This window comes from Stylophora pistillata, chromosome 13 (genome assembly GCF_964205215.1).
Source record: "Stylophora pistillata chromosome 13, jaStyPist1.2, whole genome shotgun sequence".
NCBI classification, from domain to species: Eukaryota; Metazoa; Cnidaria; class Anthozoa; order Scleractinia; family Pocilloporidae; genus Stylophora; species Stylophora pistillata.
Window position 1 is genome coordinate 9603246 of NC_142531.1, and position 143395 is coordinate 9746640.

The 143395-nt window shown below is 38.0% G+C and overlaps 8 protein-coding genes, 1 long non-coding RNA gene and 1 pseudogene across 20 annotated transcripts in view; 7 read left to right on the forward strand and 3 right to left on the reverse strand.

Moving 5' to 3' along the window:
* Nucleotides 1-3302: 3302 nt before the first annotated feature.
* LOC148717535 (uncharacterized) lies at nt 3303-5205 on the forward strand (annotated as a pseudogene).
* Nucleotides 5206-6033: 828 nt separating this feature from the next.
* On the forward strand, nt 6034-17821 carry LOC111330187 (CDK5 and ABL1 enzyme substrate 1). Its single transcript, XM_088743524.1, has 11 exons — nt 6034-6540; nt 8965-9060; nt 11391-11466; nt 12013-12130; nt 12529-12641; nt 13639-13745; nt 14223-14259; nt 14541-14606; nt 15054-15090; nt 15285-15355; nt 15931-17821. The coding sequence occupies exons 1-11, from the start codon at nt 6059-6061 to the stop codon at nt 16066-16068; spliced, it is 1341 nt and encodes a 446-aa protein (XP_088599650.1). The 5' UTR covers nt 6034-6058; the 3' UTR covers nt 16069-17821.
* A 4303-nt stretch (nt 17822-22124) lies between these two features.
* LOC148717536 (uncharacterized) lies at nt 22125-25680 on the reverse strand. The gene is made up of 4 exons (XR_015994496.1): nt 25570-25680; nt 24999-25040; nt 23210-23303; nt 22125-22486 (listed from the first exon to the last, which is right to left on the reverse strand). It is a non-coding gene; the product is annotated as an uncharacterized LOC148717536 (long non-coding RNA).
* A 363-nt stretch (nt 25681-26043) lies between these two features.
* Nucleotides 26044-29808, forward strand: LOC111330185 (uncharacterized). Of its 2 annotated transcripts, none has more exons than XM_022935009.2 (3): nt 26044-26113; nt 27630-28075; nt 28877-29808. In XM_022935009.2, exons 1-3 carry the CDS (start codon nt 26068-26070, stop codon nt 29486-29488), a joined length of 1104 nt encoding a protein of 367 aa, XP_022790744.2. In that variant the 5' UTR covers nt 26044-26067; the 3' UTR covers nt 29489-29808. The 2 variants fall into 2 exon arrangements, with proteins under 2 accessions (XP_022790744.2, XP_088598775.1); XM_088742649.1 differs by lacking the exon at nt 26044-26113 and adding an exon at nt 26259-26397.
* A 3001-nt stretch (nt 29809-32809) lies between these two features.
* Nucleotides 32810-80862, reverse strand: LOC111330140 (nucleoprotein TPR). Of its 3 annotated transcripts, none has more exons than XM_088742651.1 (57): nt 80625-80862; nt 80312-80416; nt 76254-76327; nt 76020-76116; nt 75708-75769; nt 75055-75096; nt 73206-73319; nt 72937-72987; nt 72675-72767; nt 71395-71475; nt 70011-70098; nt 68868-68936; nt 68671-68742; nt 68269-68363; nt 67694-67786; nt 67106-67210; nt 66368-66475; nt 64612-64745; nt 63516-63608; nt 63285-63369; nt 63090-63155; nt 62629-62786; nt 61335-61413; nt 60779-60922; nt 60202-60240; nt 59353-59487; nt 58609-58749; nt 58181-58291; nt 57037-57121; nt 56414-56512; nt 56002-56096; nt 55194-55481; nt 54659-54733; nt 53324-53512; nt 52653-52780; nt 49945-50230; nt 49667-49771; nt 48736-48942; nt 47721-47873; nt 46440-46910; nt 45846-45921; nt 44432-44687; nt 43900-44054; nt 42977-43322; nt 41591-41707; nt 41111-41183; nt 39964-40549; nt 39559-39791; nt 38893-38999; nt 38054-38151; nt 36880-36966; nt 35659-35965; nt 35393-35457; nt 34961-35029; nt 34395-34487; nt 33595-33645; nt 32810-33011 (listed from the first exon to the last, which is right to left on the reverse strand). In XM_088742651.1, the coding sequence occupies exons 1-57, from the start codon at nt 80836-80838 to the stop codon at nt 32926-32928; spliced, it is 7734 nt and encodes a 2577-aa protein (XP_088598777.1). In that variant the 5' UTR covers nt 80839-80862; the 3' UTR covers nt 32810-32925. The 3 variants fall into 3 exon arrangements, with proteins under 3 accessions (XP_088598777.1, XP_088598776.1, XP_088598778.1); XM_088742650.1 differs by having other exon boundaries at nt 42977-43325; XM_088742652.1 differs by lacking the exons at nt 80312-80416; nt 80625-80862 and adding an exon at nt 79768-79807 and having other exon boundaries at nt 42977-43325.
* Nucleotides 80863-81647: 785 nt separating this feature from the next.
* Nucleotides 81648-84464, forward strand: LOC111330141 (uncharacterized). Its single transcript, XM_022934948.2, has 2 exons — nt 81648-81788; nt 83668-84464. The coding sequence occupies exon 2, from the start codon at nt 83707-83709 to the stop codon at nt 84235-84237; it is 531 nt and encodes a 176-aa protein (XP_022790683.1). The 5' UTR covers nt 81648-81788; nt 83668-83706; the 3' UTR covers nt 84238-84464.
* Nucleotides 84465-89336: 4872 nt separating this feature from the next.
* LOC111330157 (metabotropic glutamate receptor 3) lies at nt 89337-100588 on the forward strand. Of its 8 annotated transcripts, none has more exons than XM_022934972.2 (7): nt 89337-89570; nt 89806-89951; nt 94689-95360; nt 95831-97721; nt 98204-98312; nt 98623-98795; nt 99800-100588. In XM_022934972.2, exons 3-7 carry the CDS (start codon nt 94703-94705, stop codon nt 100398-100400), a joined length of 3432 nt encoding a protein of 1143 aa, XP_022790707.1. In that variant the 5' UTR covers nt 89337-89570; nt 89806-89951; nt 94689-94702; the 3' UTR covers nt 100401-100588. The 8 variants fall into 8 exon arrangements, with proteins under 8 accessions (XP_022790707.1, XP_022790705.1, XP_022790708.1 ...); XM_022934970.2 differs by having other exon boundaries at nt 89337-89566; XM_022934973.2 differs by having other exon boundaries at nt 89337-89566; nt 89810-89951.
* Nucleotides 100589-110756: 10168 nt separating this feature from the next.
* LOC111330143 (meprin A subunit alpha) lies at nt 110757-127079 on the forward strand. Of its 2 annotated transcripts, XM_088742667.1 has the most exons (15): nt 110757-110774; nt 112708-112903; nt 113608-113697; nt 114439-114624; nt 115580-115694; nt 116264-116451; nt 116995-117213; nt 118207-118374; nt 118900-119079; nt 119495-119641; nt 120111-120364; nt 121675-121756; nt 124549-124694; nt 125955-126110; nt 126951-127079. In XM_088742667.1, the coding sequence occupies exons 2-14, from the start codon at nt 112822-112824 to the stop codon at nt 126102-126104; spliced, it is 2007 nt and encodes a 668-aa protein (XP_088598793.1). In that variant the 5' UTR covers nt 110757-110774; nt 112708-112821; the 3' UTR covers nt 126105-126110; nt 126951-127079. The 2 variants fall into 2 exon arrangements, with proteins under 2 accessions (XP_088598793.1, XP_088598792.1); XM_088742666.1 differs by lacking the exon at nt 110757-110774 and having other exon boundaries at nt 112478-112903.
* Nucleotides 127080-130029: 2950 nt separating this feature from the next.
* LOC111330145 (COP9 signalosome complex subunit 5) lies at nt 130030-142786 on the reverse strand. The gene is made up of 10 exons (XM_088742668.1): nt 142567-142786; nt 142319-142370; nt 139225-139407; nt 138812-138940; nt 137887-137952; nt 137726-137811; nt 136882-136993; nt 131007-131072; nt 130611-130693; nt 130030-130240 (listed from the first exon to the last, which is right to left on the reverse strand). The coding sequence occupies exons 1-10, from the start codon at nt 142707-142709 to the stop codon at nt 130147-130149; spliced, it is 1014 nt and encodes a 337-aa protein (XP_088598794.1). The 5' UTR covers nt 142710-142786; the 3' UTR covers nt 130030-130146.
* Nucleotides 142787-142801: 15 nt separating this feature from the next.
* Nucleotides 142802-143395, forward strand: part of LOC111330144 (uncharacterized) — a 10923-nt gene continuing 10329 nt past the window's right edge. Inside the window, exon 1 of the mRNA XM_022934951.2 lies at nt 142802-142960. Within this exon, the coding sequence (XP_022790686.1) occupies nt 142937-142960 (24 nt within the window). The 5' untranslated portion in view covers nt 142802-142936. The remainder of the gene's footprint in view (nt 142961-143395) is intronic.

The following is a 143395-nucleotide window of genomic DNA, read 5'->3' on the forward strand; positions in this document are numbered from 1 at the left end:
CAGGTTTTGCCGTTTTCCGCAAACATCATTTCTAGTTGGGGACCAGTCATTAATTGTCACCTGGGGGGAGGGTGGGGGGAGGGTGGGGGGAGGGTGGGGGAGGGTGGGTTGAGGATTTCAGGGATCACATGGTTTAAGAGAGAACGGAGGAGGCACAAACTTTTTTTTTGTCAACTATGTTTCTATTATGGGAAACCGGAATAAATTTTTCATGTAGATTCAACCTTTGCCGCTACATGATTTCTCTTGTATTTGTTGTAAAAGCTTATGGAGGGAGACACCACAGGTAACCCATTCTTTACTTACCTGGTTAGTTAATTTTCATCAAACAAATTCTTTCTCTTTGGCCATCATAGCTTGATAAGAAATGGCACACAAACTGCAGTTACAAACACGACAGACTTCTGCTATCTTAGACCACGTGACGTCAACCGGTCACAACATGAAATGCGACCACTTTGAGATATTAACAAAAGGTCGTTCTGATACTCATTGCAAGATAAAGGAGACTCTATTAATTCAAGAAGTTAAACCTACTCTAAACGATAATGTCAGCAGCGATAAGCTTTATTTACATTAGTTTGCATCTTTGTCATGATATGCAATTTTTTTTTGTTCATTGTTATGTTAATTAGTTACTTATCCTAAATTTAAACTTAGTCGCCACTAGTCTTATTAACTGTCACTTCACTTCTGAAGATGTATGTCGAAACATACGAAACATCAAGTAGAGCAGACATCTATATTTATACAGGATAGCCCCTTCAGTGTAGTAAACACTGGCATCAACGGGGGGATCCTGTTACCCACCCATCCCATACCCACCCCAGGGGAGGACATCCATCACACAGTAATCTCGTGCGTGGGAAATTAACGTCTCCTGCCCCTAACCCTGCAGGAGACGGGACCTCCATTTATTCGTCCCTATCAGAGAAGACTAGAATATCTAACCATTTCTTGATGTTATAGAAAGGTAGCATATTCTTCTCAATTATTTTAAGACCCTGAGTGTTGGTCCTGCCGGGGCTCCAACCCTCGACCTCCCACACAACAGTCCAGCGCTCTATCCATTTAGCTAACCGGGAGGCGGTCAAGTAAAGTTTACTAAGTTATTTTCCAACATGCGTTTTACTGTCATGTTTGTAACTGCAGTTTGCGTGCTATTTCTTACAAATTTTCATCAAGTTATGATCGTTTCTGACTTATAGTATCGCTTTTAACACAGGCAGCCCAAGCTTACCACAAGAAAAGCGGACGTGACTCTTACCGTGTTGCGCAACGTTTTATATTTATAAAGGTTTGTATGGGATGTTATCGGTTTGCCTTAAAAGAGAGAAAAAATGTCTTGTTTTGAAATAAAATGGGCTTACCTTATTGCCTTGTTGTTTTCTTTGTTGATTCCTAGCGTCTCAGGCCATTTTGAAGCGTTTTCGGTGAGTTAGCGCTATGTTGGACACCAACAAGATTGGGGTGCCTGTGCTTTAAAGAAATGTGTGGAACAAGTGAATAAAAACACTTTGAATCGCTTCTGTTCTTGCTCCAATTGTCTCGTCGTTAAGCCTATGGAGTCATAAGCCATCTAATTGCTGATGGCCACATTATTTGTGAAGAACGGTTCTGAAATAATCGTGTTTTTTTTTTTCGGCTATTGCAGGGTTATTATGGAGGTAGTTCTTATTGGGAACAATTTTCTTCGTAAAGTAGCTATAAACGCGATTAAAATATTACAGCAGAGAAAATGTCGTTACAATGGAAGGAATTCTAGAAAAAAATGCATTGCAAGCATAATTAACACACACACACACATACATATATATTTAACAATTATTCCACGAGCGCGCGTTGGATATGAGATGATAGATAGCCAACTCGGCGCTACGCGCCTCGTTGGCTATAATCATCTCATATCCAACAAGCGCGAGTGGAATAATTGTTTTATTAAAAACTTTAAATTAAATTAAATTTTTTTTTAATTTTTAGCTCCCTTTTAATTTTAATCTGACACGTACGCTTGCCATATTTGTAGATTATGGTATATCGGCTGATATACCATAATGGCTAAGCCAATAAAAAGTCTTGAATTGCATTATCCAATGATCTAGTTTTTAATAAATATATATATATATATATAGGGATTAAACTTGGTGTCCGTGAAACAGTGCTCGATCCGAATAGTAGAGCGGGTATAATGTGTGGTAGTCGGAAAAAAACAACTACATATATATCTCTACAGACCTGTTTCCGTGACGGTCGAAACGTCGAGATAATAAACCAACAAAGCTACATTGGAGTTAACCTCTTGACCATCACATTTCTGCTTTTATTAACGTTATATCAAGAGCCCAAGATCGCTTCAGTGATTCTCCAAGCAGCGCGTTTGAGACTGATCAGCATTTTTTGTGGGACCCCTTAATTAACTGCAGACAGCACTGTTTCGGCCTTCTGGGCCTCATCAGTTCAGTGCTAATGCTAGGATGGGGGAGAATATATATATAATATATATATATATATATATATATATATGTACACCACACACCTCCAAACTCGTCCTTTAGTCAGATCAACAACACAACTGGACGTGACAACCAGGGTAATAATCCTGTAATTGCATCCGGCCAATTCACACCTGTGAATTCAGCCCATTCACCAGATCATAAACATCACAGACGGACCCACCGTGGCAGACGCAACACGAAACCACGAGCTAATTATAACAACTTCGAAAATGTTATCAATCTCTCGGACCGCACATTATCGGAGCACGAACTCAGGATCTTGAGTAAAGGTCTGAAATTTGTCCCTACGTCGACAAATGTAAACAAAACTGAACTCATTACTGCCATCAAACAATGGTGTCGCCGAATGCGCTTAAGGGAATACTTTGGTAATGACGACAATAGTAACACAGAGCTTGACGATGACAACACCTACAAGAAACCATTGAATTAGACGCCATCTCAGGGCAGAGATCTAGCCTTAGACTGCTATTTAAATGGAGTAGAACGTGCCATCTTGCAACACGCGCCCCACAACGCGCAACGCTCTAACATCACTAGGCTAGAACGCGAAGCTATTAAATCGCTTAAACGTGATAGTGGTATTGCTATTTTCCAAGCTGACAAAGGCGCAGCAGTAGCTGTGCAAAACAAAAGGGACTATCTAACAGAAGCTTACAAGCAACTAAATGGTACTGATGAAAACGGTAACAAGGTATATAAACATGTGGCCAGCGACCCCACGTCTGACTTTGTCATCAGAGTAAAAGAAACTGTACAAGAGGCCCACTCCAAGGGTGTAATCAAGACCAATACAGCAGAGTATCTGGTAATGGAAAACGCTCAACCAGGAAATATCTATTTCTTACCTAAAATCCACAAACCGCAACGCCCACCTCCCGCTCGACCGATTTGTAACACCATCAAATCTGCCACAACTAACATCTCTAAGTGGATTGATGATCAACTACAGCCACTGGTCGAGAAACTACCCTCCCATCTCAAGGACAACAACGACTTTCTCTGTAAACTTGTCGAACTCAACAAAAGTCATACCTTACCGCCAGAGACTACTTTAGTAACATGGGACGTGAAATCCCTCTACACTAAGATCCCACATGATGGTGGCATGGAAGCATGCGACTACTTCATGCGCCTTAATAATTTTGCAAACAACAGAAGGGAAACTATCGGACAATTCATCAATCTCGTTCTAACTTGTAATAACCTAACCTTTCAAGGCAAACATTACATTCAACAAACAGGAACAGCTATGGGAACACGAATGGCGCCGAGTTACGCAAATCTCTACATGGGTCGCCTTGAGAATCGCTTTTTGATAGAAGCTACTGACCAACCTCTTGTCTGGTTCAGATACATTGATGACATTTTTTTCATATGGACACACGGCGAAGAAAAACTCAAAAACTTCTTTAACAAATGTAACTCCTTTGACCCACACATCAAGTTTGAACAAACCACATCAACTACAAGCATCCCTTTCCTAGACGTTTAAGTCATCATCAAAAACAACGGCGAACTTAGCACAGACTTATACACAAAACCTACCGATACCCACCAATACCTAAACTGGACCAGCTGTCATCCACGACACACTAAAACATCCATCCCATACAGCTTGGCATTGAGACTACGACGCATCTGCTCCGACAACGAGTTTTTTGAAAAACGAGCACGTGAGCTACACAACATACTTCTTAAGCGAGGTTACAAGAATAAGTTGATTAAGGAATGTATCATGAAAGCAAGGAGAACATCAAGGCAGGAAGCGCTCACAAGCAAACCTATTTCCTCCACTGACCGTGTACCACTTGTAATAACTTACAACCCAGCACTGCCAAACATCCACAAAATCCTCAAGGAGCACCATCAAATACTCTTGACCTCGTCCAACACACAGGCCATATTCAAAGAAACACCTCTCGTTGCCTATCGAAAAGGGCGTAATTTAACACAGATGCTTACCCACAAGAGACTGCGATCGCCGATCGCCGCTGACACAACCCCCTCCACTGATGAATCCCCACACGGTATAAGCAGTCCACACATTCAAGGTCCATCTGACACTACCTGTACAATCTGCGGTCGATCATTCAAAACTAACAAAAATCTCAAAATACATTTCTCTCATAAACATAAAAAGCAGAAACCATTGCAATCCACTAGTCCCGGATTCTGGCCCTGTAGGGCTGACATAAGATGCAACTGCTGCAAAACATACGGGCAATTTACAGGGTCAGTTAAAAGCAGCACTACAGGAGAAACGATAACACTGCGACAACACACGTCATGCAAGACTAGCAATGTGATATACCTGATTGAATGCAGCAAATGTAACGATCAGTACGTAGGCGAGACAGGTCACCCAATTCACCACCGTGGCAATCAACACCGTAGCGACATCAAGGGTGGACATAAAAACATACCCTCTGTCAGACATTTTAAGAACTGTGGAGTCGACCATCTTAAACTTACGGTTATTGAAAAAGTTAGAAGTCAAAATCAAGAAATCAGAAAAGCAAGAGAAAATTATTGGATATTAAGACTCAATCCTACTATCAATAAGCTTACTACATGAATTATAACTACTTTAATTTATCTATTTTAGACACCATGACACGTTTCGCTGTTATCTATTCTATTTTTATATCATTACGTCATGATATGTTTACTGTTGACACGAATTTTAAATTTGAATATTGCTCATGTAATTAATATGCTCCTGAAGAAGACCGAGACGGTCGAACCGTCGAGTTATTAAACCAACAAAACTACATTGGAGTTGGCCTCTTGACCATTACATTTCTGCTCTTATAGATATATATATATATATATAACTAACTATATATATATAACTAACTGCAGACAGTACTGTTTCGGCCTTCTGGGCCTCATCAGTGCAGTGCTAATGCTAAGATGGGGGAGAACCGAAAAGCTCACCCCAAACGACCCAACCTTTGTGGTATCGTCTAAGCCATGCCAGAGTGCTCAAACTAGAGTAAACCAGCGAGCATGCGCAATTGCAACGGCAATGACTCATCCTAGATAGAGTGCTCAATTTGGACATGAAAGCAAAGCTTTGTATGCCAAAGAGCTATATCTAACTGCAGACATATATATATATATATAAACCTCGTTCCCAGGGCCTTTTCCCTTAGTTGGGGGTGGAGTTGGAGGTGGGGCGGCCCACCTCCAACAAAGAGAAAAGGCCCTGGGAACGAGGTTGATAGATATATGTATATCTTTTTTTTTTTTTTTTTTTTTTGCATTCTACTTCCCATACCCCAAATTCCAAAGATTTGGTTGTTTTTCTTTTCTTTTTTTTTCTATTAAGAATTTCGCTTAATAAACTTTAAAATTAACTCTTCAACAAGATAATGTTCCTCGACTCTTCTCAAAAACGATTGTGCTGACTGGGCTGTCTGGGCTGCATGGCCTGGGTAACCTGTGAATATAGCTATATTTTTCAGGGGTAGGTTGAGTACAATATCACTGAAGCCCAGGCACAGGTGGTCAGGCTCAATTTGTCAACAACCGCCAATATGGCGGCTGTGACGGCTGGCCGTCCAAGCAAAAGAAGGTCAAAGCGTATTGCTTCGGCATGTGCTTTCCTTTCGAATATTTCACTGGATGGAAATATTGCAAAGGAAGCAGCTGAACGGAAAAAGGAAAAGGCTAGTCCTAAAGAAATCAATGAACACGATCCTAGAAACACTGACCTCCCAGAGGCAACAAGGAGGACACGCAATAAACTACTGCACTCTGTATCTGAACCCTCGACCTCCGGTGGAGAATCTTTTGAGAACAGCTCCAAACGATCAATACACAGACAACGTAGCATTACGGAGGCTATTTATGAGAGAAAATGTCAGGAGAGTTCCACAATGATACGAAGGAGCGTTTCGATGTCCGAATCGTCCTACGATCCATCGACCACGAGTGTTAGTTTCCAGCGTACGAAGAATCGTATTTCGTATTTGGCGGGTTCATCTTTCCACAACAAGAGACGAGCAAATGACAAGAGGTGAGAGAGAATTTATTTCCTAAAAATCATACGATTTTTTAAATTATGTCGTCCCCTTTAAACGAGCTGTAGTGTCACAAAAAAAATTAAGATTTAATAAGTGGTTCTTGATCATAAATTATTAAATCAAAGGGTCTTCCTTCAAATTACTTTTGCATAATTTTACATTTGTCAAGTAGGATAAATATGGGTTCCACACTGAATCTCTACTGCGTGTCCAAACAATCTGCTCGGTTTTGATATATCCAACTGTCTAAATTTCTTTAGTAATATATTATTTTGGCTAATCTATACAGCACTCCGCAACAAATTTAGCTGAAAATTGTTGTTTAGAAACAAAGCATTCTTGTATCCTCATCTTTGCTTGTGAAAATGCGTCATGTGTTCTGATGTTGGCTGACAGGTAGCAGGCAATCTATTCAATATTTTCCATGTGATGCCAGGGCTTTCACATACAACCATAGTGGCGTGAGAGTGGTGTTAAAAGGGGAATATACTCCATGTATGAAATAAAATTACTTGGACAGTCAAAATTTAGTCCTAGAATTTAGCACAGCATGAGGGAAATTGTCCAATCTTGGTTGCCTAAAGAACATCCAAGTGTTTTGATGTTAGTCCAGTCCAAGTTAAGCAATAAAAACAAAATGAAATACCTAAGCAATATGAAAAGAGGTACACATCAACTTAAAGTTCAGATCAAAGATAGGAAGAGAAGCAACACAACAAGCTTGAAAATAGACATGTGACCTACTTTTTTTTTTCTTTGTTAGTTTGAAATTTCTTAGTAAGAATAAAAGGAAGGTTATGAAACAAATAAGACCTTTTAATTAAACTTGCTAGATATTAGACTGAATAATGCTCTATGCAGAAATATTGTCCCGAGTGTCATGTTTACCACAAGGCAACTGGGGAAGATGAACTAGGGTTGCACATGATCAAAGAACTGCAAGTTGTTCAATCTCTGATCTTATGGAAGTGTACATCTGTAAGAAAATTGAAACATTTTTATATTTTTTGCCATCATCTGCAGTCATTGTTATTATTTTAAGGCAAAGATTGTGGTCCATTTGGATGGAAAGTGACAGCATGATTCAATGTCCATCATCTATGGTTATGTGGAATAATGTATGCACACTTTTGCTCTCTGACCAATACCATCAAACCAGTGCTGTATGTCGACTAAAGATTGTGTATCTCCAGTTTTTTCCCTGGTTTTTGCATTCATTTGGAAAGAGATAACTCTTTGAAGATTGCAGTTGGTCAGGGTCCAGGCTGAAACCATCTGAGATCTATTGCACAAGTTGCCATGGTCTCTAAGATTTTAACCCTATGATCTCAACTTTTTTTCATTTGATATCTTTGTTTCTGTTGGAAATTACTTCAACAAAATGTCTAAAAAGGATTTCACTCATAGGAATGCTATGAGGCTGTAGTTGCAAACCATCACTGTAACATTCCCATGGACACCCAGGGAGGAATGCTGAATTTTGAAATATAAATATGGAGTGCAGTAAATGGCTTGAACCCGGGGGTAACATGTGAAGGTGTAGTCTGATCATCCGGGTGAGTGTAGTCCTGAGAAGGACTGTTGTCGGTGGTAGTGACTGACGTTTCGACAACCTTTGCAGAAGTCATCATCAGAGTCAAGTGAATGATTGTTGTCAGTAGAATGTTCTTATTCCAGTTCGTGTGAAATGATCGGTTGGTTTTGTCGTGATGTTATTGGCTGTAAGACTCAAGTGACATAAGTCGGTCGTGATTGGTCTGTTTCGATCTGTCGGTAAAGTTAGGTCGTTCTTTTTTGGTTGTTTGTGATGTTTATGTCGTGAATGAGTGGTTTGTATAGAGCAGGTAGTTGTTGACATCTGTTTAGGGGAGTCTGTTCTAAGTTAGTAAACCAGCTTTCCAGAGTCAGTCGTTGAAAATAGTCAGTGCTGTAGGTTAGGCATTGCTCAGAGTCCCAGTCAATGTTGTGGTTGGTAAGTCGATGGTGTTCAGCAATGTGATTGCTGACATCACCTTTCCTTGTCGTCCGTCTGTGTTCAGTCAGTCTTGTTGTGAGGTTTCTGCCAGTCTCACCGATGTAGGAGGCTTGGCAGTCGGAACAATTGATCTTATAAATCATTTCCTGTCTGTTCCTCAGTTCATCTTAGTCTTTAATGTTGGTTAGTAACTGACGTAGTGTGGTGATGGGTTTGTGGGCGACACGGATATTGAAGGGTAGTAAGATACGCAAGATGTTTTATAAATATGGAGACATTTAGTAAATTCAGGGAGCATATCTTTAATCCATTATCTGTGAATTTACAAGGAATATGCTTGATGTGACTCATACATATTTGTTATTGTTACATCCTATCAGGTGCTAATATGAATGGAAAAATTAAGAGATGAATAATAGTCGATATGCCACTTGTTTTACAGAATAGTGCTGTGTTCATCTCACAAGGCTCCTTTGGCCACTTACTCTGTTCTGAAATATCATAAGGAGAACCAAGAAGCAGGCCAGGAAGGAATGAGGTGAGACCAAACAGTCAGGGTGATTAGCATGTAAGGTTAGGGTGATTGGCATCTAAAGTCAGGGTGATTGGCATCTAAAGTCAGGGTGATTGGCATCTAAAGTCAGGGTGATTGGCATCTAAAGTCAGGGTGATTGGCATCTAAAGTCAGGGTGATTGGCATCTAAAGTCAGGATAATTGGCATCTTAAGTCAGGGTGATTGGCATCTAAAGTCAGGGTGATTGGCATCTAAAGTCAGGGTGATTGGCATCTAAGGTCAGGGTAATTGGCAACTAAAGTCAGGGTGATTGGCATCTAAAGTCAGGATAATTGGCATCTTAAGTCAGGGTGATTGGCATCTAAAGTCAGGAGTCAAGGTGATTGGCATCTAAGGTCAGAGTAAATGGTATCTAAACTCAGGGAAGGTATCTAAAGGCATGGTGATTGACATCTAAGGTCTGGGTGATTGGCATCTAAGGTCTGGGTGATTGGCATCTAAGGTGAGGGTGATTGGCATCTAAAGTCAGGGTGATTGGCATCTAAGGTCAGGGAGATTGGCATCTAAGGTCAGGGTGATTGGCATCTAAAGTCAGGGTAATTGGCATCTAAAGTCAGGGTAAAATTGGCATCTAAGGTCAGGGTGATTGGCATCTAAGGTCAGGGAGATTGGCATTTAAGGTCAGGGTGATTGGCAACTAAGGTCAGGGTGATTGGCATCTAAAGTCAGGGTAATTGGCATCTAAAGTCAGGGTAATTGGCATCTAAGGTCAGGGTAATTGGCATCTAATGTCAGGGTGGTTGGAAAATAAAGTCAGGGTGATTGGCATCTAAGGTCAGGGTGATTGGCATCTAAAGTCAGGGTAATTGGCATCTAAGGTCAGGGTGATTGGCATCTAAAGTCAGGGTGATTGGCATCTAAAGTCAGGGTGATTGGCATCTAAAGTCAGGGTGATTGGCATCTAAAGTCAGGGTAATTGGCATCTAAAGTCAGGGTAATTGGCATCTAAGGTCAGGGTGATTGGCATCTAAAGTCAGGGTGATTGGCATCTAAAGTCAGGGTAATTGGCATCTAAAGTCAGGGTAATTGGCATCTAAGGTCAGGGTGGTTGGAAAATAAAGTCAGGGTTATTGGCATCTAAGGTCAGGGTAATTGGCATCTAATGTCAGGGTGGTTGGAAAATAAAGTCAGGGTGATTGGCATCTAAGGTCAGGGTGATTGGCATCTAAAGTCAGGGTGATTGGCATCTAAGGTCAGGGTGATTGGCATCTAAAGTCAGGGTAATTGGCATCTAAGGTCAGGGTGATTGGCATCTAAGGTCAGGGTAATTGGCATCTAATGTCAGGGTGGTTGGAAAATAAAGTCAGGGTAATTGGCATCTAAAGTCAGGGTGATTGGCATCTAAAGTCAGGGTGATTGGCATCTAAAGTCAGGGTGATTGGCATCTAAAGTCAGGGTAATTAGCATGTAAGGTCAGGGTGATTGGCATCTAAAGTCAGGGTGATTGGCATCTAAAGTCAGGGTGATTGGCATCTAAAGTCAGGGTAATTAGCATGTAAGGTCAGGGTGATTGGCAAATAAAGTCAGGGTAATTGGCATCTAAAGTGAGGATGATTAGCATCTTAAATGAGTAACTTTGTTTGGCTTATTTTATATGCTTCAATTTCTGTCAGTAGATAATCAAGTGATTTTGAAGGAATTTCTAATAAACAAGCCATTTGGATTTTTCAAAGAATGAAAATAAAATTTGTCAGGTTAACAGACCAAGTGCAATTTACAGCCTTTGAGTTATTTAAATTTAAGTTTTTATTTATTCTAAATGGTATGGAATCAATTGACTTCTTGTTGAAAATGTAGAGTTAATTTCAACATTCTCCCTCTATTTTAGCTATTTGCACTGTCTTGTTTTCAACTTTCTCTGCTTTTTAGGATTACTGGGTAACTAACTTGCTCTAAGCCAATGGGCACTTAGACATAATAATATTTATAATAATATACATTTTCCATGTATATTAGTAGAGAGGAAATCCTTTAGTGTACTGGGCAATCATCTCATGGAATTTGTTTCACTCCCAAGTTTTTATCAAGCTCTGTTAGGGGAAAGGAGAACCCTCTAAAAGTTGCCTCAATCCCTACATGTGGCTTCAAAGCTCAATTAGTAGTAGTGCCCAACCAGTATGCGAGAGGCGTGAGTTTGAATCCTTCTGAAGCCTTAATTTTTTTAGGCTTCTTTTCTGCAAGTACTAAAATTGCATTTCACCTGCAAGGATCATTTCTTTGCTTAATCATCTCTGCCAATCGTGGATTGACTAGAGATTGTTGTGGAGAAATCTTTTCTTTTTCTCTTTTGTAGTATTAAGAAGATATCAGTGGCTACACCCAGCCAGTCTGCTGGCATTGAGGGGGTTGAACTTGGAACGATTGACAAGGTAGACATTTATTTTTAGCCATAGATGGAAACAAGAAATAAACTTGGTTAGCAGTGACAGTTAGAAATGGCAAGTTCACTGATTAGTATCATATAATTGGCCTTAGAGATTGAATTAAACTTCATTTAAGGCATACATCTTCTACCTAAAGAACTACAACTTGTTATCCAGGTGTTTTCATTTCAAAAAAAGACTTGGTCCTAATGGGTAGTTTAGAATAGCAGGAAGGTAGATTTAAATACCTGAAGAGTTACTTATTCCTACAAAGTTCTGGGCTCCATTGTAAAATTTTGAAGTTCTAAACTCTTGCAATTGTTCCACTTTATGTCACTTTGGTTTTCCCCAAAGTCAATCCATTTGAACAAATATGAAGAGAATTTCACATAATTATATGTTAGGGATACATTGACATTTGTGTAATATCACATGCATCACATGCAGGCAGATCTACCCACTAAACGGCTTCTGTTAAAAACCCTGGTTGCTGTAATCTGTATTATATGTACTGAATTAAATATCTTTTTATTTTAATTTGTTCCTTTTTAGCCAGTATCATACAGATCATTTTTGATATCAACATACCCTTGTGCTTGGAGTGAGGTTGTTGTCAACAAAGGATCTCCATCTGTACCTCTACAGATGGATGCTGGAGGACTTCTTTCAGGTAAAAGAACTTTAATATCTCTTATCTGAAACTTTCGTTATCACAGATCTTAACCAGAATTTCACTACATCAGGGGTGGTGTAATAGGCCTGGCTGTTCCTAGAAAAGGGGCCATAAGGCCCTCTTCTTACCAAAGGGGGTCTGGTGGTATGCTTCCTCGATAATGTTTGAAATTTAGAAGTTCAGAAATGTAATTTCAAGAATTCTGGGCATGAAAAAGAGAACTTGTAAGCTAAACAGATGAGAGGACTTACAAGTGGTAGACTGATGGTAAACTTTTGTTATTGAAACCTGTGTTACATGAAAGGATGATATTCAGTACTTGCTCGTTAAAGTAATGATCTGGGCATTCAGTCTTCCATTGTTGTGTACATTTTCTGTTTCTTTGTATCCATCAGAGAATGTTGACGGAACGTTGCCTTCACCCAGTGGGTATGATCCTCATCTTCTTGATGATCCTGAACTGAAGTCAGGTCGGCACAGGAAGGTTCTCAACCTTACATCATACCTGGTCAGTATAATTATCTTATTAGACGTTTTGTTGTGTTGTATCACTGAGTATTTTTACAAGTTGTGCCGTATTTTGAGGAGTCCATAGGGCGAGTCAAAATACAAATAACGAGTAAAAATACTCGGCGATACCACACAAAAAAACGTCTAAGTTATTTATTATCCAACACACCAAACTGTTATTTCAGTGTGGGCAAATTTCGCGGATATTTATTTACGGGGAGTGCGTGACAGAAGTATGCAAAATGGGACGGAATTGGCGCGTTGTTGTGTTGCTGTTTCTATTTTCTTCATTAAATGAAGAAATTTTCTGGTCGTTAAGCTGTTTTTCTTTGTTCGATTCATCTAATGAACTTGGATCTATATTTGCAAGCCATTCTGACTCTTCGTCGTCAGAAATATGATTCAAATTGTCCGCCATTTGTTTTTTATTCGTAACTACAATCCAATTCTTTGCTTGCGCGATGCAAGAAAACCTGTTTGACCGGTGCTCTACAATAGACGAGTACAAATACTGCATGATATTTGTACTCGTCTATGGCATTATTTGTACTCGTTTAGGTGTAGTTGGATAATAAGCAATGTAAATTAAGAAACATTTCTAAATCGCAATTATTTACTTGTAGTAGCAGCTCTCTGTCTGCTGCAACTGCCTTTTCGTGCTCCAAATTATTGTTGACATTTATGGCAAAGCATCTCTTGAAACATACATTTTACAGGAGGATATGTTGTAGTTCAATTTTATCCTTGGTTCAAATTTTATTTTCCTTTGTTTCAAACTCATTATCATACACTAACATGACCAAAAATAAAGGAAAATAAAATTTGAACCAAGTATAAAATTGAACTACAACACATACACTCCTCCCTCCCCCCCCCCCCCCCACCAATGTTGTACTTTGCCAATATCCATGTGCAGCATAAAAATGGATTGGCAAAATATTGTCCTGTTAAAAATGTGAATAAATAAATTATTTAAATGTCAATATGCTTTTCAGGTATCCATGGTAGCCTATGCAAAGCCTTCTGAGCTGAAAAAAGATCTGAATGAACAATTCAGGGAAAAGTTTCCAAATCTCAACATAACACTCACAAAACTAAGAAGGTAACAAGATCGTTTCCAATTTAACAAGTAGGTTATCAGCTTGAGATTACTATAATTTGTTCTATAATTAGCTGATTTATACAGTCATGCATTTTTGATTGGTTCCCATCTCTGATCAAACATGGATCAGGATGCACAAATGATATCATAATTGAGAAAATATTTTTTTCCTGCTCATGTAAATAAAGATTCCATGTTGCTGTGGGTGTATTCAGTAATTGATCACATTTTGATATTTTTAGAACGTCTGTGACTCACTCAGCGGTGCGTTATGTGCCACTTCTTTGTTCTCGCACATTTTGATATCACCTGTGATCTGTAAAAGAAAAGAGGCACTGCAAGATGGAAGGGCTGTGATCACATCATGAATATGTTAACAGCAGCATGTGGTCAATTGTCAATTACAAAGGCTTTTTAGCTGAAGAGAGCAAGAAAATCCTAAAAGTTTCTGATTTTGTGACTTTTTGTTCCTTTAAGCTTAAAGAGAGATATTGTCAAAATAGCATTATCACAAGTAAGTTTGCCAAAAAGTCAGATATACTTTACAAGTCAGCAGTGCTGTTTGTGATAACCTGATGTAGTTTGTTTTTATTTTTTCTTCCTTTACTGCTCTGATTCCATCTTAAGTTAATATTTTTGCATCATACTACATGAAGTTGAGGTTTATAGCAAGTTAGGAGGTGTACAATATAAATTTTGCCTATATTGTTTACAATACTCTGTTCATGCGAGGTAGATGCTGGAATGGTTATCATATGATAATGATAATAATACATCAATGTCTTTGCTTTTCAGGATTGCCAGCTGGATCCAACCACTGTGGGTTATGCATTTGTCTACTTTGAAAAACTTATTTTGAAGGTAAATTTTCATTTGTTGCTCACCAGGAGTTTTGGTTTAAATGATATTATGTAGACACTATAATAAATTTGTTGTTCCTCCCACCACCCCCCCCCCCCCCGCCCAAATGGAATTAAACACCAGTAAAATCAAAACTCAGGGGTCACACCAAACTAATCTTTTGTGATGTGTTACTGTTACAATAACATACAGGGAACATGTCAGTTATATCTATCCTATGCATGTATTCATATGAATAGAATTTTGCTATAATTATTGATCCAATGAACCCCTGCCTTAAGTGGGAAGGTCTTGTGAATAGGTAGTACCAGTCCTGGTCTTGTGTTGTGGGAATAGCTTGAAGTGTTGGTGCATTTTATAGTAAGTGAGTGGTCAGTATTAAATTTTGTTGGAGAACTGTCACTTTCAGTGTATGTACATTTTTAAACACAATTTGTTTTTTTGCAGGAAAAGATAACTAAAGCAAACAGAAAGCTTTTGGCAGGTAGGCGCTTTTTTTTTTTTTTTTTTTCCTTTTTATAAATTGATTCCCAGACTTTTTTTTCTTATAGATGTACTGGTAGCTTTTAAATTGTGAAAACTGAATGTGTTTGGAATGTGAAGAAGGGAAAATTTTTTCCTTTGTCTCTCAGCAGTTATGTTTATGAGACCATCCTAATGTTCATAAAAAATTTGTAGGTTCCTGCTTGTTATTGGCGGCAAAATTTAATGGTGATATGAAAAAAGAGAAAATCAAAGAGGTCATTGAGGTATGATACCACACCTATTTTGTTATAAATTTGTGAGTGGAAATAATTATGCAGGTATCCAGTTCTCACCAAGGTGAATTTCGGCTGGGGAATCATTACATGCAATCAACTGAAGACAATACTGTGGTATCCATTAATCATATCAGCTAAATCATTCTAATTCATAACTCTTCACTTCAATCTGATCGAGTAGTGATAATGCTACATTTTTTCCCAGAACATCTAGGTGATCACACTTCAGAATATACAGACTAGGGCAATTTTTAATTGTGTTTTCAAAGTAATCTGAGACTGTGTTCCTTTTGTTTTATTTCACTCTGTGATTGGTCTAGAAAACTCCCACCTCTCTCTCAATCAATCAGATACAAAACTGAAACCAATCACCATTTGGTCATCCACATTTACCACTCATTTTATTTTGAGTTCATTGGCTCTTAAAAGGTATTTCCTTTCTTCTGATTGTCTGTTGTAATTACTATTCAGAGCAGAAATCAGATTTAGTGATTCATCGTCAAAGTCGTTGTCTAAGCCCAAGATTCTACTAATTGGGTGTTGTTTCTTTGTTCACCTTACAGGCCATTGAGGACAGGCTTCGCATATCAGTAAAAGAGCTCATTAGATTTGAATTCCAAGTTGTTGTTGCTCTGGAGTTTGATCTACATATCCCACAGTGGGAGATCTTACCGCATGTCAAACGAATGGAAACAGAATAACTTCATAAAAATCCATCCCTGTACATTTATTTGAGTATTGTTCTTAATTCAAATAATGAAATTTCTCAGGAATGTGATGTTAAGTGTTGGGTTTTTTAAAGGGTAAAGTTGCTTTGTGAAACACAGGGTTTGTATGGGTCATAAAAAGATGTGAAAGAAATGGAGTTATCGAATCAGCTGTCATTTTTCCAAAATAATATTTTCCATGTTTTTTTTCATCACCGTAGTACAAACCTCATAACTTTCAAGGCTTGGAAACTCAAGTGATTTGAGTGTACATCTTTGCAACGTGTTTAAAAACATGATTTGAAAGGAAAAAAAGAAGTTGCCGAGAGAAGTTATTTTTGAATTATTTAGAAAGCGAACTAAATTTGTGGTTATGAAAATGTGAGAAAGCAATAGAAAGAGAATGCAGCTCATGAAATTTCATGGGCAGGAAATATTACAAACCACTCATTATCAGGTCTTATGTGGAATACACTATATTTGGGTGTGGTCATTCAGTTTGGGATGCAATTTTGTGACTGTTATAACTTTCTGACTTAATATTAATGAGACAATATTAGTGTTTATAATCCAACTAAAACTTATCCCCCAACTAAAAATTGTATCAGAGAACATTGCATTGAAAAATGTTAGAAGGATAATTAACACTATAGCCTCCATTTGGCACAGAAATATGCTTGTATATCTATCTTTGGACGTTATCTGTTCCTCCAAGCTCACATTTCGGAACAGATAATGTCCACGAATAAATATCCCAGGCGCGTAGCGTGCTCATTTTTTCAAGCACACACAAGTACATATGATCTAGAAACCTAAGTAAACTGAGCGAAAAATACCGCGTTCTTTATTTCTTGTTCGAAATAGTTGTGTGAATACAAGCAAAGAACAAAGCGACTCGCCGTTATTTTGAGCAAACTTGGCGCAAACACAACATTGTTTTCAAAAGTTTCTGGTCACTTCAAGTACGCACGTGTGTATATGCCTATAGGACGCTATGCGCCTGCATCCATGCATGTTTTTGCACCATATGGAGGCTATTGTTTATAGATAGTGGAGATGGTGAGGTAGTTACACACATTACTCAATTACTCTTTCATGTTTAATTAATGAAGGCAAGTGGACTTCAGATTTTATAATGTCTATCATCATAGATTATACTTCTAAAAGAACTTATGGATCTCTTGATATCCATAAATAAGCAGCACAATAGCCATGTGACATATTCCCTCATTTTTGGTGAAGTTTTGTGTGTTAAAAAAACCGACTAATTTTGATCTCGTGATTCCTCAAAGAAGTTCATTTTCTGTTATTGGAAGAATCCGTGTTAGTCACTTGATGTGAGTACTTTATTTCAAAATTAACGTAAGTTACTGGTATCACTGTTTTAAAATCCTTTGAAAAGGAGTCATAAATGTTTGCCGTTCCAGTTTGTACTTGAAAGTACTAGTTACAGTTGCTTAAAAATTTTAAGATAACCTCGTATTTTCAGCACAACATCTGTGTGGACATAAATGTGCCATTTCTTAAATTTAAGGTTAGTCTTCACATAATTATTTTGACAGTTAACAGGGGAAATCAACTAGATTTATGGGAAAACAAAGTTACACGTAATATGGGTGTAAATATAATATATTGTTGGGACATGTTTGATATGGATTATAAGATTCCTGTTTATGGGAAAGTTTTTGTAAATTGAGATTGTAAGGAATTGTAAATTTTGTAAATAATAAAATATTTTATACATTAATTAATTTTTTTTTTACAGCACAGATTGCTTTTTATTCGCAGAGAAGACGGTTGTCGAGGCCCCCGGTGCCCCTTCTGTTAGAAAGCGTGTTACTCGGGCAACTCACAGGAGTGATCAGTCCTCAATTTCTCCTTTAAGTTTGAATACACAAATCATTAAACTTCAAATGCTTACTCTTCAACAGCTTGTGAAGAGTTACAACAAAGTGAAGGGTGTCTAGACTGGACAAAATCTATAAGTCGCGGAGAAGTAGATCAAATTCCGAGGATGTACCAACAAAGAAATGTATTGCCACCAAATGGGAGAAAGAACCCACAGATCTTGGAAATTTAAGGCTGAAATAGTATATCCTACGAGGAAGACGTCATTTTTTGGCGTTTTTCAGAGTCGAGGAGTGTAATGCAAAGTGATGAGGAGATTTAGTAAGGTGAAACGGTAAACGTCACCTTGCCCCTTCACGTTTCACGTAAAACAGCGAGAACTTTGCTGCTTTAGCTTGGCATGAGCTCACGTCGCTTCACTGGAGGCCGACTCGTGAGTTAACGTGGGGTTAAAATGAAGAAAAGTGCAGCATTTGAAGGATTTTCAACATGAAACTTCATCTGCCCTTATATGGCATACAGGAAATAGTTTTGGTGCGCTTTTTTCCGGAAATTCACTTTTACGCTGCGCGAGATAAAGGAATGAAAATCTTACGCACACGACAAACGCGAAACAGCTTACTTTCACCGTGATGGAAGCGGCAAAGTGCAACAGGCGAAAGTAAAAAAAATGGCGCGAAAATCGTGGTCACTCTTGCCGTTCACGTTTCACATAAACGCGGTGCAAAATCTGTCCAATCATGAAAGAGGATTAATTTCTTTTTTGTTCACTAAGAGAAAGAAACAAGGCGCCTAATACTCAGGCGAAATGTCTGGTTTGATTCTCCACTACCAGACAATTTCCCTTGTGAATGTTCCTTCTCCTTTCAGCTCTCCTTAACCGTCCCAGTCCTGGATTCTAATTTCTCCTTACAGTGTCAACCTTGAATCAGATATAAAGGTCACGAGAATCAAGGAAATGATCACTAATTCAGGAAGCTCCTGATTAGCAGACAAATTTTCTTTGTTGGTACCACACTGAGGAAATGTAAGATAACAGTGTGTGGCTAGGGTTTATCATTCTCTTTCCAATTATACGTGTGCTTTCGCTTTCCCTTTCGTTTTACACCTTCAATCCCTCTCGCCGCTTTCATGAACATTTTTCACTCTTTCTTCTTTTCGCCGCTTTTTTTTCTTCTCGAGTTTTGTGCTTTTTTCGTTGCTGTTGTCAGGAGCCCATTGTTTAAACGGCTCCTGTTATTGTTGTAATTAAATTTGTTGACGCACTTCTTTTTCTTGGTGGACCTCGGAAGTCTGTGAGTTTTATCGTTACCCTCTTAAAGAGCCAAGATCTTTTCTATTTTTAACTAAAACAACAATTTTTTTCACTCTTAAAATAAAAGTTAGAACTAGACTAGCTCGCAGATAGTTAATGCTAATCTCGCCCGGCGAGTCTTCAAAAGCTACTAAGGTATCAAGTAATGAACACAGATAATCACATAGTTACATAAAAAAATCAATTTAAATACATTTGGAAATAAGAAATATTTTTTTCGTATTGTAAAGTGTCTTGTTTTCTTTTTCAGTTCTTTTCCTAATTACTTCACCCTCCGCAGTTCCTGATTGGTTGGTTATCTTAAGAATCCAAAGAAAAAATTCGATAACTCAGTGAGGTATCTAATTGCCAGTGATTGGTTCAGAAAGCCTGATGTATATTCATGACAAATCATAGGCTTCGCTGCATTTTAATCAGTCTTTCGACACTAAAAGCCGTTCTTCTGAAGCTGGCCAAATTGGTTCTATTTGCAAGAAGTTTAGGGAATTATGGTGAATAATTCAACTAAAGGTGAGTACAGCTTTCTGAAAATAGTGCGTATTTAATGGCTGTTACACTCGTTACTCAAAAAGACGAATTTAAATATCAAAATTTTCTTGGAAGTTAACTCCACGTGCTTATTCGGTTGGAACGTTCCTTCGACTAACGTTAAGACTTCCTTGTGGAATTAGCAAGCATAAAGCAAACACAAGTAATGTCGCATTTCCCGTGTACTATTCCTGACCCAAATTCTATCATTTTTGAATAGGCAGCCACGTTTTCGCTTTAATAAAACCGGTGCACGTATGTCATAGCAATTTCAGCATTTCATATTAGATTCATGAATTTTTTATTTTAACCTCTGACCGTTGTTGATATGACCTTAATTTTTATACTTTCTTCTCAGGAATACAAATTCATATCGAAGAAGGAGGCAGAGGGTTTTCTGCAAGATACAAGAAAACGGCGTGGATGGCATCATTGGATCCGAAGAGTTTGAAAGGCAAAGATATGAAATTTAACTTAGTTTGATACGTCAGTGTGAGTGCTCTCCGAAAATTTTGGCTGACTCAATTTCGTGCATGTACTAGCCTTTTTGTCTCGATAAAACTTGCACGCTGGCAGAAATCTGTAGAACCTTGAATAAGGTAAACATAGAGCCAATTTTTTTTGGAGTAGAGATGTTATGTTTATCCGCGGAGAATTTGAACTTGGCAAGCGAGGTAAGCACATTGATCTTTAAAGGTGGCCATGTTCTCTTGTCATTGTAGGGGCTTAGGGAAGGAAACAATGTCTGGTTCAGAGAAGGAGTATTTTCAAAAACCAAATACCGACACTAATCAATCATGGAGATACAATTAAAAAAAGAGAACCTAACTTGATTCAGTGTAATTTTGGTTTTATCAACTAAGTTGATAATTTAAATTGGCCACCGTAAAGAGTTTCAAAGCTGACGTTTCGAGCGCTAGCCCTTCGTCAGAGCGAATTTGATTCAGGCATGTTAAAGGAAAGAAAACTTTTGGCGAATTGAGAATTGGAGAAGAAGATTTACCAGCAGAACAAACTTTCTGTCAGTTATTCAACAATGAATAAAAAGCATGAACACAACAGAGAAACGATTAAAATGTGAAAACGCTCCAGTTGCAATAAGTGGCTATAACCAGATATCGTTTCTTCTCATGCCCCATATTAGATTTAATGCAATGGCCTTTTTTTCCTGCCGGAAACCAAGAGAAACAAAACGACAAAAAATCGTCGGGACTGAATACAAACGGGAAATCCGTCTGATTTTCACCAAATTGAGATCGCCCTTGAAGATATTTTAATGAGTGGCTCGCTAGGAGAGCGCGACAAAAAACACTCATGGCTAGAACTAAAAGCATAGACAACTGTCTCGGTTTCTGAGACTGACCATCTGAAAATTTGAAGCAACAAGAGGTCGCTTGTTTTGGCCTCCACCCCCAAAAAATCGTCAGAACTAGAGATAAAACCTAAAAAAGGCAAAAAATAGTGGTAGGTTCTTTTTCCAGCGCAATAGTTTCAAAGGTTTCCGCCTGTTTCTCTTGCTCTGGCTGAAAAAGGTCTTAAAAAAAGTACGGCAAATTATAAATTGTCTCCAAAAAAAGTCTTTTTGGAAAAAAATCCGTCGAACGTAACAAGGGGTCTTGTGTTTGTATATGATGAAACCTGACTACAACATCCCTTGATTTCTAAGAATGACTTTCAATGCCTCGTTAAACCATTTCGCTAGTCTAAATTGGACTGAAAATGTGCTGAACACCTTTAAGTCATTATTTGGTTTGTTTCTTCGAACTTGCCCGGAATATTTGTAGCGTTGGAACGACTAGCCAAATCCACATTGTTTTCATATTCTACTCAAAATATCACCAAAACGTCAGTCTAACAACTTTAAAGCTCATAGTTGCGATTATTTCAAGGCAATGTAGTCCAGTTTCTGTCGGGTACAAACACTCTATCTTTGTCTGTTTTAAAATTGGCGTGAAAAAAAACTTAAAACCGATTCAAGTCTCAACGATTTATAGCTTGCCATACTTTACTCTATTAGAAATAACAACATGAGTACACCACTTAGTGCATGAAACCAAAAATGACGCATGGTTGACAATTGGATCTATAAGTAAAATCGAAAATGAAATCACATTTTCGCGACTTCGAATTTTCTTCTGCACGGAGTGGTGTACCATTAACTTTGGGCGGGAAAATTGTACGGAAGTCTTTTAAAAATTTTTGTCAGAAATGTTGTCAAGGGAAACGCTGTGCAAAGTCTACCAAATTTCCCGCCAAAAGTCTTACTATGTATTTCAACGAAATTCATTTGAGGAGAATTGTATTATGAAAGGAGTTAATCAAGGATAAACAACATGAACGAAATAAAGATACAAAACATCTAGTAAATGAACTTTTATTTCAGTGCTATTAAAAAAAAAAAAAAAACGGCGTATTTTGGGCGCCCGTATTTTTCCTAAGTCTTTTGGCTGGAAAATTAAACAATTTTCAAACAGAGTATAGAGAATGAAAAATTTTAAAAAGTGGCGCATGCGTATTTTAAGCGCTTGTATTTTTCCAAGTTTTTTAGCGGGAAAATTAACGCAATTTATACAGATGTTACCACGGGTACTTAAAATTGAAATTTCGTCTTAAAAGCCAACGCCTTCTGACACTAAGAAATTACTAACTTGTAAAGAACCCTATAAATTCCTCCATAGGATCTTGAAGAACAACAGCTCTTCCTTGCTCTAATCGTGGTGACTGGAGAAAACAACAAAAAAAAATTGTAAATGCAATTGCAATGAGCTGCCACTTACATGTTATGTTGACTTCGTGGATATCAAATAGCCTATACTATATGCTGATTCACATCGATAGCGCCTCCAATTCGTCTACAACATTTACTCCAAGAGATATTTGACGAACCTACATCAAAAACACTACCTTATTCGCTTTAAGACATTCCTTTACATAGTCTCTGTAATTCATTGGTTATTTGTTTTCGAAGTAGATTACGCAAAATTTTTCACCACATGTGTCTTTCTCCCCCTAAAGAAAAAATTTGCACATGTGCGCGTGCAAAAATAAAATGTAAATTTATTGCGCCGAGTCGGCTTGTCTGTGCATTCCCACAGAACAGACAATGAACTGATTTCCTATGCTTCTGAACATCATCAAACGAATTCCCTCGAGCTGCTGTCTCGAATGTTTTGTTTATCTTAACCAATGGGCCAATATTCTTAAGCTGCATTTTGTCAGTCTGTGTATAGGAAGAATAGTAAAGCAAAAATCAACATATCAAAAAAGAATGTGTTCGTCAAATTCTGAACTGAGGTGTTCATTTTCCTTCAATACCTAATTCACGAAGCACGCGAAAACTAATGTACACGCTCGATTCAACGACACACTTGGTGCAATACTTAGGGGATCCATTTGTAATTACTCGAACCTATGTTTATCATCCTACGTTAAAATTCGACTAACCTTCATCGCAACTTCATCCCGAGTTTCGTTGACTCACTCCTGCTGTGTCTGTTTTTTTTTTTTCTGTGATGGTAGAACAGCTCCACTTCTGCATCTAGAGATAGAGGCAAAGAAACATCTTTTGTAAAATTGAGTCGCACCTACTCTCGTGAAATTCCCTCGACCAAGTGTGAAAGTGATGAAAAGCAAAGCACACATTCATTTCTACCAAATTAAGGCAAGATTCCGCACAGCCCCCTAAGAGGCATTTTACAGTTGTGTACTTAGTTGCCAAGCCTTTGATTCAGAGTGAGGCTAAAGATGACCTTGTTGTGATAGAGACCTGTATCTAGTTAGCATGATAACAAAGTGATTTACATTTGAAAGGCAGCAAGGTTTGTATCATAGCAAGGTCATCTCTAGTCTCACTCCCATTCAAAGGCTTGGCAACCAAGCACACAACTGTAAAATGGACTATTCACTATGCATTACTTTCTTAGATAAAGAAAACAATCGAGAATTTAATAGATTTCCTTGGACAACGATATTCATGCTGACGTCATTGTTTACATTTTTGCTCATTTGCATACGGCTTGGCGTAAAGAAGGAAGCATGTTAGATACAAATTGACTTCAGGCAGCTAAAGAGCTAGAAAACCTCAGTACATGGCGAAATTTTTAGCTCTTTGGGTGTAATATTCAAGGAGAAATAGTCCATCAAAAACTGCAAAATTTCTAGGTGGCAAAAGCGCTAATGAGCTCATACATTCTACGTAAAATTTTGAGTTTTTAAACCCGTGTCGCACAAAAAGTATTCAATGCATCAGGCTCGTATTCATTGGCCGAGTTAATCGTACTTTGACCTTTCAATATTCAGAACTGATTTATTTTTAGCTCCATCAGAAACTGAATTGCTTATGCTAATGAGGCAAATATTGTAAACAAGGATCCGAAATCTTCCAAAACTAACAAGAAAAATCTTCGTGAACAAAATAAAAACGGGCAAAATTTGATCACAAGTCAAAGACAGAGTAACGGGGGGAGTTGTACCTCTCAGCTGTCTTAAGCTTACAGGGGGAGGGACAGTCAGTTAGAACTGATTGTAGTAAATGGGAGAGTAAAGGGGGAGTTATACCTCTCAGCGGTTTTACGCTTACGTGGGGGGGGGGGGGGGGGGAGACAGTCTGTTAGAACCGAGTGTATGATATGAGAGAGTAAAGGGGGGCTGTACCCCTTAGCGGTCTTATGCTTACGGGGGGGGGGGGGGAAGAGAGAGACAGTCTGTTAGAACCAAGTGTATGAAATGAGGAGTAAAGGAGGGGGTTGTACCTCTCAGCTGTATTATGCTTACGGGGAAGAGGGACAATCAGTTAGAACCGAGTGTATGAAATGAGAGTAAAGGGGGGGTTGTACCTCTCAGCTCTATTATGCTTACAGGGGGAGAGAGACAGTCTGTTACAACCGAGTGCATGAAATGAGAGAGTAAAGGGGGGTTGTACCTCTCAGCTGCATTGTGCTTCCAGGGAGAGGGATAATCAGTTAGAACCGAGTATATGAAGTGAGAGAGCATATAACCTCTCCTTTCCCCAGCGTGCCACACAACTTTCCGATGGCGAGTCGTGAACAAATACTGATATTTAAGAATATCTTCTAGTTTGTAATCTCTTTGTAAGAAACAAATCTTCTATCGGTTAATCACATTATCTGAAGCCAGTGGACACGAACTTCTTTACCTATCCACGTATTACCGCCCATGACTTCAAAGTCAATGACGCATGCGTATCAAAAGCCGCCAGAATAAACAAAGTTACCTGACAGCGATGGTTCCAGATGATTCTTAGCCTTCGAAGTAACTACGAGGACAAAATACGATTTAAATTCAATTTGCATCTTCGGTATGCGCTTGTCGCAAGGGAAGCAGATGATACTATAGATTAATTGCAATTCAAAGTAATACCAAAACTTAGTAAAAACCTCAAATAACTCGATTTCTTTTAGTCATTTTAAGACGATTTTCATTCAAATCATCAACTTTTAAAATTCCACCAAAACAACGAGATATGAGTTCGTGGTCCCAAGATTTAGCTGGATAAAAGAAATGAATGGGATTTTTAAGTCAATGAGAAACTTTTCACTGATGTACTGGTCCACGTATGCAAAGTCCGCATATGCAAGTTCCAAATATAACTAATCAGTAATTTATTCTATTTTTTGGCGAAGTTTTCTATAAATACATGCAAAGAATGGAAATTCATTTGGGGAATCAAGGTTGAAGTTTGTCAGGATGTTCTTCCCAGGCTCTTCCTCCGTGAACCGGACACAGACAACTTGAAACAATGCAATTAAAGGCAGCAGTCAATATCAAAGCATAATAACTCTTACCTGGTGCATGTCCATTTCTATAGTGTCACACACGATGTTTTAGATGAACCCTTCTCGTCTTGTGGATCGTCCGCGTCATTCTGGCTCCTTTCCAGAAGGAGGGTGTGATTGGGATTGCTGCTGTGACCCTTGATCACGATCTCCATCTAATCGGGTTTCCCTTCTTTTTAGCGTGGAGGTGCAGCTGTGGAACTCAATTCAAAACAGCGTATGAAAGGCTGATTTACAATAGGTTTTCACATGTCGAAACAACCGAGACGATTGGGGATTTCTTCGTTTCCCGTTGATCACGATCTTTTTCGACTGCAGGATGGGAATTTAAAATCTCAAACAATTCCAATCGTGTGAAACAATCGGAAAAAATTACATTTCAAATTCCGTGGGTGATTTTTTTTGATGGTCACTGATTCTGTTTTGATTAGCGTACGACGGCCTGGGTATGAGTTAACCGCGTACATACTGGGAATTTGGGTACAAAAGTAAAAATGGTGGACAAGGATGCCTTCAAAGGAAGCGAAAATAGCCAAACGTCGCTTTGTTCCCTGTAAGTACATATGTTTAAAGTGCAAAGAAAGTAATTCCCTTCCGAGCCTGTGTACGCGCAACCATCCCCAAATCTATAAAATCTAATTGCTCGCGCTTTACGAAGATGCATTGTTCGTCATCGTAAATGTGACACCCTGCTGGTTCTTATGGCTTCTTGTAAAACAACCTCTATACAAACTGTAAACATTTGCGAGCCAAACGAACGCCATATTTACACAAGTGTTTTTCAGCGAGTGCCTTAAGAGGAAAATCAAACGTCTAACTTCGATTGATCGCATTGAGGTAGCAGATAATATTTAATCGTGTAACGTTCCATTGATGTTTATCCATCGGTCACATTTAACAAACGTTCTCGTATTTCTATAGATTGTCAGTAACTAGTAATGAACACCATCTTGCCTCGAATGGGTTAAACAATGAGTGTAAGCTGAATGATTCTGCACCCATAATCTTGTGTTTTGTTGGCCAAAGAAAAACGATGAAAACGGCATAGGACACGATTGATCGAGGCTTCTGGTCTTGTGTTTCATCATTTTACCCATCTAATAATATACATGAAAAAGTTTCTCTGTTGTGATTGTTTAAGATGAATGCAGTTGTCAGGTAATTCAGTGCAGAAGAGAGTTAATTCAGTGCAGAAGAGGGTTAATTCAGTGCAAAGAAAGTACATTCTGATTGGTCAGAATGATTGGTCAATGTCAAGGTAAAATGTCAAGGTCAATGTCACGTGAAGGGTTTGAATAAATTGTTTTTGCACGTGATGTGCATGCTTTTCTTCTGTATAGTTGTGAGAAGTTACCTTGTATTTTTTCATGTATATTATTAACACATAATCACATGATTTTCTTGTGCAGTTTGGAATAAATAAGCACTTGTAAATTTTTTCAAAAACCACAAATTGCACTCACCCTACAGGCTCATGCAATTTTGCAAGTCTTTGAAAAAATTTATTCATGCTTATTTATTCCAAATTGCACTTGAAATCATGTTATTACCTCTACAAATTGTCTTGATTACCATGACTTGGGGGGAGGGGGTGGGTGTAGAAGTTTTCTCCATGACTTTCCTTTTAGTTCCCTTTTTAATATGAATTAGTAGTGCAAGACAGTTTGATAACCTTGCAAAGCATTTCCTCTGCTAATTGAAGCAATTGCTTACAACACTCTTTGATGGACAATATGTAATTTTGAACCCAAGGGTTGTAACTATATCACAAACTTTTATGTTTGATGAAAAAATGTAAGCAATTGCTCATATCAGCAACAAATTAATTAGTTTTAATGGCCAATAAAGTTTGATTGTTGAGTTCAATTTAAGGTTGCTGGATGTTGGTTTACTTTAAAAAAAACTGACTTAAAACTTGACTTGACTCTGAGATAACTTCACATCAATCATCAACAACATTCGTCATCAAGTTTAACCTCATCAGAGCAATTTAGAATACGACACTGTAAGATTATTTTAAGAATCACAATCTTACCCTCTCAGACAAAGCTTTCAACATACCCTTTCAGCTTGCAACATGAGTCATTACCAACATAACATCAATGGTCCTCAGTTCCCAGCTGGAACACATGTGGCTCATTACAGTCTAGCAAACACAACTCTGATTGGCCAGGAAGTACAGCGGCGACTCTGGGAAAAGTACTGGGGAGAGCAGTTTCCAGCCCAACCACCACCACACATGTGGTTCCAGCCAGGAGTATGTCACCATAGTTACCCATGTGGCATTCCTCCCACCTTCCATCCTGTGTATGCCCAAGCCAACTCCAACCAATCCAAGCATCCAGTGTTGTTGCCAACAGCTAGACAAGAATACAGAAGTGACACTCCTGACAAGACTTTGAGAGCTAATTCTGACAATGGTGTGGCAAGAGCATGTGGGGAAAATAAAAACTTGCCAACAAACACAAAGACATCATCTAAGCAAACACAAGTTTTAAACTCTGTAAGCCATAAGGTCAGTGTCCCTATTATCTTTCTATGTTCCATACACTGCTATAAGTCATATAAAGAGAATGTTTTCGTGACACGTGCCTAGTTGTCAAATTGTAGGAATCAGATCCATTACTAAAATGGTCACATGGCTTGGTTTATGAAACCAGTATTTAATATGAAGATCAATACTTGCCTTGCATGAGATGTGCACACTAGCACTGAGTAAGTAAGTCAACTTTATTTAAAGAGGGTGAATACATAACAGCTTACACTGACAACTACAGCATTCCATCAGGTGTCTCCATCTGGTTGCAAATAGGTACCATTTCTCCTGATTTACCTCTGGACAGAGAGAAAACAAATAGTGTCTCTCACATGAAAGGTTAAGCTGGGGCTTAACCTTTCAGAACTTGTTGATGCAGACCCAAGTATTCCAAGGTACATGGCACATACTTGCAAAAGTTAAATATCCATTTCCTTACTTTTAATTTATGAATTTCTAATTAAATTTGTGACACTGTTAACCCTTCCCATAAGAAAAACTTGGCTTCTCCTTGCAATGCCTTTATGTTATCTTGCAAACAGGTGATGAGGACAGACAAACTTATCAACTAAAGGGTGTCCTTTGATATAAGACCAACTTGTCGTGTCTAAGTTAAGAGGAAATCTATGGCAGTCAAAAGGGAGAATTACTAATTTAATATTGCAAGTTAAAGGTTATGTCAACAATTTTCATTGAAAGTCTGTTTGTATGTTTTAGGTATCATAGTAGATTTGTGCTAACTGTATAAGAGAGAATTATTTTCCTTACTCCAAAATGTAGGTTTTGGACCCAGTGACTGATGATCTTAACTGGAGTATTTTCAGCTCAGATCTGGCAGATGGAATTGCTGTCAGCATATTGGACAGTTTTATCTCTGAGCTTCCTGTTCTTGATATCACCATGGTACAGTCTGTATTGCAGGACATTGAAAAACATTTACCTCAAGATGAAGCTCAAAAACAGAACTGTTCAATCAAAAAATTAGATTACTTTAGTGAAACTGAAAGTTTGCCTGGCATACAGCAATCTTCCAGTAATGAAATAAGCAGCAAAGAGGAAGGAGGATCAAGTGAAAAAACAGGAAATTCAAATGCACTAGAGAGGTGTAAAACTCTATCTGAAACAGGCAGTTTTTCAAATATCTTCAGAGAGGAAAGTGCAGGTAGTTCATCCTTAGGCTTTCACACAATTGGAAAGACATTCCAGGAAGAAGACATTTGTTCTGAAGTGGTTGTTGTCAATCCAGACACATCACATACAAATGAAACATCAGCCACTGACAGCAGTTCAACAGATGGGAATTTAATGGAGCTGGTAGCTTATGACAATAACCTCAAGGAAGAACAGAGAAATTCTTTTAGCATAATTCCCAGCAAATCCTCATCATCCTGACTGTTAATTTAAGACAACATAATCACTTGTAACTTTAGAACAGTTCCTGGGTTGATTACTGTAAAATAATTCAGTTATTACAAAAAGAAATAACTACGTGCAAACAATATTTACAGACTAGATAAGCTTGACTAAAAGTGATTTTCTTAAGGGTCTGGTCTCTTTTTTCATAGATATGCTAATGCAAGGGTTAGTCTATGTACAAGACTGAACTTCATAGCTGCCTGTTTCTCAAGCGTGAACAGACTTGTAATGCAGAATTATTACACGACTCAGGCAGTTAGAGGGCCAATAACTAAAATCAACCAATCAAAATGCTCTATTGCTTGTCAATATTCTCTCAGTATTGGACCGGGCACTGTCCCGAATGGTCCCGAATGATACCACACTTGTGTCCCTTTGAACTTCAGTCGTATAATAAATCTCTTATTAACCAAGCTTGCTTGGGACCGTACTGGAAACCCCCGGTCTTTTTTGTACGGACCTTGCTACACTCGGTCTGTACTGCCAAGACCTCGGGCCAATATTCTCCCAGTACAGCCCTCGCGCTTGGTTAATAAGATATAGTATTGCTCTGTGTAGTGGATTGGATACTGGTCAATACTAGGTTACCCTGTACAATTTTGTATGGTTTTATTGAAGTAAATCATGTCTTGTTTAACCCTCTACACCCTGACATCGGATGGTTCACTCTCCATACTGTTCTCTATACATTTCCTACGGTTCTGATAAGAACTTGTTTAGTAATCAAGAGCTTCTTAAGTTGGTGATCATATCCTTTATTCTTATGACCTTAATATTTGATTCAGGGGTGATATTGTAAGGAGAATGAAGATGCTAGTCACTTTGAGGGGTTAAAGAGGACATAATGATCCTGATTTAAGTCATCTGGGATAACTGTTGCACTAACAGTAAGTTCATCATGTCTGCATTTAAATTGCACAAAAATGAAGGTAAACAACTGGGGTCTTGTAAGGACATAAGAAGGGGTGAAATTGAATCAGCCCAATAATAAAAAATTTTCAAAAATGGCAAGAGAACAGGAATAGGACAATTATGATGCAAGAGGACAATACAACCAAAAAGATTCCAATCAAAATCATTTTCAAGAAAAGGATCAAGGATAAAAAAGGTGTGTGTTCCTCAAGTTTACCAAACTCAGTTACAAACACATGGTTCTAGCAGAAATATGCATTAAAATATGCTTCAGCCACTTAACTTTGAGACAGGTTTTTTTAAAGTCCATTACAACCCCACGAGTGGAAACAATCAGGCACCATTACACAGCTTTAATTAGTTTTTCTCCCAACTGACTGTCATACATTTCCTTGTAAATTAGACAGGACCTCTAGCAGACAAGTTCATCTGGTCTCATAACCTCTACATGAAAATTTATTGGAGCTGCAGTGAAAAGTTATGAGTTGATCACTTCTGGGGGTTACAGGGTTAAAATACTCACCTTGCATCTAACAGGCAATGGTATCACAGCAGAAGAGACCAATTCGTCTCACATCACAAGCTTGTAACATTCAACGGACATACAACTCTCCACTTGATTCTCTAATGACTTCTGCTTAGCTTTTTGAAACACCGATCACTGCTACAAGCAGTGGCCCATTTCAGGACCAAACTATTGTAGATGACCTCACTGTATGACTGACTTTAAATCCCAGGTTCTAACCATAACTGCAATAGGTACCTTAAAACTAATTCTTAAAGCAACTAAGATTGGTAGGAACATCATCAAAGATAGGTGCTCAAGTTGTTAGAAAGTATGTGATCACTTTGTAAATCACTCAGGTGTGATGTGTCAAATAAATAAAAAATAAATAAATAACTTTATTTAACGAGGGAAGCACTTTACAGTCGTTAGACTAAGAAACCTGTGGCCCTCACCTAAGTTACAATAAGAAAAAGTTACAAATAATTGCAGTAATTTAGAAATTAACTATAGTAATTACAATAATAGAAATGACCAAGCTATCAACATGCAATAGAATAAAAGTTAAGATTATTAGGATATTTGAAAATGATCAATATTAGCTTACCCCTCCTTTATGTGCTCAATATATTTGCGTTTAAAAGAGTTGATAGTTTCGCTAGATCTTATTTTAACAGATAAAAAGTTCCACAGTAGAATTGATGATATTAAAAGGGTTTTACCCCCTTCTGTTTTCCTGTTGTACTTGGGGCAGCGTAGTGTTATGTGCCCATAATGCGAGGATCTTTCCGATGTCTCACTTACAAGGACTAACTTAGTGCGAAGATATTCTGGGCATTGCCCCTGTATACATTAAAAAATAAGACATGGGTTGTTAACGTTAATTTCATTGTGAAAAGACATCCAGTTTAGTTTCTTAAATAAGCTAACAGTTCATTCTTCTTTAGTTTTAATATCTAGTATAGTCCTGGCAGCTCTCTTTTAATTGAAAAACACGTCTGTTTGCCTTGGATGTCATACTCCACACTGCTCCGCCATAAAGGAACAAAAGCTTTATAGTTGTGTTATAGAACAATAGGCACTCACTAAAAGGCAGGTTAATGCCTAATTGATCTCAGGACGCCTATACGCTTTGCAAGTTTCTTACATAAATGTTCAACATGTTCATTAAAAGAAAGGTCCGAGTCAATGTATACTTCAAGAAGCTTGTGGTAGTTTCCAGTATATCTCCTTTGCTGGTACGGATTTCCATCTGGTTGAGGGAGTCTATCTTTGCGCGCAGTCTAGTTCCGGTTTCAAACATGGATTTTGTTTTGTTAGTGTTTAGCTTAAACCAGTTGTTTCATGACCATTCTTCAAGTTCCAACGTGCTGTGACATAAACTAGTCTCTATTATAATGAAAATGAAATTCCATCAAAAGTTCACAGTTGAAATAGGGGTGGGGGTTAGAAAATGCCACAATTTAGCCATTTCATGGTCATTGCCCCAGAGCCATTGAACTTGTGACCACTGTCACAAATTAATGTGCCCTAGAAAGAACCCACTTTTCCTAACATCTAGTTGGCTGGTAAAAACAAAACTAGAGTCTTCATAAACAGTAAATTGCAATAAATTGCTCAAAACTTGGTTTGGACTGTGACTGTGTGAACAAGATTGGGCTATACAATGCTTGAAATCTGCTTTCTTGCTTCCTGTGGAAATTGGGCATTTAAGCTTTCACCACATAAGTACAAATGCAAATAAGCCAAGGGGGTTCTCTTTGGCTGCTTAAACTAGTTTGAACTTTATATCACTGGAAGCAGTTAAGAGTTAACCTTGAAGGATACCCAAACCCCACAAGACTTGAGGCAGATAAAATAGTGGGAAAAACAGTCAAACGTTATACACTGTATGTTAACTTTATTACAAGATTCTTAAAAACCAAGAAACTATTCTGTACAAAAACTATAAAAATGATCCTAAGTTACACAATTTAGTTATAAGCAAGATCATATTTCATGCTTGTCCTCCTCCTCCTCTTGGAGTTCCGCCCTGCTTACCACGGGGCATTTGTGTCCCACGACCACGATGAGCACCAGGACCTGATAAAAAGGCAAGATGGATATCTCAGTATATGAAACCAAAAAGCCAGAGGTCATGGAGGTTTCTGATTAAAAATTGAGTTGAATACTCAGCACAGAGCTATGGCTTAGGATTCCAAAGATTTAAATTAAACTATCTGATACATTTTAACCTTAGTTTAACATTCACTAGAATAGTGAATAGATGCTGAGCCTTTATTCCTATACGCGATTAATCAGTTTGTTCTGAGTATATTCAGCCTACATGTCACAGGGATACACACACTTGTGATTTTATCTTGATGTACAACCAAATTGTCTTAAATAATTTACAAGATGTGTAGCAGTAAGGGGAGAACCGTGACAAGTATATTAAACATAGTCAACCTTGGGAAACAAAAGACCATCCAATGTTTAAGAGTTTGAAACCAAAAGAATTCATTTGCAGTACTCTGTTCTTCTTTATTGTAGTTGCCTATAAAGAAGAGATTGTGCAACAGGGCTTAACTATCTCGTCTCTACAAGTTTTCATGAGATTTACTGCCATTCTTCAACAGCTTTGAAGGCCTTACATGTGTGAATGAAACAAGATCCAAAATCTTACCTCTAACAGGATCCCTTCTAAGTCGACGCACTCTTCCTGATGCAGAGGTACCTTAAAATAACATTTACATCTTTTTTATTATCTACTCGTTGAGATGGTTACCATGGTGTTGTTGGTGGTACTAATACATGTAGCAGTAATATCACTGTAATGATGATGGGGATGGTTGATTGGATGGTGGGGATGGTTGATTGGATGGTGGGGATGGTTGATTGGATGGTGGGGATGGTTGATTGGAGGGTTGATTGGATAGTGGGGATGGTTGATTGGATGGTAGGGATGGTTGATTGGATGGTGGGGATGGTTGATTGGATGGTTGATTGAATGGTGGGGATGGTTGATTGGATGGTGGGGTTGGTTGATTGGATGGTGGGGATGGTTGATTGGATGGTGGGGATGGTTGATTGGATGGTTGATTGGATGGTTGATTGGATGGTGGGGATGGTTGATTGGATGGTGGGGATGGTTGATTGGATGGTGGCTCCACTTTGAGAAAACTTGTGTTGAGAAAGTTTCAGGAACAGACAACTACTCAACATAATGTAACAATTTCACTTCAAAGATCTCATAAGGAATTATCCTTGCCATATTCCATACAATTCTTAAGATGTGAGGTTGGAGAATTTGGTATTGGATCAACTAACAATCCCCTAATCAATATTTTTCTGTATTCTCATCACTTGTCTGCTTGATATTGTATTGAAATTGCAGGGAGAAATTCTATGTTGGTCACTTGCTTGTAGGAGTTCTAGGGCTAAGCATTACAAAAACACTTACAAGAACTACCACAAGTCTCTTACCTCTTTGAGCTTGGGTAACTCCCCTTGTACTCCAGGTAGATGTTGTGGCTGACCTTCTTAACTGTACAACTGTACCTCTGCCCCTATTTAGATCTGAAATCAACCATATCACTTTATCATATACTTTTATTCAGCATACGAATGATTTTTGAAGGACAAAAAATCATTTATGTTAGCAATACTATACAATGAAATCTATCTTCACCAACACTGAGCACTTGACTTTTAAATTACAGCTTAAAATGACCCCTCGCAAAAATAGCAAATAATGCTCAAGGAAATGTGGAGGTCTACAACAAAGCATTCAATGAAATAGGCAAAAACTCTTGAATCCTCTACACTACTGTTTGTCTTCTTGTCTAACAAATGAAATTTGCAGCAGAGTCAAAATTTCCGAACAATTTTCAATCTGCTCCTAAACCCTTATCTCACCTACTGGGTACATCAATCACTAGTTAAACAAACTATATCCCCTCCTTGCTTCTTATTGTATTCATCTCACCTAATCATACAAAACCTTTTGACTGAGTTTAACTTGTGAAAGTGAACAAGATGAACCAACAAACCTTGTTTAGATTTAGCTGCAGTTCCTGATGTTGTTGAGGCAGACTGGGCACTAGTTCTAGAGGATTCACCTGCGATGAAATAATTAAAGGGGGGAGATTACCAAAAACAAAAAAGTAAAACATACTAGGAGAGGATTCAATTTGATCAAATTTAAAGATGAAACCAGTAGTAGGTCTATTGTTAGCTTTAAATTTAAAAGTTTGGTGGGAAAATGACTAACCACTGCCAGTAGTTCCCAGTTCACTTTTTTTAGTAAAATCAATCAGAACCTAATATCAATACCTACTATCAAGCAATCTCTGCTGTCTACAATTAACACTTGCAAGTTAAATCCTGTGATGTTAATACTCTGAACACTATGGTTTGATATTTGTCTGAAATTTTAATTTTCCAATGGTTTTGTAAGTAATTAATTTTGTTCCATTCCTTACTTGAAATGCTTGGCTGAGAAATGTCCTCTGGGGCAAATTCTTGTGATTCCTTGACTTCTAACTCACTATGCAAAATAGCAATACCACATTACAGAAATCAATGTTATGCTTTTGGACATGCAAAGTAGTTATCTTTAAAGTACAAAGAGCAGACTACCAAAGCCCTATTTTCAAGTGGAGAATTTCAACCTTTTAACTTCCCTTATTCAAGAGTAGCAGCAGATTTCAAAATCTCTTACAGTTACTATATCCCTCAAACTACCAACCTTCCTTTTTCTGCTGCTTCTTGTTCATCACCTTCCTCTCCTTCTTTCATAGCCTCAACATCCTCCAACAGCTCCACCACTTCTGTGTCAAGAACCTCTGGATGAGCTTGGGAAACTGGCACGTTCTGCTCAGATGACTCCTCCGATGCTTCAGTGACAGGTGTGACCATGATTGCAGGAACAGTGGCAATACTGCCAGCTTCTGACTCGCTCTCCAAGCTTTCTAATGAGAGCTGCCTGGTATCTGAGCCAGTGCTTGGGAGTCGCTGGTTGGACTGACTACTTGCTTCTGCAGCTTCTGGTAAGCCTGACATAGAATTAATTAAGAAAATAAAAAATAAAATAAAAAAGAATTAATTAAGGGATAACATATTCCTTCTTTTACTGGAATACAAATCACACTAGTTCTCTTTCACTAAAGAGGGTAAGTTTCTAAAGAAACTGTGGTGCTGCATCAGTGGAGGTACCACTGATAATGTAAATTGGCCACCATAAAGAGTTTAACAGCTGACATTTTGAGCATTAGCCCTTCGCTGACCAAGGGCTAACACTTGAAACATCAGCTTTTAAACTCTTTATGGTGGCCAATTTACGTTATCAGCTTAGTTGATAAAACCACCTTTCACTAAACCCTTCTTTCCTTTTCCTTTTCCCTTCAACACCTTTCCTTCTCTTGATAATTTAATTTTTTAGATCACATTTTTTCAAAATTGATTAAGAGAATTTACTGATCCATCAAGACAACTCCCTCGAACAGACACAATTGTTTGTTGTCATCACCTGATTGTTGGAACAAGGTTAAATGAGAGGTCAAATGTTGGTCACTTCCAAGAATATAAGGGTTAATGAAAGGTGAGAAGGCCAAATACATAATAATATTTGCAAACTCAGTGGTCAAAATACCCTCAAAGGTACATGCACTCTAATCTAACTGTGAAGGAAAGTGGTGCAGAAGTTCAGATAAAGAACTTTAAAGTTTTGAGTAAGTGAGAAAAGCAATAAAATGACTACCATATCTACATTAAACTGATCTACCTGTGAGATTTATTCTACCTCGTCTTCTTTTCGATTGATTTAGTAACAGAGTAACCTGTCTCTTTCTTCCAACTCTGTGTCTGACTATCTTTAAAACTGTTTCCTTCTTTTCCTTCCTGAGCATATTAATGTCTTCATGACAACTTGCGCAGCATTTTTTCTCTCTTTTCCTTCTTACTGCCCTACCTGTAGGCACTACAAAGGAAGGTCTCTCATGAGAAGCTTCATCTGAACCTCCCATGAGGTCCACTTGTGTATCATCTACGCGCAACCCTTAAAAGAAAATGAGCCAAATGAGAGAGGGAAAGACAATACCACAGCGAGTGTTATGGAAAATAACTGTAAAAATAAGTATCTAGAAATTTCTAGAATACCTAGTAAAAGGTCACCTAGTTATGATGTAATACAGCCAAAATAGTTGTGTTGTAAGCCTCTGGAATGTTCTGGAATACTTTGTAAATGAAAATAGGAACTCAGTCGTATAGTAGTGGTTAGTTCTTGTTGCGGTTGTAAGGAGTGACCAAATGCTTGGAAAGCTGTACCAAGAGAGATCTACCATGGAAGATTTTTCATTTCAAGGAACTTTTAAAATAACTGTAAGATTTGTGTCAGTGGTGAGCTAAGTTATGGTTTGTAGTGTGCATACGTAAGTTGTATTGCCTTCAGGAGTTGCTCCTTAGTAAGAGTATAACAAGTCATTCAATAAAGTAGTTGGGTTTGTAGGAGTATAGTGTTCTTTCTGTTGTTAAATTATACGGGAACAACCACAAACTACTCTCCAACAAAGGGTTGAGGTTAAATGTCAACAAGTAATTCTGTTTCATGATGGTGTCAGTCACAATCACATCATCACAGTGACCATCTTACACAAAATGGATTGAAATTCTCTCATTTTATCCCAGAAATACAACCTGAATCCTAGGGGGTGTGCACCTCTCCATGACTGACAGCAACATGAAACACTTATACCCTCTTAATGCCAAAGCTAAAACATATTTTAAAGCTGTTTTATAAAACAATAAGCAAGTTTTACCGGTGTGTTAATTTCAGTGTTGGTGATAAGGGCAACAACTCTTCCTTTCACCCCACAAGATCTCATTATCGATTCTCCTTACTGTTTGTCACACAATTCTTATGATGTTAATTAGGAGAATTTGGTATTTGATCAACTAATAATCCCCTAATTTGTAATTTCCTTTATTCTGATCGTTTGTCTGCTTTAGTTGACCTTGTGTTAGTATTATGAGGAGAAATTCTGTCTTGGTCACTCATGGGAGTTACCATAATAATTAGTTTTTTCAATGCAAAATTTTTTTTTACTCTCCCATTTGTCTTCAGATCACTATTGCAAATGACTCACCTTCTTCTGACATGCCAAGCTCCAACACACCTGCAGATGACATCGAGCTCTCCCCAGGTGCAGCAAATGAGAATGATGAACGATTTATTTGAGGAGAGCTGAAGACATAAAAAAAAATTTTTTAGCTAAAGAAACATTTGCCAAAACATTTCTAATCTCATTTTGATTCAACAGTGTAATTTGATGTCAGTATAAAAAGATCTTCCAATACTGCAGCAGTTGTTCATTTTTATATCTCTTAGGAAACCTAGAAAAAGCTTTGTACTGCAATATTACAATACTGCAGGTTTCAAACAAATCATTCCACTGAACTAACCTTATTGAACAACATGTTGAAGACTACTGATACAAATTCATGGCAAGGCAAAGTTTCAATTCAAGTTTCACTCTGTTTGTCCAGAAATCAAGGTCCACAGTATAAAGGGCAGTATTGTTGGACATGGTTTTCTGGTTTCCAAAGATGCTTGTAAACAGGTTGAAAGATTGATTGGTTGTACACGGTTTTCTGGTTTCAGATATGCTAGTAAACAGGTTGAAAGGTTGATTGGCTGTACACAGTTTTCTGGTTTCCAGAGATGCTTGTAAACAGGTTGAAAGATTGATTGGTTGTACACGGTTTTCTGGTTTCCAGAGATGCTTGTAAACAGGTTGAAAGATTGATTGGTTGTACACAGTTTTCTGGTTTCCAGAGATGCTGGTAAACAGGTTGAAAGATTGATTGGTTGTACATGTCTTTATACGCACTTTAATAACAAGTTGGATGTAGGTTCTTTGCTTGGTATGGATACTAATGGTAGAGGTGTTGCATATTAACTACTTTTCTCTGACACAGGACCTACCTTATAGCCTCCGCAAAACCATCAGTTCTCTTTGGCACATACAATGTAGGGGTGCTGGGCACCATACAGTCTTCTTCTTCATTAAATGGACCTGGAGCTGGTTGGCCCTAAATAAAAATAATTATGCAATTTAAGGTAAAATTTGGGTTGCATTCATTTTCTACTAAGGGAGTTAATTCACAACCATGCCTACAATCTACAAGGAATGTTAATGGCAACTCTTAAAATTGCAACACACTAAAGCTAGACAATCTGCCAGCAGAGTTCAAAGGATACTCTTCAGGAATTTGGTGGTCAATTCAGTTTTTAAATCAGGATGAGGGGATTGAAATGGCATAAAATGGTTGCCAAACTTGATACCTGACTCCTCTTACTCTGTACTTCAAAAGTTTGAGAAAATCCTGTATCATCTCAAGATAATTACATTTTCCTGTCTTTCATTTGCAGGTAACTTAATGCTGAGAGAGAGAAATCTAGTATCTCCAGAGTTCTTTCGACAAACATTTTCAAATGAACAGGTGCAGAAGTGGCACAAACTTTGACTTCACTTATAACCTGGAACAGCCAGCTGCAATTTTAAGAGATACTCTCACTGTTTCTTAAGCAGTGTCAACCAATACTAGTGTAAACTTCAAAAGCTAGGAAATAATTCTTATCATGTCGCACCTGAGGGAATGAAAATGGTGCCAAATGAGACCTAGCAGACAGGAGCCGCTGTGTAATTGTGACTGATGTTGTTGGTGTGGCAGATCTCTGTGCCCCTTCCAATATCTGACTTTCAACAGCAGCTCCTGTTGTAAGTTGCTCTGTTGTGGAAATCTCTCTTTCTAAGTTTGCCTCAGAAGTCTCAGCTTGTACAATCTCATTCCGATCCTGTATTTCTTCAGCAACATCCTCCTCTGTTGGAAATAAAATTACCTGTAGTTAGGGAGTTAAAATAAATATTTAAATAGATACAGACAGAAAAACAGAATATTCCCAGAATGGGACTATGTTACAAAGACACCTTATTTTCCATGGGCCAAATATTAGCATCCCAAAAATTAATTGTGAAGAACCCAAGAGACTAACCTACTACTATCTCTCCAGCATCTGCTTCTCCCACCTGCGTTTCTTCAATTGCTTCTGCTTCCCGCACATTTTCATCCATGTCATCTTCATCATCATCAATCACTTCTACCACCTCTTGCTTTTGATCATCCTCTCCATTTTCATCCATGTCTTCATCTTCTTCTTCAACACCATCTCCTTCCATGTACTCTTCTTCCTCATCTTCACCTTCATCATCTTCCTCCATCTCATTCACCTCTCCCTCAGCATAATCCTCATCCTGCTCTACATAATCTTCATCCTCCTCCTCCTCCTCCTCTTCTTCTTCATCTTCATCAACATTCTCTTCCTCAACATCTTCATCTTCATCACTTTCAATCAAAACTACCTCTGGTTCTATGGCTGTAGCCTGAATCACCTCTTCTCTTCCAGAATCGTGTGCCTCCTGGTCTTCTTCTTCTTCTTCACCTTCTTCCCCTTCATATCCTTCAAAATCAAACTCTTCCTTTCCTTCTTCCTCTTCTTCAAGTTGATCATCACCTGTGCCATCTGCAGCTGTGTCTTCAAACTCTTCTTGTGATGTTCCAACTTCATCTTCCACATGGAGCTTGAGTTTGAATGCATATCATAATTAATTTACGATAGTCTACAGCTTTTTAATGTTGCAAGTTACCTTCAGGACTATGTTTATTATTTTTTTTTTTTTGTTGGAAAAAAGACAGATAATAGTATAACCAAACAAAAAAAAAACTATTGAAAAAGAAGAATTACTCGCTGCCTTAAATTATTAAGAATTCTGACAACCCTGTTCAGGTATTAGATAACCTTTAGGAACTCTATATAATCAGTAATCTAATTTGACCCCCCTGATCATAGTAAGCATACAAACAACCTGCACTGCTTTCAAAAACAGCTACAATTTTTTGGTCGCAGTTTTTGCCATATTTTTGGGCAATGCATGTTACACTAAAATACAACTGACAAAAATATGTTAAATTAAGGCTAAGCAAAACAAGAATGTCAAAAGACGAAATAAGACTAAGTTGACCAAGACAAGAAGAATTGACTCTGTCTGAGCACATTTAAGTAGTCAGAGTTTTGACTGGAACAGCTGATTGAATCTACAACCTACAGCCTAAAACAAAAAAGTTTTAAATCCAAAACAAACCTCTACAGTCCTGATTTTCTTTGGCACAGGTTCATCTTCTGTACTTGTACCTTCCACAACTTCAGTGGCACTTCTATTACATAGAAAGTCACTAATCAAGCATGGAAATTACCCAGATAATAACCTCAACCTTTACACCTTAAGATCATTCTGTAAAATTATTCTCCATACTGTTCTTTATACATTTCCTTAAAAGCTGGCTAGGAGAAATTGTTTGACAATCAAGAGCTTCTTTAGTTGGTGATAATTTCTTTTATTCTCATGACAATATTGAAAAGGAAAATTAAATGCTAGTATCTCGGAGGTCAAAGGGTCAAGTTTCTTTAGTCAGATAGCTCTCTCAACTAAACTGTTTATGAGTGTCTTTGTCATTACAGGAATTAAAAAACAAAATTATAAAAAATACTCATTAAATGGGAATTCAAACCAATAGATAATTTTGAAAGATTTCAGAAGACATTGCATAGGCTGCAATTATACCTGTCAGTCACTTGGGATTCATCTCTCTGTCGCTTTCCTGATACTACAGCTGTAGACGGAGTAGGCTGCAACTGCTCACTGGCTGTCACTTCAGTGGATGACACCTCAGACTCCCCTCTAGAATAGTTCAATGGCACAGTTTACAATTCAATCAGCAGATAAAGAATTAGCAATTGAAAAATGCTCCAAGCTGATATTCACCTACAAAGGAATTGGTGGGGGGGATCACAAGCTCTTGGACCCAGAAGAAGAAGTGATGTCAATGTAATTTAAAAATAAACAAGAATCATTTGTGGGCTGCCATTTTTGCTGACTCTTCCCATTTACAAATGGACAAATTCTACAATGTAATCATAGAGCTTTTGGATAAAGCTAAAATAAGGCTACAAATGCAAGGCTAACATTACAACAAGGCCAGCAAAACACCAGTAATCTTAACTACATAAGTGTAACAAAGAAGGATCTCGAATAACAAAAAGGAAATTCTGAATAACTTCAGAAATCAGTCCAGTTGAGGCATTCACTTATTAACCATTTTCTCTATACATTTTCTAAGGTGCTGATGAGGAGAATTTGCCTAACAATCAAGAGCTTCAGTCTGTAGTTGTTGATAATTTCTAATATTCTTATGACCTTGATGTGTGATTCAGGGGTGATACCACAGTGGCCCATTTTTAATTATCAACTTAGTTGATAACACCAAAATATGTTATTCAAGGCTAATTGGGTCTTTCTGTTATTTTCATTTTTCAAGTGTTCTGCTATGGTCATGCACTTGACTTTCTTATGAGGGTTTTATAAAAAGCATGCACTGTAAAGAGAAATTACAAGCTAGTCACTCTTAGGGGCTAATGGGTTGACTCTTTACACCCCAACATCAACATGCAAATTCTCCATACTGTTCTTCAAGCATTTCCTATGGCACTGACATTTTGTTCCCATTAGCTCAAGGTTTGACTCGGCAGTGATACATTGGTGAGAAAATTAATTAGATGCTAGTCACCCTAACAGGTTAAAGGGTAAACCATTTTACTGCCACGAGTGACCAAGACAGAATTTCTCCTTACAATATCAAGACAATGTCAAACAGAAAACTGTTGAGAATACAGAAAAATATTAAGGGGATTTTAGTTGGTCCAATACCAAATTCTCCAAACTTACATGATATGAATTGTATGGCAGACAGTAAGGAGAATTACTATATTGAGATCTTGGCAGTGAAAGGGTTAAACAGCAGTGTGAGCAAGTGCATTTTCAATGCCCCTCCCCCCTTGCTACATTGAAAAACATTCTACAGGTACTAACACACCTCTGTTTTCTAGCTGAACTCTACTTAACGTATCAACTACTGGTACCTAGCTAGTGTACAACTCATGCAGCACTTACTGAGGAGGCTGTTGCTGCTGCACTTCTACGGTACTGGTGATTGGACGGACAGACACTGTTGTTGGTACAGAGGTTGACACACTGCTCGCTATAGAAATTGCTGTTCCTGGCACCCTGATGGTTCCAGCAACACTTACAGCTTCTGAGGGGGTGGACGTGACTGTAGGTAAAACAGTTGCTGTGGGGGTGGGTGTGCTCTGTGTTGGTGCAACTGCTATAGGTCTCACACTAGCTTTAGGTCCAGAGCGTTTAAGTGTTGTGGGGGTGGTGGTTGGTTTAATTGTTGCTGTTGGTGGTACTAGAGATATTGGTGGTGCTGATGTAACAGTGATACTTGTTGGCGTTTCTGCTGTAAAAAAAATGATGCATCTTTAATTAACAATGCTGGGTTGGGTTGGTCAAGGCTGAATTAAGATAACCCAGGGGTTAGTGTGAAATCTGATTTACCGGTAAGATCTGAAAGCTTTAAAGGAAAATTCAGTACAAGTATTTTTGTTTACAATGTTATGACTGGATGGCCTTCAAAGTAGAAGGGAAATTATCTATAAGAAAGGCTTTTAAACAAAGGGATAACAAAACTATAACCCTTACTTGGTGCCAATCAGCCTTTGTAACAGATTAACAATGGCCACTATTTTGGACCAATATCTACCCTTTCACACCCTAACATCGATGCATCTCCCCCATATTTTTCTTTATAAGTTTCCTATGGCAGAGAATTTGTTTAACCAAGAGCTTCCTTAGTTGGTGATCATTTCCTTTATTCTTGTGACCTTAATGTTTAATTAAGGGGTGATATTGTAAGGAGAAATTAGATGCTTGTCACTCTTAGCAGCCAGAGGGAGCAAGGGTGAGTTGGTTCCAAATAAAGTACATGTCTATTATGAAATGAAGTTTACTTTCCTGAAGCTGTTTGTACTAACCTTGAGTTGTAGTAGTCTCTGCTCCAGTCACTTCTCCCGAGGAAGGTCTTGAAATGGAACTTGATGTATTGACTGCAAAAGACTTTATTTTCATCTGCTGTTTGTGTATCAGTGCCTGATATTGTTGAAGCTTCTGTTGAAGTTTGTCTACATCACTGTCACAGTACAACAAAGAAAATAATTAACTTGTTAAAATTATCCTTTTCCCTGTATTATTCAGAGATTCAACAAGTGACAGATCATTTTCTTTGTTCAAGTAGCAAGCCATTTTCAACTGCATTATTATCACTTACAAAGTCATTTCACCAGCCTGAGAGTAACAGAGTTAACCAACAGTAATTTAGTTGTTTACATATTAGTATCAGCGAAAATACCATGGTATCACAGACTGCTACAAAAGGGCTCTATGCTTAACTACCATCAAAGCTGCCAAGAGGCAACCTAAAATTTTTAAATGGTCATCAGTAAATTAAATGCTGTCCATAAAAAGCTCTGGGCAACACTACAGCAAGATTTGGAAAAATCAACTTACACTTTCTCTTTCTGCTTGTACTCATCTATTCGTTTCTTCATTTCTTCAGCTTCCTTCTCCTTTGCCTCTCTATCTGCTTTATGATCTTGTGCTTCCTTCTCTAACTTTGTTACTTTCCCTTCAAATTGTGAGCTTAACACTTTCATTCTCATCTCAGATTCAGTCAGTTGCTGGGTTAGTGCCTCCTTCTCCTCACTCAGTGACTTGTGTTTCTTTTTAAGGTCTTCATTTTCTGTGCTCAGTCTGTCCTTCATAGCTGATGATAATCAGAAGGACATCATAAAATAATTATGTTGCAACAACTCCTTAACACCCTTCTAGAAGCCATAGGGGAATATTTTCACTTATCTGTTGTTTCCTATACATTCTACATTCCTTCAATGTAGATGAATGCTTCTTTCATTGGTGCCTGTTACATGAATCATTTCAGTTTACCAATCGTGACATTCATGGCACATTACATACAGTCAGACCTCTACTAACCAGCACTGTATTAAGGGGTCACCCTGCATTAAGTGGTCACCATGTATTAAGCGGTTACCCTGTATTAAAGGGTCACCCTGTATTAAGGGGGTCACCCTGTATTAAGGGGTCACCCTGCATTAAGTGGTCACCCTGTATTAAGGGGTCACCCTGCATTAAGTGGTCACCCTGTATTAAGGAGTCACCCTTGTATTAAGGGGTCACCCTGCATTAAGCGGTCACCCTGTATTAAGGAGTCACCCTGCAATAAGCGGTCACCCTGCATTAAGGGATCACCCTGCATTAAGCGGTCACCCTGTATTAAAGGGTCACCCTGCATTAAGCGGTCACCCTGCATTAAGGGGTCACCCTGCATTAAGCAGTCACCCTGTATTAAGGGGTCAGTTGCTAACAACCAAAATATTTCTTTCCCCTTAATCTCTGTAATTTCCCCCTCTATTAAGTGGTCACCTCTATTAAGCCATCCTGGTCACCCTTAACTGAGTCCCAAAGGCTCTGTTTGTACTATCTTCCACCTGTTTTGAACAGTCACTTAACCCCAAACCACTCAAATAAAACTAAGAATAAGCTTTCAAGTAGTTTTTAATCCAGGTTTCTCTCCTGAAATCCTAAAATCAAAGTAGTATCAATTATGGCATCAAGTGGCCTTGTGCATCAATTTGTATAATACCCTGAACCTAAATTAAGCAGTCAACCTGTATTTAGCTGTCACCCTGCCATTCCCTGTGAGTGACCCCTTAAAACAGGTTCAGCTGTATCCACCACTACTCACCTCTACTTCAGTAAATAATAGTTAATCACCGAATTTAAATAGCTGGATCTCTCCCTTTTTTTTTAAGAAGTTGGAAATATTCTTTAATACTTATTCTCCTTCATTAATTACTTCTTAATGAAAACCTTGACATTACATCAAACTCATTCCTTATCATACCTGTGAGTTGCTGCAGCTTTTGTCTCGCTTGTATCAGCACGTTCTTGCTCTTATCCTCTTTCTCCTTCAGGGATATCTACAGTAAGTAAAGAAAATGAGGCAGCATTAGCCTTTTATTGGTTTGGTTTTATCACGAACTTAACTATTCTTCAATACAAAATATAAGTGGTCTTATCCAATCTGCTGAGCTCTATGGATGTCAGTTAATAAATAATAATTCTAACTTATATTGTATTGCTGAGATGACAGGCTACTTAAAAATTTTGCAATCATGATTCTAATCCTCACACACCTCATTCACCATTTTAAAGCAATGAGTCCAAAACATCATGATTATCAAAGCCATCATTTGTCATTTCAGCCTGTTTTACAAAACTACATTTTTCTACACCCTAACATATATCATCATATTCTTCACACTGCTCTCTCCACGCTTTATACGATGTTAATGAGGAGAATTTGTTTGACAATCAGGAGCTTCTTGAATTGGTGATCATTTTCTGTATTCTTGTGACTTTTACAACTGATTCAAGAAAAATAATGTAGGGAGAAACAAGACACCAGGCACTCCTAAGAGTTAAAGGGGTAACTAACCTTATTCTGCTCATCCAACTCTTTCAGTTTTTTCACCTCATCTGTTGCAGTCTTCAACTGTTCTGTTAATTCTTTAATCGTGTTCTCGTATGATGCCAGATCACTGCTCCCACTAGATGCATCAGCCGGTGATACTCCCTCTGCTGAGGCCTGCCCAGACTCCCCGACTTTCTTTTTAAGTTTGTCAATTTCCTTAGTTTGTTCCTCATGTTGAGTCTTGTAATGACGAGCTATTTTTCTTAGTTTTTTTACTTCCTCATCATAATTCTTCACCTGATCTGTTAGCTCTTTCATCTTGTTCTCCTGTGCTGATACATCAACATTTTCTGCAGGTGTGACCCCAGGGGAAGCAGCTTCTGCTGTTCCCTTGACTGTGGACAGCCCAGCCTCATTCACCTTTTTCTTGAGCTCTTCCATCTCCTTTGTTTGCTCATCAACTTGGGTCTTGTAACGACGAGCTATTCTTTTCACCTTGTAAAACCAAATAGAATCCATCAGGATAAAAATTTTGATATTCTAATTGTATCAATCCTTTACACTATTTGCTAATTCACTAAGCAGTTTGTCACATCATTGAATGATGTTTACAAGTGAAAAAACCAAACAGTAGCACCAAAAACTTTGCTAAATTCTGCAACAATCATTGATCACACAAAGAACTGTTCATAAAAATTATGCTTGGATGTGGTATTTGAGAGAATTTGTTAAACAAGCTTCTTCAGTTGGTGATCATTTCCTTTATTCTTGTAACTTGGGGTGATATTCTAAGGATAACTTTGATACCAGTCACTTACAGAGGTCAAAAGGTTACAACCCTTAGTGAATTATCCAAGTTCACTGTTGATGAATCATCGTCAGTTTGACTAGGTCATCAGTAACTTGAGTACTTAACATATTGAAGATGAAATTAGGGCAGGTTTATTTTTGCAAGTAATTTTCTCACCTTATTGTAAATTCCTAAATTGTGAAGTTACAATGTACAGTGAAATGATGCTAAATTGTAGGTCCAGAATAGTCACGCATGCTAAAATAATTTTAAATTCAATGATACCGAGACATAGCTCCCTAGTTTGCTAATCAGAATGAATGAAGACAAAGAAAGATGTAGATTATCGTCACAATTGAGGGCAAACAAAATTCATGGGTTTACATACGATTCAAACTTCATCCCTTTAAATTTCTCTATCCAGTGCTTTACCAAGAAACAACAAAGATTTCCTCAGTGAGCTAGCCCTTATTCTATGTTTGTAAGTGATCAAATGTGTTTGAGCCAATTCTAACCTGTAGCAGAGTTGTGTTCTTGTCATTTACTTCTTTTGTCTTGGCTTCTACAGATACCCTTAGTGATTCCACCTCCTGCTGCAATTTAGATACTTCTTTCTGATGTTCTTCCTTTAGACTTCCCACCTGATCAGTTGATTTTTGTGACATTGCCTGAAACACCGATAGTAATTCCCACAATGAGCATTGCATGACTATGTAGATAACAATGAACTGACAAAAGACTAATCTGAACTTATCTCCTGACCAATACATATGAGACAATCTCTCTGCTCCTTCCAATTATTCACTCTTTATTTTCAATTTTAAAAAAACCTCTCAAGTAACATATTTACTCATGATAGGCTGCATTGTTTATTAGAAAAATGAGAGTAAAATTTAGAGTGTGGCCTATACAGGGGTACAAGACACCTCATACATTGCAAGATTACCTCTGGTTCATTTTATTGTACACCAGCTTTATACATTTACAACTTTTCTTTGTTAGTGGGTTTCATTATAACAGCCATGAGAGTTCAAATTACACATCACCCCTTATTTTTTCCACCAAAATTAATCAAAAGTGTAAAGTGTAGCCTATACATGGGTGCCACCTATCTGTGGGGTAAATTCGGTACCGGTAAGTATTTTTCATCAAAACCCAAATATCAGTTTGTGATTGACTGCCGTTTGCCATGTTTACCCATTAAATTTCAAATCTAAATTAAGGATAAGGGCAAGGATTGTGGATTGACAAACACCTGACTACATGTTTAACTCTAATTTCTTTCATGTTCTCGCTGCTTCCTGTTGTATTTCACAACACAACAGAGCAAAGACAAGGCTTATTTATTTGTTAACTACTAGTAACTGGAGATGAATTGGGTACAGAATAAATTTTTTAAACTATATCAAGGTTTTGAAATCCAATTTAAAAACTGCTTTCAAATATCACAATCATTAATGACTTTGATATAAGCCCTTAAACCACAAGAGCATCTTTTGATATCAAAGATATCATTGGCACTGACGTTACCTTCAGTCCTGCTAACTCTCCTTGCGTTTTTGACAAGTCAGATTTCAGGGATTCTGTCTGAGTTCTCATTCTCTGATTATCAACTTTCAGGCTGGATATCTGTTGTTGAAACTGTTTTTTTTCCTCTCTAATTCTCTTATACTCATCAACATCAACATCCTTGTACTGTTCCGTCAACTGTTTGATCTTTGCTGTCCAGCGAACAATCTATGAAAGAAAGTGTCGAAGTTGGATTTGCCCCATTGCTGATATGCAAATCAGAAGAATTTTCTAAGATAGTATGGTTGTTCCTACTTGTTGCACCATTTCTGTTTTCAAGATGCCAACAGTTTTCCAAGAGCAGAGCTCAAGGAAAACTGTGAGCTTCAAGGAACAGAAAATGTCCAAGGATAAAAATATACAAGCATGCTTTCATGCAAAATAGGGGCTATTGTGTTTATTATTGTTGAAATATTTTCCAACAAGCATGAAAGGATGTTTATGAACAGCTTACTGTGTGCAACATAGGATGTGTTCTCTGATATGAATTATTGAACAAAAAATGCAAAAAATTATTTCCCTTCTTCTGTAACAACCATAAAACACTCTCTTATCTTGAATTAAGTTTTAAACGACAACCTACCATAATAAGGTTTGAAAATTGGGGAATATCACTTGAGTAATGCGTTAAAACCAAACGCACACAAGCAAAAATATTCAATGGATCATAAATTAATAACATTGTGTATAAGACAGATACAAGAAACATCTGAAGAAAAAGATGTTTTTCATTCCAGCAACGATAAGAGTTAAGCTTTCAACTGAGAATTGCAAGCTCTCAATTACTACAATGCTTGTCTTAGCCTGGCATCTCTTTTAATTTTGTTAATTAAAAAGTTTCATAGAAAATTCTCCTACTTCAGTTTTGCAGAGGTTAATGACCTGGACTTACCTCATTTTTAAGAGCTGTTTTCTCGGCCAACAAAGCATCTTTCTGTGATGTAAGTGATTGCACACCATCTCTCAGAGGTTTCATCTCCCCTTCTAATCCCTGGATCTATGTAAAAAATCAAATAACGTCAGGGCTGGTTTAACAAATCAACCACAACTTTCCATTGTCTATAACCTTATTAATCACAGAAACGATGTTAACAATTTTCAGAACTAAAGTGAAGCCACAGGGTGCAGTCAAGCGGTTTCACTTCAATGTAAAACTAAAATACAACATACCTTTTCAATAAGCTCTCTTACTGTCTTCTCTGCACTCTCTTTTTCATTTTTCAGTACTTTATTGCTCTCAATAACTTCATTGAGCCGCTCCACTTTCTCCATGACCTCTGCATGCTGAGCTGCAGTCTGAGTGTTGATCTCTGACTGCGTTCTTTCCTCAGTCATGTTCTTCTGCATGTCTTCCACTTGTGCCTCCAGGTATTCACAGCGTTGCTGGTAGCGAATGCTTTCTGACTGTGATAGTTCACACTTTGTCTCAGAGATCTCCTTTTCCCGACGAACAAATCTTCAAATCAATAAAAAGTAGTGATTGGTTAAGTTACATAAATTTGAAACTAATGTGCTGTTCTTTTTAAAAATCTCAACAACCCACAACAGAGGATTTTCAGTTTGAATCTCCCCCCCCCCCTCCATTCCTTTGATACTCAATAGTAGTAGTGTGTCTTTATTGTTCAAAAGATAAAATTACATATCTTATGTTACATCTAATACAGGAAGTACACTTTCACAAAGCTACATTATACTTAAAAACAATTCTATTAAAAAATGTATTCTTAAAACGGTTTGTGCGAATAGCGGGCATGACAGGGGATTTATTTCTCAAATTATACCTCGTGATCTTGGTCTCAGGGAAGTAGGCTCTAAGAGGATGGCTCAGGATAGTTGAAACCTTGCGACAAATTTTGTGATCTTGCGTTTTAAGTAAGTCACCTATCACTACTTTCTTAGATATGTATTTACGTTTAAAACAACGATCTAAAAACTGCTGGGCTATAGTTAGCTCTGACTCAGAGGCCCCATGCACAGATAGAGCATAAGTGATATTAGGTAGGACAATGGAATTAAATAAAACATCTACTTCTGCTTGGCTACATCCTTCCTTGCGGAGGCATCTGATAACGTATAACCCTTTATTAGCTTTACCTAACTTTTCTTTTAGGTGAGTACTGAATTTGCAGTTCGGCTGAAACGTGAGACCAAGAATGGTTATTGTACTAGTCTGAGGTATGCCAAAAATACTTTTGTAGGCCTCGGCAGTGTGACCTTTTTTATACATAATAAGCTCTTTACATTTAGTAGAATTTGAATTCATTCTATTTTGGCTTGCCCACTGTAAAAACTGATTTATTAAGTCTACAGAGTGATCTTTATAATAATATACCGGAGCAATAATCGTACAGTCATCAGCGTATTTGAAACCAAGTGTCTCGTTCCCTAATTTAATTTCCAGATCGTTAAGAAATATATTGAACAAATAAGGTCCTGAAACACTACCCTGGGTTGTGCCCTTGTTAACTGTTTTCCAATTACAGACATGATTCCCGAAAATAACTCTTTGTTTTCTATCTCGCAAGAAACCTAACCACCAGTTTATGATATACGGGTTAAGTGGTAGACTCTTAAGTTTCTCAGCAAGGAGTTGATGGCTCACAGAGTCAAAGGCCTTACTGAAATCCATCGCGAACATCCGCACTGCCTTGCACTTGGGATCATCAAGAAACTTGCAGATCTTATTCTGTATAAGTAGCAGAGCATCTGTGCAGCTCCCTCCTTCTCTATACGCGAATTGACTATTCAACAGCTGTTCTTCTACCGGCCTTTGGGCGTGAATCTTATAGACTGCCTTTTCCAGGGCTCTTGCTATTACAGGGGTTACGTTGATCCCCCGGAAGTCCCCTCTTGCCACTGGAACATCAACTTTTGGCAGTGGGTTTATACTTGCCCTTTTCCACGATCTAGGCCATTGGTGCGTAGCGAGAGACAAATTCCATAGCTTAGTAATGATTGGAGTGAGGATCTCCGCATGGTCTTTCCACACCCAATACGGAATTTGGTCAGGACCAGTTGCAGTCTTCTTTAGAGTACTCAGTGAGTTCCATACATATCGTTCACTAATTTCCGGGACTTTCACCTCAGGACCAATTTCAAGTAACGCGGGCTCAACGTAATCGCCATCCGTACACAGGTCACCGAAATACTCGTTCAAATCTTGAGCGGTCTCTCTATCCAGCGAAACGTTTGTGGACCGCCGGCGTTGAGATATCAAGTCTACGTTTTTCCACCATTCTCTGCTCCCCATTTTAGTTACATAAATTAAGTTACATAAATTTGAAACTAATGTGCTGTTCTTTTTAAAAATCTCAACAACCCACAACAGAGGATTTTCAGTTTGAATCTCCCCCCCCCCCTCCATTCCTTTGATACTCAATGTTAGCTTACTGAGCAATTGCAAACCTACCCTCCCCTAACCCCCCTGAATTGTGGCTCCTGTCTCATTTATAGTTCTTGTGAATTCTTATAAATATTTTTATCATTTTTCTGTACATTTTAGTGAGGATAACTCTGTAACTTTTTAACTTTTAAATTTCTATAAATTTTAGATTTTAGTGAACTAGAAATACCTAATGATACCATGTATAAACTCATTTTTAATTTTTTTTCCCTATCATTTTGGTGTCCCCAATTAGATTTTAAGCTAAAGACATTGACATTTAAATAAAGTTTTTATATTTTGTTATGTTAACTTACAACAATCAGTTGATAATAATTTGTGATTAAGGTTGGGTTGGGAAAAGGGTAAGTTCTTTAGCTTCATATGTTTCTCTGTAGAGACGGACTGTTGAAAAGCCATAACAAATATTAAAAACATTTTTTTTCAATGCCTATAGGTAACAGATTAGAAGTAAAAAGGGTAATCTCATACAAACCTGATGATTTCCCAGAGTTCTTCAATACTCTTGTTAGCCTCTTCATCTCCCTCTGCTGCAATGCCTTCTGGGGCTGTCACAGGGATGTTCACTTCCATTTGTTTACTACCAGCAAGTTGTGAACTGAGCTAGAAGATGGATTGAAAGTCAACTTTAAATATGATTGATAACCAATCTATTCTAAATGTGAAAGATATACTTTTTGGCTTGCAAAAGGAAAAACAGTTGCCACTTAAGAAATAAATGGGTGGACATTCTTTTAAGAATGTCCACCCATTTAAAAATCTGTTGAAAGAGAATGTCCACAGATTTAAAAATCCGTTTATAAATGAAAAGTGCTACTTTTGGAAAACACTTAATGAAATAAGAATCCTTAGAGAAATGACTCAGAATCATGTTTTTCTTTTTTCCCCAAAATAACAAGCTAAGGAAGAGCTTAAAAGCCTACATTTGGATTCAAGTATGAATTATTTGGCATTCAACTAAATCTAAGTAGATACATGCAAAGTAACTTTTGTCTCTCTCTTTTACTTCAAAAGTTGTGATTAAATGTTTTTATGATTATTTTTCCTGGCAAGTAAGAAAAAAGGGGTATAAAAATTTACCATCAATTTAATTTTTTTCATCAATCAATTACTTGGTGTTCCTGAAATGATCAACTTAAAACAAACCTTTTCTAGCTGGCCATGAAGCATGGAGTTTTGATTCACAAGGTCAGCACAGCGAGCCTCTAGTTTTTTAGCTTCTGAAGCTCTTGCCTTTTTCTGATCTTCCCAAGACTTTGCATATTCCTGCAGTTTCTGTTCTGCTGCCAGGGCACGGTCCTCTATTTCTTTAAACTTACTGCTTTGTTCTTGGAGCTTGCGAGAAAAAAAATTAAAGAGGAAACTCACTTAAGAGAGAGCAGTTGATCATATGCACTCTTCCCTACAAGATGCAAACAAGGGATGCCTACTTAAAAAATAATTTGAATATATCAACAAAGTTGAAATGGTAAATTGGCCACCGTAACAATAACAAAAGCTGACGTTTCGAGCGTTAGCCGTTTGTCGGAGCGAATAGAGGAATTGTGGGTTGTGTCTGCTATTAAAGGTAGAAAATGGAGCTACGTTATTGGTGGGAACATGGCAACGAGAAAAACACAAATAAAAAAAGCACACACAACCCATAATTCCTCTATTTGCTCCAACGAAGGGCTAACGCTTGAAACGTCAGCTTTTGTAATTGTTACAGTGGCCAATTTACCATTTCAACTTTGTTGATATATCCACATTATTTCGTTACCCCCACTGATGCAGCCCCAAACAGTTTCTCTAGACACTATCAGCCTTTACTTAAAAAATAGACTGGCTTTGACTCAGGAATTTCTTGAAAGAATCATAGACCGATTCTCCTAGGCCCTAATAGTTAGTTCATTGGAACAACACTAAAAAATTCTGTAAACTTTTTTCTTTCCTGTGGTATTTTGAGAAATCATCTAAATGCAAATTTAACAATTTAGCAATGTGGTGTATCCTTTGCTAGTCATTACTTCTTTTTATTACTATGAACCAAGATAGTTGTGAACACCAGGTATAAATATATGTGAGTAGCTTTGAGTTATAAAAGGAAACTTAAATAGTTTTGCTATCAAGATATCTGTGCTCAGATCACACAAATTATGGTGATTTGTTTTCATGGTTTAAAAACCCACCTGCTGAGCTATTGTTTTGCATATTAAATCTCTTGTTTTGCCTTGTCTTTGTTGTGGTTGACATCGTGGTTAGATTAAGGTCACTATCTGATCTGGCAGTATTGAACTGTTTGAACAATGTTAATGGTTTTCTGAGTTTCATAGTCATTCTGTCCAGTCCCAGTCAAACAAAGTCTGTATTTGTCAGTAGGAGGTGTTACCAAGTAAGTCTCAACAGGACCTTTTAGATTCAAGCCCCAAAACTGTACTATTCCTTAGTGCTGAAAGGAAAAAATAACTTTTCAACATCATGTCATGAATCACTTTAATTTACCTGTTCTTTAGCTGTGGACAAAGCTTGAACGTCATTAGCGTGGAGGACAAGTTCCCTCTCATACTTATCTTGAGCCTACAGAAATATAAATACAAGTGTTTTCTAAGTTCATTTTGGTTCTGACTGATTGCATGTTCTCAACAAGAGTTGTGTGTTTGGTACAAAAGGGTTCAAAGTGGCTGAGACAAAAAAATTTTCATATCAGATTTTGGTAACTTCACTCAAGACTCCAATCTCAACTTTTTACACTCATCAATTGGGAATCTTATATCAATGGTTGCCAGACCTAAAATTTTGACACCAAAAAAACCTCAAAGAAAACCATAGAACTAGTGAATATTCATATTATTGTCCTCAAATTTATTTCAATTATTTCCAACAGTGCAACTTGTCTTGCATGTGAATACTGTAACAGGTGAGATACAGTTGAGTAAGGATAAATGTTTGAGCACTCTGACTCTAAGTGCGAGTATGCAGAACCAGAAAAAAAAAAAAGAACTCTTTATAAATTATTTTCTTTAGTTTGAAAGATTACCTCTGTAGCCAACAAAGCTTGTTCCTTCAGTTCCTCTTTTGCTGTCATCTCAGCTGCAGTAGATGTCTGGGCCTTCTTTAAAGCCTCATCCAGCTCCCCCCTTACCTTACTCAACATGTCACGTAAACTCTTAGTTTGTGACTCAGCTTCTCTGGTTAATTTGGCTCTTGTTGCATTAAGATCTTGGTTCAGGGCTTGAAGAGTGGCAATCTGAGATTTGTACTGGGCAATATCTTGCTCTGCTGTCTTGAGTTTACCCTCTGTGGATCGTTTAAATTCATCACTTGCCTGGAAAGTAGAAGAAAAACTTTGCTGTTAAGCGTGGTTTCCATGTGATTGCTACAGTAAAAGTGCAGCAATCATATGAAAACTTCTCCCTGGTTTAAACTGGAGTAACAATTTCTTATGACCATCGTAACTATGACCATGCCTATAGACACCCAACTCTTTCACTGAAATATCAGTTGGAGATTGAAAAAAACCAATGATAGCCCCTGATGAATATTTAGGTCAGAAAAATACTGGAATTTTGAGTCAAAAAAAGGTTTGATTTATTCAGGGTAAAATTATCATCAAATGTATAGAGCACACTTAGAGAAAATCACTTTTGATTTGAGATAAAAAAAAAATTGAATAATCAGGGTATGCATTGCTGAGTCATTGTAGCTCTAAACTGTAGTGTATCTCTACAATATTATCTCTATGAAGAACTGACACAGCTGATGGTAGACTGAAGTCTGAGGTATGAAGACTTAAAACAACAGTTCTGTATTCAACAAAAGGAAAGTAAAAGCTAATTAAAACTAACCTTGTTCAAATCACCAAGAGCAGATTCATTGGCTTCTGACATGGATCTAAACTGTTCAACATGTTGCTTGGCTTGCTCCAACTGTTCCTCAAGGCCTGTACAAACCAACAAACAAGTTCACCACATTATTATTAAACCCAGCTTAAAAAGCAAAATATATTTCTTTCCAGGATCTTTACATTCGACTTTTAAGTCTATAATAAATGTCTATCATTTCACCATAAAAAGACACCTCGTCATCAGGAGTAAGAAAAATTCCCAGTCAGACAAGTACCGGTACCTTTCCTTGCTCCTTTGTAAATTGGAGGCCATGATGCATTTCAAACAGGTTTTAATGGGCAAACTAGACATTCCTAGATTTCTTTGTGGTGAAATGAAGAATGATTACACAGAGAACATTGCAGCAGCTTACCTTTCATTTTTACCTCTGCAGTGGTTAATTTCAACTCAAATTCCTGAACCTTGATGGTGTACTGTTCTTCAACCTCTTTTCTTATCCTCTCTTCGTCAGCTAATAAAATTAAGAAACATCATTACACATTTGGTTAATATAAGGTAATTAAAGAATTTGGGTCGTAAAAATATACTTTCCAATGACTACTTTAAAAAAACAAAACATGAAACAAAAAAAATGCTGTACTAAAAAAAATTAGACAAAACCACTGAAAACTTTGAAATGCATAATTATTTAAAAATCTTGTCGTGTCAAATGAATAAAGGCTGATAGTTTCGAAAGAAACTGTTTGGGGCTGCGTCGGTGGGAGTAATGAAATAACTTGGATATATCAACAAAGTTGAAGTGGTAAATTGGCCACCGTAACGTTTACAATAGCTGACATTTCGAGCATTTGCCCTTCGTCGAAGCTCTGACAAAGGGCTAACGCTCGAAACGTCAGCTTTTGTAATTGTTATGGTGGCCAATTTACCACTTCAACTTTGATGATATATCCAAGTTATTGTAACAGTCGTGTTAAACACTTTCAAGAAGGCATCTAGATGCATTTCACCAAAAAGAGATTACAACAAAACACTCACCCTCCTGGAGAGAACTTGTATCTTTTCCTAAAATGTCAGCTATTCGTCTCTCAGCAGCTTGCAGTTGGGCTTCAGCTTCAGTACACTGTGTAAAAACCGAAAAAACAATAATACACTGAAGTGATTAACATTTAACTTCTCCCTATAATATCCATACATTATCCAACAAACAGGCGATGAGAATACTCAAACTTATCAGGTAGAAGTTGTTATCTTGATCTAGCACCAAATTCTTGTAACTAATTTACAATACAAGGAAATGTGCTAAAGGAGAGAATTAACAAACACAACTTGGGATACCGTTGAACCCATGGGTAACATGTGATAGTGTAGTGTGATCATGCGGGTGGGTGTAGTCTTGAGAAGGACTGTTGTTGTTGGTGGTGGTAGTGACGGATGTTTTGACAGCCTGAGTGGAAGTCATCATCAGAGTCATCTGAGTCAAAGACTCTGATCATGACATCTGCTGAGGTTGTTGAAAAGTCTGTCACCACCCCTGACAACAGTCCTTCTTACGACTCCAACCATCTGAACAATCAGACTACACTATCACAGATCTTGGGAGTCAAAGAGTTGAAGTTTGTTAAAGTAATACAATTGACTAACAAGTCGAGCAACTAGCCAGTGAACAGGCCCTCATTTTAACCCTTTAACTCTCATGAGTGATGAACATGTAACTTCTCCTTATAATATCCATACATTTTCCAGCAAAGAGGCAATGAGAACACTCAAACTTATCAGAGAGAAATTGTTATCTCAATCCAACACCAAATTCTTGTAACTATTTTACAATACGATGTGTAGCAGCTAGAGGGGAGAATTAACAAACAGATCTTGAGAGTTTAAGGATTCAATGCTTGCAGCAAAAGCATTTCTTTGCCTGCATGAAAGTTTTAGGCCTTGAGTAAAGCAAGCCAGCCAGCAGACCCATCAAAGACCTCTTGTCCACTGGCTTTGTTTAGAGCCTCAAACTTACTCACAGGTGAAGAAAAGCCTGTACCACACAGCCCTTCTAATGAGAACTTCCTCTCCGACTACCAGGGTAATCATACTACAGTCCTCATTACACAGGTTTGTCACTGAACTGAGTTTTCTTAGGATTAACATAGTCCAAACTGAACTGCAACAAGTCAACAGCACTTACTCTGAGCTGCACTGAATCAATATCCCGGGTTGAAGTTAGCAGCTGTTCCCTTGCCTGCTGGTGAGTTTTCATCTCTGCATTCAGTTGTGACTGTAGTTCTTGAACACGGTTCTATTCCAAAACAAAAACAAAAAATTCCATTCGCTGCTTATGTATGTACCTCAAAAATCAACAATATTCACTGATGTAATCTGACTTTTCAACCTTTTAACTTCATATTGGCCTACGCCAACAAATGCAGAACATATCAATTTTCCTCAATTATTAAAGCTGGATTGAAATGTTAACAGAATGATATCACTTCTGTCTTTCTTCTCAATACCTTTATCCTTGAAAACATACTGATACTTTAAGGAGAAGTTCCTTTTTGATCACTACATAGGGTGTTATGGTTGAGTAAGAAAACAATAGCAAAAGTCATTTCTCACCTGCCAAGTATCGATGACACTCTTGTGATGCTTGTCTTCAGATTCCAGCTTCCTCTTCAGAAGATTCACTTCACGCTGTAAGGTCTCAACTTGAGAACCAAGTCTTGTTCTTGCCTCAAACTCAGATCTCTCTAAGTTATTCTATAATGCAGAATATACCAGATACAAAATAGATCAGTGAAAAGTTATGTTAATAGTTCAGGCTCAACAAATGTTTTCTGATCATTATGTATTCAAAATCAGATCATGTATGTAGCTAGTCTAAGTTTGCTGTTATCAGGGTTAAACAAAAATATCTGTAGCACATCAAAGTACCTCATGAATAAATAAAATCTGAAAGCTAGAATATCTGTGGGATAAGGTGAGATCACTGGGTAAAGAGTTCCAACTGGATTTACAACTATAGCAGAACTTAACATGTTTTGACATCTAAGATTGGCTGCAGCTACAATGTAAGGAACTTATAATAAATAATTATTGCATCAGCTGGTGTTTTGGGTGATTTATTTGAGGGGGGAAAGTGGTTACTGCTTAATACTGGATTGTGCATTTTTAATTTCCTGACCAGTGAAAACACAAAATTAAAAACTCCTGGAAAGTGAATTTTTTGTTGTTGTAACATGTGAACCTTTACCCCTAAGTTGTGTATCCAATTTTTCATAATGCCTTACTTCCACTTTTTGACTCGCATGAAACATGTGCAGGACCCCTCCTTTACCCCTCTTATTTCCATTTCTAGCTAACCTGTAGAGTCTGTAGATTTGTCACCAGAACATTTTGTGATTTCTGATGTTCCAACAAGCTTTTGTTTTCCTGCATTAGGCGAACCTCTGACTCCTTCATCATGGCTTTCTCTGCTTTCATGTTTTCGCAAGTTACCTTAAATTTGACGAGAAAACAGAATGCTCTATAAATATCAGCAAGCATCAGTTAGAGTGGGTAATACTTACACCTTTTACAACAATGTTTGGGACTGGTTCAACCACTAAAAGAAATTAATCATCCTTTGTCATTTTATTATTATAAATTGTGAGATGCATTTACGTTACAGAATAATTAACTTGCAGCATGTCATAAGTGACTCTTGTTTTTGTCAACATTTATGTCCATTAAGGTAAAATTCTGCATCAATGCTGTTTTGTTCACAAAAAGGTAACTACATGCACGCTATTCAAAAGAAATGCCTTCCTTTATCACATTCAATTTTCAACATCAATAAAAAGAGATAATTGCAAATGAATGAGATATTGTTGAGGTTTATAACAGCTCTAAATATCTTTTTCTCATAACTAGCAAACAACACTGTTACACTTCATAAAATGAGACCATTCACAGAAAAATGCAAGAATAAGGGTGACTGTTTCTGGGAAACACAGCAGAACACTTAACCATACATGCCACATATATGTATAACAGGTAAGAAACAGGCTAATGAGCCATTTGCAGAACTCAACTGATCAACCAACTAGTGTAATCAGAATAGCTTACATAAATAGGTAAACAACTCACGAAAAAGTTTGGAACATTCTGTGTGCTTGGATTGTTAGAAACTATACTCTCAAAAAAAAGATAAAACTTCGTTAAGAAACCCACCTCAAGTTTATTAAATTTTTCTTTGGTGTTTGTTAGTTCCTATTTAAAAAAGAAACAGTACAAGTTGAGTGATGTTTGAGACACTTACTCTTCCATGAACTTAATATCTAGCACAAGTAAGAACTTTTGTTAGAGGAGGGTCTTAACAGTTTTTTCTCCAACTGTTTATTCTCTCAGACTCCTGTTGATATATTGGTATTTTGATGGTGGTTAACCCTATACTTGTCCTGCTTTATGCAACACTTTCCTGAGAAAAATTCAAAGATGTTGACATTTGAAGCCCAACTGCTGAGGTGATCCCAAAGTCTAGCTTGATTTTGAAGCTTTTTTTTCCTTCTATTTATCTTAAAAGTAGATACCAATACAGATAGTACTCTTGGTAAAACAAAATTGAAAAAAAGTCTGAAATAAAATTGAACCTGTGCCCATCAAGGCTGTTAATTAGATCATAAACTACTGCAATAACTACAATTGGTTTATGAGCTTTACAAATCTATTTTCTTGAAAGTTTCTAAAGCAACCTCATGACTGATTGCAATCTTCCATTGCCCATTTCTAACCTGGTATATTAACACACCTGTGATAGACTGTCAAGATTAGCTTGCAACTTGCCAAGTGCCATCTGCAAGCTTTGAGACTTCTCAGAGGCAGCAGATGCTTCTTTCTTGAAAGCCTCAGAGTTTGACTTCAGCATTCCATAACGTTCTTCGGCAAACTCCAGCTGTGTGGCAAGAGGAAAGTACAATTATTTAGCTGGATTCATGAGATCATTGCAGAAATGATAAAAAAAAATTCATCTATCTTGAGTTCTTTTTACCTTCCTCTCCTGAGTTTGGTTAAGACAAATTTTACAACTAAGGTAACCTTAAGTTTTTTTAATTATCATTATTATCATTACTATCAGAAGAATTAACTGACTGCACAAACATTTGAAGACAGAGTCATATAAAGCTTATATTTCCTGAAAATATCAATGGAATAGTCATAACCAAAAATAATAGTACTGTCCTTCTCGTGAAGGTTAACTTGAGATTAACAAAAAATACACAAAAATTTGTTGGCTGATCAACAGCAGTCTCTTAAACGTCTAAGTGTAAGTGACACAAAAAGGAAAAGAAATCCATAGATCTGACCTGAGACTTCAATCTGGCATTGCTTCCATTTAACTCAAGATTTTCAGCTTGTAATTTATCTAGCCTTTCATTCAATTTTCTAGAAAACAAGGAACACATAATACATTTCAGGAAAGAAATTTACATTAACCCATTAATAGCCGCAGCTTTTGTTTAAAACTGTGTTTTGAAGCTAGTCGAGCAGATTTCGGGTCACTGTTGTGGTTTTAAAAGCTCAAACTTACCACAAACCCATTGACAGCTTGTACACTCGACAGCCTTTCGATCCAAATGCAAAATGGCGGCCTGAAAATCTCGGGCAGGCGCAGAAAGAAAAATTTCGAGATAGTTTTTGGGCTGAAAAGTAATGCCCCACTTATGACTTTTACTTTTCTCTCTTTCTCCTGCCCTTTTTTCCCCTTTCCTTGCCTGAATTTTCTCCTCACTTGCTGGAAATTTAGTAGGCTTCATTTTGGTGTAGAGACTTTTTAGGAAACTACTCATTATTTTCAAACCACATGCTCAGAAAGGTAGGTGGGTAATGGAACAAGATTTTTGTGCAGATTTTCAGGTCAAAGTTACATGGTTTTTTGGCTATTTCTCCAATCTCCTTTACTCAATTGCGCTCATTCTGGTATCATTTGTAAGATATTTTCAACCTGGTTTAAGTACGTGCTCAAAGTCGTGCTCCAGGGTTAGAAGTGATGACGTCACAAGGCGTAGAAAGGGTGTGGTTCCACATGGGCACTTGTGGGCGCACTGGACATCAATAGGTTAATAGAATAAAATTTGAACGAGCTTTCTCCTTTCATGTTGGCATACAGTCAAATTTGTATAGGATGGCCACCCTAACAAACTTGAAAGCTGGCTGCTTACGACAGGATCAATTTAATTTAGCATTCAGATGGCTGAGATCAACAGAGGATTAGCTGTCAAAGTGAGAACATTTTGCAGGCTTCTTTCTGGAATTTCTTTGACTGCAGCTCATATGCAAGGATCACTCCTTTACTTGATCATATTCCTTTTATTATAGGAACAAGAAAATGATGAATTTGTGACAGATTATAGATGGCCAATTTATCTATTATAGTAGCAGTCGTCATATAACGTTGAGAAGACACAACATAAACAGGGCAATTTAAATGCTATGACAATTTCAGTTTCAATTGTTTACTAGCCAAACTGGCTAGTGGAAATCAAAAACCTCTAGCCAAAACTGAATTTCTGCTAGTCTATGGCTAGTTGGCTACCGTTAGTGTCGAGCCCTGATAAAGCATAACTGTACCCGTTTAAAAGGCATAGGTTACAAACTTACTCCTCAGCCTGTACTCTCCCAGTTTTGTAGGTTTCAAAATGTCTCTGTAGTTCTTTTAGAGCCACTTTAGTTTCCTCTAGTTCGGCACTTGACTTATCCGGGGTCTTGAGTAATGGAGAAGATGCCAAAACAGATGGGTCGAGGTCTCCTGTTGGGATCTGAAATCCAGGAATAGCATGGTGATAAGACTAAAAAAATTCAGGAGACAAAATCTCTCAAGGATATTATTCAGAGAAAGCCATACCTCAACATGGAAGCAAGTTGAAGTTACAAGTCATTATTGCACTCAGTGGCAGCTACTTTGCGAATCGTTTATAGGGCGCTACATAACAGTATTTGGGGAAATCAATTCTGTTTATTGATTGCATGTACATGTATATGTTCCAAATGTCAACCTGGCAGAGAAATATTCTCTTAGTGGAAAACACAGCCAAAGAAAAAGGAAAATAGTGGCTACGTACTGGAGTTTGTCCACTATTGGCTAACAAAACACGGTACATGTCCCGTTGCCTGATCACAGCCTCAACCTGTTAAAAATCAAGGAGAACAAAACACAACATTAGATTGATGAGGAGAGTTTGCAAAAAGTGCTGATAAAAGAGTTGGGAATGGCAAGTTAATTTCTTCTTCATATAATAAATGACTTTAATACTGACCATATTCATTTGCCTCTCTCTTGATTCCTTGAGAACTTCAACTTCCTTCAGTGACATGTCCAACTGATTCTGTAACCCCTTCATACTGGTCAAAGAGTTTTAAATTCAGCACTAAGAACACCTTAACAAATGTTGATCAATAATGCATTGCATATTGACAAAATCAACACTCAAAGGAGAACAATAAAAGAAAGGAAATATCTTTCAAAATTCTTATATCACACAACTAACATGTCTTCTCCTTCTCTCTTTTCTTTCTCCTCACTTAATTCCCTGATGACTCCCAGAAGTTTCTGGTTTTGCTGTTGAAGTTCCTCTATACTCCTGTCATAGATTAAATGAAGATTTTAGACAAAGGGAATGATGGCATATTACATATATCTTATTAACCAAGTGCAAGAGCCGTACTGGGAGAATATTGGCCTGAGGTCTTGACAGTATGGACCGAGCACAGCTCGGTCCGTACAAAAAAGACCAAGGGCCGATATTCTTCCAGTACAGTCCCGAGCAAGCTTGGTTAATAAGAGATTTATTATACGACTGAAGTTCAAAGGGACACAAGTGCGGTATCATTCGGGATCATTCGGGACCATTCTGGACAGTGCCCGGTCCAATACTGAGAGAATATTGACCAGCAATAGAGCATTTTGATTGGTTGATTTTAGTTATTGGCCCTCTGACTGCCCGAGTCGTGTAATAAATACATGTAACACCCCTTTACACACTTTACCAATAACCAGTGTTCTCGGTAATCCTTTCTAGATATTTCCTTTCAAACTGACAAGAAGAATCTGTTTAATGATCAGATTGTTTGGAGATAGGTACAACAACATTATCAAGGAACTGGTTATATCAACAAGATATAAGATAATGTAATTATCAAGATATGTAATTGACACGCTTCTCATACTACCTGCCTCGATTAGCTTCGCTATATTGCAGGTAGTCTTAATTTATAAGTTAAATTGTGATTATAAATAAAGATGTTGTTGTTGTTGTTGATATATCACAATCCTTTACCCCTTTACACCCTAACATCAGTATGCATGTTCTCAATACTGTTCTTTATACATTTCCTATCATACTTACAAGGAGAATTTGTGTAATAATCAAGATCTCTCTTTAATTGGTGATCATTTACATTATTCTCGTCACCTTACTGTGTGATTCAGGGGTGACTTTGTTAGGAGAAATTACCAGTAGACGCTAGTCACTCCAAGGGGTCAAAATCTCTACAATCTAGAGAATTTTGATCAAATGAAATTTGACAAGAACCATTGCAAGGGTAATTAAATTCAAAACATTGCCTGTACAAAGGCTTGCATACCTGAAAGTAACAAGGTGTTCAGAGATGACTTGCGATGAACTGGTGACCTCAGCACTTGACATGGGGTGCAAATTCAACTCAGAGCTGACCACACCTCCTCTTGCCTCCTCACATTCTTTTAATAAGACCTGTACCTGAAGATAAAAGGACCACCACAGAAGTGAATCCTTATTTGTGAATTCCTGCAATTCCCATCCAACATTACTAATCTTATCATTGAGGTTTTGTTTTGTTTTCTTTGAATATGACACAATTTTTTTTTTACCTTTTAAATTGGAAAACATAACATCACTCTCACAGGTAGGTTTTTATGATAAACAGAGACATGGATGCAAGCTCTACAGAAAGCAATTTGTAGGATGCAAAAAGGAGACCCAGCATTGAAAAGCTAAGAACTCATTAAGTTGTTCATATGTATCACATAGGGTTCTTAGAGGGCGAGAGTCGGTTCAAGCGGTTTCAAGTGGTTCAAGTGGTGCCCCGGCCGGACCAATACTCATGGTCTTAAAATAAGTGAGGAGAATTTGCTACCTTTCTATAATCAAGAAATGGATAGATATTCTAGTCTTCTCGGATAAAGAACGAGTTAGCTGTAGGCCCCTCCTGCAGGGTTAGGGGTAGGAGACGTTAATTTCCCATGCACGAGATTACTGTGTGGTGGATGTCCTCCCCTGCATGGGATGGGTGGGTGTTGGCCCTGAAAAGCCCCTATGGGTAGTGGTCAATTAACCTATGTATGTATGTATGTATGTATGTACATGTATGTTTCAATCCTCACACATGACACAGTGAAATGTAAAAATGAGAATTATTGTTTAAGATGACGAGCAGTAGACACGACTTTTTGTCTTCTGATACACTAGCTGTTCTGTTAATGGCACGTGTAAACATGTACAAGCCTGGAATATGTTAAGGATATTAAGAATTAGTAAATACTAATACAGTGGATAGTGTTGAAGGCATGCTCTGATTGGCTAGTCAAACTCCGAATATCCTTTGCTATTTACCTCCGAGCAACTCGGGAAAAAATGGCGTCCCGGTTTGCATCCATGACAAGCGAAGAAATCACTCAAATCAATTTTTGGTGGTGCATATTATCTCACTGTTTTAGTATATACTAAAACAACTATTCACCTCAGTGTCGGTGGTTAGCGGTGGATATTTACCTCGCCGCTTTGCAGCTCGGTAAATATCCACCACTAACCACCTCCACTTCCGTGAATAGTTGTCAATTACACAAGCCATGGCAATTTAAAACATTGCAACCTGTACGTGTAAATGTTTGAAAGAGGAAATATCTGATGAAAAATGTTAACATACATGTATATCTACAATCTGCAAAAAGTAGTAAGACAGCCTTGATACTAATTTGCTACATATGCACTGTATCATACACATATCTTATTAACCAAGTGTGAGGGCTGTACTAGGAGAATATCGGCCTGAGGTCTTGACAGTACGGACCAAGCGCAGCAAGGTCCACACAAACAAGACAGAGGGCCCATATTCTTCCAGTACGGTCCCGAGCGAGCTTGGTTAATAAGAGATTTATTATACGACTGAAGTTCAAAGGGACACAAGTGCGGTATCATTCAGGACCATTCGGGACAGTGCCCGGTCCAATACTTAGAGAATATTAACCAGCAATAGAGCATTTTGATTGGTTGATTTTAGTTACTCTGACTGCCCGAGTTGTGTAATAAATTCATATATTGTTTACCGCTCAGGTATGTTTTCGTTTCTGATTCCCACAAACCTGTTGACTTAGGTCAGCAGAAAGATTCCTCAATCTATCATTCTCTCTTTTCAGATGTTCACTCTTTTTGGTAGCCTCATCAGCAATAACTTTACACTCTTCATTTTCCTTTGACAACAAACACAACATAAATTTTAAATAGGAAACAACTCAAGACAAAAAGATGCAGTTAAGCTGTTGCACATTCATCAGTTTATTTTTTCTTTGATTTCAAACCTGAAGTGTAGGGGAACTTATTCTCTTTGGAGGCTTACAGTAGGAAGCTTATCAGAGACTGGGCACTTATTTCCACTTTTCAAAAAAGTATTTCTTCTAGCTTCTATGGACAGTAAAGCCATCGCTACAATTTCATAGGAAAAGGGCTTTTTTGGAAGTGGTACTCTTTGATGGAAATAACATTTGAGATCCAAAAAGAACAACAGCTTCCAAATGCAAAATGATATGATTTGAGTATTCCTAAGGAAGATAAATAAACTATGACTTGGCCTTGACAAACACTAAAATTGCTAGAGAAGGGGGTCAAACTGAAGCAGGAGTCATTACTGGATAAAGGGCTTCTGCAATAGAGCCACCTGTTGAGAAAGGACAATAAAAGGGGGACAGGAATTATAAGTAAAGGGTTACTTGTCCAAAGAAGGGTGCTTGATCAAATCATTTTCTTCACTTAATAAATGATACTTACAAGTTTGTTCACAGATTTAACTATAAGACAATTATATGAAACAAATATCTGCTTACCACAAGAGCTGAGTCCAGTCTCCGTGACAGCTGATCCACACTGTGCAATGCTTGCTCATAGTCTCTTCTCTGTTGTTGAAGCACTGGTGCCTTCTCTTCAATTTCCTGCAGTGAAGATTTCATTCATGAAATATGACTGTTGTATTTAGGTGCAGTATGACTTTGCAGCATGAATAATGCAAGAAAACAAAACAAAACAAAAATCTCTGAGGAGACATTCAGCAGTGAATACTTCACTGTAAGCCTGCAGTGTAAGAAATAAAGAACATTATTATGACCAAACAGGTGGATAGTAGTTTTCACACATACTCTGAGAGACTGATTTGAAAGTGATTACCAAGCACTACTGGTACTCACAAAGACAAAATTGCGTGTGAACAATTAACATTGTGACCATTTTTTAGTATACTGCCAGAAATAAACTAATTTTTAACATTGATTTCTGTATGGTATATATACTGAAGCAATTATTCACCTCAGCATTGGTGTTAAATATCTACCACTATCCATCCTCACCCTCACTTGGGTAAATATTTGTAAACTAATGTGAAGTATGGATGTTATGATGCTAATCTGTACCAGAATTACCTTAAGTATCTGATCCAGGTACTGTTTCAGTCTGATATTCTCATCTTTTTCTTGCTGCAAAGCATCAGAGACTTCGACGTATTGACTGTAAATCTACAAAAAACAAATCATGTCCATCAACATTTTTGTTTTGTAACACAAATTTTAAATAAACAGGTGTAAAGATACACTTACAAGAAATTGTAGTGTGATGTGAGAAAAATAAGGTAAAGGTAAAGTCTGTTTACGAGCCTAGTGGCCCATTAGGCCGGTGCTTAATTCCGGTTTCTGTAGCATGAAGCGACTAGGAGTATTTCTACTCCCCCCTGGATGGGATGCCAGTCCATCGCAGGGTTACCCCCAGCATTAAATTGCCAGTACCCATTTAAACACCCGGGTGAAGAGAGGCACTGTGAGAGTAAAGTGTCTTGCCTAAGAACACAACACAATGTCCCAGCTGGGGCTCGAACCCGGACCACTCGATCCGGAGTCGAGCGCACCAACCATGAGGCCACCGTGCCTCCACGTGAGAAAAATAAACAAGGTTATTAATGAAATGTTCCACAAAAAATGAAAATAGATTCATTATTATCAACCTGAGTAAGGGTCATTCCAGTCTTCATGAATGAACTTGTTGCTGCAGCAGTTGGAGAAAGTGTGCTTAACTCAGCTGGAGTAAGAGGTGCTGTACCTGAGAACAATTTGAAATATGTCAGAAATAACTTCATGGAATGGGTTACCAAACCATCTGATGATTGTAAAGGGTGCTTGAAGGCATACATATTCGATCAGAACAGAAGAGAAATGGAAAGTAAACAGATGTTTATCATTCGTATTCTCCTGACTTCAGTTCCGCTGAGCTTATAACTCTTCTTGCAACTCCAATTTTTTTAATTTTTACTGGGTTGGAAGCACTCTGATGACTCCAACTATGACTCGGACTCTGTCACCTGTGAAAATCAGCCTGAGGTTGGTAATTATTCAAGAGTTCAATTTACCTCTTTGTCTAGCAGCTGCTAATAAATCATTGGCATTTTCAAGTTCCTTGTCTAGTTTACTGATCCTTTCCTCTGTTGACAAAAAAAATCAACATTTTTTTTTAAATGCTCAGTTCTGACTTATTGTCCACAAGCTTCCCCTAAATCTAAGATGAATGTGCAAGTCAAAATTATTTCCAAGGAAAGGCTATAGTTACCAAGTTCTTTAACTTTCTCCAAATGGGAATTCTCTTGTTCCTTTGATCTGCTATCAAGTTCAAGTCGACCTAAAAATTACAAAAAGAAAGTAAAAATCAAATTGAAGATATCTGCAGAGAAAAGGTTAAAAAAATTGATTAAGTAAAAGCATTTCTTAATTTTCTTCAGAATCAATCACAACCTATATTACAATTACAATTAAAACAAGCCAATTTGAGGTTAGAAAGATTTCAAACCAGTTTGTTTTGCATTCTCTTTTGTTTAGCCCTTAACACCCTTACATCAGCATGTATATTCTCCATACTGTTCTATATACATTTCCTTGGGTGTGGACAAGGAGAATTTGTTTAACAATCAAGAGCTTGTTTAGTTGATTGATCATTTTCTTTATTCTCCTGACCTGAATGTGTGATTCAGGGGTGATATTGTAAGGAGAAATTAGATGCTAGTCACTCTTAGGGGTTAAAGGGTTAACAAACATAAATAAGACCCTATAACAAAGGAAAAAATATATATATATTTAACAATTATTTGCCGAAGGCGAGGTGAATATCATTGAATAATCCGCAAGACGAATTCAAGGGGATTATTCAACATTATAATGCACCCATTAATTTTGGCACAATTTTATTGGTTACTCTACGTCACGTGGTGCAAAATCACAGGACAGTTATCATGCAATAACCCCCATCCGCATCAATATTTGTCCTCCAATTTTTTCCGTGAAAAAGAAACGTACTCAACACAAGAGTGTTCTCAGCCAAATATTCATTTTTCGGACAATCTCTCAGCCTCAGACATTATCAGCCAACATACCAGCCGCCCAAAGGGGTTTATTTACTAAATATTCACCGAACCTGAGGCAAATAATTGTTTTAGTATAATTTCAGAGCTGAACAACAGAGAAAATAATTTCTAAAATCATAACATTTTAGTAACATTTATTAACATTTTATTTTAACATTTCATATAAACCACATGGAGCGGTTTATATAGCATCATATAAGGAACTGCTCGACCAATCAGATTGCTGGAAACTCTTTGCTCAGCTCTGAAATTATACAAAATATATGTCAAAGTTTATTTGAACCTGGAATTAATTTGAAACTGCAACAAATACGAGAACATCTGCAGTTACATACTTTCGTTAGATTCTTTAAGTAGCTTTTGAAGTTCTTCAAATGCTGTGAGGAGTTCTTCACTTTTCTTCTTTGCTTCATCTGCACTATCCTGATAAAAAATATTGCTCACAAGGTTATAATCATTATCTTTTTTGTTTGTAAATGAAAATGTTCTTTTTGAATTAAACAATAGCAAAGCAAGGCCAGGGGAGGGGGGGGGGTCCTGATCCCATTTCATGCTCAAACTTTGGTAAAATTTACATGTCACAAATACTTTAACCATTAATAGCCACAGCTTTTGTGAAAAACTGTGTTTTGAAGCTAATCAAGCAGATTTTGGGTCACTGTTGTGGTTTCAAAAGCTCAAACTTACCACGAACCCATTCACAGCTTGTACACTTGACAGCCTTTCGATCCAAATGCAAAATGGCAGCCTTAAAATCTCAGGAAGGCACAGAAAGCAAAATTTTTGGGTTGAAAAGTAATGCCCCACTTATGACTTTTACTTTAATTTCTTTCTCCTGCCTATTGACGTCCAGTGCGCCCATATGCGCCCATGGGGACCCACACCCTTTCTACGCCTTGTGACATCATCACTTTTAACCCTGGAGCACAACTTTGAGCACGTACTTGAACAGGTTGAAAATATCTTACAAACGATACCAGAATGAGCATAATTGAGTGAAGGAGATTGGAGAAATAGCCAAAAAACCATGTAACTTTGACCTGAAAATCTGCACGAAAATCTTGTTCCATTACCCTCCTACCTTTCTGAGCATGTGCTTTGAAAATAATGAGTAGTTTCCTAAAAAATCTCTACACCAAAATGAAGCCTACTAAATTTCCAGCAAGTGAGGAGAAACTTCAGGCAAGGAGAGGGGAAACAAAGAGCAGGAGAAAGAGAGAAAAGTAAAAGTCGTAAGTGGGGCATTACTTTTCAACCCAAAATCTCGAAATTTTGCTTTCTGCGCGTGCCCGAGATTTTCAGGCTGCCATTTTGCATTTGGATTGAAAGGCCGTTGAGTGTACGAGCTGTCAAGGGGTTTTTGGTAAGTTTGAGCTTTTAAAACCACAACAGTGACCCGAAATCGGCTCGACTAGCTTCAAAACACAGTTTTCCACAAAAGCTGCAGCCATCAATGGGTTAAACTGCATTTCACACATCACCAATTTAAAAGGGAAAACTTCAAATCTCTCTTCATGCAGGCAATGTTTTAGGGAAATCTTCATGTTTTCTTGAAATAGACGAAAAATTAACAGGTCATATATATTTCTAAGTAAAATCACCATCTTTCTGTAAAAGTCATGCTTTGCCTATAAATTTTGGCCCTCATACCATGCATTTATAAAACCTTTGCCACCCTCTAAAATGGCAGAAAGTTATTAAATACTCCAGAAAGATCACCTTATAAAGTACTGCCAGCTTTGACTGCGAAGCTAGTTCTGTTTTGAAGTTGTCTTCCATCTTAATCAACTGCTCACGAGCCTGCAAACAAAATAATGCATTTAGTAAGCTGGTATATACCTTTTACTAACCAAATTCAAGGTCTGTGTTGTAAGTTTTGGAACAAGCTTTTTCTGTGAGGGCCACAAATCCAGAAAAATACGGCCCGCCACCACATCCTCAGAACTAAGATTGTATGAAATCAGACATGTAAATCAAGGGAGGCCAGGTATGCTACAATAATTGAGTTTTCAGTGCTTTTCCTGATCTATGGCATCATCAAGGAATGAGAAAGAGAGGTTCAGTAGACCTTTTCTTCTGACTATTTCTACTCCATTTACATACCTGCCACTGTCCTGTCTTATTGTCTACTGAACCTTTATTATCTAGCCTAAAACCTCACCCAATAAACTCTTCACTTCAAAGATTCCATCTACCTTCCCTGATGATGCCGTAGATCAGGGAAAGTTCAGAAAACTAAACTAAAGAAGCCAGGATTCTTGCACTTTTTCAGGAACCCAATTCAAGGACTGTCAAGGACTTTTTACGTCATTTTCAAGGATCTTGGTTTTCAAATTCAAGGACTTTTTGCATTAAAAATGAGCTAATAGAAATAAAAAACATTGCTCTTTATTGTTAAAAGTAACAGATAGAAATACACTCATGTCTTTGTAAGATACAAGACATAAAAATTGTGTGTCAAACATCATAATCGGACAAGGAATTTGAAAGGAAAACTCGTTTTAGCAATTTGTGCTAGAAACTTACACTTTCAACCCTGGAAACAAAAGAAAAGTTCAACTTTGATTCATCTCCTCTTATTTTCAAGAACTTTTCTGAAATTTTCAAGGACCTGGGTCTAAATTCGAGGGTTTTCAAGTCCTTGAAAACAAAAAAATTAAATTCAAGGACTTTCAAGGACTTTCAAGGAGTGCAGAAACCCTGTGAAGCATACCTGGCCTCACTTGATTTACACGTCTGACTTTATAACACTATGCTATTTAAGGACGACATCTAACACTTGATTATACAAAATGCATAGTGGACAGTAATAATAACAATGATAATAATAATAATAATAATAATAATAATAATAATAACAACATAATTTATTTAACCAGGGTAAACCCGTTAGCAGAAACCGTTATCAATAGGCGCCATGGGAGTAAGGAGAATTATATTTACACCAATAAGATCTTGAGAGTGAATGGGTTAAAAGGCATGTTACTCAAAACCCTCACCGCTTGTAGCTGCTGCATGTAGCTTACGACTTTGCTGTTCATTGCATTACTCTGTTCTTTTAAGGTCTCTGATGATGCTTTAAGATGAGAAAGCTGAAAGATGCACACACAAAAAAAAACATTATTTACTGTATACCTAAAAACGTTTAGAAAAAGCATAAAGAGATAAACTGCATGCAAAAAGCTGTTCCAACTTTTGAATTTGTGAAGTACAACATAAAGAAGAATATTCCCAAAATGTCAAAGCTAATGAACTTCTAACCTCTTCAGTTTTCTCATCCAACTGTGATTGAAGTTCCAATACTTGGGATGACTATAAAGAAGACAATATTAGATCAATTTTGTAAAAAAATAAAAATCAATTACAGTGTATTTCACAGTTTCACTGATGTGGAGGAAGAAGAAACAAAAGACCTTGCTAAAAATATTTTCAGCAGAGAAATTTGGTAAATAACAGTATTAAGAATAGTTAAGGGAAATTTTGGCCTGAACCAACTGGCACTAAAATGAACATATGCAAAGACCAAATACCTTTTCTTTCCGAATTTGTACTAGTTCATCAGTTTTGTTTTTGAGTTCTTCATTCAGCCATTTATTCTGTCGCTCAATAAGCTCCCTTTCTTGTTCAATTCTCTTTTCTCGGAACTACAAGAAAAACATACTCATTTAGCTTGAAAGAACCAGCTGAAAGGCAGTAGTGCAACACCTCGTTTCTAATAATTTTTTTTGCTGTTTATTGTTTGATGAATATTTAACGGCCATAACAACTCATTCTAAGACATTGCCTCCTTATTCTTTCTCTATCGCTGTTCCTATCTAAATAATTATACCCTCCCATCAAAGTTACTTTTCTCTTTCATATTACTTTAAGGGCTCAACACTAAGCCAACCAGCCACAGACTAGTAGAAATTCGGTTTTGTCTGGTGGTTTTTTATTTCTATAAGCCAGTTTAACTAGTAAACAAACTGAAATTGTCATAACATCTAAGATGTCACAAGCCACTTGGCTAGCAAGCTGAAAAGTTATTGTTGATCCCTGACTCTCTTTCAAGTTATCAAAATACATGTATAACATATTTTATCAATAAAATGCCCTTGGACCTTGAGAGTAGGTGCTTATTCAAGGTGGAGTGCATTTCAAATTTTCACTTTTTTCAGAACATAGTAAGTTTATTTTGCAAAAAAACAAGAAATTGTGACAAAATGTGAAGACGTACCATAAACAGTGAATTTAGAGATTATCACCCAGTATAGAAATAATGATCAATACTTCTCTTGTGCCCTACAATTTTTTAAATGAGGAGGCTTGACACTTTTTCACTTTTCTAACAGACAGCTTGGATGCTTTTTTGAGGCAGGCACTTTATTGATTAAATACGGTATATGTTTTTCTCTCCTCTTTAACAAATGGTGAATGCCATAGCATGTAGTATTGAGTTATGGATGCATGCGGGAGGTTTCTAAGCACAAAAGAAGTGTAAGAGTTGCACTTGGTTATCGCTTCGTGCGACTCTAGCTTCTTGAGTGCTTAGCAAACCTCCCAAGTGCATCCATAACTCAATAATGCACGCTATGGTGTTCACCATTTGTTTTATAACATAACTTATTGAGCTACATCGCAAAAAAATGTTTGTGTAGTCTCACATGACAAGAGAAAACAAGCGTACGAAAATTCATTCATAAAAACTGACTGCACACCAGCAACTCAATAAAGTTTAATCATGCTTCCTCAAATACCGACCAAAATCCTCTTTATAAGGTCTGTATCCAACAACCAGTGAATGAGTTCAGCAGAACTATGAACAAACTGTGGCGTTTACCATTTGTTTTAGAACATAACATTGATACACTGTAACAAGAGTTCCCTTTTGTTTAACAAATCTTGCATGATCAGAAAAAACAAGCGTGCGCAGAAAAATAGTCTTAGCATTTGCTCACGTCAGCAGCATACACCCATGGGAAAAGAGTAAATGCTGAATTCACCAATCAGAAAAAAAAAAAGTCTTTTTATAGGATTACACAATTACTGGTGAACCAGTAGTTTCCATTGTGGTCCTTGCAAACAAATGAAACAAATGGTCTAAATTGAACATAACATCATTAAGAACATCATTAAGAACCCCAACTGGCCGGAGGCAAACCAGTTGGCTATTTACAAGGGTGGCCAAGGATCTGAACTCAGGGCTACCGTAAAACAAATCCAGTGGTCAGGGTGGGACTCGAACCTGGGAGCGGCGGATTATGAGTCCGACACTCTAACCACTCGGCCACACTGCCTCCTAATCAGAGCATGCGCTTTGCTTTAGTTATGTTATAAAATAGTTTTCTAGCTATTATTCTGTGCGTTGTTCTCTAAACATGTAGCTCTGGTCATTCTAACCTTAAAAGAAGTTTCCTGACTTTGAATTTGATCAAGTTTGGCCTGAAATAAAAATACATGTAGCTCAGTTATACAGAGATACAGCATACATTTGCATTTTTTTTTCTCTTCAAGCATAAACATAAAAGTTTTAAAATATTGATTTAAAAGTTTATGGCTTACAGAAGACTTTTCTTGACAACATTTAGTAATACAAAAAGCACCTTACATGATTGAACATGTTTTATGGTTAGAATTCTTAATTAAAGAGAAAAAACATACCAAACAAAAGAGAGGAAAAAGAAACCACAGTACATGAGCATCTCCATGAGATTTGAATAATAAGTGCATGTAAATCTCAATACACATAGGATCATCAATAAGACCATAATGTATAACATTTGTCATGGTTGAGCTCAATGGATATTATTTTTGATGCACGATTGTTGCTACAAAAAACTATAATTCTACTGGTGATAACTCCGATGTAGCTGCTGCTTTAAAACTTCTTGACAGCCCTGATGTGAATCCCTGATGTGAATACTTGTTTCAAGAACATTCAGACTCTAAAGACAGCAACCAAAAAGCTGCATTTGTACTGACAAAGAGTACTTGGTAACAACTCCCACTTTAACTCTGCATCAATGACTTTTACTTCACACTTACATACATACCTGAGCTGCACACTTGACCCCATTGGCTTCAGCCAGTTTTTCTGACATGCTTTTCCACTCCTCTATTTTCACATCAAAAACAAAATATTTACATTACTCATAAAAAAAAGAGTATGTGAAATTTTCAATATCAAACCAGCTTTCTCACTACAAAGACCAGTAAGGGTCTTCAGTTACAGCTCACTTAAACCTGTACTTTTCATTCAAATTGAAGCTACGTTTATGGACCTTAGACTTTTCTTTTCTAGGAGAACATGTAATCATAAGCCAGATGGAATCTATTTTTTCAATAGTAAACAAAACTGTTCATACCATTTAATCTGTCAATCTCCTGGTTTTTACGCTCTACAACTGACAAGAGCTCTAGTTTTTCTGACTCAAGTTGTTCATTGAGTCGTGACACACGCGTCTAAGAAAAAAAAAGAAAAACAATAACAACACTTCCTTCAAGACCAAGTACTCGTGTACATATTTTCGAGACTATCCTGAGCATTTCCATACCATGAGGATGGAAATATAAAGAAGAGGTAGTAGAGAACAGCTTACATAATTAGTTGATGCATCTTCTTTAATACCCTCTACTTCTTGAAGTCTTTTCTGCTTTTCTGCAAGTGAAGCCACTATAAGAAAGCAAAAGTATAAATCAAATTCAGCATAGAAGATAACTGCATCTAGGACTTTTGTAAAGTTCACAAAAAAGCCACATTATTTTGTTTAAAAACTCAAAATGAAGTTAAGAAACATTAATGGTCCACAGTGAGATGAGATTTCTGCACACCCCTATATTCTATAATTATTGTAAAACAAAGCTGTAGTCCCAAATGCATTCTATCGTTTTTACAAATTATTTTTCATTATCCAAAGACTGTATGGAAAATGAAGAATGAGGCTGCATTACCATGGCCAGTATGCACAAATTACGTACATTATTTACACAAAACACATGCAAACTTAATAATTTGCGGACAAACTTAACAGAAAAAACCAGGAAAGATTTATTACTCGACGTTTCGGGGTCATCGTGACTCCATTATCAAGAGACTAGTTTAAAAACATGCAAATAAGGAAAGGTACAAGAATAGCATAAATTAGACTGAACGGCTTAAACAAACACCTTGGCGCGGATGGAATCCGTTTGCACGTTCAGTGTTGGCTTACGCATGCGAATATACAACATTTCATTAACAAGGCAATCAAATTTGCCGTTACATTTCGTGATGACGTTGAATTGCTCGATCAAGCGTTCAGGCATTTCACTATTGTGCTGGAGGTGGTAGTGTTTGTAGATAGAAGATGATTTCCTTTTGTGCCCTTCTACGCGCTCGTGTAAGTGACCACGAGTGTAGCCCACATACCCTGCATCACACAGGTTACATTTAAATTCATAAACGATACATTGTTGGTTAACAATAGGGGGCTTAATTTCGTGTTGCTTAAGCTGTTGATCGAGCTTAGGGCTAACGAACACTGGTTGGACAGTCACGCTTAACTTCGAGCTTAGACTGTTCAGTTGTTGTTTAACATGATTAGCTGACGACTGGTCCTTGAAGGGTAACACTAATCTCACAGTCTCCGATGGTACGTCTGGTGATGGACAGGGTTCTGCAGATGAAATCCTTCTCTCAACGAACCGCTTGATTGTAGTTTCAACCAGTGGCTTTGGGTATTTCAAGTTATGAAAAACCCCTCTAAGCAGGGTATGTGGGCTACACTCGTGGTCACTTACACGAGCGCGTAGAAGGGCACAAAAGGAAATCATCTTCTATCTACAAACACTACCACCTCCAGCACAATAGTGAAATGCCTGAACGCTTGATCGAGCAATTCAACGTCATCACGAAATGTAACGGCAAATTTGATTGCCTTGTTAATGAAATGTTGTATATTCGCATGCGTAAGCCAACACTGAACGTGCAAACGGATTCCATCCGCGCCAAGGTGTTTGTTTAAGCCGTTCAGTCTAATTTATGCTATTCTTGTACCTTTCCTTATTTGCATGTTTTTAAACTAGTCTCTTGATAATGGAGTCACGATGACCCCGAAACGTCGAGTAATAAATCTTTCCTGGTTTTTTCTATGCCTTTGCTTTAGCAAATCCCTGCTGATCAACTTAACAGAAAGCCAGCAAACTTAATAAAATGCACGCAAACTGTAAAAAGCGCTAACAAACTTAATAAAGGTCATGCAAACTTAACAAAATGCGTACAAACTTTAAAAAACTCTTAAAGACACATTTTTTTAGTAAGGCTTTTTATTCTTAGTTAGCTTAGCTTTTAATATTTTATACTACACATGATGTAACTGGCATCTATTACAAAGCATTGTTGTAATGATGTAATTGGTATTTATTTCATGCATTGTTGTAATGATGTAATTAGTATTTATTTCATGCATTGTTGTAATGCGCAGTTGATCATCCCGTCATGGAAACGGCGCAATATAAATCCACAATTTTTTAATTTTAATTTTAAACTTAATAAAGGACATGCAAACTTAACAAAATGTGTACAAACTTAGGAAAATGTGTACAAACTTTAGGACAGGCAAGTAAACTTAAAAAATAGCACGCAAAGTTAAAATGAAACACATTCAAACTAAAAATGAAAAGCATACAAAGTTAAAATTAAAAACTCAAACTTAAAATGAGACACACGAACTTAATAAAACGCGCACAAACTTAATATGACACGAACAAACTTAAAATGAAATGTACACCAACTTGAAATGAAATGCCTACAAATTTAAGAGCAAACACGCGCGCAAACTTAAAATAGAACGTACACAAATAAGTTTGCATTTTTCATTTTAACTTTGTATGCGTTTCATTTTTGGTTTGTATGTGTTTCACTTTAAAGTTGCGTTCTATTTTTAAAGTGTGCGTACCTGTCAAAGTTTGTACGCATTTTGTTAAGCTTGCATGTCCATTATTAAGTTTGTACATATTTTGTTAAGTTTGCATGTCCATTATTAAGTTTGTACGCATTTTGTTGAGTTTGCATGTCCTTTATTAAGTTTGTTAGTGTTATTTACAGTTTGCATGCATTTTATTAAGTTTGCTGGCTTTTTGTTAAGTTTGTCTGCAAATTATTAAGTTTGCATGTGTTTTGTGTAAATAATGTACGTAATTTGTCCATACCGGCCACGGTACAGCATAGCAATCTTACCCAAACTAGCTTGGAGAAAACACCACCGTGTCTCAAAAATGCAGGACTGGGAATTTATAAAAGGGCCGCAATTGGAAGTCAGGCATAATTAAGGTGCTTTCAGCAAGGGAGTAAATGCTAAAAGTTTCTAAAGAAACTGTGGTGCTGCGTCGGTGGGGGTAACAAGGTAATTTGGTTATATCAACTTGGTTGAAATTGTAATTTGAAACCTCCACTTATTTCATTCAAACGCGACAAAAACATAGGCAATTTTTTGGTCAGAAGTTCATTCCAAACTAATGACCAACCCAGCACTTTTAAATGCGCTTGCGCACGATGCAAAACTTGTCCCTTGATTCACAACACTGAAAATATCGGGACCCAAGCGATCCATTAAAATCACCGATCACTTCCAGTGCACCTCTGCCAACGTAATCTATTGTATAACTTGCACTTATTGCAAAAAGTTATACATCGGCGAAACAGAAAGACAACTAGGTGACCGATTCCGAGAACACCTTCATGACGTAGAAAGTAATGACAAGGATGCATCCAAACCAGTCGCTGGACATTTAATTTACCTAATCATTCTAAACAGCATATGGAAATCTGCGGTCTTTCCTTACATTTAGGCAACACGGAAAGCCACAAAACTCTTGAACAAAAGTTAGTCTTTCAAATTGGCACTCTTAATCCCACAGGTATCAACGAACACTTTTCATTCCACTAATTTATTCGTGTTTTTCTCGTTGCCACGTTCCCACCAATGGCATACCTCCACTTCTATATTTAAACCCACATACAACCCACAACTCCTCCATTCGCTCTGATGAAGGGCTAACGCTCGAAACGTCAGCTTTTTTATTCATTACGGTGGCCAAATTACAATTTCAACTGAGTTGATATAACAAAATTACCTTTCAGGAGGGGAGGTTCTGCCATACTCCCTGAACAAATTCCTTTAAGTACAAAACTCTTGATAATATTTTAAAAAGTATTGATTACTAACAGCATCTTGTGTCCTGTAAAAATCATTTAGATGATATCTGAGATACAGCTTGTTAGATTTTACATTGTTCCCAACACTATAATAACAGAAGATGCAGCAGCCCAGTGGGTAAGAGCGCTCAACTATGATAAGGGTCAATGTTTGTGGCCAAAACACTGTACTCTCACAAAGCCTCTCTCCATCCAGGAAGACAAATAGGTAATGACAAATTGTTAGGGAAGCCTGATGGAACACTGGCAGGTAACCTTGAATGGACTAGCACCCCATCTAGAGGGGAGAGGTGTTACTTCTTGTTCCCTAATGCTATGGAAACCAGGATAAGATTTGGCAAAGTGAGCCATTTGCTGGAGTATAGACTTAACCTTAACCTTGGATACTACAATAATCACTTGTTCATATCTTAACTTTAACCTTGGATACTATAAAATCACTTGTTCATATCTTAAGCTTACCAGTTTCTTCGTGTTCCTTTTGGAGTCGTTCATGCTGTTTTTGCTCTGACTCCAGTTTAGCATTGCAGGAGATGAGCTGCTTCTCTATTTGGTTGAACTGTTGCTCTACATTAACAAAATGATTGTCAGTTCAAGTGTAAACAACAATAATGCAATTATATTCACCGCTTCAAACAAATGGTAAAAATGATTTCAAGGTACATTCTACAATTCTCAAAAGAATCTGTGTTAAAACACAAAATACAAATCAAAAGGAGCCACAGAAGTGAATAATATCAGGATTTTTAACGAGTTGAACGGAAAAGATAAAAACCTGCGTCTACACGTGCCCGTCGAAGGGCAGCCATGTCCGAGCGAATTTTTTCATCTTTAGACGAGTACACATCGAACATCTGCTTGACTTTGAGTAGGAATGCGTCTGCATCTTCATTTGTAGTTGAAAACTGAGCAATAACTTCTTTGGAAATCCCTAAAATGACCGATAAACTTGTCACAACTTCACTTTCCTCTGCTGTGGAGGCCGCCATTTTGGCAGCTTTGCGCGGTGAGACGCTTTCGAGGTATCATGGGATATTTCTTGTATGAATTCTCATGCGTCGTCCCAGGCCTGATTTCGTCCATACTACACGAACATAAAAGTGAGCCCGCAATAAAAAAAAAATAATAAAAAAATAGAAATAACTAATGGTTCTTTGGTCATGTCGGCTTTCCGAAGACCGCGTAGCATATCATGGGAAATGGAATAAAACGGTGACAGAAAGGCAGATGGATTGTCGAAAGCAGAATTTCATTCAATGCTTGATAAGTTTTGCTTTGGAACTCAATAATATCTTATATTTGGCTTAATTAACTCAAAATTTCCTTCTTTTTAGATGGTGTTTATGGAAATAAGCTTTAAATCGTTCTTGAAGATATGAAATATTTATTTTATTTTTATTATTTTCGTGGCACTTCTTTTTTTCTCTTCTGAGATGAAGACACATCGCGTCGACTGGTGCGTGATCTTTTAGTGGTCCACCCATCCGGTTTGCGAGGAACTGACACTCACTCCGACACATGATTCACGTGAAGCAGTTTTTCTGCCCCAGCCCCCTCCCCTCACCTATTCTAAAAGATAAGTAAAATTCTGATGGAAAGATGGCCATGAATGATCAATTTCTTCTCTTCTTTATCCTACAGCATTTTAGCCTCTACAACTTCCTGTCCTGGGCAAACTTTTGACTATTTTGCCTGGATTCAAGTTGAGAGCTCCTTCGGGATTACTTCCATTGCTGAGGGGGAGGGACTCGGGACGCTGAGATGTTCTAACGGATTAAACTGATTGCACTGACGCATATGTAAATTTCACTTAAAGTCGCTGAATTGTAACTGTCGCGTATCAGTCGAAGCAGAGGTTTCGTTTATCCCAACTGTCCGAGAAAGGGGATTCTGTTGCTTTCGCTGGTACAGACTGCACAACGCAGGCTTTGGCATAACAGTAAGTATCATGAAATATACAGCCTGAATTTAAACGATTTTTCTCTTTTCTGGATGGAATGTAATTTGTATCGCTTGAACGACCTACTGTGCAAAACAGTTAGCTACGAATTCTCTCCTGTCTGTAAAGTATAGATTTCGATACCGATACTATGATACTAGGAAAGCTTACGAGAAACCGTTTGCAGTGATTTATTTTGTGGTAATGAGAGACAGCAGGGGATTAAATCATTTAGTGTTTATGGCTTCGCACCATTTGTTTATTACAAGATAATTTTCAGGTGCTAGACATATATCCTTCTCGCACTTAGCACAAGCGAATGTTACGAGCTGATTTCCTTACGAAATCATCAACAGCCTAATACAACACGTTAATTCCCTAGTGAATTCTGAAAGCACGCAAGCATCGTAAACTGAATTGAAAGGTCATTGATGAGGTTCAAAACAGCGTCGTTAACTTATACCGGGCACTTTGAAACAGCAAAATCACGATTTATCAGTAGAGATAAAGGGTTATTGAGTTGTGATGGAACAAGTATTTTTGTACTCCAAAAGAGCGTTAACTTTTCATAAGATTTTATTCAACATTTGATCGGTTTAAATAACCCGAATAATTTGAATTGCTAATTTGGTAAGCTTTTGTTTAAATCAGAGTCCAGTCAGCCGCATATTTGCATTGTTAGAGCGAAAAGCAGACCTTGCCGCATCTTCTTTACTTAGAACATAACAACAGTTTTAACTAAATTGTAAGAAATATAACATTTTGAGTGAACTATGGTAAATTAGTTAAGTCCAGGATCTGACAGATCCGACGCGGATATTTTTGTGTGACGGAGCAATGAAAAATCGTATTACATTACGGGCTAGACAACAAGAAACCTATTCAACTTCACGAAATTAAAGAGGTTACCACAAGTCTGAATTGTCTGCTTGAAAACGTTAGCCAAAATTGTCTTAACTCTGAAAAACTTTTTTGCTGTCTCCATCCTAAGCCGTCTTTTTCTCTTTCGCGTTTGCCAACCCTAAAATAAAAACCATTGAGGAAGGAAATTATTTCTACATTTGGAAGGACGTAAAGTATCGTTACCTTCTGCTTATAAGCCAAATAAAGGCATTAAATTTGCGCTGTTGAGTAGTTTACTATTTTATTTCTTGCGTGGCTGGCGATACATTCGCTGAAAACTTCCTTAACGACGATATGTGCATGCTATTTACTTGGCAGCAAAGTTTCTCTGTTCTTCTTTTCCCCAAACCTACACATTGATTACTTTACGGGCGATCCCTGAGTAGTACGGTCCAACCATACAGACCGCACTTCTATCGGTTTACCGGCGTAATAACCCACGATGTTGGGAGAACACGAGAAAACTTTGTAAATCACGAATCAGAGGTGAGTATTTCACAATCTTTTCGAGTGTTCTGTCAACATCCTAAGTGGATCATACACTGGTGAACCGATGGAAAATGTGGTCTTTTGCTTTAATAAAATAAACCTCAATTTTCTATGGGTTTGTCGGTGTAGTGAGCGATAGGTTTTTGGGCAATCAGAGCGTTCGAAGTTTCTCAGTTATTTTAGAAAGTACGAGAGTATGGAAGGAATTTTCTTTGTGCAACATCGTTATTTTGCTGTAAAATTCTTTCCGTTGATATAATTGTCCTCGAAGCCAGAACAGATGGATAACCAGGAAGAAGTCCTCGAATAAAATAATTTATTTCGAGCTCAAGACATAACAAAACCAAAGTGGCCGCTACATGAAAAAAAGAGTACCAAGCTCGCGGTCCTCAGCGGCAAAACCACAAAAGGGCGGGAAAACGAGTGGTATTTAAACATATCCTTCTTTTTAAACAATAACGACTTTTTGTCCCTTTTGTCTTTTTAGCTTTGAACGCACAAGAGAATAAGTACTAACTGGATCGTCATGGAGACGCTAGACAGTCTTATGATATTGGTCTGTGTTATTGCGCTCATCATTTTAGTCTCGTTGATCGCTTACACGTGGGTGAAGTGGCATAAACAGGAAGCCCAAGCACAAATGCAAATCATCAACCAGCCACCCCCACCTGCATTTCAGCCGGGTGCAGAGCTCCGACCCTACCCCCCTCAGACGCATTTCCAGCGGGGCTACGTGAACGAGATGGGTAAAAATAGCCCGAATCTGAGCGGCTCCCGAACACTTCTAAACGATGACGTGTTGAAGCAAAAGCCCTATCCCAAGGATGGAAGCGCACCTGAGTTTCAAAGCAATGACGTTGTATACAACGCGGATTCTGTGAAAAATCCTGACGCACTTCAAGCTGGTGATGTAGTGTTCCATGCCAAAGGACCTACCGCTGAAAACAAAACAGCTGATGATGATGTAGAAGCAGGTCACGTTGTATTCAACACAGGGGACGAGAGCTTACGAGCAAGACCGCGGGTCTCGTCGCACAGCAAAAACACTTACTTATAAAGTTATAGTTTGGGACCAATGTCAGTGTCTGAGAAATTGCGCACCTACCCCTCCCCTAACCTAAGAATAGTCTACTGATAACAAGTCAAGGTTAATGTTGGATTGGGGAAGGGTAGGTGTGCAGTTGCTCCAATATACTGACAATAATCCGCTGAATTTAGCTGAAAAATTATATTTTTACAGAACTTTTGCCTCATATACTGATTAAGGGGGTGCTCTTGCCTAAATGACGTCTGATGCTATTTCGGAGGAGATTTCAGTGCACTGCAATACTTGGGTTATCAAATCACAATTGGTCCGTCGTTAGCGCAGTCTTGAGTTTTAAAAGCAACTACATTGAGACTCCAGCAACTTGACCAGCACATGTTTGACAGGCGCACCTTGTTCTATCAAATGCACCGCACTGAAATTTGCCGCCATAACTATCAATAGAACGAAATTCCGTGGATGGGTACAATAGTAATCTTTGTACGTAAAGTATCGCCAGTTTATCAGATCCTATTTCAACGTTTGTTCAACATTTGTTCAAGTGTTGAAAACCTTTTCAGTGTACTCAAGTTAATCGAGCCAGACCCATGCACAGAGCAAGTTAGGCATAGGTGCTGAAGCTTGCAGGTTAAGCGTTAGTGTTTTTTTCTTTTTTTTTTTTTTTCTTTTTTTGCGTTTTAAGGAAAATGCCGGCCCACGGCCAAGGATTTCTCTTCTTTCACATTTAAGCTTTCGTGAATTTGTGATACGTTTTCAAAGAGTATTCCAGTGTCCTTCTACAGAATTCGTAACTTTTTTATATCGCTATTTTCATTTGTTTATTCCAAATGTAGCTTGTGAAGAGGTAGTGTGAATTATCTATCAAAAATGTATACGTAAAGATAACATGGTAATTAAGGGAGATTGGTATGCTTTGTATATTCTTGGCTGACCTATTTTTAAAAACGTTTCTGTCGAAGAGTTTTAATAAATTATTTTTAAGTAAAGCAGTCGTAGGTCGTTTTCCTTGAAGGAAGGGATTGATTACTAACAAGCATTTTACAATGAACTAAATACTTAGGGACCAATGGGAGGGAAGGGTGTCGGAGGATTTTGGTTGTGTCACGATAAAGTTTGCTGATTTTCCTATAAGACTGTAATATTCTTATGATTCCGTCCTTCCAACCCCTTCATTGGCAGGAAATTCAATTGCCAGTCAATTTTCAATAAAGAAACGAAAACTTTAAATTTAAATTTACAAGACATGTTTCGACATTCTCATGTCATCCTCAGTTAAACGTTGCAAATGAGCTTTTAGCGGTTGCACATTTGAATTTATATTAAGGTACGTTACAAATTACGTGTCCGGACTTACGTTACAATTTGAATATTAAATACGCGTAAAATGAAAATAGCTCGCGGATAACTAGACCAAAAAAAAAACTATGATAATAATAATAATAATAATAATAAATAAATAAATAATAAAAGACAAAAGAAACAACATAATTAAAAGGAAAGAGATAAATCTACATGCTTCAATTGCTGATTAAGAATGGGTTTTTCCCACGTAATATGCAATGCCTCTTTGAACTTAACTTTTTGGAATTTTGAAGCGGCAGAATCTAAGATGGTGAAACATTCTGTATCACAAGAGTCAAGACAGGCCCTTGATGATTGCAGGTGTCTCTGTAAATATGCGAAGACTTGTCCGACAAGAGGTCCTCACGAACTCGTGTACAAATGTGGCGGGTGGTCTCACCAATGTAACTGGCAGTACAGCCAGCACACGAAAATTTATAGACGACACGCGAACGTAGACCTAGCGAAACTGAATCTTTCACACTGAACATGTTTCTTAGTTTAAACGTACTGAAGACCATTTTAACATCCAAATCAGCTTTACAATAACGTTTGAGTAGTTGTCTTAACTTAGTCTGAGCGATTTTTGAAAACTGGCCAACATAAGGAAGTTTATAATAGTGCGAAGGTTTCCCGGAGTCAGTTGAGTCGTTCTGCCCAGTAAGAGAAGGATTATTTTTCTTAGTTAGATACCTGTAGATGATCCCGTCTATGACCCAAGATGGAAAACAGTTTTTCCGTAACAAGAAAATAAGCTTCTTAACATCCAAATGAAAACCAACCCAGGAATATTGATCTTACTACACTCTGTCAACCAATGTTCTGACTAAACCCAATTTGTAAATAACGTCGAAACATGTCTTGTAATTTTAAATTTAAATTTAAAGTTTTCGTTTCTTTATTGAGAGTTATTGTTAATCTGCTGTCTCTACGTCCGTTCCAGTCAATTTTCTATAGTCCCCCCCTTTATACTCCATTGGCGACGACTGATCCCCCACTCCGTTCCCTCTGTAAACCATATGATCTCCCCGGGCGATAAACAACGACGACTGCGACTGGTCCCTTAGTATTCTTTGACTGGTTGTCAGAGTACACGAACCCAGACGAAAGGATCCCACCCATTTAACTAAACAGACATCTACGTTAAACAACAACAACAACAACAAAAAAAAACAGCATTAACGACTACGAGATATTTGTTTCACGTCCCTAGAGCACTTCGTGTCTCAATGGGGTCCCACTTGCTTTGAGTAAGCAAGCGCTCTTGGAAAGAAATAGCGGGAAACACCAGGAGTACAGCCTCCACATAGTTTGTTCTTAAGAAGTTCGTTCGGAGCAATCAGCTACCCGTTGATTTCGGCTTCAGCACCTCAGTTTTCAATATTACTTTACTTTGCTTTACTTTAGTCAATTTACAGCAGATAAATATATGTACAAACAAACATATAATTAAATAGCTGTTGGAAGACCTAGCAACAGGAGTGAACTTACCTAATGATAAAGGCCACCAGAAACTACATATATGAAAATGAGAACAAATAAAGTATACATAATGGCAGGCAGTATCATAAAATTAGTATAGTAAAATGCTACATGTTAAAACTTAGTGCTAACTAAAATTAAATAACAATTACATTAAAATCACTGCTATCAATAGCAAAACAGTAGAGTCCTAGGTCATTTTTGAACATAGAAAGTGATTCCCTTCTCCTAATAGATATAGGTAAATTGTTCCAAAGACGAGCAACTCTAGGAAAAAAAGACGACCTAAATAATTCTGTTCTTGCATAGTTAGTTTTAATAGTTAGTTCAGTGTTCCTTAAATTATCGGGTTCATGCTCAGAATCATAAAACTGCAGATACTTAGAGATGTCGAGGTCATAATAACTATGGAGGCAGTTGAATAAAAAAAATTAGGTCTAAATAGATACGTCTAGAAGATAGTGACATCAAACCAGTCTTATTCAAACGTTCTTTGTAAGAAATCGTATTCCCGACCATGAGCTTAGTCGCCCGACGTTGTACAGCCATATTAGAAATGATTTGGCCTGATTTAACTCAGCAGTCTATATTTTCACGTTGAACGCACATGCATTGGTGTGTTTCTTACACAAGAGGTCTCAGTGGGGAACTGCGTTAAATCAGCAAGTAAGGCTTGGCTCGGTAAGGAAACACCCGATAGTTAACACAATTCAGGACCGACCTTGCCTGCAGTTTAAAAGTGACGCACGAGGAGACTGGATACTATATTCTCCGGATGGACACCGTAGAAGATTACATACAGTCTTTTTCTTGAAATATGATATTGGGAAATATTGTACAGCCACTTGAGAATAAAATAGCGCAAATCGTCCTCTTAACTGTATTGAGTAAATTACCACTCCTGCCAAGTGGCTTGCTAATTGCTGCCTGAAGTCTAAAAAATTGTATAAAACGGTGAGTATCATAGCCAATCGATCTCTTTAACATAGGATGAATTTGCGATGGAGTTTCCATCATCTTTTTTTGAACCATTAATATAACAATTATTATAAAAATTTTATGAGAAGGAACAAAACTGACGGAGTTATGTCTGACCGCAGTCAATATTAAAATTTCGAACACTCTCGTCAAGAGGTGGCTAGATGAGTGCGAGATTAAAAACATTGGTTGTGCGAGGAACACGAAAACAGCTAAGCCGCGGTGCATTTTGTTTGGTAAGAGAATCATTTCTCCGAGACATGTGTATGTCGCTGAGTCATAAATAGGAATATATGTTTTCCCAGTTAAGTAAATTACCATGTTCATCGTGAAATCCAGCATTTTTATTCAACACTGATCTGTCCTCTACATTGAATATTGGCATAATAATACATTATAATCGTAATCAAGGAATGACTTATTTAAGTGCACAAACGGAACTGCCGTCTTACGGGAGATTAAAAAAATGCTTAATTTTTGCATTTAGGCAGTCAGCCATAACCCTTTTTTATTTTTTCTTGGTTGAAGAAATCTAACGAGGTTGGGTCAAGGAAGATTCTATCAGAAGTCTAAGTTATTTTTCAGTGCATTACACGATGGAAAATTCTCGATGAAGGAAGCTTTTTATGGCCAGTGGCGAAAGGACTCTTGAGAAACTAATTAACAAAGCTGTTAAGGGATGTTAAACAGTGGAAAGCTTGTTTCGGAAGAAATTGGACTCATTTTGATTAACGCGCATGGCAATAAGCGTCTTGTTCGCTGGATCAGACGGCGTCATCAAGCGAAAAGAGCTAGAAAGAAACAAGTAAATGACAGTTACATCGAAGAAGACTGAAAATCAAAGCCGAAGTGATTAAACTAGGCTGACACAGACCTTTGTAGCGTTACGTTTTACTATTTGATAAATTTAGCTGGCATCGCATGAAAAAGCGTGTCGTGGATCTTTCATTTACCGCATTTATATTTATTGTTTAGGTTTGTTAACAACGCCCACTAGAAATTTTTTAATTTTTTCATTCAGATATAGCACCCTGCTAGCTTACTGTGGGATACGAAAAAAAAGCGCCTCATTTATTCCTCTGTGTCTTCGATAAAGCCGACATAAAGTCTCGCTCGAGTAGGCGCTTTCTTCGTGAATGATGGATAGTGACGACCAGCGAGACAAAATTACTCGCATTTGATTCGAGTGGGGAAGCATGAAAGGATATTACTGTTTACGTATTGCTTGAGATCAAGATAAATGTCACAAATGATTTATTCATCAGGTGCCTTCAGCTGTCAGTGCTACAGTGCACCTGTCTGCGCGTGCCATCCGCCAATTTGACCACAAGACAAAGATATGCTAAAACACTCATCCGCTGAAGGAAAACACACCGCATGGCTTGCGAAGCTACGAGCAACGCCGTAAGCGAATAGCTAGGCTCTCGAACATGTAATTTCTCGTCGATTTAAATAGTTCGCTTTTAATACTCTGCAACAAGTGGCTTCCTTGTATTCAAATAGACGCTATTCAATGACAATAAGGCTCTTCGCTTGGCGCGTAAGTACGTCTAAGTCGCCCATATTTATGAAATTTAGTTGGTGTACAAAAATTATTCTGATTTGAAAGCAAATGAGATGTTAAGTTTATTAACGAGTTTCACAACAAAAGGACACATTGATGAAACCGCAATGTGTTCATATATTCGATAACGTAAACAAGTTTTGAAGAGTGAGGGATTAATCTGTCTGGGTTTGCGCGTGCCAATCGACCGTAAACTGTTCTTCTTTGTTTCGAAGCAAGTGATAACAAGTACAAATTGGGAACTGTTGAGTTGAACTGTGTACATCAGGGAGAGCTTCACCCGTTCTCTACAAATCAAGGCCTTTAGAGATCATTACTTCATCGTAAAGGCAAGTTTGAGGAGCGCAACCGTCTAAGAAAGGTTAGTTCAAAGCGTATTACTCAAATGTAAATAACTCGCAGTTTAGAGAAAAGATAAGTAGATAGTCGAAGTTGTAATGACTGTTTCATCACTAATAAACCAGATATGACGCATAAAAAAAGAAACATTTGTCAAGGAGGGAACAAAAATTGGTTTATTATCATTCTCTAAACCGCAATTTTGAGATAACTTGAAGTTGGCCAACCTTCTGGAACAAGCTTGGAACAATCAGTCCAGTAATTAGTAGTCATATTGAATTCGGGCGTGGGTTTTGCTAATATGATAAAAGTACAAAAATGATTAAGCTCGGACGTAGAAGTTATAGAATGAAACGGAAATAACATATAATATGTTTTATCTAAGTATTCCAAGACATACAATTGACATTTTCCCCCAAAAATAACCATAAGAATTTTCTGATTCTTTTGAAATTTTTATTCTCCTATCAAATTATGGCAGACTCTCGCGGTGAAAGCGTGGTTCAGTCAGTAAGCATCAAAAAGCTCTCCATGGCAACTAATTCACAAAGAGAGACTCACAACAGAGGAAATTAGTTCTCTAGCGCTTTAGGTATTGTCTGGTCAAACGGCATGCTATAAATTTTAGATCACGAAGTTTCTTTTTGAGTAAGTTACACAACACACTTCACACCACTTCACTTTACTTGTTTGCGTGATTTTTTCCTTTGCTTTTATTTTAGAATTTTCACGAATAAAGTGGATTTCTTATATTGATTTAATGCTTGAATGAACCCCTTCCCTATGCAGCCAATACCGTCCAAGGAAAAAATGAATTAAGGCAGAAATATATTTAGCTAAAATTCACTTGAATAATAAAGAAACGTGCTTAAATGAATCTTAACTAAAAGTCATATTTTTTTTTTCATCAACACAAGCGTCATTAAAAACTTTAATCAAACAGAGGTGTTCTTCAAAAATAATCAGTTGTTTTGAAATCAGTTTTCACCGCACACCGTAAAAAAATATAAACGAATTTATCAGTTTTGTTATTTCATGATACATTTATAGCTTTTATATTTCAGTTGTGTCCATTGTCGAGTTTTGGCCTGCATAGATATTTTGGAGTTTCAACCATTGTCTTCTTTTTCTAATATCACAAAAACTTCGCACTAAATGTTGTTCGTGATGTTGTTCATAAACTTCTGAAATACACGAGCTTTGTTTAGTTAGTCACACGGTTTTGTATAAAATAGATAAAATATCAGCTTATAATCAACATTGTTTTTTTAAAGCAACAAACTTTTTGATGGAAAAACTCTGTAAACTTGCCAAAGCTTTGATCAGCACTGGGAGGTGTATTTCAAAGATGGACTGCTTTTTATAATTGAACAACCAGGTTATAGAGGACGGCATTTTCAAGCGAGAATTTTGCCTTGTCCTGCAAACTTTACATGTACCGAAGTATAGCACTCAGGAGTGGATTTTAAATTGATCGAGATAGATTTTTGCCACTTAGAAAAACAAGCTTCTAAAAGGAAATGCCAATTTCCCATTTCATAATTGATTCGAACAGAAGATGCAAAATTAAACATTTCACTCGTGTTTTAATGGAAACGGAAATTGACATATTCCTATCTTTGAGTTCATCGCCATGTTTTGTTCACTTAAGAGAGGCGATTGGGTACGAATTAGGCGAAGGTAAACACTTGAGACCGACGCACTTCAAGGTTTCTTGTTTTTTCTGAATTAATTTTATGGTCAAAAATGATACTTTAATTAGGAAAGTCATAAAAACTTTACAAGCGTGAAATGAGAGTGCCAAAATGAAACACATCAAAAGAAGAATAAATTGAAACGTTTTTAGTGTCAAAAGGCCGGAATCTATTGGAGAACGAGTTTTATAAGAAGCCGCAAATCTTTTTGTTTATCAATTTCAGCGCTGTGTTTTTCAATCCTTTGTCACTGAGCCAAGCACGCGACATTTGGAAAAACTATCTTAAACTAAAAGTGCGTCTTTTGAACGACCTCTTCAATCAATCTGCTTACGAGAATTTTCGATTCTACTTTATCGATTCGCTCTGAGGCAGTATCTCAAAGTATTTTTCCCGAAGTCCGTGCAAGAGGAATGTTCGGCGGTTAACCGCCATTTCAAAAGACAAATCTGCGATTTCCGCCCGAAACCGAAGGCAGGATATCCAAATTAAACAAAAACCACTAGCGACGGTTTCTCTTTATCGGCAATACGATTTTGCCACAACATCGAGGTTGCTATACACATCTTAGAAGGTATGCTTTTTTTTTCAATCATTCCTAGGATAACTGACTGAATATTTCAATTAAATCATTTTTTTACTTTTGACGATAAGATGCGATTGGTTGTTGTAAAAGATTTTCGTGTAAAATCGTGTCACGTCAGTGCGCCTTCTAGTCAGTCAAACGAACCAGACAAGCTTTTATTCTAACCAAATTTTGAGTCAAAGTTCAGAATAACAAATTGTGTCGTCTAACCAAAGTTGAATTTAATTTCAAATAATCGTATAACGTGAACGAAAATGTATCTTACTGTTCTGTTTATGTAAACTTTAAGCTCTTAGTCGAATTATGCTAACTCTCCCTTGACTTACCTTTATCTTACAAAATCGTTTCTCCGAATATGAACCAACATATCCAATATATATATTTGGCACTTAAACTATTTAAAAAGAATTTTAGACAAGCAAGATATCGTTAATATTTATGCTAATAAACAGCAAATCAATATTCAGAGTTAGTGAGGCATTTATTTCAACCTGGGTGCTCTCGAGACACGGAAACCTGAACCGAACGTGGCAACCTGCAGGTAATTCTTTTTTAACTCTTTATGACGGTAACTTGTCTGGTCTTGAGCATTCACAGCTGATGTTGTGTTTTGTCTTACTATAGCAAACTTTCTATCCAAACTAAAGGTTTATCTATATCTGTTAGAGAAGTCGTATTGCTCAGTACGATTTGGTTCAGTTAGGGAGCCAAACGACTGTGAAAAGTACATGAAGAGAAGTTGCAGTTTGAAAGCAACTTTTTAACTTGATGAGGTTATTCCACTACATATGATATATCCTAAAACTGATCTTGTAGCTAGTAACTGTAACCTCTCAGAAGGACTGATAAAAATCTCTGACCGAAGAAAAGCCACCAACATTGAAATCAAATGAAAAACTTTGCCGCTTTGCTACATTTACATCATAAAGGAGCCCGCGACGACTGACTAATTTTAAATACAGCGGTTTCTAGAGATAACCATCTTGTTTCTACTAAAACATGTGATGAAGCTGGTTTCACTTTCTACTTGGTCTCTATTTGATGGTTGTTATTCCACGTGTCCTAGGCAAATTCTTGCCTTTAACGTCATTCGAACAAAAATGGTTTCGCCGTTTTATGTATTCACTAGACTTGAACTTGGTACAAACTGATTGTATTTACAGTTTGTGCCTTCAGGGAACTTACTTTGGGCAAGGACTCATAATTAGTTTGAAGCATTTTGAAAATTTCCACATCAGGACCACTCATAGTAACTGAAGTATTAGGGGCCATATATTTGGTTCCCAACTTAGCACAATTTTCATTGTGTCATTGTGTAGGCTGAAGTTCTTATAAAGTGATTAACTCGAGAGACAATTCTTCACTGACGTATATTTTGACCTTCACTGTCGTAAGTAGGAGTCAGACCACTTATGTCCAACACTGGAACTGCACGCCTAGCGGTTTTTCTTCTCGAGTTGCGCTGGGACTGACTCACCTTTTGTCCTAATTTTTTTTAAACAAAAACGTAGCTGAAAACGATGAAAAATTTCAATCGACTTGTTTCTTACTCCACGAAAGCTTTTAGTAATTACCCTAAAACCGAAACAAACAGAGCGATATTAAATTTTTCGGTTTGAAGATATGATCATTCATTTGCTATTTGTTTTTAGTAATAATAATAATAATAATAACAATTTTCACTGCTAATCGCCGTCGCAAAGTACAGCAACGACTCAGCTCAACAAGGTCGAACCGAAAGCTTACTTTTAATGTCAGAAAAAATTTCACTGCTCTCGGAGAAGCCACTACTTTATTTGTGTTACGAATTTAGATTTAACATTAACTCAATTTTGTCTTTAATCGCAAAAGAATTGCCCAGCTACGATTCGTTTGTGACTAAGATTGTTTTATTCTGTTTCAAAAACTGACGATATCTTTCGGAAAGCTTTGTCACAAAAGTTTATCTACCTTTATCAAAGCTGTCTATTTGAACAAAAAAATAAAGCCATCATCACACTTTCAAACCGCTAAGTCATACCGCAATGAAAATGAAATCAAAAGTAAAGAAAACTGCCACGCGATAAAACGGCAAAGGCTGACCAATATCGACGGAGGCGGTCGAATTTAATCCATCTAAAAACTATTTATGTTGAAAAACAAAACCTTTTCAAGTTGAATCGAGTTCTTTCTCAAACCCGGCATGAATTGTAGAAGAACAGGCCAACTTTGTGAAACTCGCGTAAACTTCTGTGAGTAAAATGTCAGAATTTTTTGCGTGATATATAATCATGTACCTACCATTTAATTGGCAAATATTAGAATGGAGTAATCTAGGTGGAATTATAATCAAACCGTTCCAGTAGACGATATCGAAAAATATTGTTTCTACTTTCCTCTGGAACCGGAATTCGATCAAAAATCTCTGATTACAATATACCGTTTCTTAAACACTTGATTTGAACAACGTCACGGAAATAACATGTTTATCCTTCTCTAGGTAAAGGCAAAGGTATGGAGACGATAATTTGTATATTATTTATCGCCATGGCAACGAATATTCACCAAGTGACCGGCCAAGTTCGCCGTTTGATCGTAAAGGGTGAGATTGTTATTGGAGGTCTGGTACCGATACACGATCATGACCTAGAGGATCAAGCGCATTGCGGAGATCTTCACGAACGCATTGGTGTCCAAAGACTGGAGGCCATGCTCTTCGCAATCGACAGCATAAACAACAACAATTCCATTTTGCAAAATGTCTCCCTCGGACTAGAAGTGTACGATACTTGCTCCAGTGAGACAGTGGCTCTTGACAGGGCCTTACACTTTGTCCAAGACAGGGAGGCGATCCGGGAACATCATACCACAAATGGTTCCGTCATGGTGGGTGTAATAGGACCATCTTTCAGTTCCATCTCCGTGCAAGTTGCACATCTGTATCGCTTGTTCCAGCTCCCGCAAGTGAGCTTTGATTCCACGAGTTATGAGCTGAGTGATAAAACGAGGTTTGAGTTCTTCTCTCGTACAGTTCCACACGATCTGTACCAGGCAAAGGCACTGGTAGACATCGCTAAGGTTATGAACTGGACTTTTGTATCAGTTATTTATAGTGACGATTCCTACGGCACGCTCGGCTATCAAGCCGTCAAAGAGGAAGCAAAAAAAGCAGGTAGGATTGCTTGAGCTTTCCCGTGTTCATACGTGTGTGTGTGTGTGTGTGTGTGTGTGTGTGTGTGTGTGTGTGTGTGTGTGTGTGTGTGTGTGTGTGTGTGTGTGTGTGTGTGGGAGGAAGGGGGGGCAGCATCTAAGGGAGCGATGATCAAATTATACCTCACATAATGTTCACAAGCCTCCCCTTAGGCGAGAATGGTGTTACTGGCGTAACAGGCAACCTATCAAAAATCAGCAAAAAAGTCAACAAAACTAGTTTAAAGCAAGGAGAAACACACCTGTCCGAAGTGTACAACTCTAGTATTGTTTCGCTCTTGACTGGACAAAAAGAGAAGAAGTATGGTACGAGTATATCACGCATATGAAACATGTTTTTTTTATTCATGTCAGAACAGGCAATGAAAATCCACTTTCCGCTGCTATCATTCAGAATTCTGGACAATTTTCGAAATACTCTTTTCTGTTTAGGTATTTGTATCGCTGTAGCCGAGAAGATTGAAATGTCTAGCTCTGCCGGTACATTTCATTTTATCATCGAAAAACTTCTGCAAGAGCCTGAAGCCAGAAGCGTGGTAGTTTTTAGCAGTCAGGAACGACAAATCCGTAATCTCCTGCAAGCTGCAAAGAGCAAAGGAGCATCCAGGGCATTTCAGTGGTTGGGAACAGACGCCTGGGGAAACATGTTGTGGTTAAAGGGCTTGGAAGATGTGGCAGAGAACACAATTACGGTTACTCCGAAAACTGTGGAACTCAAAGCTTTTTCCGACTATTTTTATCATTTGAAGCCTAATAACAACTCCAGAAATCCATGGTTTAACGAGTTCTGGGAGAGACATTTTAATTGTTCGCTATATAACGAAGTGAATGGTAAATGTAGCGGCTTAAAACTTAACTTCACAAACAGTCCAGTCGATAGTCGTGTCGCAAGCGCTATGGATGCGGTCAACGTGTTTGCACATGCGTTGGATGCTATTCTGAAAGATAAGTGTCCTGAGGCGAGTGGTGTTTGTGAACGCATGCGCAATATGTCGGGAAGAGAGATCCTGAAATATATCAGAAATGTCTCTTTTACGGGAATGAGTGGTAATCATATGCATTTCAATGAAAATGGTGACGTTGACGGGCAATTCGACATTCTCATGTTCACAAAACATGGAAACGAATACAAAACTGTTCAAGTTGGCGAATGGGACTCCCACCGGTTAAAAGTGTATTCGCAGGCTGTGTCAGGTTTTAGGGAAGTGGCATCCTCTTGTCATCCAGTATGTAAGAACAGAGAAGTTAGAGTGCCTGTTGTTGGTAGAGAATCCTGCTGCTGGACTTGTAATTTGTGTAATGGCAACCATTATATAGTAAATGACAGCATCTGCGAGCAATGTCCTCTGGGATACCAACCAACGTCCGACGGACGCTCGTGCTCGAAAATCGACATCATGTATTTTGGAAAGAACTGGATCATATCTCTGCCAGCCACCGTTTTTGCGGGTATAGGTGTGGTGTCAACTCTCTTTGTAATCGGTGTGCTGATCAAATTTGACAAGACACCGTTAGTAAAAGCGTGTGGTCGTGAACTCTCCCATCTCCTGTTGATTGGAATTCTGTTGGCTTTTAGTGTGACGTTTGTTACAATACTGGAACCTACAGATGTCACTTGCATTGCGCGTTTCTTTGGTATCGGTGTAGCTCTCACAATTTGTTATGCATCCCTGTTTATAAAGACGAACCGCATCTCCAGAATTTTCAATCGCAAGAACTTGGCCCGTAGACCGATATTAATCCTACCTTTATCGCAGCTTGTTCTGGTCGTTGGAGTGGTCTCGGTGCAGATTTTACTCTTGGTAATGCTTGCACTTCTCCGAACGCCGCGAGCTGTATTTTATTACCCAGAATTCTCCTCAGTTTACCTCGATTGCTCGACCTCAAATCTAGACTTTGGACTGTCTCAAGTGTACAACTTTATACTAATCACCATGTGCACGATTTACGCATTCAAGACAAGAAAAATTCCTAGTAATTTCAACGAAGCGAAATACATAGCTTTCGCCATGTATTCATCGTGTGTAGTATGGCTCGCTTTCTTGGCGGTGTATTACATGGAACAAAAATACGAACTAAAGCCTTTGATCCTGTGTGTTAGCGTTTCTTTGATAGCCTTTGTTCTCCTGTGCTGCCTTTATGGCCCCAAGGTGTACATCATCCTTTTTAGACCACACAGGAATGTCCGGAGACACGTAAACCCGAGCTTGAGTTTGTCCAGTTTGAGCAAAGAGAAAGGCCAGAATTCCAAGTCTACGCATGCGTATGTCGGAGTAAACGAGAATGCTGAAAACGAGGGTCAGGAAGATATCGCTGGTAGCAGGTAATGGAAACCTTGTCACTTGCCAATATAAAGTTTCCAATAGCTCTAATGAATATACGTACGTGGCAATAATCCAAAAAGCAAAATCAGGTGAAAACTAGGATTTCTTGTTTTGATGAGTTGTGATATTTTCTTAGGTATGAAGCGCAGGGGGACTCCGCTACAATCTTTAGATTTAAAATTCTTCCGAGGCCCCTCTACGATTATTTCTAATTCATGACAAAAACGATTATTATACAAAAATTAACAATTTTGAGCCAATGATAGTTCCATGATCTAGCTTAGTGCCACTATAACGTCAATAACAGATACAAAGAGCTCTTAAAAAGGTGGCCCTTCTTTAAAGACTGCTTTAAGGGGTGCTAGTTGCACACTAAGCTCACCAAAATGTTTTTCATGTTCCCTGATTTAAAACTTGTGACGCGATAATCATAATTAAGTTTTGGTTACCTTTCTAATTTCTTTCTCTCCTTTTTTCTTAGCGCTGAGGATGCATTAGATAAGCAGAGGATGATCATGTCGTCAGATTCTAGCAAATCTGCCTCAGAGGCGTGCCGCGAGGAAAACAGTGTCCCCACTAAGAAGCTTGAGGTATGCATCATTCCCTTTTTTGATTTTAAATTGAGCTATCAATTTAAAATCTGCGAGGCGCTCTTTGTCTATAACTCTTCATACTGTTACACAAACATCAGAATATTGTGTGAGCGCTTCCTTTTTCACGAATAGCGTTTGCGAGCAATGAAACTCGAGATCGCCATTGAGCACCCACAAGAAGCACCAAGCATACTTACAAAGTATTCACGAAGTATATTCTTTCCCGTCGGAGATTGTTCATTTTAAAACCAAGCATTCACTGTCCAAGCCAGAACATCTTTGTTATATGTCATGTTTCTTTCTACAGATGGAGAAGCTTATTAAGCATTTAAGAAGAGAGTTAATCTCTACTCGAGAAACGCTCCGTACAACACAAGACCAACTTTTCAGGCGTATGCAGAATGGTCGAGACTTGAGAGAAACGAATTTGCCACAAGGATACGAGAAATTACAAGCAAATAAAGGTGAAGCTCATTCAGGGTGGGTATCATGACTTGTAGGCCACATAGCGTTATAACGAACACTTTACTCTGATGATGACTTTTGCGTAGGTTTTCGAAATATCATTCTATTTCACGGACAACAGTACTCTGAAGAACTTTCCTCACAATTGATACTCCCAGATTTAAACCACTGGCCAGAGACGTTCACTAACATCCATTTACCAAACCAAGCATGCAATGTTCAGCGTTGAAACATATCGGAGGAATTCAATCTCGTCCACGAGGCCTGAGGTCTTCTTTCGTTCGAAGGAAACCATGAATTAGTGGCAGGATAGGGTCACTGGCGGAGATCGAGCGTACAAGAAAAATGAGTCAGCTTATTCAAAACATCGCGCAATTTTATCAAAATTACCTTTCGCTTATCACTTATTCTACTCCTGATGTAAACTGCCCTCTTAGCAGACTTGAACAACATTTCCCTTTCTTTAAATCTATTTTCGTATCTATTTGAATCATGCATCATAATTTTAATTTGATTTTAGTAGTTTATTTTAATGTATTATGCCCTTGAACATCTTGCGTTAAGTAGCGCCGTAGAAATCAGTTGTTATCATAATTGATATAATTAGCCTGCATGTTCTACGCATTAGGATCATTTACGTCGTACGTGTGAACTAAGCTCAAAGCCTGGTTCATACGGACGACGCAAATGCAAATGCAAACGACGTTCACTCGTCGAACGAGATACGCAGGTGTTGTGGAAGTTTTTTTGCAAGATGGCGGACGAGGCAGTGGCTTTTGGCGCAACGAGTATACTTTTCCCTGCTTTTCCTGTTGCCAGTGGTGTAAAGAGTCGTCTTCAACTTAGATTTTACATCAGCATCTCATTGGAGCCTAAGTATCAATCTCAACTTTTGTATATAAAAGAAATAGAAAGAATCACAATCACATGCGCACGCGCACCCAATCCATTTAGCGACGCTGCTGACTACAGTTACCACAGTTACTTTCTTGAGGTTTAATTATCTCCATTTTTCCTAGGAAGACTTTAGACAACTGGCCGAAGGAAAAGACACCGAAAGTTTCATATGAAGAAGAAAACAATAAAGTAAACATGCTTCATAAACAAAAGGACTTCAAAGCAACTAAAAAACAGAAATTTTTGCGCGGGGGAAAACCATCTTCATCTCAACGAAGGTTGTTCGCTTGCGTTCCACCTAATGACGTCACGGAAAATAAGGATGTGGAAGGCGAGGCTGCTGACCGTAATATTACGGGCTCAGATATCGGCCGTAAAACACATGTTATGATGGGTAGTGAAGCTGACCGAGAAATCGACCAAGAAAAATGGAATGATAGAGAAAAAAGATGTACAAATGAGAGATATGTTGATGGTAGATGTTTTAGTGACCATACTCCTCGGAGGAGCAGTAACACAGACACGTTAGAGACTGGACGAAGGAAATCTGAATCTGACATTGACTTTAAAACTGAATTGTTGAATCAACATTTATCTGAAGAGGAGGATCAAAAAGAAGGCGAACTAGAAACAGATCTGCTGCGCAATAAAACTCCATGTGAAACGTGTCAGTTGCTTGTGAATGATGAACAGAACAATAGGATTATTTGCACCGCATTTTAAAGAAAAGCAGCTAACCAGTTAGAATGATAAAAATTAATTCGAAAAGGGAATCTTGATTTAATTCAGTGAAGAAGCAATTGGGTTTCTGCCCGCCCGAAAAGCTAGCTGTTTTTCGGACGCTCGATTCAATTAAAAGGAAGGGATACAGAGCTGTGAACACAATAAAATAAAGCAACCTGCTCAAAATGCCTTGGATTGAAGACCATTTCAATTTACCGATGATAGGTGCCAACCAATCTTGTTCCACTCTTCACTTCAAAACATTTTTTCCTTCTTATCCTCCTTTGTGACTACGTCACTACTTTCTTGGCTCCATCACTGACACTTTCCACGAAACAACCTACCAAGGGGGCCAAGTTTCAGACAGAGAACAAAACAGACTTTGCATTTGTGGGGCCACAACCGACACATTCTGGCAGAAAGTGTAAAATTAAATTTAAAAATAAATTTGTTAGTGCCACTTGCGCACCGATTTGCGTAAGCCAGAAAAGGTCAGGGTTCCCGAGCCCTACTTAGCTCCCGCTTGAATCTTTCTACGCTTTGACACAGGTTTTGACATGATATGTGATTGGTTGATGCCAATCGGGGAAGCTGATCTGTCACAACCTCCACCATGATCTAAAACAAATGGTTTATTAATTTATGAAAGGATGAATCAATCTACGAAGTAAGAGATAAAATGAGGTTATATCTGAATATGCTAATAGCTGAAGAGCTGGTCAGCTGATAGAGTAAAAATGAAAGAAGTAGACGAGTACAGTGAAATAATACTTTTTAGAAGCCATGCAAACGTGATATAATTAATACCAAGATGACCGAAGCCTTTAAAGCCGTCGTCGAGGTTTGTCTTCCAAATCGTTCCCAGTCTTGTGGTCTTGTGTAAGCGCGGGTTGAGTGGCAAGCCGTGGCCGCTGGACAGCGACGGAGACTAAGTTAGAGAGAAACAGAGGCAAGTCGTTTAGTATCTCATCTACTCTCCTTTTTTCCCCGCTGCCTCATTTCCTTCCTATACCTTCAAGGTATAGAAATGAAACAAAGAAGAAAACGACTCATCACAACTGATTATGGCGCGGAGAAAAATGAAAGACTTTTAAAAATTCAACGATCTATGCCCTTTTGTGGCATTAGATCGATATTGGATGGGCCAGTAAAGAGATGCAAAGAAAACTAAACCTTGCGTTACTTTCATCAATGTGTTACGCAATATTTTATTTTTTAGGAATAATTTATAAAATTTTATGTACAGTGACAATATACATGAAAAAATTAGACGCGTCTGATTGGCTGAGAACGAGAGGATTTTTCATGTAACACGAGTGCAAAGTTGTAATACGAGTGCAAATAGTGCGCGAACTGTCAAAATTTCGTCCGTCTTGAATTTCTGCCATGCGTTTTAATGTAATTTATTAACAAGTAACAAGATGATTTCGTGTGCAATTTGGTGTAAATAAGCAATAGTAAATTTTTCAAAGACTACAAATTGCACTCGCCCTACGGCCTCGCGCAATTTTGTTGTCTGTCTTTGAAAAATTTACTCGTGTTTAACACCAATTACCGATTTGTCAACGCCATTGTCAAGAGATGCTGAAGTTGTTGGGCAACGCTTGCTCCGCACATCCTTCACTGTCACGGTGCAGCGTACACTCAAGAAATAATTGACCAGTTGGAAACAATTCGTCCAAGCTACTTACTAAAGGTTGAATCCAGGTGGCATAAAGGTGAGTGTTCTTTAAGGCGGGTACCGTTTCGGGGGGAAGTGGCGGTCCATTTTTCTAAAATACTAGTAGTTAGCAAACAAACTGCATTTCGCGTTTATCGTGTGATCTCTGAGGCAAACATTTGCGGCTTTCATTGTGTCGATAGCATAGACTTAAAAAAAAAGCACCCACACACACAAAAAAGTGACTTGTCCTTTTTCTTTAATTCAAGAAAGGTTTTTTCCGGCACTAGAACAATTCCAACAGATATTCTGACCACCAGATTGGGGTCAACAGGTCAATTGATGGCCTAAATGTGTATTGGAAGAAACGTTCAGCGTAAAGTTATCATAAGAACATACGCTTTTCTTTAGCATAACAAATAACGGAACCAACACGATCAACGATGAGGAAGGAAATGCGAAACTTTAAGAGATGTCATGAAAAATGGAAGTTAAAGAGCGTCAAAACACTGAACTTACTTTCTCAGTAGTCACGTTTTTTTTGGCCTCATCTCGAAATTTTTCAGTATAGGTGAAATTGTTGAAAGTTTTGATTCCTGCGGAAGATTCTGTCCCTTGCTAGACATTCTGTTGCCTTGAAGATGCTTATGACACTTTGAAAACCGTCAAAAGAACCTTTTTACATTTTGAAGTGATAGGTTACGCACGTGATGAGCTATTGTTTTGCTATGAAATCTTTTTTACACCATGTTCTCTTACCGTCGCCGTCGTGGTTTCCTTAACAAGAAACTGCTGTACTTTTCTAACGGAAATATGGAGGTATCGGTTTTAGTTCGGGTTATAACGATGATCAAGTTAGAGAGGCGTGTCAACTGTACTGCAAAATGATTATTATTCTCACCCTCATTTACACAATCTAACAAAATGTCGAGCGATGCGATGGGATTTACTAATTAGAGAAGTAGACAACGATCTTGAACCCAACTGACTACAGAGAGGAATCGGCCGAAGGGTTTCTCTCTTCGTGCGCCAGTAAATTTTAATATTTTCTAAAAGAACTGGCATGTTTCACCCTCCTACGGGAAATGTCTTCTCAGATAAATACAAGAATACACCCTAGGGGTCCTAATCTGCATAATGGGGTGTGCCACGACAGGAAATCGAGGGAGAGAAGCGTGTGTAGCCTGCAGAACAGGCTACACACGGTTTTCAGTCGAACGGAGGCAAGCGCGAGGTAGTGCGAGGTGCGAGCCCACGCGAGGGGAGGACTCGTGCTTCGCACCCGCCTGGCGCTTTTTTCCGTTAGCCTGTCATGAAAAAGCAAAAGATTATCCCTGTTCTGCAGGCTAGGCTTTTGTTGCAAGAATACTGGTGTCATAACTTAAAAAATCATCAAAACTTACCTCTGGAACTCAGAGGTGAATTACAGTGTTGCTAACTCTGCTAATCATTAGTAGAGGTGCCGTCCTTCACCTAAAAAGAAATTTGTTTACAGTTGCGAGAAGCTAAAGATTGGAAATTTCAGTGAAATCATAAGATTTATTATCACGACTTCACACTCTTCTATCAAGTCCACAAACCTGGTGCAAATATTTCAGGATACCCTCAAGGATATTCCCAAAGGATTTTATAAAGTATATGCTTTATTGCATAAAGATTATCCTCATATGAGTGTTCCAAGCCCTCTACTCCTTCCTAAAGAAACGTTGAAACTAACAACAATGTCTTAAAATGTATTCATTTATAGGTAACCGTTTTAAGTGTCCCAGGCGTTTTATCGAGGATTACAGGTACATCCGGTGATACACGCAAGACCACCTCTGTAATTGGCATTTGGAAAAAGTATTTAACAAACTGGCTTTTCTTTTAGACTCTTTGTATCTTCTCGATGAGGTAGCCGAAGAGACTAGTAGGTCTAGTTGTCGTCATGTGTGATTCTCGAGGATGGAGCGCACTGGAGCTTTGTAAACGTAACCTGGGTATTATGCTTTCTACGTCATCGCGAGTAGAGCAGTTAACATTGACATTGCAATTTTTAAACCTGATCCACACTGGCGGCATGGCAACATTTCCACATAAGCCTAGCATCGTAGGGAGAAGCGTCTCGTAAACTGTGCGCTGCGGTAACCACAGGCAGCCCGAGCTCACTGCTAGAAAAGCGGACGTGACTCTTAACGCGTTACGCAACGTTTTATATTTATAAAGGTTTGTATGGGATGTTATCGGTTTGCCTTAAAAGAGAGAAAAAAATGTCTTGTTTTGAAATAAAATGGACTTACCTTATTGCCTTGTTGTTTTCTTTGTTGATTCCTAGCGTCTCAGGCCATTTTGAAGCGTTTTCGGCGAGTTAGCGCTATGTTGGTGTTCAACAGCTAAAAGAAAGTTGAACACCAACATAGCAGTTGAAAACCAACATAGCGCTAACTCGCCGAAAACGCTTCAAAATGGCCCGAGACGCTAGGAATCAACAAAGAAAACAACAAGGCAATAAGGTAAGTCCATTTTATTTCAAAACAAGACATTTTTTCTCTCTTTTAAGGCAAACCGATAACATCCCATTCAAACCTTTATAAATATAAAACGTTGCGCAACGCGTTAAGAGTCACGTCCGCTTGGGCTGCCTGTGCGGTAACTAATACTCACTCGCCGACCACGAAGGAAATCCGGATGTTTATTTTCTCTTTTTTCAGGATCAAGTTATAATTTCATTTTATTTTTTATTTATTTATTTATAAGCTTCGCCAAAAACAATTTGGTAGGAGAGATCTCACAGAGCTAACGTTCCATTAACGAGACTCCTACACAATCAAACAAACAAAAAAAAAACAACAATTACAAATTACAATTACAAATTACAATCGAGTGGTAGGAATTATGTGATTAGATATAGTTAATTAGCAACAGAGTTTGGCTAGTAATGCTGTTAGTGGTCTGCTCATATGACATTTTATGCAGACACTTTTGAAAGTTTGTGGAAAGGCAGGATCATACACAGTTGAAGTTAGATCTAGGTAATATTTCTTCAAATTAGTTTTAAAAACATTAATAGATTGGGTGTTGACGCTCAAGTATTCTGGAAGTGTATTAAATGCTCTTGAGGCTCTAGAGTAGAAACTATTCTGGAAGGTAACAGTCTTAGCTTTAGGTATATCTAACAAAATACTCTTTGATGAAGCAGTACGTCTAGTTACTCTAACAGGTTTAGATATCTTAAATTGGGTGTCAGTATTGTTGACAATTGATTTATAGGTATAAACTAAATCTAGGTATTCGTGCCAATAGCAAAGAGGTATGAGTTCTGTGAGTTTTAGTCTCTCTTTGTACGAGATGTCAGTTCTGTATGGCAGTGAGAGTATATACTTGGTGGCACGCCGTTGTACTCTTTCGATGATTTCAATCAGTGTCACAGACTGAGTAGCCCATACTTGTGAGCTATATGAAAGATTGCTCATTACCAAGGCTGTGTACAATGCTTTCCGAGTCGATTGAATTTTGACCTCTAGTGTCGATCTTCGAATGAAGCCAAGCATCCTATTTGCTTTAAATGCAGCTGCTAGCACATGACAGTTTCATCTCAAGTCCTTGCACACTAAGATCCCAAGATCTTTTCAAGCGTCTGTACGCTTGACTGGTGTATTTTGAAGTATGTATGGTGATATAACTGGGCTGACATTTCTTGTTGTAGACATCATTTAAAGTGCATTTAAACTGATTGAGATCCATCCTCCAATCTTGGCACCACAAAGTGATTCCATCAAGGTCTTCCTGAAGAAGACCTTCATCATCAATATTCATTATGGGACGGTAGCACTTGGTGTCATCCGTAAATAGTGCTATGGAACTGTTAACTGATACCGTAGCAAGATCGTTGACATATATTAGAAACATTAAAGGTCCTAAAATGGACCCTTGCGGCACCCTAGAAATAACAGGGAGAAGGTTCGATGTTATGCCGAGAACAGTTACTTGCTGAGATCTATTACTCAAATAATCAGAGAACCAACAGAGAAGACTGCCATTGATGCCGAACAGATGTAGTTTCTTCAGGAGTAGATGATGGTCAACTCTGTCGAAAGCCTTTGCAAAGTCTAAATAGATGGTATCAACTTGCACTCGGTTATCCAGCATCTCACCAATTTCGTTCAAGACTTCAAGAAGCTGTGAGGTGGTTGACTTCCCTTTTAGAAAACCATGCAGTAGGTTGTAGAGCTGGCTGGAGATGTGTTCGATTAGTAGATTGTATACACAGCGTTCCATAACTTTAGAAACAATGGGCAACAAAGAAATAGGTCTGTAATTAGAAACTTCCGCAGGAAGGCCACTCTTTAGAATCGGAATAATATTTGCCACTTTCCACGCAACTGGAAGTTTACCTAGGTGAAGACATTTGTTGAAGATCGCAAATAGGGAGCTGATAATACATGATGCACAGTTCTTTAGCAATTTCGCTGGGATTTTATCAGGACCAGTTGCTTTGTTTTCATCTAAATAGTGAAGAATGTCGAGAACCTCGCCAGGAGACAAGTGCAGCTGAGAAATATGTTGGTGATGCAGGTTGAGCTAGTTTGATGGTAGAAATTCCTCATAAACGCTGGCTGAGCAGGGTGGTTTAAAAATCGAGTAGAAGTAGTTGTTAAAAAGGTTTGCGATATCGGCAGGTTTGTCAGCCTTGATCGAAACCACATCGGAACAAGTCCACATCACTTCATCAGGAATACTGGATTGTTTGGTTGAAGACTTGAATGAAGACCAGAACTTTTTGTTGTCTGATTTCAACAGATTGGGCAAACCCTGAAACCATTCTTTACGTTTTTCAGCTATCAATTTTTTGGCTTGTCGTCTCAAGTCTCAAAATTTTTCATGGATGTTAAGTTTTCCAGTCTTTTTGGCCTTACGCCGGGCAGTTTCTTTTTTCTTTAGAAGATGCTTAATTTCGTTGTCAAGCCAAGGAGGCGCGTTTTTACATTTAAAGGTCTTTACTAGAATATGGTCAGCTACTGCACAAAGAAAAAGGTCCATCCATTGTTGCCAGTCTGAGTCAGAATCGATGGAGTTGATAGACGGCATAAGGTCAGTGAGCCTTAAGTTTTTTTTTTTTTTTTTGATCCTTTATTCCTTTATTCTAATGGCGTTAAACTTAACTTAACATAATCAACCACTGCCCACAAATAGCATAGCTAGTCTCGGCGGGCAGTGCGTGGACACTAAAACATCTTACATTTTACATACATCTAAAAACCCAATCCAGTCGGCGAGACGATAATTATAAACAGTACGTGCGTCACAGGCTGATGGCTTTGCGTGAACATTGAAATCAAAATAAGCTGTGATCACTGAAGAGATTTCATTGAGTTGGTGGTACGCATTCAAGATTTTTGACAGTCTCAGGGGACCTTGTAAAAACAAGGCCAAGAATATTATTTTTCCTTGTTGGATGGCGATGTTAATTTGTTGAAGAGAGAAGTCTGTTATAAGTTCCCTGAAGTCTGTAGATCCAGAGCCAATATCTTGAAACTGGATTACGAAGTCGGAGTTCCAATACAGAACAGGAAAATTAAAATCGCCACATATAAGAATTGATTCGTAGGTGGAACTTGACTCTAAAAACGAAGTAAATAAAGAAAGCCATTCATTGATATCGACGCTAGGCGGTCGATAGCAAACGCAAATCAATACTTTCTTGGTGTTGATAAGTTCGATTTCAACAGCAGCAATTTCTAACTCTCCTGACCAAGCCCCAGGTGAGACTAAGTTGTAATGAATATTATTTCGTAGAGCAATTAGCACACCACCACCACGCTTTCCATAGGAGCGATCTTTCCTTATAAATGTTGTAACCAGTAGGTAGAATTTCATTATTAGAGATATTATCGTTTAGCCAAGTTTCTGTAACTGTTATTATTCTGTAACTTTCGACAAAGGCAAGGTCTTGGAAGGATTTTAAATTGCTAACAAGCGATCCATCGGTAGATTTGTTTACACTGCATAAGCTTTGAGCGTTAAATAGCAGACAGCGAAGATTGTTCCATTGCTTTTCACTGCGTGATGCACTCGAATCGTTGTTGATTGTTGTTGAATCGTTGTTGATGTACTCGAATCGTTGACCTGGATGAGGGTGAATATCACCACAGAGAGCAAGTTCCAACATAACTGGGTTGAAAGATGAACAACCTTTAGTGCAGTAACAATCTACTGTTTAAAAATCGCTTGCGAAACCACGAAGTAAGTCTTGATTGCGGTTAAAAAATCATCCATTCGTCTTTGGATGGCTTTAGAAAAAAAGTTTTATTATTTGGTATACGACTAGTGCTATCCAGAGGGGATAAGATAAAAATATAACTCAGGAGCAAGCAGAGGGACGTGTACTCCGCCATCTTGTATGATCTTGATTTGGACATGGTTGCCCTTGTTGCCATAGTTTTTATGGTCATCACCATTGTTATTCTGCTTTCTCTCACAATCTATACCGTGGTTAAATCATGGCGCCGAATACAAACAGAGGAAGCGTTCCTCGATGGAAGAGAAGCACTGGTTTGAAAACACAGATTGCATAAAGAACGAGCATGCTGCCGCCAATGACACCTTCACACCAGGTGAAACGAGCAGTGAATATGAGCAGGCTACGTCAGACTGCTGTCAAACTGCAGATTCAAATGATATTTATACTGTTTGTATAAAGCCAACCAAATTCAATCGCGCAAATTACGTGATTTTGATAACTTCGCGGCGATTTCAGGAATGTTCTACACTCAAGGAGGTTGTCACGAGGCCAAGAGAAGATTCCAGTTTTCCACTTAAAAACAGTTTATTATCTATCTTAAGCTTCTGAAAACCTCTCTAAATCTTACGATCTCGAACCATATTTATAGTGGCCGATTACATCATACCTATTTCTAAAACATTATTTTTAGCTGTGAGAACATTCTAGACGCTCATGATGACATCCTTAAAATAACTCAACAGAATGTTCCGGAGTATGGAGAAGTTTCTAGCACAGCTTGTAAAAATAGCGAGGCGGCAATTCAATGTTCTAAATTGTTTTCTTGGTTTCTGGAAACTTCGTTACAGAGGAAATGCAGTCTACGCCAGCAGTGAAAGGGCGCTTTTTATAGTTCTATCCATTATAATTTTTTTACGTATATGAGAACGATCCTTCGCAGTAAAGCACTATTTGAGCAATAGTGAAAATCAGACCTGAAAAAAATTTCAGGCCTGTACGGGATTCGAACCACTGACCTCTGCGATACTAGTGCAGCGCTCTACCAATTGAGCTAACAAGCCAACTGGGAGCAGGCCATCAAATTAATTCGATATAAACCCGTCTGATTTTCACTATTGCTCAAATAGTGCTTTACTGCGAAGGATCGTTCTCATATACGTCTCATAACCGCAGTTCACACATATGTTTCATATGTTTGTTGTTGTTTGATTTATCATCCACGGGTTTATATCGAATTAATTTGATGGCCTGCTCCCAGTTGGCTTGTTAGCTCAATTGGTAGAGCGCTGCACTAGTATCGCAGAGGTCAGTGGTTCGAATCCCGTACAGGCCTGAAATTTTTTTCAGGTCTGATTTTCACTATTGCTCAAATAGTGCTTTACTGCGAAGGATCGTTCTCATATACGTCTCATAACCGCAGTTCACACATATGTTTCATATGTTTGTTGTTGTTTGATTTATCACCCACGGGTTTATATCGAATTAATTTGATGGCCTGCTCCCAGTTGGCTTGTTAGCTCAATTGGTAGAGCGCTGCACTAGTATCGCAGAGGTCAGTGGTTCGAATCCCGTACAGGCCTGAAATTTTTTTTTTTTTTTTCAGGTCTGATTTTCACTATTGCTCAAATAGTGCTTTACTGCGAAGGATCGTTCTCATAACCGCAGTTCACACATATGTTTCATATGTTTGTTGTTGTTTGATAATTTTTTTAACCCATGCGAGTTATCAAACTAGTTCCCAGGGTCTCGCATCTTCCCGCCCCCTGGAGCCAGAGAAGAGTTAATATTATTAACTATTAACTCTGGCCAGAATAAGGAAACATAGTGGCGACCTCACACATCACATGATATGCGCCAGTCAATCAGACATGTCTTATATCAGGACGATCAGAGTTTTGGCTCTTCATTTTATATGGTCTAGTGGTTCCAATCAAACCCTGCTCGCTTTGATTCGACTTAACTAGCAATGAGTTTGCATTTGATTGGTGGAGTGTGAGGGAGCGTAAGTTTCTAGACCAATCACAATGCGAAGTGTGGAATAGCCAATGCTTTCGCCAAACACAATCGTACCAACCGTGATCGTAATCTTTCTGAGCGAGGAAAATTCGCCCGAAAAAGAGCTTCATTCAGTTGAGTTAAAAAGAATTTGCACCTGATTATTGAATGTCTATCAAACACACATCAATAGGATATCATTGTCAGTCCATTCGCTGTTTTTTGTTTCTTTTTATTGTTAAGCTTTTTGTTTCTTGCTGAGAACTTCAAACATATTTTTATACAGTTTTAAGTGTTCATGAAAGAGCATTATTTCGTTAATAAAAGTCGGTGTACCTATGTTTGCGCGCAGATCGAGTATTTGCACAGATGGTGAAGTCCGTATTGTCGTAAGAACGAAACGTTCTTTTGAATAAATCTTTTAGTCCTCTTTCTTCTTTCTCTTCCAACCTAGGAAGGTGTTCTGATATATTTGAATTGCGTTTCTCCTCTCAGCCAGGTATGTCTGTTTTATTTTTTGCAACTTTTGTACTTTTCAAGTTTTAGTTTAGAAATTAATGGACTCGTCTTTGAGGCTTGTTGAAGGGCATGCATTTTTTGGGCGATACACTGGCATTTTTCGTTGACATAGATGCCTTCCCTTTTTGTTATGCGTTAGGATCAATGTTTAATGTGTCGCGGCATACCCCTCCATTCACTTTAGTTTCGCCTGGCTTTCCTGCGTTTGAAAACATTTGGTAAAAAAAAAATTGAACATTGAAATGCTATACGAAAGTGAGATTTTTCCTATTTTTAGTTTGCTCCATTAGTTTAGCGGATGAAAACTCAATTTTGGTAGTTGTTCGTAAACGATAACCAAGGAAGAAGGAAAATTTATTATCATTTCGTTCCGAAAATTACCGCAATCAATATTTAAACTGTATAAAAGTAATTTAAACTTCTATGACTGAACAAAAACCAGCAGCAAGAAGATGATTCTCCTGCCAACAGTTAGGAGGCAACACCATATATTGTGCGTAGTGAGCACAGGCTTTGAATTTTTCTATTAAAAAACATAAGGTTTTGATTAAAGACGACCCAATTCTCCCGCAACTCAAACCAAAAGGTTATTGCTGATAATGGCAGCAACTGGGGAAAAGTAAATTGGACAAAATTAAGAGCGTATGCAGGTGAAAATGAACGGCAGTCAAACGAGGGATGTTTCAACGCTACGCAAGTCATTGATATTTAAAAAAAGATAGAAATTGACGTTCTCTTGAAATTGGAGGAAATTACAGATTACGGCTGCTAGCACTCAGTCTTAGGAAATATTGCGAAACATTTGTTATGATCACGTTAACAAACCGAAAAGTCGATAAAGGACGTTTATGATTTGCGTCTTAGGCAAATACCACCGTGGTTTTATCCTAGCAAATTGCTTTTAATTTTGACACTTTAACTTGTGTATAAAGCCTCTTGATACTATGTTAACGCAAAAAAAAAAATAAAATAAAATAAAAAAAAGTAAAAGGAAAATCTCCAAACTTGGAGAGAGAATTTCATTTAATTTCGTTAGACATCCGGTGTTCTTTTGTCTACCCTTGGCATTCCCTGCACTCTTTTTTACATGTTTATGTTAATTTTCTGTCATGTGACGCAAATAGAGGCAAACCTTAAAATAAATAGTGATTTTAAGAATGACTTTTATGGCAGAGGCAAACGGTAAAAGTCAATTATGATTCTACTCAATTTCCCTATGATCCAAAAAAAACCATAAAGATAAATGGCAAAAATATCTCTTGTTTACAGTCAATGCATATGTTTTCATTCGAGCACACAAACGGCTTAAAAGAAAACGGTATGAAGTTCAATTTTTGCTGTTTGATGCAAACGCCATGAATAGAGTGTTTTTTTATTTATGTCCCTGTGCCAGTTGGACAGTGGACGACTTCATTGCATGTGACTGACATACAGCGCAAGACATTTTGCGTTCATGACCTAAATTGTTATTTATCAGTACATTTAACAAGGGATTGAAGAGCATGTCGTTATTACACGCTGCCACTGACACTTTTTAATTGGCAATTTAAAATTTTTACCAACTAATTGTGAAATAATTTCCCGTATTCTGAGATATTCTATTGTTGCCAGTTTTTGCAATGTTTATTCCTGGACGGGAATCGCACATTTGATATGCGATTTGTGCACTGATAAAAGCGCAGAAATTAAACATTCTTCGTGGACAAGCAATCAAACCCCAGCAACATGCCAGAACTGTATTATTCCGAATGATATATGTTGCCCCTCTAAATCAAGTTAACCGCATTGGCCTAAATTACACTCGCCTTAAACAAACAGTTTAGCTGTCATAAGCAATTTCCTTTGCATGAGATTTGATAAGCTGTTTTCACTAGCCTCTATTTTGCTCTCTCTTGTTCCTTACATATCCCAAGCGCGAACTCATGTGAGCTCGACATCTGTAGAGGAAACAAACACAATCGATCAACATCTCTGAGTTATAGACGTTGGCTTGACAGGCAGATAGCACAATTCACGCTACATCGCCAATGGGAAGGTTTAAATTTTTCGCGTCGATACTTCTCTGTGCTGTTCTGACGTCCAGCAGTCCTGTTGGCCATCAGAGTTCATGTAGGTTCATTTTGATATTTCATGATTTTTAATATCATTGTAGAGCATAACTATCCCCAACGGCGCAGGAAAGTTTTGAAAACGCGATTTATGTATGGTTCTTCGTGCTAAAAGGGAGAGAATCCCTTGCAGAGTTTTTTCAGCTCAAAATCAAAACGCCGAGGGGGGTCAAGAAGCAGCCTTTCAAGGAACTTACAGTCGAATGAATTTTCATTCAAATTTTCCGGAGCAAAACGGAAAAGGAATTTTTTTAAATTTTACAGAGAAATATATCCTCATGCCCTGGAAATATGTTTGTTTCCACTGTGATAGATCATCTATATCATATATTTTCAGAATTTTCTCTTACATGTGTCAAATTTAGATTTGTTTACAAATAGTACTGCTGAGAGTATCTACGAGGAATTTGAGAAGCTGAGAAAGTTTTTCCAAGATATCGATCTTTATGTTATAGACAATTTTCCTTGTCAAACCAACCCGCGGAAAAAAGGGTTTTAACTGAACACAAACAAGTTCAAAGCATTAATTGATAAATCCTATCTTTCATATTTATTTCCAAAGAGCAAACATGATAAAAGGGGTGATTCTGTCTTTGGTGAGAGCTTAATTGCTAGTTACCTTGGGAAACGGTTTAATTGCCAAACATTAATTTTTACAGATTTGATAGTTGAAAAATATAAATACTTTTTAACCCACTTTTTCAGCATATCAAAGAACTATTCTGGGTCATGACGATAAAGACCAACTTTTTGGTGACGACACGATTTTGGATCACATCGTCAAAGTTAATAAAGGTACTCCTCTTAACATCGTAAAATGTTATACGTGCCTTAAAATTTTTTCCTATTCTGCCTCTACGTAAACAGGAGGTTTCTTATTTTCACTTGTTAAACAACTGCTGTCTAGGTGACAATTCAATGTAAATAAAAGTAAAAAAAAAATCTGCGAAGATCGACTTGAAGGTCGAAAATCACGCATTATTATTTCAGAATGTCAGTTAATTGTTGTATCATTAATATCTTGTGGACGTTTTGCAGGAAACCGCAATCTTAATTTCTTTTTGTATCAGATAGAGGCCTGAATTAGTAGAGCTTGTTTCTTGCTATTTTTCCTTGCTCTTAAATTTTCTTTCTTTCCTTGAGATTTATTCCCTCGCAAAAAGGCAACAAGATTTCATTTCAAGCCCGTGTATGATGGTCTTCTTTATGAATTTCAACTGTTTAACTTTCACGTGACTTTTGGCTTCTAACTCCAATGAGTGACCAAAAGAGATTTCCTCCTTACAACATTAATACAACTATGCAAATATCAAACAGAAAAGTGAAGAGAATAAAGAAAAATTTCAATTAGAGGATTCAATAACAAATTCTCCGCACTAACATCATAAAAATTGTACGGTAAGGAGAAGTACTAATGAGATCTTGGGAATAAAAAAGTTGACCACCTCATCAGTTTTCAGTCGTAACCGGCGTTAATTAGAAAATTATCGTTTGTATCACCTTGTTGTTGTTTATATTGTTGGTTGTGTCGCCCAGGGAATGACGTAAACAAGTACGAGGCAGATATCGTCTTATCTCCTGACGATAACGTTGATCTCAGTAATGATGGTGATGTGGACGGATCAGGGATAGGTCTGAGGAAGAAGCGCAATGCTGCACGTGACCGAAAAAAGCTCTGGGTTACTCGTGTTATCCCTTATAAGTACGACAGCGGCCTTCCTGGTAAGAACTAACAAGCTATATAAAGCTAGCAAAAACTGTTGATAGATAGAATTCAAATTTAGAAAAATAATAATTACACCAGATTTGTTAATGGAATTTTATGGTAAATGATGTCGATAATGATCTTAAAGTAGCTGCAGAAATCCAAACCCAAACGAAACGATGAAATTAACAGTTAGTTTCACAGTTCCGAAGGAGTTCCGGTGCTGAGGCCAACAACAAAATAATTTGATCTCGCAGTTCCTTTGTATATTTACTACATTAACATGCTTGTGACCATTCATCGAGTGTTATTTGTGCTGGCTCAGGCCTACTTCCAAAGAGATCAATTTACTCCCCACCAGTCCCTTAAACAGGGTGAGATACAAATCGGCTGCGGAATCGGAAGGGCATCAGTTTTTTATGTAGGTGTCGAAATTAAAGTTAGTTTTCTAGGGTAATCTTGGTCAACTTCACTGCGTAGTTGGTCAAGAGACCCCACGCCACGCTTTTCACCAGTGAAATGCGTCACTAAAACCAATCGCGAGCGAGGATCTCTCGCATTTCCCCGCGCTTCAGGTCATTCACAAGCATTTCCATACCTTCTTTCATTCTTGTGAAAATTTTCCATGTTTTGTTTTGCCGCTGTGATTACTTTGGTATGTGGGTTTTCCGGCATTCTGTTGAGAAGTGCTCTGATGCCTTACTCGGTCGCAAGCCACCGCACAGGATAACTCATAAAAGTTTATAATGGCGTTAGAGCTGGCGCATTGTTCGCCAGATACACATTGCAGATTGATAATTTATGGAGGGCCTTTCGGGGCCTTTGGAGCTAAAAGATTCCATGAATATCTGAGGAAAGTGAATTTTCGGGCTGCTTGTAAGGAGATACAGTTACTTTATCATTTTGATTGGAGACAGCTTATTTCATAAGTATAAACATTGATTGTCTTTTTTATTTTTCCCAAAACTTTAGACAGCTTCAAGTCAACAATTCAGGAAGCCATGGCCGAATTTGAGAATAAAACGTGTCTGAAATTTGTGCAGAGAAGTAGCGAGGCCTTGTTTATTAACATCATCCATAAGCCGGGGTAAGCAAAAGTATTTTTAAAATCAAATTTTGCTCAAATTCTTATCGAAGTTCACTTTACTAAGGCCTTGTGCTTGACCTTACATAACTCATATTCTCCTCAGCTACTGCTCTTTCTCTTAAAACTTGCGCAACCCCAACCTCGTTCCCAGGGCCTTTTCCCTTTGGAGGTGGACCCCCAGCCAAGGAAAAAGGCTCTGGGAACGAGGTTAGCGCAACCCTTTCAACCAATCAGATACAGAACTAAAACCAATAACCACTTGGTCGCCGGCGTTTTCCCGCGTTTTAGACAGTTTGGTCTTAGAGTTCTCATTAGCTCTTAAAGGTATTTCCTTTCTTCTGATTGGTTGTTGTGATAACTTTGATTATGAATCGGAAAGCGTTCTACTGGCTTTAAGCAATCGCAACTCGGTGAAGACGCTTTTTTCCGCGTTTTAGACCGTGTATTTATCACTCTGAGTTCTCATTGGTTCACTTTCAAATCTAACTTTGTTCAAAATGGCCCCAGTGATTACTGTAGCTTTTGTTTTACGAAACTTCTAAGAAACGTGCACAAATTGTTTTTGTAAGGTGCTGGTCATCAGTTGGCCGTCAATATTGGATGTCAGGAGTTGGACAAAGACTGTCTCTTGGCTCTGGATGCAACCATAAAGGGACCATCATGCATGAATTGATGCATGCTGCTGGTTTCTGGCACGAGCAATCGCGACCAGACAGAAATCTTTACGTGGAGGTACTCTGGGAGAACATAGAGCCTGGTAACTATCTTAACGTATTTAAACATTGATTCCCCTGTTCATTAATTTGTTTTCATGGATGATGGGGACCAAGAATTCCCTTTTTTTTAGTGTCTATTCTTATTACAGCCAACACTGTTGTAGAAATAGCAACTTAATGGCAGCTATGCAGTCGAGGTTCTTGAATTTTGAATTCATTGACACTCCCTCTTCATTCAGGAGGCTTTAAGGTTAGCACCCTGGCCATGGACTCCGCAAAAAACAGATCCGGGTTCGTGTCGTGGCCGGGTTACTTTAATGTGTTGGGTACCAACCTCGTTCCCAGGGTCTCTCATCTTCTCACCTCTTGTAGCGAGAGATAGGCGGGAAGATGAGAGACCCTGGGAACAAGGTTGACTGTCCCTCACTTTGTAAAGAAAAAAAGAAGAGTGAGTACCAGACTCGTGACAGTCAGAGAAAGTCAACGTAATGCTACCGAGGGCAGGAGAGTAACTTTACAATGGACTAACATTCCATCCACAACACTGGTAGCTATACACTTACTCACTATCTCCTTCCTTTAAGATGACGCCTACAACTTTAACAAGTACAGCCATCGCGATATCGACCGGCTTAAGGTCCCGTATGATTTTGACTCTATCATGCATTACGGGCGTAAAAGCTTCTCTAAAAATGGCAAAGAAACCATCCGATCCATCCTGGATCCTAACAGGCCTTTGGGACAGAGGAATGGATTTACTGAGTTTGATGTTCACGAAATAAATTCCCTTTACGATTGTGCAGGTAAGGGGAGAATTTTTTTTTTAGCACATAAATGGCTACACTATTATCGAGATAGACGTGTACTTAACGTCTTTGTGGCTCTTACTAATCAAGGCTGAGCTCCGAGAAAAATTGAAGGGAGCCCAGTGTTCTGAAACTGTGTAATCCAGGGTGCCAGCATGTGCTTTTTATAAAAAACTAAGATTCTTGAGTCGTCTAAGAGCAAAAGTAAGGTGCCAGGGCCACCGGGCGCTGCTAGACCACAGCCCTTCTAATTGCAAACCATATAACAAAGTCTATTCAAGTGAAATTTATTTATTACCACAATTGCCAGTAATGTCGTAATCTAATTGCTAATTCTCCACTGTCGATAAGAGTACAGACAACGTTGCTCGCGTCAACGTGTTATGCGACGTATCACACGCTGAAGGAATCATTTTAATTTGATGTCGATATTGCGGTAAACAACAAATCGACAGCGGTCTAGCGTTGTCTGTACGTACCCTTATCGACAACGATATCCGTCATTATGACAATAGTCAAGATTTGCTGCGAACTCACTCGGCTGCACCTCATGAGCCCTCAACATTTTCACCACTGTAATGACAAATATCATTGTCGATAAGAGTACAGGCCACCCTAGATCACAGTCAAGTTATTAAAGCTAAACAATCTTTCAAGTTTATTTGAGACTCTATGTATATTTTCGCCCTCTGGAACTGTTAAGCAGCGAGACAAACCTTATTCCTGCGGGCTCGGGACTCTCTAACTTCTGAACGGAAACGAAATGGAGATTTCGGTCTTGCGATCTCTCGCAACCATTAAAGAGCTATGAGTTGTCTAATATGTCAGGGACAGAGACAGTATAAATGAGAGGTTGGGTACACCAAAGAAAAGCGAGCAATACCAGAACAAACTTTCTAACAAACCCCTCCGTACCACAGGAGAACCGTGAGAAATTAAACCAATATTTTACAGTCCTTTTTTTCTTATTTGTATGTCTTCGTTCATTAGCAAGTGGCAGCTGGAGTACCTGGTCAGAATTCGGTCCATGCAGCACCAAATGCAAGAAGACCCGTCAACGTTTCTGCAGCTCTAGTGACGTGGCTAAGGACTGCCCAGGAGCAGACCAGTATGGAGTTCAACAAGAACAAGTCAAGTGCAATGACAAGGAGTGTTTCGGTTTGTCATAATCAAACCTGCTTTCCAATTTTATGGCTTTAATATTTTATGTAATCATTTAATCATCTGACGACTAGGTGGTGTACCTTTTTAAATGGGTAAAATAAGATCCTATAATTAAATCATAATCAATCTCCCCGTTCCTGTGTAGGCTACCAGTAGCCACATGAACCCACCAGTGTCCTATTTTCTGTGTCGTTATTTTGAGAAAACCAAGGTTTCATTATTCCACCACGAAAGGTGAAAACCAACGCATAAAAGTTCTAACTCGGCAGCTGCAGTTTTTTGCCGCACATTGAACCTTTCTGCTTCCAGTGGAAAGCATGGGCGAAGCGGAAAGAATTCTTCAACAAGGGGCCTCCATCAGCATGCGCATCGTCTTATTACTTTCCTTTGGCTGTGAATAATTATTTATTCTTAATACCATACAACGATAATATTCATTCACCTTTAACCTGGAGGCATCATTACGAAGCTAAAAAAATTGACATCAAAGCTGGTTTACAATTTTTTCCAATCGCACAGCACCCATCGACGGTCACTGGGGCCGCTGGTCATCATGGGGTTTGTGCAGTACTGAATGTGGGTTTGGAACACAAACCAGAACAAGATCCTGTGACGATCCACCACCACGATATGGTGGCAAACAATGCGCCGGTAGCTCGAAAGATTCACAAGCTTGCAAACAGAAGTCATGCGGAATCGGTAAGTAGATCAATGTTCGGAAAAGTTGAGAGAACCCCGCTCTAGCTTGTATACGCCCAAAGCTTTCCGCTCATGAAAAGCCGACAGTTTGCCTTCCCACCTAGGGTCACGTGCGTCAGAGTCGTAACTTTGACCCCAACTGAGGACTCCAAGGCTACCCTAACAGTGTCCTACTAACAAAAGTAAAAATTTAATCCATCCGTTGTAAGTTTACCACAAACTTCAGCGTTGATAGCCAGACTTGTTATGGTATTTTTATGGCATAACAAAATTGTTTCATTACAAAGGTGTATCGCTATCCAACTAGGCCTAATTAACTTGTAAAGGTGAGTCGCTCTCTCCAGGCTCTCTCGGTCGTATAGCCTTTTCTGTATAAAACCTTTTCATGTAGGCCTCACGTTGTATGATTCTTCAGGGCCTTATGACTGTGAATTTGACTTTGATGGGATATGCCATTGGAAGATAGATGACAGTAATCCCTCAGGTTTTACCTGGGAGCGAAACTCAGGAAGAACGCCTTCCTCCAGTACCGGACCATCCACAGATCATACATCTGGACCAGGTGACAATGAAGATTTATAATAAATTTATATTCATTCGTCCTTCACGAAAGTTCACAACACTGACCAAATTTCCAGAGTGACAATCCATCACATGTAGCTTCAACAAGACAGCACTGTAAAAATTTTACTACTTTTTCCGGGAGTACTATCTACTTTTGAGTCTAAAAGGAACGGGAGCCGGATTAAACCTTTAAAAGGGACCTGGGGTCCTCCAGTTTTTAACTACTGTGTAAGGAGAACAAAAGGTTGTGGTCTAAATGATAACTGAATGCAAAAATTCTCAGAGACTAGGAAGTTCAATTGGTGTCACAACTTTTATAAAAAGGATCGATATTGCAATGATCATTTGCTTCCCACAAACTGCTCAGACCTTTCCCATACCTTTTCAATACCATGTCACAGGAGCTAAGAACCAAGCGAAGATAGCTAATCTAATATTGCCACACATAACCTAAGCTTTCTGTTTAGGCCACTATCTATACGCTGAAACCAGTGGTATTGCCCGAGGAGACAAAGCACAGCTTGTCAGCCGTACCTTCCCTGCAACTACCGGTCGTTGCATGACGTTTTGGTATCACATGTACGGCTCAGGGATGGGAGAGTTAAATGTGTATGTTAATATCACCGGTACCAAATTGAAGGTCTGGTCCATGTCTGGTGACCAAGGAGACGAATGGAAAATGGCTAGAGTTACTCTTGTTAGCAAGAGCTTCCAATACCAAGTAAACACAACTTAGGTCGTTGCTGAGTCTCCTTAGCTGATTCTGCAATAAAGGGTTGCTTTACACCAAGCCTAATCCACAACATTGGGTCCTTTCGAAGTTTTTTGCAAGGGTGCTATATACATCTTATTAGACGTTTTGTTGTGTAGTATCGCTGAGTATTTTTACGAGTTGTGCTGTGCCCTACGGGCTCGTCAAAATAGAAAGAACGAGTAAAAATACTCAGCGATACTACACAACAAAACGTCTAATAAGTTATTTATTATCCAACACGCCAAACTGTTATTTCAATGCGGGCGAATTTCGCGGATATCTATTTACGGGGAGTGCGTGACAGAAGTATGCGAAGCGGAACGGAATTGGCGCGTTGTTGTGTTGCTGTTTCTACTTTCTTCATTAACTGAAGAAATTTTCTGGTCGTCAAGCTGTTTTTCTTCGTTCGATTCTTCAAATGAACTTGGATCTATATTTGCCAGCCATTCTGACTCTTCTTCGTCGGAAATATGATTCAAATTGTCCGCCACTTATTTTTTTTCCTAACTACAATCCAATTCTTCGCTTGCGCGATGCGAGAAAACCTGTTTAACCGGTACTACAATAGACGAGTACAAATACCGCGTGATATTTGTACTCGTCTATGCCGTTATTTGTACTCGTCTAGGGGTAGTTGGATAATAATGTCCTCTACTCGACACAATTGTCTATGTTAATCTAGATCTGCTCTTTTTACGACCAAATTCTGATATGCTCTCAAGAACTTATCCTTCATTGAAATTAAGACCTTATTGCTGGTGCATGAAACCAAGCGCCTTCCTATGAGACAAACAACTTTCTTTTTTCGTGGGTGAAATGGAATGCCTGAGAGTCTCCTCAATCCAGATCTTACCATGCGCCATCCCAATGCACCCCTCTCCCCACACGAACTGATACATTGCCACTGAACGATATATAATGTTATGGAATGATCAAAGCGAGAGCGATGTCAACTGCTATTTAAACCGTGTTTCTTCAGCTTAATTTGGTAATATCAACTAAGTTTAAATTGTAAATTAGCCACCGTGAAGAGTTAAAAAGTTGACGTTTCGAGCATTAGCCCTTCGTCAGGGCGAATGACGAAGGGCTAACGCTCGAAACGTCAGCTTTTTAACTCCTTACGGTGGCCAATTTACAATTTCAACTTAGTTGATATTACCCAAATTACCTCTTACCCCACCGACGCAGCATCACAGATTCTATAGAAACTTACCCCCTTTATTCATTTTTTTTCACCTTAACTGACTATATGACATATAGACTTTTGTTCTTTGCAGGTGATATTCGAGGCAGTTCGTGGATCAAGTTTCCGAAGTGATATTGCGCTGGATGATATAAGCTTTAAAGGGTATCCATGCCGTAAGTCACTTCTTTTAAAACATGTGCTAGTGGCTATAAGCCAGAGAACTAAACTGCGTTTCGAGCGTGGATGTCGAACTACTAAGATACTCCGAAAAAACAATAACGAGAACTATTACACGACTCAGGAAGTCAGAGGGCCAATAACTAAAATCAACCAATCAAAATGCTCTATTGCCGGTCAATATTCTCTCAGTATTGGACCGGGCACTGTCCCGAATGGTCCCGAATGATACCGCACTTGTGTCCCTTTCAACTTCAGTCGTGTAATAAATCTCTTATTAACCAAGCTTGCTCGGGACCGTACTGGAAGAATATCGGCCCTCGGTCTTTTTTGTACGGACCTCGCTGCGCTCGGTCCGTCCTATCAAGACCTCGGGTCGATATTCTCCCAGTATGGCCCTCGCGCTCGGTTAATAAGATATATATAACTACCAATAACAATTGATTCAAGATCGGAATTCGATTGTTACACTCACTCATCTCGACAACATGTGGCTTCGCTTCCTTTAGGAGGCAGTGGCTTCCAAAACAGACACAGCTATCGTCAGTTATCGCGTAATCTCTCTGACAGAACGGAAAAGCCGGGGGAGGGGGGGGGAGGAATAGCATTAGAAGGTACGAACGGAAAACAAGCATCAGCTCAGAAAGGGTAATCACTTCCACCCTAACATAAACGCATATTCTTCATACTGCTCCCCAACCTCGTTCCCAGGCTCTTTCATCTTCCCGCCCCCCTAACCTCGCTCGCTCCAGGGGGCGGGAAGATGAGAAACCCTGGGAACGAGGTTGACTGCTCTCCATATCCTAAGGTGCCGACAAGGATAATGATTTAACAATCAAGAGTTTCTTTAGTTGGTGATCAATTCCTCTATCCTCACGTGATTCAGGGGTGATTTCGTCAGGAGAAATTAGATGCTAATCACTCTTAGGGGCCGAAGGAGTAGATGTTCTACTTACATAGATATAAGCTTATATCTTATACCTTACATAGATATAAGCTTATATCTTATATCTTACATAGATATAAGCTTATATCTTATTACTTACATTGATATAAGCCTCAATGGAGAGTCAATTAAGCATACGGACACTTTTAAGTACTTGGGTGTCGTTCTTGATGCCACCCTTTCCTTTAACGACCACGTGGATTATGTGAGGATCAAGGTATCTGAGATACTCGGTATGTTCTCTCGAATAAGACCTTCACTGACGCTAGAAGCTGCAAATAGACTTTATAAAGCCATGGTCCTCCCGGTTCTAGATTATTGTGATACTGTGTGGCATGAATGTGGGCAAGGAAACAGTGACAATTAAGATTGAACGACTACAGCGACGAGCAACGAGGATCGTCTACTCCAAAGATGCCTCAAAACTAACAACTGATCAAGCTATGACTAAACTGGGCTGGGAACCCCTCTATTACAGAAGACGAACACACATTTTAGATTTGTTAATGAGTGCATTGCAAATAGAGTTCTCAGATATCTTTTTAATTATTCTAATGTAAGAATTCGCGACATTCACCGCTACAATACTAGAAATAATGATGGTCTTATTTTAGAAAAAGTTAAATTAGAATGCACCAAGCGCGCTTTTTTTTTAAAAAGGTGCAAAAATCTTTAATGATTTTAAATAATTTTTCATAATTCGAAGAATTTATTATTGTCCGAATTTACTCTCGTTTATTGTAACTATTTTATAATTTACTCTAAATTGATATCTATTTATTTTTTTTTAAGGACCTGCATTGATAGCAGTTTTCTTTCCTAAACTGAAGCAGCAATCCTGTATAAATATGTTTAAATTATTATTATTATTAAACAACAACAAACATATGAAACATATGTGTGAACTGCGGTTATGAGACGTATATGAGAACGATCCTTCGCAGTAAAGCACTATTTGAGCAATAGTGGAAATCAGACCTGAAAAAAAATTAATTAATTAATTTGATGGCCTGCTCCCAGTTGGCTTGTTAGCTCAATTGGTAGAGCGCTGCACTAGTATCGCAGAGGTCAGTGGTTCGAATCCCGTACAGGCCTGAAATTTTTTTCAGGTCTGATTTCCACTATTGCTCAAATAGTGCTTTACTGCGAAGGATCGTTCTCATATACGTCTCATAACCGCAGTTCACACATATGTTTCATATGTTTGTTGTTGTTTGATTTATCATCTACGGGTTTATATCGAATTAATTTGATGGCCTGCTCCCAGTTGGCTTGTTAGCTCAATTGGTAGAGCGCTGCACTAGTATCGCAGAGGTCAGTGGTTCGAATCCCGTACAGGCCTGAAATTTTTTTCAGGTCTGATTTCCACTATTGCTCAAATAGTGCTTTACTGCGAAGGATCGTTCTCATATACGTCTCATAACCGCAGTTCACACATATGTTTCATATGTTTGTTGTTGTTTGATTTATCATCTACGGGTTTATATCGAATTAATTTGATGGCCTGCTCCCAGTTGGCTTGTTAGCTCAATTGGTAGAGCGCTGCACTAGTATCGCAGAGGTCAGTGGTTCGAATCCCGTACAGGCCTGAGATTTTTTTCAGGTCTGATTTCCACTATTGCTCAAATAGTGCTTTACTGCGAAGGATCGTTCTCATATACATTATTATTATTATTATTACACACTTAAACAGTTTTTCGATAACGGTTACTGCTTGTTCAGGTCAGTTATGTTAGCTCATTAACTATAATAAATAAAACTTAGCAGCTGTCAGTACGGTCCCACGTACATCTGGACGTGGAGAACTTAAAGCTTACGCGAGGATTTCTTTGTATCCTTTAGTGGAAGCCGTCGGTTGTTACGTGGACAACGTCTCTGCGCGTGCGTTACCCTCACTAGTTAAAAACTTTCGAGGACATATAGACTGGTACCACATAGATAAAACCATCGCCGACTGCGCCAAGGAAGTGCAGAATCAAGGTTTTGAGGTAAGTTCGCGTAAAACCATTGAGGTTAACTATTCTAATACAAAGGAGAATATTGAGCACATTTCGCATCTACACGGAAAAGTTGTTCATCAAATCTTCATGGTACGTAGCAGCACTGTACTAGTTGTAGGTGACCACCAACCTTTTGTATCAAGATGTTAAGAGAAAGTGAAGTTGGGTTGATTATTTTCAGGAGTTGACCTCTTGCTACTGACACGTATATCCTGTTATTCAACTGAGTGTTAGAATAAAGGCTTTCAAACCATGACCTCAAGATTTTAACCCCCTAACTACACTGATGATACCCAATTCCGTTCACTCTCGGCCCGGGGGGGGGGGGGGGGGTACTCCCTTATAAGGGCTTAATGGGGACGTGCGGCCAGCCAGGGTATGTTTTTCGAGATTTTTGTCTTATCAGGGTATCGATTTTTGTCTTAGATAGGATATCTTTTCTTGGAAGATAAACAGCAAAATTTTTACAAGCTCTAATTTTAATTAATATTGAATTCCGTTGATTTTGGCATTGATACCAGGCACATTAAATGTCTTAAACAGGGTATCAAAAATCGGAATTCTGTCGTAAACAGGGTTGGAAAATCAGCGATATTTGTCTTAAACAGGGTCAGGGTATGAGGGGCCGCGCCGCACCTCCCCACTCAGGAATATATCGAGTACCCCCCCCCGGGAATCTCGGCCATACATTTCTAACAATTTTCGCCCAGAAAGTTCGGTGTTCGATCGAAATTTTGGTCCCTTCTGGGAATGAAAGGGTTACATTCAGCGCTCAAAGTCATTAGGATCTCAATAGTCTCCATCGCAGCCGTTACTCCCCCTTCAACGGATATAAATGGGAAAGAAAGCGTGACAGAGACGAAATCGTGTCGCGTGACCAGATAAAAGAGTAATTGATTAGACTAATGAAAAATAAAATAAGGTGCAAGGTTTCCCTTTGACCCATCCATCACTATAATGTACAGATTAAACCAAGACCCCCCATTTGCCGTTCACTTTACAAAATCTCCTCACAAGCTGATGAAGAGTTAACTTACAACACCTTAGTGACCCGTCCTTAGTTAAGTAAAGGTGGGTTTTTTTTAGAAGAAAGAGGGTGGGATTTTTTTTTTCAATTTTAAACTTAGGAGTTTTTCATCTTCTGTCCTATCCTTAACTTTATAATCCTTAACAATTGTTAGCAACCACTCTTGTTGACTGTGTACATAACACCATTCAATGATCTTTAAGTAATTGTTTCCGTGTTAGGTTTTTGGTGTTCAGTTTTATGGAGAATGTTGGAGTGCTAGTGGCAAGCCAAACGAGACAGAGTACAACAAATATGGAGTTGCCCCACCTGAGGACTGCTGGGAAGGAGTTGGAAAGCATTCGACAAACTTTGTTTATAAGATAGTTTAGTAGAAGGTGAGAATGATTTCATTGTTATGAAACGGCAAATTATGATTGTCTTGTTCTCAACGTCCATAAGATGATTTACCTATCAAGCTCCGTGAGGAAATAGGAATAAATAAGAGAAAGCCACCGTAGGATAAGCTTTCACGTGTACTTTCACATTTACAGAAAGCTAGTGTTTATACAAAGTAGCAAAACTACAGTGGAATGAAATATTCTACAAATCAAATTTTGCTGAGATTGCCGCACACTTGAGGCAGTGAAGCAACAGGAATATAGTTGCAAGAGAAATAATACAGACTTAGGCCAGTCTGGATTCACCACTGACATCTACATGTGTCCTGTCCTCTTGTAGAGAATTTGTTTTGTAGTGTTTAATAACGGAGACAACCTTATCAAATACAGGAACTATTTATGTCAGAAGTAAACTGCGATAGAAGATATTCTCTAAGAAATGCAAATTTTAGAATCCCTTGCTTTAATACAGTAAAATATGGTAAACACTCTATAAGATACTATGGCCCTCTCCTCTGGTCGAAACTTACAAAAGAGTTACGTAGTGAAGATAGCCTGCACGGATTTAAGAGCAAAATCAGGAGAACGGACATGACTGTCATGATTGATGATGGATGCAAAAAATGTGCGCTCTGTAATAGTTGATTTTTTACTCTAGGACATTGATACATAATTTTAACTGTTAATAGGTTAGGTAAATAATTCTGTAAATAGGTTCCAGATTTCTTATTTTTAAAGCTTCTACACCGTGTCCCCAATTAGTGCTATGCGCTAGGTTTTCACGACACATAAATAAAGTTCACTACTACTACTAATCCTACACTTTTTCATTTGCAGCTAGGAAGGACATGCCTTATCACACAAAGATCATCAAAGGAAACAACCCTGTTTGAAACAATAATAATTAATCATACCTAGCCCTAGTAACTTAAAAAAAATCTCAATAAAGGAAGTGAAAATTATAAACATGGTCTTTGCTACAGGGTGCTTCTTTCCCAAATTCAATCTAGTCTTTGCACAATTTAATTACCCAGGTGATAATCTTTTATCATGAAATAACAATGTGACACTTAATTGCGCCACTGCAACTTGCATATTCCCACAAAATTAGCTTCAAAAGCTTAGACAAACAGACAAACAAATAAACGAGCAAAAACATTCAGCACAATTGGAAATGACCTGACCATTCACAAATGTTAAATTATTTTCCCTCCATTAACTGATTTCTTTTCCAGAAATCAGTTTTGGTAAACATCATCAAGTCATTCATTCACCAATATCCCTTACTGGTAAAATAAATAGCAGCATTTAAATTACAGTGCTATAAATGCATACTGCAGCTCCCCCTCCTCCCCCCTCCTATATGTTATACATGTGTAATTTGTGGAAATTACACATCAGTGCTTTCAATAAGACCCCGCACCCTCCGGAGCTCTGGAGGGTATTCTGTTGTGAGTCACCCGGTATATTCACCATGCTCAAGTCGCAGTCCAGCAGGTGCTGTACCAAGGTAGCCAAATCTTATTGAAAGCGCTACACATGCCTCCAGATGAATGCCTTAGTAAATTTGCCATTGACCCAATAACAAATGTAAGTTGAATTAGTTGAGCTTTCCCAGACCCATCCTATCTTAAACAGGTCTACAAAATAAGATATCATTTTAAATATTCATGACCTGTGCATAGGCCCAGTTACCGTATTTCTTCACCTATAAGCCGATCTCGGCTATAAGCCGAGACCCTGACTTTCAGGGTCTTTACGCTACACTCAAGCTGCCCAAAAAAAAAGGTAAAACCATCGGCTATAAGCCGAGAGCGAAATTATTGATTGTAACTGGCCATTTGAGCAAGCGAACCTCACGGAAAACATAAGAAATTGACTCACTAAACACAAAACCTAATGAATTACAATAAACACAAAAGAAAAAAAGCGAACCAATCAAGAGATATGAATATCAATTGATCCAACGAACTGTATAAATACTACCACGCGACAACAGATTAACCACAACAACAATAATAATCTCAGTTAAACGTTTCAAAGTATCAATCTATCGAGTATACCTTTCGTCGCTGTCACTTTTTATCATCATGCCTAAAGCACGCCGTTCCTCGTATAGTATGGCTTTCAAGATAAAAGTTATCGCGGAAGCTGAAGCGGTAGAAAACAACTCGGAAATCGCTCGAGAATATGGACTAAGCGAGTCCATGGTACGACGCTGGAGAAGAGACCAGGCGACTATTCTTTCCGGAGAGCTGAAGATGTCTGCAAAACGTGCGACGATGGGCCGTTTCACTCCGAAATATCCCGAACTAGACCAGCAAGTGATGGAGTGGTTTTCACAGCAAAGAGAACAAGGTTGGTATTTACTTTTCTGTCTAAAATTTTAAGAGTTTTTGAAGAGTTGAATGATATCGTCTTTCAGTGCGTGGGAAACAGAGACTTTGATTGGTCAGAAATATGTTGTTGTCATGACAATTTCATAACATGTCACGAAAAGAGTGCTGCAGTCACGAATCTACGGTTATCTCGCAGCAAAATAAGATTGTTATTTTATTTTTCGTAGGTATTGCGGTGAGTGGATTGATCCTTCGCCTTAAAGCTAAAGAGCTCTCCGATGATCCTGCTTTCAAAGCTTCCCGTGGATGGTACGAGAAATGGAAACGACGCCACTCGGTCAGCATGCGAACCAAAACAACTCTGGCCCAGCGATTGCCCGCCGATCTCGAAGAGAACATTGTGTGCTTTCATCGCTTCGTCATTGCAGCAAGAAGACGCGCCGACTACCCTTTATCCCGCATCTACAACATGGATGAGACACCCATGCGTTTTGAGCTGCCATCGAACCGAACACTGGAATTCAGTGGAAGCCGAACAGTGCCAGTAAAATCTTGCGGAGCGGAAAAGCGGAGCTTCACCGTCGTTCTTGCTGTTGCTGCCGATGGAGCAAAGGTGCCACCGAAAGTCATCTTCAAAGGCGTCCGTACACCGAGAGATCTGGTTGTGCCGCATCCTCTTCGTGTTTCCTTCCATAAGAAAGGGTGGATGGATGAACAGGGCATCCGAGAATGGATTCGACAGAGTTTGCCCCGTGCCGAGCGTTCCCTTTTGGTGTGGGACTCATTCCGAGCTCACTTTACCGATTCCGTGAAAGATGACCTGAAGCAGCGAAACATTGACGTCGCAGTTATCCCTGGTGGCCTAACCCCGGTTGTACAGCCCTTGGATAAGTGCCTAAACAAGCCATTTAAAGATAATGTGCGCCGAAAGTACTTGGCGTGGATGACATCTGGGCCATTCGAGTTTACCCCAGCTGGGAAGAAGAAGGCGCCAAGCAGAAATCTTGTCCTCAGGTGGATCAAGGAAGCATGGGCAGAGATACCCGAAGAGATGGTTGTCAAATCCTTCAAGACCTGCGGTATTTCCAATGCCTTGGACGGAACAGAGGACGACGTGGTCTACTCTGAGGAAACCCCAGAAGTAGATGATGAATACATAGAAGAGAACGAGTTCGACACAGACAGCGAAAACGAAACGGATGGCGAGTAAACCATTGGGTTGAAAGCCCTTGCACGTATCCGTCAAACGGCTCCTTTAGGAGCCACCAATTTCATAAAAGTGAATAACCAATATTCAGAAGTTATTTTTGTTGTGTTTTATTACTTCTGCTTCATTGCTAACTTGACTACAAGCCGGGGGGGTAAAGTTATTCAGCAACTGTATATTTTTAAAATGTAAAACCCTCGGCTATAAGCCGAACCCCGTTCTCCGTGAAAAATCTCCCAAAATTTTGGGTCGAAAACTGAAAAAATCGCTCGGCTTATAGGTGAAGAAATACGGTATGTTCAGAATTTATCAGCATAATAGTTTGGTAGAAGCAGGTATCTAAATTGTATCATTTATCATGTAAAACATATGCTACAAACTTAACTCTTTATTCTGCAAACATATTTACATTTACATCATGGTTTTCTATAACAATCTCAAGGCCAGTAAATAACATTAAAATCTTAGCACCAGGTTTACTGGGAATTTAAGTTGACTCCTTTCCACCAACTTGGTTGAAGAGTTTATTTTTAATGACTTGGGACATGAGACCATGAATAGCCTCAATGGATGTTTTTGAGCTGAAAGATCACAAAAGAAGTTTTAAAGCCTCAAATATGCACATAGTTATCTCAAAATTGTTCTGTAAACTTTTCATTACTACGAAGAATGACTATAGTGTTTTGCATGCCATTATAATCTGGCTTAATGATTAATTTACCCACTGGACTCAAGGTTTGATCCATAACACGCTCATTGTGCAGTGTTGTTGCATCAGATAATTCACTATCATTGTACCCAATTTATTGTGGCCAAATTATGTTAAGAACTCAGCTGATATATGCAAATTACATGTACTTTGTTGTACCCCTTACTGATGGGGCACCACAATTTCTTTAGGATTTTTTTTCCTTTTAATCATTTATGTTAAGTTAGTTTTTTTCAATATACCTGTCTCTGGTGGTTTTTGCCAACTTTCCTTCCTCCTTCTTGTCTTGATCCATACCCATCATGAAACTTCCCATGCGACCAACCTACCAAATGACAGGCAATTCACAACTCAACCACAGGTGATTTTGATAATGTTTAAACTTTTTTTGGTAATGTTTGGTAGAAGTAAAAAATGTTCAAAAGCATATGGCATCAATTTGAAACACCTTATTTACAAAGTTAATACCTTACAATTGGAACATTTAATCATGGAAAAAAAAAATGAAAAATACTGAGGAATCACACAAAATGGACAATTACTATACCATCAAGTTAGAATCATTTTTATTCCTTTAAATGAAATGCAATCAGCATTCCTCCCCCAGTATAACTTGAAAAAATGAGCTTTTTGCTTACTTGAGATTCAGCTTGTTCTAGTTTTTCAGAGAGATCTGCTATTTGATGGTTGGTGTAGTCTGCATTCTAATAAAAGAAACATAAGCTAGAACAAGATAGGTTCCAGGCTAAACTGCCGGCCAACATATATATACCATCAAGCAATGAGTGAAAGATTATATCAGTCCTATTCTGTGGATGTTTCAGGCAAATAGCACTCACTTATTAGTATAAATGTATCTGAACATCAGGGTTGAAGATATGCTTATTCTCTCAAATCTTTAAACAAACTAGCAGTTTGAAGCCAAGATTACTGGACAAAATTAATCATTTTTTGTATGCCTCTCTTGGTTTTAATTACAAGAAATGTGATTACAATCTTCTCTCTTTGCTCTCACGTCTTCATCTAAGTCGTTTTACTCGAGAGTCTAGAGCGGACGCTGAGCTGAGCGGACGCATATTTCTCGCTCTGTGTGATTTTATTCTATTAAGTTTCCCTAATTATGGCTGGTAAAGGAAACCAACTAAAAAAAGAAAATCAGCAGTTAAGGAATGAAATTGAAGATCTCAAGAAGCAACTGGATAAATTGACTGAGGAAATTGGACATCGATGTGAAGAAATCAATCATGATGCTGGCATCGAACATGGCGGCGACACTGTGGGCAAAGAACGATCAGTTGAGTTTGTTTCAGCTCAATGCGATGATTTTGAAGCGTTTAAAAAGTACGCATCGAAAGAACTGAAGCGTTTAAGCTCAAGGCTAAATGTAATTTCTGATACTTGCGATAGAATCTCGCAGTCAATTGATGGCTTCGAAATGTACAGCTACCAATTTAACATCAAAGTTATCGGTTTACCGTTGCTGGCAGCGAAAGAGACGACCGAGCAGACAGCTAACCTGTGTCTTCAACTATTTCATCAGATGGGAGTGAAAGATGTTTCGATAAATGACATTGACATTGCCCACCGAGTTCCATCAAAGAATCCCTCGAATCGACCAGACGCAATAGTTTGTAAATTTGTTAGAAGGATGGTAAAGGAAAAAATCATGGCGTCTAGGAAGACAATAAGGAACATAACAGCACAGCAACTAGGATTTTCTTCAGAGATTGATGTGAGTCACCTCAATATTTACGATCATCTGACACCTCGTCTACAAACCCTTCTGTATGAGGCAAAGAAGTTCAAAGAAGCCAGCAGCTTCAAATTCTGCTGGGCGAAAAATGGTTCCGTATTTCTCAGGAAATCAGAGAATTCACCGATCCGCAAATTTGCAAATATGGAGGACCTAAACGCATTTACCCAAGGATAGAGATAAGTAACGCAGTGACAATATTATTGCTAGTTTTTAATATCTCACCTATGATATGATTTCAAACGCGCTTTAGATGCAAAAGCGAACCAGAAGATACAAAGAACGGGACCGAAATAGAAAACTCTTTCTTAAAGAACTTCCATATTATAACTTCACTGGCAACTTAACTCTCTACCACGGGCAATTTAACAACTCTCTGATCCAAAATCAGCTACCAACTAAGAGACAACTCGAAAACCTAAATGGTTTGCATGATCTTGATCTTTTCAGACTAAACTCAAATCTTGATGACAGTTTAAATACCAACAATAACTTATTCAATCAACAAATCTACAGCCGTTATTATTCTCCGTATAATTTTAATAAAAACCTAAATACCCAAATAAGAGACGTGATGGAAACGAGCTTTTCGATTTTTCATAACAATATCATCAGTTTAAATCACAATCTCGAAAAACTCCAAACCAACTACTTATCAGAAATGGATTTTCAGTTTGATATTATTGGACTTACAGAAACGAAAATAACTAAAACGACTCTTAATATTAGCTTTGAAATTCCAGGTTACACTTTTGAATACGTAGCCACACCATTGGCGTCAGGAGGCGTCGCGCTTTTTATCAATGAAGACCTTAATTACACAGTGCTTGAAAGGGTCTCTTGCGAGGCGTTTCAAGCATTGTGGATAGAAATTTCCTATGAGAAACAAAAAAATGTCATATGTGGAATAATTTATCGTCAACACAACTCCCCAGATCAATTCATTGAATATTTTAATGATACAATCGAAAAACTGGCTTCCACTGGGAAAACACTTTATTTAATGGGTGACTTTAACCTATGTCTTTTAAAGACGGAATCATCTTCATATAGTCAGGATTTCCTACTGGCCCTACAAAGTTTTTATCTTGTTCCAACTATTGACAAACCAACATGCGTACGTAATAACTCAGCCTCTCTTATTGATAATATTTTCGTTAATAATCCTGATCAAGTTCTAATTAGTGGAAACATTATTACCGATGTCTCTGATCATTTTTCTCAATTTTGTATTTTGAAATCTAAGCGAGACAAACCTATCAAGAAAACAATTAAAAAACGCGACTTCTCTCAATTCTCCTATGAGGAATTTAAAAATGATTTGTCCGCGATCGACTGGGATGCTATTATTGCCTCAAAAACAAATAATATTGATGAACTATTCTCATCTTTCTACAGAAAATTAAATTCAGTCGTGAATAACCATGCGCCTGTTAAAATTTTATCCAAACGTAAAATTAAACAACTTGCAAAACCGTGGATAACAAAAGGAATAAGGACATCAATAAAAATAAAGAACAAGCTATATGTTAATGGAATACATAGTAAATATAAATATTATAGAAATAAAATTACAAACCTTATTCGTTTGAGTAAAAAACGTTATTACTATGATTTCTTTGAGAAAAATACAAATAATATGAAAAAGACGTGGAAAGTAATAAATGAATTAATAAATAACCAAAGGACAAAAAGCAGAGTGTTAACGAAGCTGAAAGACCCAAGCAATAACAATCAAATAACACAAAATCCTTCCAGATTACCAAATATTCTAAATAAGCATTTTGCAAATGTAGGTAATTTACTAGCAAGTAAATTGCCAAAGAAAGATAACTATATGAGTTATCTTGGTAAATTGAAATCACCTGATTCTTCTTTCTTTTTCAAACCCATTACACCAGAAGAAGTTAAACAGGAAATATTATCCCTACCAAATAATAAATCCTGTGGCTTATACTCCTGCCCTACACAACTGCTTAAATCTTCTTGCAATATCATATCTCCAGTTCTTTCTTACATTTTCAATTTATCTGTTATCCTTGGTGTCTATCCTTCAAAACTTAAGATTTCTAAAATAACGCCAATATATAAAAGTGACGACGAGACCGACCCTTCAAACTATCGACCAATATCTCTTTTGTCTAATTTTAATAGGATTTTTGAAAAACTTTTGTACTTCTGGATGAAGGAATTTATTGACAAAAACAACCTATTGTACTCCTCACAGTATGGCTTTCGCAAGTCACATTCCACAGAGCATGCAGTACTTGATATTGTCGAAGATATACTACGTAATATGGATAAACGGTACTTCTCATGCGGTGTCTTTATTGACCTGAAAAAGGCATTTGATACGGTCAATCATGAAATATTACTCGATAAATTGAACTTTTACGGTTTCCGTGGATTGATAAATGACTGGTTTCAATCATATTTAAAAAATAGAACACAAACAATTCAGATTGGAGAGCATTTATCAACAAAACTTATCTCCCCCTGTGGTGTCCCCCAGGGATCAGTCCTTGGACCTCTTCTATTTTTACTTTACATAAATGACATTCACCTTTGTTCTGATAAACTAAAATTTTATCTCTTTGTGGATGATACTAATATACTTTATGCTGATAAGAATCTTAAGGCGATCGAGCAAACGGTTAATGTAGAGTTGAATAACGTACATGACTGGTTAACTACAAATAGGTTGACATTGAATACAAAAAAATCAAATTTCTTAATTTTTCGTCCTCATCAGAAAAAAAATGCATTTTTCTCCACAAATAGGTATTTTAGATTGTGAGACAAACCGAAGAGTTAGTTTAGAGCAAAAAAGTTATATCAAATATCTAGGTGTTTTAATTGATCAAAATTTGTCATGGAAAAACCATGTTGACTCTGTTATCGTAAAAATAAGTAAAACAATAGGGATGATTGCAAAGCTGAGGTACTTCGTTCCCTCTACTATCCTTGTAAATATTTACAATTCATTAATTCTACCTTATATAACTTATGGACTCCTTGCCTGGGGCAATGCGTCAAATGCTTATTTAAACAAGATTTTAGTTCTTCAAAAGCGAGTTTTGCGCTTAATCTATTTCACCGATCGAAGAGAGCATGCCATCCCTTTATTTGCCAATGAAAGCAAAAATTCTGCCTGTTACGTTCCTATATTATGAAGCCGTAAGTAAACTTATGTTTGACGTGCACAACCAGAGGGCTCCCATTAATATTTTGAAACTATTTACTAAAACATCTCATATTCATACCTACAATACTCGATCATCCAAATCGCAGCTCTTTAGTACAAAGTACTCTAGACTTAACCTACAAAAAAAGGCTTTCTCGCGTGTTGGTGTCAAAATTTGGAATAAGATACCGAAAGAATTCAAAACGTTATCAAAACATTCCTTTAATAAACAAATTAAAACGTCTTTATTTCAGATACTAGATAATGAAGATTCTTATCTTGATGTTGAAAAGATCTCCTCTAAACTTAAGGACTGCATAATTAAAACAAATTGATCCGATTGCTTTCAGTACTAATGTATTTGCTTCTATACTTTATTGAACAACTATTGATGTATTTGCCAGCTATGCTTCTTTTTATAATTTAACAATATCTAATTATTTAGTTTTTAATTTTCTTTATATATTGTAAATAATGTTTGTTGATGATTGACCCGCCTCGAATAGCAAATTTGCTATCTGCGGGTCAACATAATCTAAATTATTTTGTAAGAAAAAGAAAATAAAGTGTGTGAAAGTGTGTGTGAAAGTGTTACCTGTAAATGTGCAATCAAAGATCTCAGTATAGAAAGGGCCAAAATATTAAAAGTAAGAAAAATGCATTGTAGGTAGGTAAACTTTATTTGATAAGTAGGTTGAGATTGTTTGGCAGCCGAAGGGCTGATGTGGGCTTACTATACACAATCAAAATTTGACAAACACAAAAGATATTGACAAAAGAATAAAAGCTATGCACAGGGAGAAAACAATATATATTTATAAATATGCAAAAAACTGAGATATACAAAAGCCTATTAATTGAAATAATAATATAATACCAGAAAATAAAATGCTTAAAAGTATATAAAATCATCTTTTTTGTGGTGATCAACGTCGCTTCCTTGCTAAAAGAATACTCCACAATGTCCCTGGTGTGTTTCTTTAATATCTGCTTATAGGAATTAAAATTTTCAGGCACTTTAACTAGTCTATTCCAAAAATTCCAGATTACAGGGCCTCTGTACTTCTAATCCAGTATCAGATTTAAACCTAATGATATTAAATTGATTAGGAAAGCGAGTTGACCTAGAAGTTGTCTTTTCAGAGAAAAGTTCTCAAACAGATTGACACAAAGTTTCAAAATACACTTTGTGCATTAACGTAAGAATGGACTTTTTATAAAAGTAAGAGAAGGGTAGCCAATTTGATTTACTGAGACAGATATCATCAGCCAGCGATGGTTGAAGGTTGTTTATAATGCGGGAAGCTCTTGCGTGGATGCAGTTCAGAGAATTCATTGCATAGGGTGAGCAATTTTCCCATACTGAAATACTATATGTTATGCTGGGAATAATAGATTTGAAATAAATTTCCTCAGGTGACTGTTTCGGAAGAATTTTCATTCTCTTTAGTGCTCCAACTTTTTATGTGAAATGCTTCTTCACTGAATCAATGTGCACAGACCATGAAAGTCTGTTGTCGATTTTAACTCCTGGGCAAGTGGTAGAGTCAAACAGGTGAATTAATTATCTACTCACCGTAAGTAGACTTGAAGATGACAGCGTATTTACCCAGTATTTATTCCACAACATCTCAAGAAGCTTTCTATCTAAAGATGACTTGAAATATGCAACCTCCAGTGAATAATATCTGCAAAGATTTAAAAGTTGGGAAGTCACATGTATAGGGACTGTATAAATTATCCTTCCCAGGTCAACAAACCTTTTTTCCATTTCACCCATACTCCCCAGATCTTGGTCCTTTGCACATTAAGTCTACTGATGCAGTGGTATACACACAAGTGCAATTAGCACTTTCCATTTGATTCAGGGTGATCTGAATAATTGTTTGCACTGACTTCCTTGTCATATGAAAATTCAGAGGACAGAGATATTAACTATACGAATTCAAGTCCCTAGGCAGCAGTTTTATAGCATGTTAGTAGTTTTCTTACACCAGTCCTGTAAATAAAATAATTAATGATTTCAAATCTGCAGTTTCATACTGCAATTTGCATATAAATGTTTGTTACTGCTGTTACGCGTGATGTCATGCACTCATTAGCTAGATCCCGAGAGGCGTTGTGAGTTATAAAAAGAAAGCATGTGCTCGATCGAAGTGGGAATCGTTTCAATGCCTGTTTACCGTCATTGTTTATATTATAAGGACACAAACATACGGTAAGTTTTTTAGGTTTCGTTCCTTGTTTGTCTAGTCTTTTTCCATATTTATAGTTGTAATTTCCTTTGTTTCGTTTAGTTTTCGAAACTGTACCACATTCGTTCAAGATTGTAAAGTCCATTTTATAATTACAAGTACGCGTGTCCGAGTTTGTGTTGTCGAACTGTTTTATGCGTGCACAGTTTGAGAACATCTGCTTACTGTTTGCAATGAACTCCAAAGTCTTCTATCTTGTTCAGAGGAATAGTCTGGTATTCAGAAGGTCCTTCATCTGGTGGCTTGTATCCCTGAATACAAAAGAACACTTAAGTAAAGTTCACCCCACTATTAAATATTACCATGAAATTTTTTCTCTATCTTACCTTGGGATATGTGCGAAATGCTCCTAAATTCACTTTTCCAGCTGAAATAGTTCGTGTGGGATCAATCTATGGCAGAAGCAGATCACCTTAACCTTAGAGCAAGTTGAGTATCAATCAAGAAAGCTTTTAAATGAAACGATTAAGTCTTAATGTGTATGTTGAAATTTGCATCTACTGTTATTTACTGTTGTTATACATAAAACAATTATGGAATTCTGTTTCACATTATCATGAATTATCAAACTCTGTGTCTGTGTTATCTGCTTCAGCCTCTCCCTTTGGCAGATGACGCAGATCTCCACATTGATAATTTGTGATATCATGTTCAAACTCATCCAAAAATTGCCTGATATTACTGTTGAATGTGATTGAGTAGTCTGATCATCTGGGTGAGAGTAGTCCTGAGAAGGAATGTCGTTGATAGCAGTGACTGACATCTCAACAAGTTGAGCTGAAGTCCCAGCCAGATGATAAACTACATGATCACATGTTATCCCCCCCCCCCCCAGCTTCAAACCAATGACTGTAGCCGCCTCCTGGTTAGCTCAATAGATAGAGCGGTGGACTGTTGTGCAGGAGGTTGAGGGTTCCAGCCAACACTCAAGGTCTTAAAATCATTGAGAAGAATATGCTACCTTTCTATAACATCAAGAAATGGTTAGATATTCTAGTCTTCTCGGATAGGGACGAATAAATGGAGGTCCCGTCTCCTGCAGGGTTAGGGGCAGGAGACGTTAATTTCCCACACACGAGATTACTGTGTGATGGATGTCCTCCCCTGGGGTGGGATGGGTAGGTATGGGATGGGTGGGTAACAGGACCCCTGTTCATACCAGTGTTTACTACACTGGTATGAACTGTATAAATAAAGTAAAATCCTGTATAAATAAAGATGTCTGTCTGTCTGTATTACTGTTAGACTAACCACAATAGCAACAAATGGTTCCTGAAACTGCTGATTCACCATCTGTGTACCAACATCAATTCCTGACAGCCAACAGCCATAACCAGGGTGACTATGGTACCAACCAATGGCATTCTCCAGACGACCAACCTACCATTGACAAGATGCATATTGCCAAATTGTATTTTTCACCCTTGCACCCTGTGTGTTTAAGTCTTGAAAGTTACATGTAAGTTGACACAAGCCATAACCAACTGCTGTGCCAAGACTTACACATCTTGGCATACTTTCTGAATAATTTTTCCTTTAGTACCGGCAAGTCCATTTTCAGCCACAAATAACATATGATGTACACAATAAAAGCCATGTGTTTATCGTATCACTAAATGAAGGGTACCATCAATTCTTCTGAAAAAATAAAAACTTTTTCTTACCAATTTAGATGATTCAATGTACTCTGCCATGTACTCATAAGCTGCAGCCTGTGCATTCACTCTTGTCTCTGTTCCTTCCACTGGTAAAGCGAATGCATCCATGACAATCATAGTGTTGCCATCAACTTTGCCCAACATTAGTCCCATGACTTCTAGTGTACCACCTGACCTAGCATGCATTACCTAGTAAAACAAGTTAAAAAAAAGTCACATCAGATTACATTTTATCATTTGAATAATAATTTTCCTCCCTTCCTATTTTGGGTTACCATGTTTATTAAGCAATAGAGCAAATTTTCCAAAACTCTATAAGCTTTCTGAGTGTCCTGCCAACATCCAAGTGACTTTATCATGTTATAAAGCCCCGAAAAAGTGCGGTCCATTGCTCTTAAGACATAACTAGTTAAGTATGGGCTCTATTTAACAATTATTCCATGAGCGTGCATTGGATATGAGATGTTATAGTTCACCACCTAATTTTGTCCGGTTCTTATTGGTTTTAATCGATCACGTGACGCAATAGTGTTCATCCATGGAGAGACACTATCAGCCTATAGTGCCCGCCTGCGGAAAATACCCGGATGGATGGTGCACGTCTGCGGAAAATACCTGGATTGATAGTACTCATCCTTGAAAAGTTTTGAATAGTTTGACGGCTGCGAAGTTAGGCAGATCGGAAAAACAGTGACTTTTCAATTCTGACAGGTATAACGTATTTAGCCAATGTACGGTTGCGAATTATTGACATTTGTGACAAGCCGTAGGCGCGGAAGAAAATTTAGTGGTAAACGATAAAAACAACAGAGTGTTTATGTGTCAGAACTATCGGTCTGATAGTTGCCCCTTGGAAATTTGATATTCTCAAAACTAGCATATTTGCCCGAGAAGCTTTGCTTCTCGGGGAAATATTTGTTTTAAGAACATCAAATTTCCGCGGGGCAACTATCAGCAGATAGTTCCTCGACAGAAACACTCTATTGTTTAAATAGATAGCCAACGAGGCGCTACGCGCTATAATCATCTCATATCCAACGAGTGTGAGAGGAATAATTGTTTTCTTAAAAAAAAAAACGCTCCAAAGATAGTAGACAAATCTTCTCAACTTTATTTTGTAAGACAAAATCGGATGCTACAATGTACAGATATTAGATTATGGTATATTGGCTCATATACCATAATGGCTAAGCCAATAAAAAGTCTTGAGTTGCATTATCCAATGATCCAGTTTTTAATAAAACCTGACAAAGCAACCGATCAGAAACTGAATTGACCAATCAGACAATGCATTCTATGTTCATTACATTATAAACACGTATATTTACTCATATTAATGTATCACTCACAAAGAAATCTAAACATGTGAGAGAATAGTATCTGGTCCTTTGACAGCTCTATAACGGCTAATGAGTGGTATTAAATGTTCACAAGCCCTGTTCCTTACCAAGAAGAAAACTAAACAAGTCAAGTAACCTGCTGATCACGCCAGGCTCTCTCAAAGTATTGGGTGTAATGAGTGGAAAGAATAGAGATATGCAGGTGTGCCTGGGATGTGAGAACCCAGCTGAGTTTGGTGTGAAGGGAACCTACTGGTTCTTTAATAATTTCTATCTACCCCTAAACTGTCAGTAAAGAGTGGCTAGTTATCCTTCATAAGTTGAGAATACTATTCTTTGATGGCAAGAGTTTACTTATAACTCAAGTGTTCTAGGTGTAACTTGACACAGTTGTGATGCCAAGACATTGCGAGAACCTTTATGTCAAACATTTCATGCAAGAACTGTCATTATTATATTAATGTATCTCTCAATTAGTATGTGTGCCATTATCAGTAAATTTAGCAGTCCATATTTCACTGTACAGACCGCTAAATTCAAAAGTTTGTTTGAATTGAAACCTTCCCCCTCTATTTGAACCTGGCGATAAAACAAATATCTTATTAACCCCAGTTTTTTTGGTCTGTACTTCATCTCAGTCCATAAAAATGCGAAAAAAGAACTCTGCCAATATCCACCATCATCTGTGACTTCAAGCTTGGTTAATAAAGGATTTATCATAATTATTGCAAAAAGATTTTGCTATAACAAGAATTAAGTGATAGTGATAGTGATAACAGAACAACTACTTACAGCAATTAATGCTGAATTACAAGTTGCTTTACAACACTGTGTGGGGGACTTTACCAGACTGCTAGTAGCAGTTTACAATCAATAAAGGCGAATCTAACAGATGCCCCCTCCCCCCAATTCCCAGTAAACAGGCCAGACCACATCAAGGTAATCTCGTGAGTGGATTCTTTAACGTCCCCTGGCTAACCAAATTAACTATTTAATAGATGCAGGAGATGGGACCTACGGTTTATTTGTCCTTATCCAAGAAGACTAGAATGTCTATCCATTTCCTGATATCATAGAAAGGTAGCACATTCTTCTCAGTTATTTTAAGACCTTGAGTGTTGGTCTGGCCGGGGCTTGAACTCTCGACCTCCCGCACAACAGTGGCTAGTGCTCTAACCACTTGAGCTAGCCGGGAGGCGGTTGAAGAATGTCCTGTTTTGTTTGAGAGCCAGGAATGAAAGCCAGTTGTGTTTGCAGCACAACAAACTCACAAGAGTTGTTTCTGTTTTCTCTGTTAAGACTATCTTCTGCTGCTTTGTGCGTTGCCATGGCTGACATTGTCCAAGAATTAAGAACGAAGTTCTGATTCAATTTTTTCATGCACAGAATCAATGTGGGAAATCCTTATGCAAGCAGGCAAGATGGGCCCATCTTGCCTTCTTGGGTGACCAATCAGAACACAGGGTTTACTTCATCTTGCTCACAGGCACTGTGAGCGATGTAATAATATAATTTACCAAACCTTGTTTTTTCTACTTGGATTTATGGCCTGCACGCTTTTTTCTTGGGCCATAATTCCCAGCAGAAAAAATTTGGTCCCTAAATAACAGTACAGAACACAAACTTGGTCAGTAACAGGTCCATATCCTAAAATATGAAATCCAGAAGTAGCAACAATAAGTTTTTCATAGAAATATGCGAGGCAGCTGAGAGCTTAAAATACGTTAGCTGCCTGTCAAAAAGAGTAAACAGCTTCCTACCATTTTCAACAAGGCCAGCGCTGAAATTTTAATGTACTTGAAGTAGTGAGGGCTATAGGTGAATTAAAATGAAAACGAAGTTAGTAGGTAGTAAATCATATATTAAATAATTCTTTTTAGCTATCAAGGCACATCAGTAAACAATCGAGGTTTTCGTGATGATATGATGTTCCAATATACGAAAATATACGCTAGATGATTTGACACACAAGCCATGTAAATTTTATTTGCTTCGTTGAAAAACTCACTCTTTCTGCCATGGTTTTGCTTGAAGAATTTCTTGCTGTTGCTGGCGGTCATACTTGAAAATCTCATCTACGCTGTTAATTGTCTCCATATTATTGGACATTTCCCAAGTCTTGAAGGCCATAGAGGTATCCATTGAGGACATTTCTAATTTAAGACAGAGAAGAAATTCATAAAACTTGAAAGAAGGACCAAGACGACGGGTATTTACCCATGCTGCTTATCGCGCAGCCCAAGAGTGAGGGTCTGGGACGAGAAGGAAGAGAGGACGCCATTTTAACAAAAGTACTGTCAACACTGAAGCGGGTTTGTTTCGAAGCGATCCCTTTCTTGTCTTCCACGCCTAGTGTGTTTCAAAACAATACTTTTGATATGAGTGAAGCGTATCCATCTACGGTAAGTGTTTGAAGCAGTAACTTAAAAGTACTAAGCCCTTTTTATCAGCCACATGCTTTCCACTTTCTCTTTGTTTTGTGTTTGCTACCGGCTTTTTGTCATCAGCTGTTTGCAAGACCTTTCTTATCATCACGCGTTAGATTCATTGTTCTACATTGTTTATTTGAGTTATTTATCACAGTTTGTCCCTCGCTCCACGAAATAAGCGTACTTGGACGCGACGGTCATTATTCAGAACTAAATATTTACATGAGATCTACAGACAGGTGTTGAATTGATATGTGAAATGAATTTCGACTCAATTGCTGAACGTTCTGTGCGATCTTCACATAAAAGATTGATCAGATTTCTCTTGAAGAAACAAATCGGTTTAAAAAGGCATGAACTGGAATGAATAAAATTAATTGAATGACGAGAATTTCACAGCTGTATAGT

What these genes read in the sequence shown, in the direction of transcription:
- LOC111330187 (XM_088743524.1), top strand. Translation starts at nt 6,059, where the DNA reads ATGGCGGCTGTGACGGCTGGCCGTCCAAGCAAAAGAAGGTCAAAGCGT. An exon ending in TCAACCTTACATCATACCTG is followed by an intron (nt 12,642 to 13,638) that starts GTCAGTATAATT and finishes TATGCTTTTCAG; the next exon opens with GTATCCATGGTAGCCTATGC. An exon ending in TTGAAAAACTTATTTTGAAG is followed by an intron (nt 14,607 to 15,053) that starts GTAAATTTTCAT and finishes GTTTTTTTGCAG; the next exon opens with GAAAAGATAACTAAAGCAAA.
- LOC111330185 (XM_022935009.2), top strand. Translation starts at nt 26,068, where the DNA reads ATGCCTTCAAAGGAAGCGAAAATAGCCAAACGTCGCTTTGTTCCCT. An exon ending in CAAACGTCGCTTTGTTCCCT is followed by an intron (nt 26,114 to 27,629) that starts GTAAGTACATAT and finishes ATACCCTTTCAG; the next exon opens with CTTGCAACATGAGTCATTAC. An exon ending in TAAACTCTGTAAGCCATAAG is followed by an intron (nt 28,076 to 28,876) that starts GTCAGTGTCCCT and finishes TCCAAAATGTAG; the next exon opens with GTTTTGGACCCAGTGACTGA.
- LOC111330140 (XM_088742650.1), bottom strand. Translation starts at nt 80,838, where the DNA reads ATGGCGGCCTCCACAGCAGAGGAAAGTGAAGTTGTGACAAGTTTATCG. An exon ending in GGGTCAAGTGTGCAGCTCAG is followed by an intron (nt 75,097 to 75,707) that starts GTATGTATGTAA and finishes TTTTTATTTCAG; the next exon opens with GCCAAACTTGATCAAATTCA. An exon ending in AAGCTTTGTTGGCTACAGAG is followed by an intron (nt 54,734 to 55,193) that starts GTAATCTTTCAA and finishes ATATTTCTGTAG; the next exon opens with GCTCAAGATAAGTATGAGAG.
- LOC111330141 (XM_022934948.2), top strand. Translation starts at nt 83,707, where the DNA reads ATGGAGACGCTAGACAGTCTTATGATATTGGTCTGTGTTATTGCGCTC.
- LOC111330157 (XM_088743366.1), top strand. Translation starts at nt 92,648, where the DNA reads ATGCTAATAAACAGCAAATCAATATTCAGAGTTAGTGAGGCATTTATT. An exon ending in AGAGGAAGCAAAAAAAGCAG is followed by an intron (nt 95,361 to 95,830) that starts GTAGGATTGCTT and finishes TTTTCTGTTTAG; the next exon opens with GTATTTGTATCGCTGTAGCC. An exon ending in TCCCCACTAAGAAGCTTGAG is followed by an intron (nt 98,313 to 98,622) that starts GTATGCATCATT and finishes TTCTTTCTACAG; the next exon opens with ATGGAGAAGCTTATTAAGCA.
- LOC111330143 (XM_088742667.1), top strand. Translation starts at nt 112,822, where the DNA reads ATGGGAAGGTTTAAATTTTTCGCGTCGATACTTCTCTGTGCTGTTCTG. An exon ending in TGTTGGCCATCAGAGTTCAT is followed by an intron (nt 112,904 to 113,607) that starts GTAGGTTCATTT and finishes CCACTTTTTCAG; the next exon opens with CATATCAAAGAACTATTCTG. An exon ending in TGCAGAATCAAGGTTTTGAG is followed by an intron (nt 124,695 to 125,954) that starts GTAAGTTCGCGT and finishes TTTCCGTGTTAG; the next exon opens with GTTTTTGGTGTTCAGTTTTA.
- LOC111330145 (XM_088742668.1), bottom strand. Translation starts at nt 142,709, where the DNA reads ATGTCCTCAATGGATACCTCTATGGCCTTCAAGACTTGGGAAATGTCC. An exon ending in TAGAACAAGCTGAATCTCAA is followed by an intron (nt 130,694 to 131,006) that starts GTAAGCAAAAAG and finishes GTCATTTGGTAG; the next exon opens with GTTGGTCGCATGGGAAGTTT. An exon ending in GCAAAAACCACCAGAGACAG is followed by an intron (nt 130,241 to 130,610) that starts GTATATTGAAAA and finishes GTGATCTTTCAG; the next exon opens with CTCAAAAACATCCATTGAGG.